This window comes from Telopea speciosissima, chromosome 8 (assembly GCF_018873765.1).
Source record: "Telopea speciosissima isolate NSW1024214 ecotype Mountain lineage chromosome 8, Tspe_v1, whole genome shotgun sequence".
In the NCBI taxonomy this organism is placed as follows: Eukaryota; Viridiplantae; Streptophyta; class Magnoliopsida; order Proteales; family Proteaceae; genus Telopea; species Telopea speciosissima.
Window position 1 is genome coordinate 3,642,595 of NC_057923.1, and position 136,475 is coordinate 3,779,069.

Sequence of the window (136,475 nt, forward strand, 5' to 3'; positions counted from 1 at the left end):
CAGATTGGATACCTTGTATTCTCCATGTATCATTGTATAAGATGCTCTGTAAAATATGATTCAGCAGACCCTACTCTGTCCTTGAGTTACTACATCAGTAATATTGAATCCTCAGCTGGTTGATCCCTTATTACCAACCCTTATCCATGTTGTTTGTTGCATTATTTGCAAAGTTTAGGGCTCCCCGGAACAAGATGTTCAATTTTGGGTTTAAACACTGGTACAACATATTATGTAATTGTGTGGATCTATTGCATTCAATGGTTTTCTCTGATCTATCTTAAGCATTACTTCTTTGAACATTATCCTGAAAAGATTCAGCACACAAACCAATCTATAAATCGGGTTCAACATTGTGAGGATGATCATTACATGTAAGAAGCTTATTCACTTGAGCAATTTTGTAATCCTTGTAATTTTTTGCAATGAATCGACTAAGCTGGCTGCCACGGGCATGAGGTAAAACAAAGACAGACTTAAGAAGAAAATCTGGATTAATTGCAGAAACCTCTCAGCAGGGAAGGGGGAGAAGGGGGAAGGGGAAGGAGAGACCTGAATTGGATTTCATTTTTTTAGCATAGAAACACCTTCTCCAGCCACTGCTTTGTTCTCAAATCTCAAGAATGTTTGCTTTTCTTAAGTACTATTTGCTTGAATGAATTGGGTCTTATCTTAGTGGGAGTAATGGGTAATCTTTTCTGTTCAGTTCCTTCAAATTAAAACAAAATTTAAGTTGGTTTTCTCTCAAAGGCAGGAAAGTATGCTTTTTCTTAGCTTACCCTGAGGGGTTTTGGTTTTCATATTAGAAAGATGAGACCAAGGACGACTCTCTAGTCCTTCCCAGCTACTCATCCTCAGATGTCTTGGTTTCAGTCTCAAATCAAGGAAAAAGATGATACTTGTAACTTTCCACCTGATATTTCTCCTCTTTCTTCTTATTCCTCATTCAGATCTCCTCATAGTAGTAATGATCAGAATGGATCAACCCCATCATCATCTGGTAGAAGAATCAGTCTAATTGTTCTTTTAATCATAGTTATTCTAGCTGTTATATTCTTCATATCTGGTCTGCTCCACCTGCTCGTTATATTCCTCATAAAGAAACCATCTTCCTCATCAACTTCTCAGTCTAATAGGTACCTAGATTTGTCTGGCTCTGATGCTCTACAAAGACAGTTACAACAGTTATTCCATCTCCATGACTCGGGTCTAGATCAAGCTTTCATATATGCTCTCCTTGTTTTCCCCTACAAAGAGAAAATGGGTCTAAAAGAACCCTTCAATTGTGCTGTTTGCCTCTGTGAATTTTCAAAACAAGACCAACTTAGATTGCTTCCCATACGTCGCCATGCTTTTCACATCAACTGTATAGACACTTGGCTCCTGCCAAACTCAACATGCCCTCTTTGCAGAGGAACCCTCTTCACCTTTGGCCTTTCTATTGAAAACCCAATTTTTGAATTTGATGATCCAATGGAGGAGGATGGGATTCCCACCGATAGAGAGGATAGGTTCCTTCTCTGCGCTTCACTTAGGATTTCTCAAATAGAAGGGAAAGAGGGTAAGAGAAAAGATAGAAAATGGGAAACACGATTTTCGCCTTAGGGTTTGTGAAATGGGAGGGAAATAGGGAAAGAGAATCCAACCAAACAAGAAGATGGGAAATCTGCTACAACTAGTTTTCTCGCTTAGGGTTTGTAAAGAGCAGAAGGGTCGTCTGGAACATAAAAAATGAGGGAGGCACAAGAGAGTATTTCCAGGGTGATTGAGAGAGGAGATCAAGATTTAGGTTAGGGCGAGTACATCGGAAAGCAGCAGCAGCAGGGTGAGAGAGAGGATGTCGCCGTTGCTATCGCCATCGCCACTGAGGAGTTGTGAGAGGGATGAGTGAGAGAGGGAGGGATTCAGGAGAGGTTCTGCTGGGAATTTTCGTTTGATTTGAAACCCTAGGCAGATGAGTGAAATGGGTTTAGTTTGAGAAAAATAAGTTCGGTTTGGTTTGTTTTGAACCGGTCAGGTGGGATAGGTTTGGGGTTTAAGGTGGTTCAAATACATCTCATCTAGATTTCAAAATAATTTGAATTTTTTAATTAACAACCGTTGGATGGTTTTCAGGCCAGGTGGCATGCTGGGAGCTCACAGAAGTAGGATGGAAGTAGAGCTTTGGAAGTAGAGGATGTGGATCCCTATTTTAATGCTACCTGGATGAAAAAAAAAAAATGCTACCTAGTCGCATGGGCCAATGGAGGCATGCGAGCAAACATCATGGGGTTGAGATTTTCACCTTGCATGGGATGGATGGTCATTTTGTGTCTACCTATGTCTAGGCGCAACAACCACGCGATGAGGTAGCATTCTTTTTTTCTTTTTCTTTCTTTTTTCCTCCTTTTTCCCCTCCCTCATGTTTTTTATGAAAGAAACTTAAATTAATTAGATAAAATCTACATTAGAGTTATTTTCCCCCCTTCCTTTAACGAGAGGTGTTTGGGTAAAACGGAAACGTTGTAATTGCTAAGCCACCAAACAGAATCCTCACCCTTTAAAAAAGAGAAATAAGGGATTTATGGAAGAGAGAGAGAGTGAGAGAGAAGGGTCTCTAGAGGGGATTGGGATCCTCTCCAATGAGCAGCCCAGTTGTTGGATGCCTCATTGGGCATTCATTTTCCCTTAAACTTAATGAGATTTCCCTTGTTTCTTGTCTGTACCCTTCCCCTTTCATCAAGACACAATCTTTCCCAAGCCATGCCCTAATCCCCTCTACCCTCTTCTCTCTTCCCTCTTTCCTCTTTGACAACAAAACCCTTGATGTTTGAGTTCAACTCTCCTTAGGGATTATCTATCAAAAAAAAAAAAATCCTTCAAATTTATATTAAATGGAAAAAGGTTGGGTATGCTAGTGATACATTGTATGCTCGTATCCTATGAGTCTATCTCTCTCTTCCTCCCTTTAAGGGGTGAGGGAGTCATTTCAAAGGGTGGAAGAGAGAGATAGGCACATAGGGTGCTATTGTGCTAACATACCTATCCCTCTCTTATATTAAATTATGCATATGAATGCTTTGGGTGTTTGATCCAAACCCCAACCCCCAAATAATAATTTTAGGGAAAAATACCTCCCAAGCTGTGTAACATCTGCGCTTAGACACTGGTGAAATAATGACTCCATCTCTTGTAAAATATGAAAATCCCATCCCTGTTGATATTCCTACACAGGCTCTCATTCTCCTTCCCACCCTGCACTGATGGCACAGGACACACAGCCTAACAGCAATCCCTTACGAAATATTTATTACTCTTGTTGGTTAAAACTTTTTCCGTCTTTGAAAATGTATACGAACATGTATAACGCACATATTGGAAAATTTCTTACAGCAACTACCTTATTATTTTTTTTTTTGGGTAACTAAACTACCTTATCATCACTTACCCGTACATGCACACTTTGTGTAAGGTTAAGGTGATGACATGTGTCCCACCTGCTGTCATTAAGAGTGCATGGAGGAACATTTATGGAAGTAAAGAAACATGTCATCGCTTAACCGAACGTCAAAGGTAAACATACGGATAGGTTATCCAAAATCACTAGCCGTTACCTTCCTCATTCGGTGAAGGCAGAGAATCCTCACCCTTACGCTCCAACGAGGGTGCGGTGAGTTGGTTAAGGCAGGTTCCGTGTTGCCAACCCTAGTCAACCATATGAACAGTATTGGAGAATGCTAACGCTATGCAGTATGCATGATTATGACTTGTGAGCATACTCGTACACCATGTCCCACTGCAAGATGCATTTTATAGGTACTTTCTCAACAGAACACGCCTTCTAAGGAACATAAGCTTTCCAGAGCAGCCATTGATGAGCACAGGAAAGCATAAAATGCACCTACTCTTGATGACTTTTGGATTCCTGCACTAAAACTTGAATCATCCAACCTTAGGCAATGAAACAGAGTTCACCCTCGAGAATGTATCTTTGTACAACATGCTATCACATAGTAATATCCACATGAATCTGTTCATCGTTGAAATTCCATTTCTAAAAAATCATTAATCATATGGAACTGAGAAAAATAATCAATTGACAGGTTCTGAGTTACAATTGATGAACTGGAAAACAAATGTTGCTACAGATGTTGGTGCTGCTAGCAAGAGCTGTCCATGTAATTCAACAGTAAGTCCTCAACCATACCTCTATCAGGCATCTTCCCTGCAGCACCATAGATTGGAGCAAGCCCTCCCTTAATTGGACCAGGATTTTCTTTTACCTGAAAAAAAAAAAAAAAAAAAAAAAAAAAAAAAGGTGAAACAGCCCGTTCAGATTTTTTTCTTTTTTGTGCATCAGTCCTTTTAAGTCCAAAACACCAAATATACAGCATGGTTCTTAACACTGTACAAAAGGAGGTATTGTTTTCATCTCTTCTAGCCACAGGTTCATGAAGCACATCAAACCAGAGCAGACATGAGCCAGAAAAAGAAGAGTAGTGTCACTGATCACTGAACCAGTGCTCTAAAAGGCAGTAAGGCTTATGCATCGGGTCAGAGCTTAAGAGACACCTCAAGCCCTAAGCTTAAAATCTCATACCTAAAAATTTCAAGGCATACAAGAGAATGCCACACACCATGGAAGTTGGAGGTTATGTTCTTCATAAACTAGTCCAGAATAATGCCATCACCAGCTTTCTAAATTTATCTAGGTTAGTGCGAATTATAACTTATTTAAAGTAATATGTAGCTTATCAGCACTATCATTTTGGATCAGTTGCCAAAAAGTGACTTACAGTTTGCACAGACTCTCGCAATTCTCGGAGGAAGTCATCCACAACAGGTACATGTTGAATGGTCACACAGATGTGAACACTGAAACATTAGACATGGAAAAGAACAATGATTTTCTTGGGCAAGTAAAACTATCAATAAGATAAAACCAACTCTAGTTCTATATAAAACAAGTGTCTAAAAATTATTATAACTCCAAAAGCAGAAAGAAAAAAATGTCTCATGAATTAGGGTCACCAAATTCAGGCTACATGTTGAATTGGCTACTCAAAAAAAAAGAGTGTTCCGAGGCTGTGCCTCAGCAACAAACTTTTCAGACCACTTTGCTCATTTCCGCCTTGTGGTCTGATCATTTGGTCATTCGGACTAATTCATGTCTCAAGAATTAGGGTCACCAAATTCAGGTTACATGTTGGATTGGCTACTCAAAAAAATCTGCTCCTAGGCTGCGCCTCAGCAAGGAACTTTTCTGACCACTTCGCTCATTTCCGTTTTGTGGTCTGATCATTTGCCCATTTTGACTATTGAATGGATGGGAACCCCCAAAATAAGCCACATGTCAAATTTGGAGGTCTATCTCAACCGTATGACCCAACATGTAAAGAGTTTTTTCCCATGTTTTCCCAACAATCAACATGCTTCAAACAAAGTTGAAATTCAAAGAATTCTCAGAGTTACATATGCTTTTTGCTGATGATATAGTTTTTGTGAGTGAAACAAAAGCAAGGACAAATGCTGAAGAATTAAGGAGATGCTTTGGAATCAAAAGGTTTTAAGATAAACTCAATAAAACAGAGTATATAGAGTGTTATCCTTGTTAAAAATAGGACTGAAAGTGGGGTGTGGCTTGTGAGAACCAATGACAAGTATATATTTCAAAATTGAGAAATTTAGATACCTAGGTTCAATCATTTTAAAAAAAAACGTGAAACTACATATGAATTTGCACATGGAATCAAAGTAGGGGGGATGAAGTGGAGAGGAGCATCTAGAGTATTGTTTGATCAACAAATTCCAAAAATTTCAAAGGGAAATTTTATAGGACAGCTATAAAACAAGTAATGATATTTGGAGTTGAATGTTGGGAAGTAAAGAAACAACAAATTAAATTATTGTAGCTGAGAGAATAGTCCGAAATCTCGCGAGATCTCGCCGAGATTCTCGGTTTTCCAATTTTCCGAGTCGAGATGGCCTACGAAACTTAAAATGTCAATATCTCTCCGAGATCTCGGTTTGACATAGGAAAATGCCATCTAGGTCCTTTATATGAATGCCAGATCTCGAGATCTTGCTGGAAATTCTTGGTATACAAATACCTATCTATGCCAGGAACCAAGACAGAGAAGACAGACACTTATTTATGCCTAATATCATTTAAGTAAATGCATTTACTTAAGATATTATTCATAAATAAGCAAATACCCCCCCCCCATTTGAATCCAATAAAAATAGTTAAAAAATCAAGTTCCAAAAGGAAAAAAAGTCAAATCAACCCCCCAGTTCAAGAACAAAAACTGGATTTTCGGCGATAGGTGTAATTTTCAACTTTCTAATGCTAGGGTTTTTCTCCAATCTAAAAATTCCATAAATCTTATTATGGTAAAACATTGCTAAAAACCAAAAGTGCGGTAAAATATTCATTTGTTTTGATGTCCAAAAAATTATTTTCATTCAGAGCGATTTTGACAGCATTCACGCACACCGAATTAAGTTTGACCGGTACATAACTCTTTCAATATAAATCAGATTTTAGCAATCTTGGACTTGTTGGAAAGCTATGTTTTGAAACCTTTCCAACAAGTCCAAGATTGCTTAAATCTGATTTATATTGAAGGAGTTATTTACCGGTCAAACTTAATTCAGTGTGCGCGAATGCTGTCAAAATCGCTCTGAATGAAAATATATTTTTGGACATCAAAAGAAATGAATATTTTACCGCACTTTTGGTTTTTAGCAATGTTTTACCATATTAAGATTTATGAAATTTTTAGATTTGAGAAAAACCCCAACATTAGAAAGTTGAAAATTGCACCTACCGCCGAAAATCCAGTTTTTGTTTTTGAACTGGGGGGTCGACTTTTTTTCCTTTTGGAATTTGATTTTTTAACTATTTTTATTGGATTCAAATAGGGGGTATTTGCTTATTTCTGAATAATATCTTAAGTAAATGAAATACAAATACAAAAGCATTTACTTAAATGATATTAGGCATAAATAAGACTGTTTGTCCTATGTCTGTCCTGGTTTCTAGAATAAGTAAGTGTCTGTCCTGCTTTCTCACTAACTGAAACTCCTATTTGGACTTTGTTTTTGCAAAATCTAATAATGCCATTGTGTTTAAATGGCCTAAAATAGGTTGTATACTGATTTTCAGACCCAAAAGAGGTCTAAAACCCACTGAGATGGGCTTCCGAGTCGGAAAAAAAAAATGCACAAACTCGCCGAGATCTCGGCCCAACTCGGTTTTTTGCTGAGCCAAGATGGCTCCGAGACCCGAGTTTTCGAACCTTGGCTGAGACGAGGATGTAGAGATGGATGAATGGTAAAACTAGAAAAACTAAAATAAGGAATAGCTCCGGCACATGAGAAGTTGAAAGAAAGTGTTCAGGAACATGCACATATGCAAAGACAACCTCTTAATGCACTGGTAAAGATGAGTGGTGTGATTCAAATTGGAGGAGCTAAAAGAGCAAGAGGAAGGACTAAAATGAATTTTGGAGAGTGGTGAGATAAGAAATGCATGGATTAGGGTTGACATCAAATATGGCTTTTAGTACTGTTGAATGGCATAACGGGATCCATTTAGACTCCATTTATTAGGGAATAAGGCTTAATTGAGTTGAATTGTAAGGAAATGGCAGGTCAAATGGAATTCAACCCATGATTTGATGAGAACATTGACAGTATGACCAAAAAAGTTTGGTTTCCAACAGACACCTAAACATGGCAGAAAAGCAAAGGCCACAAAAATGTTTCAGCTGAGGCTCGGACAGATCAACTAAACCAACAAAAAAAAGTGGTCACTGCATTATAATTGGTCTGGCAGCATATAAACTCTATAGTCTTAAATCTCCTCACAGGAAAAATGTGTACCTGTTAGGCTTCTGCAATGCATTTAAATGCCATCCTCTAGTAGACATTATGTCATTGACCTCAAATATGTCTACACACTTTGATCCAAATGCTACAACTGTCATATCTGGCCTTCCGACAATAAATAGCTCAGGGATCTCCTTTATTCTGCAAGCAAGCAATAGGTGCTTTATAAGAGTGAAAACTTGGAACACCATTGACTGTTCAGGTAATAAAATACCTTACCCTTTCTGTAGTCTCTTTGATACTTCCATGATCTCTCTCGTGTTCTCCAAATATCCTACAGAATTAAAAAAGATCCAATTACACATCATCCACGACAGTTTGATAAAAACAAGGAAAACAGTAACAACAGCAGCAACAATAGGGACCCAAAACAAAGAAAGTCGATAATGGAAGGTAATCAATAATTTTTCAAAGAAGAACAAAAGGATATTTGTGTTCATTCACCTTCTTGCCCTAGAGACATCATAGCCGCCCAAGCCCCTGCAATCAATCCCCCAGGCCTGCTTCCAGCGATGGTTGGAGAAACATAAAGCCCACCGGACCATTCAGTTACTGTTGCACAGAGAGCAGAAGAGGAATCTTAGTGAACTGAAAATCAAGAAAATTGCTTGACAAGTTACTGATCTCAGGTTCAAAAACAAATTCAAAGCAAGCTCGGGGCATAACTTCAGAACCAACATACTTCCTGGTGGTAAAAAAAAATAGTTAACCCATCTAAGGTACCTGTCTGGCCCAATAAACCCCAAGCCTGCCCAAGGAACGCTCAAAATTTCGCGGCTGTGCCGAGTTTTCAGCCTGTGGTCTGGGCTAGGGTTGGGAAACCCAGACCCCAAGTTGGGCCAGGGCCTGGTCAATAAACAGTATAAGAGTTTATACACATATATAAATATATAATATATGTGCTTATATACATATAAAGGGCGTTCCCAGTGCACGAGGCTCCCGCCACTGCGGGGTCTGGGGAGGGTCATAATGTACACAGCCTTACCCCTGCTTTTGTAGAGAGGCTGTTTCCAGACTCAAACCCATGACCACTTGGTCACAATGGACCAACCTTAACCGTTGCACCAAGGCCCGCCCTCTATGTGCTTATATACATATAGAATATTTATATAGTTTATGTGTGTCTTTTTATACATGTATGTACATTACATAGACCATTTTTAGGTATCATATTTACTTTAAGTATAGACCTTTGATTTTGCATCTAGCTATGCATATGTACACTGAAATGTGAATGGCTACATACTAAAATTCCCTTGGGTACACTTCAATGGAAGTGTGATGGCTGGGTTATTGCCCCTTTCTTCTCCCCTTATTTACAAAGGTAAGAACAGAATCACAAACCTGGAAATGTCTGAAGCTGGAACCCACGACCACTTGGTCACAATGGAGCAACCTTAACCGTTGCACCAAGGCCCGCCCTCTATGTGCTTATATACATATAGAATATTTATATAGTTTATGTGTGTCTTTTTATACATGTATGTACATTACATAGAACATTTTTAGGTATCATATTTACTTTAGTATAGACCTTTGATTTTGCATCTAGCTATGCATATGTACACTGAAATGTGAATGGCTACATACTAAAATTCCCTTGGGTACACTTCAATAGAAGTGTGATGGCTGGGTTATTGCCCCTTTCTTCTCTCCTTATTTACAAAGGTAAGAACAGAATCACAAACCTGGAAATGTCTGAAGCTGGACCCAGCCCAGCCTGGCTTTGAGCCCGGCAGGCTGGGCCTAAGCTGAGGATATTACACCTCAGGCCTGGCTGAGCCGCTGAGGTTTCTATACCCCAGCCTGGCCTCATTGCCCTTCTAAAACTCATCCAACAGAGAGGAAGGGGAGGTGGAGAAGAGAAGAGGCAGAAGCAAATCAAGTTTCTAACTGCCTTCAAACTAGGTCTAAACCCAGATCAGTCTAACTGTTGTGAGAGAGTGATCCCTTGAGAGGTATTTCGCATTTTATGGTAGAAGATATCTTCTGTTTCTTCTGCCCTTTGGGCTTCTCTTGCTTCCGAAAAGGAGGGGAAAGAAAAAGAGAAGCAGGTTAAATACACATTCAGTTGTGAATGACGATAATCAAGCCAGCTGCCAAGCTCCATGTGGCAGTGGTAGGTCAATTAACACAGGCTGGTGAAACCTGCTGCACTCTCTGATTATACAGAATTCTTATGGCCACACTGTTTGAGGGCTTTGTCTCACTCTCAAGCACGACTACGTACTGCTGAATATGGATGCCAAGGAGATCATCAACCAATTAAATGCCTGGCAATGGCCACATTTCTTCATCTGATCTCCAAGCCCTTATGATTACTTTTTAAGTTTGTAACATTTAAATATGCCCCAGGATCAACTAAATGAAGTGATCCGAATTTTGGAATTATAAACCCAAAGAAAGGAGCTTAGCTAAGAAGTTTAATTCTATTCCAAATTGGCTTCATTGATATTGAATCAGAATCTTGCAGTCCAAGAAGTTAGGTGAATGTTTTGTGGAAGGTGGCATCGGTAAATAATTAACTGATTATATATTAATAGAACCACTATGACAAATTACCCAAAATGTTACTGGACTAAAGAAAAAGACAAAGTAAATAAGTGAACCAGTGATACAAAAGCATAGAGCTAACACTTCTACAACCAAAATTACTACAATATTAATGTACAAGGAGTAAGATATAGGGTTTACCAGCAACAAATTGGTTCTGTTGAAGAAGCAGTGAAAAGAACCAAGAAGTAAGTTGCATGTCAAAAATGGAAAGGAAAAGGATGAGTATCCCATGCAAAATGGCATGAAAGAAAATAAGAAGTAGAAATTTGAGAGGCCCATGAATAAGGAAAGTTAATAATATAGAAGTACAGCTCTAAAAAATCTGCCAGGCTCACTATAGTCCAATTCATGACATCATGCAGCTGTTCCATGTTGATTATTTATCACATATAGAAGTCAGACACTATGACAGAACAAATTGGATGCCTACATTATACCTCACGATAGCCATCAATAATTAAGGTTCAGAAACTCAAAAGTTATAACAAGATCCATTGACAACTCCCAGATAATTGTGATATTTTAGAATGGCTAGGTGATCCATATCTCTTGATGAGTCATTGTTAAATTATGTACACCAGAATACCATGGGGGTATTCTGGTCTTTGGGTGTTTTATTTATTCTTTATTTATGTATTTATGAGCAAGGGTAGAAATGTAATTAGGGTTGTGACACTGTTCACGTAAACAGTGTCTTGAACAGTGTTTTTCCCTTGTAATCTCTTTTATTATTATAAATAGAGAGCTTGACTGATCTCATTGATCATTCAAGCATTATTCCACAAACCTGTTTTGTTAACATGGCATCAGAGCCAAAATTTCTCTGATCTAAGTTTTCAAAACCCACCCCCTTCCTATCGTTTTTTCTTTCCTCCCCTTCTCTCAATTTCTTTTCTCTCCTTTTTTTCCTTTGCTTCTCCTCCTTTCCTAAGGGCAGCACTACAGAGGTGATCATATGATCTAGTTGCTGCCCTATTCCCACCTCTGTTTTTCCCCTTTATGAGATAATTTATTTGGTTCGATAGCTGCTGTTTTCTGTCTGCGATTTTTGGAGTTTCCAGAATTTTGAAGCCCTAGCCACTACCATTGATCAAGGCTGGTTTTCTGCATATTGGACACTCATCTGCGATCTGGACCAGCTGCCCTCAAGCCTCTTTTGGTTGTTGAAGACCCCTCCTCCCAATCGATTCCTCTTTTTCAGGGTTTTCTAAAACCCTGATCATTATCGATTTTTGGGAATTGGGCTGTTTACTGCTATTTTTTTATTGGAGCTTCTTCTCTTCATCAAGGACATCCTCTACAGGTTCCTGGATAGATTCGATCAAGCTTCTTCATCAATTCTTTTTGGATCCCCATCACCCATCGATCTCCAATTTCGGGTTCTCTTCCAAAACCCTGCCATTGTCGATCTCTGTGGAAGGGATCTCTGCTGCTGCTTATTTTTTGGAAGTTGTTTTGCCCTTCATATTGGCCCACTCGACCTTGATTTCAGCTCTTGGTTTGGTGTAATTGCTGGTTTTTCATTCTCCACAGCCTTGTTGCAACTATGGGTGGCTCTGCTGATTCCACTGCAACTTCTAATCAACCTGAACATGAAAAATCAGATTATCATACTTTTCAGCCCAATCCCATCAAACTTGATGGCAGCAACTACCTATTGTGGTCTCGGTCAGCCTCTTTTGCTATTGCTGGTCGTGGTCTCACTGGCCATATTGATGGCACTGTTCCCATGCCTGCTGCCCCAGGTGCTGCCCTGACTCGCTGGCTTGCCAACAATGGTGTTCTCATGTCTTATTTGATTGGTTCTATGACTTTGGACATTGCACATGGATTCCTCCTTTTTGATACAGCTTCTCAGGTTTGGTCAGCCTGTAAGGAAACGTACGGACAACTTGGTAATGATGCACAGGTCTATGAACTCAAGAAGAAGGTTCTTCATACTACTCAGGGGGACTTAACAATCTCTAAATATTATGCTAGTCTGCGCAACCTTTGGCAACAGTTGGACCACTTCTCTGATTACCAACCTAGTAATGCTACTAATCTGGCTACCTATAAGAAACATGTGGATAAAATCAGGGTCTATGACTTCTTGGCTAGGTTGAATGTTGAGTATGACCCAATTCGCATTCAAGTGTTGGGCCATTCCCCTTTTCCCACACTTGAGCAGTCTTATGCCTTGGTCTCCTCTGAAGAAAATCGCCGAGCTGCTATGTTGCACCCTGCTGTCCCTGATAGATCAGCCCTCTAGACTACTGCACCGGCTCCTTCTACACCAGTTGGCACTCTCTCTGTGGGTGGTACTACTATCGGCACCATTACTTGTGAGCATTGTCATAAGCCTTATCACACCAAGGACAAATGTTGGAAACTTCATGGGAAACCCGCTAACTTTGAGGCTAAACGGGCTGCCAAGCGAAAACCAAAAACCAAGGCCAATCACTCTGAGTCTGTCACTGCATCCCCTACTATTGACACTGGCCTATCTCAAGAGGATTTACAGGCATTCCTACGTGTGCTAAAGTCTTCCACTGTTGCTACCTCTACTACACCAGCTACTGCCACTTCGTCTACTCCCTCAGGTTCACACTTTGCACGGTCAGGTATTTCGTTTGGTGGTAATTGTGCCTCTATAGCTTTCCATCCTTGGATCATTGATTCTGGAGCTACAGATCACATGACCGGGTCCTCTAGCCTATTCCATCGTTATTCTCCTACCTCTGGGAAAGACAAAGTCAAGGTGGCTGATGGTTCCCTTTCCTCCATTTCTAGAAAAGGAATCATTAACTGCACTTCTTCCCTTCCTTTGTCCAATGTTTTACATATTCCAAATTTTACTCCTAACCTTCTTTCTATTAGTAGTATAAGTCGTGATCTTAACTGCAAAGTAACATTTTTTCCTTCCCATTGGGTTTTTCAGGATCTGGACTCTTAGAAGACGATTGAATTGGGTAAAGTGCATGGTGGCCTGTACTTGCTAGACGATGGACGCCTCACTCCACCTCCATTACTACCACTACATCAGAATTCCTTAGTATCTTCTGAAATTTATCAGTGGCACTCTAGATTAGGTCACCTCCCCTTAGGTTAGCATCTTTATTTCCTACTTTGGTCAAACATTGTGATAAGACCGATTTCTTTTGTGAGGCTTGTGTTCTGGCCAAACAGACACGTTCAACTTATTCTATTTCTAATAAAAGGAGTTCTTCACTTTTTCAATTAGTACATTCTGATGTTTGGGGCCCCAGTCATAAGACTTCGGTTTCTGGTCACCGTTGGTTTGTCTCTTTTATTGATTGTCACTCTAGACACACATGGGTTTATCTTTTACACACCAAAGGTCAAGTTTTTTCTTGTTTTCAGCATTTCCATAACATGGTCAAAACTCAGTTCAATGCTACTCTCAAAGTCTTGAGAAGTGATAATGGGACTGAGTATACAGAGACTCAATTTCAGAAATACCTTGCTGATAATGGGATTGTTCATCAGACAAGTTGTGTTGATACCCCAGCCCAAAATGGTGTGGTTGAAAGGAAGAACAGACACTTGTTGGAAGTGGCTAGGGCGTTGATGTTTTCGCGCCATGTTCCCTCCCAATATTGGGGGGATGCTATTCTTACTGCAACCTATCTTATTAATCGGTTGTCTTCCCGTGTTCTTGACTCTCGCAATCCGGCCAATATTTTACATTGGAATTCCACCTTTGTGGTTCCTCCCAAAGTTTTCGGTTGTGTGTGTTATGCCAGAGACACTAAACCTCATGGCAAATTTGATCCTCGTGGATTAAGGTGTATTTTTTTGGGTTACTCTCCAACCTAGAAAGGTTATAAGTGTTACTGTTAGAATATATGGGCCAGAATACCTTAGGGGTTCTAAGGTATTCTGGTCCTTTTTCCGACTTTATCTCCCACTTTCTCCCTCTTTATTTTCTGTTTTTATTATTCTGTAATTTGCCTTTTATTTCTGTATTTTTCCCCTTGTCGATCTCTATTAGAAAAGACAAGGGGAGCACTCCTAGTTTGACTAGGAGTGTGCATTCCTAGTTGTTTTTATTTCTGTTATTAGCATTCCTACTTTGATTAGGAGTTGTACTCTTTGATTCTATTACTATAAATAAAGGGCTAAGTGATAGGATTAATCACTTAAGCATTAATCAACTAGTTGTTCTCTCAACATGGTATCACAACTACGAATTGATCTAACCTAAATTTTTTTTTCCCACCCTCCCATCGTGTTCTCTTCTCTTTCTCCTCTCTCTCGATTTCTTTTCTCTTCCTTCTCCTTGCTTCTTCTCCTTTTCTAAGGGCAGCACTACAGAGGTGATCTTATGATCTAGTTGCTGCCCCCTTCTCACCTCTCTTTTTTTTTTTTACTAATACATGACCTAATTTTCCTGTTCGATGGCTGCTGCTGGTTCCCTCTTGCGGAAATTGGAGCTTCCATATTTTATTGCAGATCAGGCCTGAGTTTATTGGGACTGCTTCTCCCTATATTGGAGCACTTCTGCGACACTGGACTGCTGTTTTCCAGCCTCATATTGGTACTGAAGACCCCTTCTCCCACTCGATCTCTTATTTTCAGGGTTTTCCTACAACAAAACCCTGAGCCTTATCGATATTGGGATTAGGGCTGATTACAGTTGCTGTTTGTTTTTGGTTTTATTCTTCATCAAAGGCATACCCTGCAGGCTCTTGGACTGATTCACCTGGCTTCATCTGCAGCATAGTTTTGGTTTCCTCTCCCCCCATCGATTGCTTTTTTTTGGGTTTCTTCCAAACCCTAACTTAATCAATATTGGGGAGGGCTCCTTGTTTGCTGCTGGTTTTTTGGGTGGTGTGTTTTCCATCCCTTGTTTGGCTTCTTCAGTGGCTTTCTCTGCTGATCAGCTCCTCTCTGCACTATGGGTGACTCCACTGATATCTCCACTGCCACATCTGATCAGGTTACCAATGACAAGTCTGATTTTCGTGATCTCCACCCTTACCCTATCAAGTTAGACAGCAGCAACTATCTTCTATGGTCTCGATCAGCCTCTTTTGCTATTGCTGGTCGTGGCCTCACTGATTATATTGATGGGATTATTCCTATGCCGACTACCCCTGGTGCTGCCCGAACTAAATGGCTAGCCCACAATGGTCTTCTTATGTCCTATTTGGTTGGTTCTATGACTTCGGATCTTGCACAGGGTTTTCTTTTACTTGATACGGCTTCTCAGATTTGGGCAGCATGTAAGGAGACATATGGGCAGTTTGGTAATGATGCTCAGGTTTATGAGCTTCGCAAGAAGGTTCTTCATACTACTCAAGGGGACCTAACTGTGTCTAAATATTATGCCACTCTCCGCAGCCTCTGGCAGCAATTGGACCATTTTTCAGATTATCACCCTGATACCTCTGCCAACATAGTTGAATATAAGAAGCATGTTGACAAGATTCGGGTTTATGACTTCTTGGCTGGGTTGAATGTTGAATATGACCAGATACGTGTTCAGGTGTTGGGCCATTCACCTTTTCCCACACTTGAATAAGCCTATGCCCTGGTCTCTTCAGAAGAAAACCGCAGGGCTGCTATGTTACATCCTCCTGTTTCGGACAGATCAACTCTCCAGACTGCTGCCCCTATTGGTACGTTATCTGTTGGTAGTTCTACTTCCAGTCCTATTACATGTGACCACTGTCACAAGCCTTATCACACCAAGGACAAATGCTGGAAGCTTCATGGGAAACCGGCTGACTTTGAAGCCAAGCAGGCTGCCAAGAAAAAACCTAAGAGCAAGGCACATCAATCTGAATCTGTTACTACAGCCCCAGCTACGGACATTGGTCTATCCCAGGATGATCTACAAGCTTCCCTGCGTGTACTCAGGTCTTCCGCTGCTGCGGCCTCTACTACTTCCGCTGCTAATGCCAATTCCTCGGTTCCTTCAGGTTCTTATTTTGCCCGGTCAGGTATCCCTTTTGGTGGTCATTGTGCTTCTGTAGCTTCCCATCCCTGGATAATTGATTCCGGAGCTACGGATCACATGACTGGCTCTTCTAGCTTATTTTATAGATACTCTCCCACTTCTGGGAAAGACAAGGTCAAAGTGGCTGATGGTTCCCTTTCCTCTATCTCTGGAAAAGGGATCATCAACTGCACTTCAAACCTCCCTTTGTCTTCTGTTTTACATATCCCTAATTTTACTACTAACCTCCTTTCCATTAGTAGTATTACTCGTGATCTTAACTGCAAGGTAACTTTTTTTCCTTCCCATTGTGTTTTTCAGAATCTGGCGTCTGGGAAGACGATTGGATTGGGTAAAGTTTACGGTGGGCTGTATCTGCTTGACGATGTTCATCTCTCTCCACCGGTAACTTCTTCACTACATCAGAACTCCTTGGTCTCTTCTGAACTTTACCAATGGCACTCTAGATTAGGTCACCCTCCATTAGGAATTTTAGCACATTTATTTCCTTCTTTAGTCACCAAATGTAATAAGGATAACTTTTTTTGTGAGGCTTGTGTTCTGGCTAAACAGACACGTGCAACTTTTTCTTTATCAAATAAAAGGAGTTCTTCTTGTTTTAATTTGGTGCATTCGGATGTTTGGGGACCTAGTCGTAAGACCTCTATTTCTGGCCACCGTTGGTTTGTCTCATTTATTGATTGTCATTCTCGTAATACTTAGATTTATCTTCTTCAGTCTAAAAACCAAGTTTTTTCTTGCTTTCAACATTTTCATAAAATGATCCAGACCCAATTCCAGGCCACTCTTAAGGTTTTACGGAGTGATAATGGCACTGAATATAAAGAATCCCAATTTCAACAGTACCTTGCTGATCATGGGATTATACATCAAACTAGTTGTGTTGATACCCCAGCCCAAAATGGTGTGGCTGAAAGAAAGAATCACCACTTGTTGGAAGTGGCCAGGGCTTTAATGTTTGCTCGCCATGTTCCATCCCAATATTGGGGTGATGTTGTTCTCACTGCAGCTTACCTTATTAATAAGTTACCTTCACGGGTTCTGGATTCCTGTAGCCCCGCTGACCTTTTACTTGGTGATTCCTCTTTTGTGGTCCCTCCCAAGGTCTTTGGTTGTGTCTGTTATGCTAGGGATACTCATTCCCCTGGCAAACTTGAACCCCGGGGGTTGAGGTGTATTTTTTTGGGTTATTCTCCAACCCAGAAAGGTTACAAGTGTTACCACCCTCCTACCCGCCGTACTATGGTCAGTATGGATGTGGTTTTCCATGAAACCCTTTCCTATTATTCTTCCCCGCCTCTTTAGGGGGAGCACTCTAGTGAAGATGTGGTTCATTCTCTTGGGTTTCCCTTCCCAGCATCACCTATAGCCACCAACCAGCCTCCCATAAGCTGCTGTCCAGCCTCCCGAGGTTGCTGTCCGGCCTCCCATGGCTGCCGCTTGACCTCCAGTGGTGTTGTCCAGCCTCCCGAGGCTGCTGTCCCTTCACCTGGGGGGATTCCAATACAAGGGGAGACCTTGGAAATAGGTGGTGGTAATGTTCCTACTCAGGGGGAGCTGACTCCAGTACAGAGGACCATTCGTAACTTTCAGAGGACCATTGACAATTCCACCATTCTCACTTATAACCGGAGATGTTCTAACAAAGGGCAGAATCAGTCTACTGTAGCACCGATACCCATCCAGCTGCCGCCTCAGGATCCAGATCCTCCTCCTGGTGAGCCCTCCTCTTCTGATCTACCCATCGCACATCGCAAAGGTACCAGGACCTGCACTTTACATCCTATTTCCCGTTTTGTTTCTTATAGTTCTCTTTCTCCTTCTTTTCGTACTTTTGTTTCCTCCCTTTCTTCTGTTTCCATTCCTAAAAATTGGCAGGAAGCGTCTACAGATGGGAACTGAAAGGCAGCAATGTTGGAAGAAATGAGAGCATTGAACAAAAACATTACGTGGGATCTTGTAGTTCTTCCTCCAGGGAAAAAACCAGTGGGTTGTAAATGGGTGTTTGTGGTCAAGCAGAAGGCAGATGGTACAGTGGATTGGTACAAGGCACGTCTAGTTACTAAAGGCTTCACTCGGACATATGGCATTGACTACCAGGAGACTTTCGCACCAGTAGCAAAACTCAATCGTCAGGGTATTGCTATCTGTCTTGTGAACCTTGGATGGGATCTTGCAGTTGGATGTGAAGAATGCCTTCCTCCATGGTGAACTAAGAGAAGAGGTATATATGGACATTCCTCCAGGTTTTTCAAGTCCTGATACCAAGGGTAAGGTTTGTCAACTGAAGCGTGCACTCTATGGCTTGAAGCAGTCACCAAGAGCTTGGTTCGGTAGATTTCACATGGCTATGCTTTGGTGGGCTACAAGAAAGCAATGCTGATCATACCTTGTTCATCAAACGTATGGGTGATAAGGTTACTCTCCTCATAGTTTATGTTGATGATATTGTAGTGACCGGCAATGATGGTGATGAGATAAAAAGGTTGAAGCTGTTTCTTGGCCGTGAGTTTGAAATTAAGGATCCGGGGACTCTAAAATATTTTCTAGGGATAGAGGTTGCTCGCTCTTCAAAGGGCATATTTCTCTCGGAGAAAGTATGTCCTGGATCTACTATCTCGCCGGCTGCTAGGGTGTCATCCTTCAGACACTCCCATAGAAGCTACGACAAGACTCAAGGAGAAAGAAGGCACACCAGTTGACAAAGGTCATTTTCAGCGGTTGGTCGGCAAACTTATCTACCTATCTCACACTCGGCCAGACATTGCCATTGCAGTTAGTATGGTCAGCCAGTTTATGCATGACCCCTATTCTTCTCATATGGAGGTGGTTCTTCGCATCTTACGATACTGGAAGTCTGCTCCAGGACAAGGAATTCTTTTATCTTCCAATGGTCATTTGAAGGTTGAAGCATACACTGATGCAGATTGGGCTGGTTCATGTGATCGGAAGTCCATCTCTGGATATTGCTCTTTTGTAGGAGGTAACCTCGTCACCTGGCGTAGTAAGAAACAGAATGTGGTGGCTAGGTCCAGTGCTGAGGCTGAATTCCGTGCAATGGCGCATGGCATCTGTGAATTGTTGTGGCTTAAAGGGCTGTTGCAAGATATTGGGGTTGCCGTCCAACTTCCAATGATGTTATATTGTGACAATAAGGCTGCCATAAGCATCGCTCATAATCCTGTCCAACATGATCGTACAAAACATGTGGAGGTAGACCGACATTTCATCAAGGAGAAACTTGAAGCTGGACTAATCTGTGTTCCCTATGTGAAGTCTACTGATCAACTGGCTGATGTGTTCACAAAGGGTTTGAGTGGCAAAGTGTTTCGTCCTTTTCTAGCCAAGTTGGGCATATGCGACATCTTTGCACCAACTTGAGGGGGAGTGTTAGAATATATGGGCCAGAATACCATAGGGGTATTCAGGTCCTTTTTCCCACTTTATCTCCCACTTTCTCCCTCTTTATTTTCTGTTTTTATTATTCTGTAATTTGCCTTTTATTTCTGTATTTTTCCCCTCGTCGATCTCTATTAGAATAGACAAGGGGAGTACTCCTAGTTTGACTAGGAGTGTGCATTCCTAGTTGTTTCTATTTCTATTATTAGCATTCCTACTTTTATTAGGAGTTGTACTCTTTGATTCTATTACTATAAATAAAGGGCTAAGTGATAGGATTAATCACTTAAGCATTAATCAACTAGTTGTTCTCTCAACAGTTACCACCCTCCTTCTCGTCGTACTATGGTCAGTATGGATGTGGTCTTTCATGAAAGTCTTGCCTATTATCAGTCTACACATCTTCAGGGGGAGAATTATGGTTCCATTGAAGATGTGCTTGTGTTTTCTCCCCTTGAAATTCCTCCTTTGGCTGCTGCCCAGCCTCCTACCGCTGTTGCTCAGCCTCCTACCGCTGTTGTCCAGCCTCCTTTGGCTGCTGCCCAACATCCTTTGGCTGCTATCCCTTCATCTGTAGGGACTCTTTTACAGGGGGAGTATGTAGGAAATAATGGTGGTAATGATCATTGTCAGGGGGAGTTGACTCCCGTCCAGAGAACCATCAGTGAATTTCATAAGAGAATTGACAACTCTAATATCATCACCTACAAGAGACACTCCGACAGAGGGCAGCATCAATCCACTGTGGCACCAATACCTATCCAATTGCCGACCCAGGAGTCAGATCCTCCTCCTCCATGTGGTGAGACCTCTCCTTCCGATCTACCTATTGCTCATCGAAAAGGTACTAGGACTTGCACTATGCATCCCATTTCTCACTTTGTTTCTTTTAGTTCTCTTTCTCCATCATTTCGGGCATTAGTGTCCGCTCTTTCTTCTGTTTCTATTCCTAAAAACTGGTAGAAAGCATATACAGATGGAAACTGGAAGGCAGCTATGTTGGAAGAAATGAGAGCTTTAGAAAAAAACAACACTTGGGATCTTGTAACCCTCCCTCCAGGAAAAAAACCAGTGGGATGTAAGTGGGTGTTTGTGGTCAAACAAAAGATTGATGGGTCTGTGGATCGGTCTAAGGCACGTTTGGTTGCAAAGGGCTTCACCCAAACATATGGGATTGACTATCAGGAGACTTTTGCCCCTGTTGCAAAATTGAATACAGTTCGGGTTTTACTATCGTGTGCAGTTAATCTTGGATGGGATCTCCAACAGTTGGATGTGAAGAATGCCTTCCTAAATGGGGAACTTTGTGAGGAGGTATACATGGATATTCCACTAGGTTTTTCTTCTGACAATAATAAAGGCAAGCTGTGCAAATTGAAGCTAGCACTGTATGGGCTGAAGCAACCACCTCGAGCATGGTTTGGTCTGTTCCACAAGGCAATGACATCTGTTGGCTATAAGCAAAGTAATGCTGATCATACTCTCTTTATAAAGAGGGCTGGTGAGAAGCTCACTGTTCTTATAGTGTATGTGGATGACATTGTGGTTACAGGCAATGATGGGGATAAGATCAGCCAGTTGAAGAGCTTTCTTGGGCAGGAATTCAAGATTAAAGATCTAGGGCTGCTACGGTACTTTCTTGGGATTGAGGTTGCCAGATCTTCTAAAGGCATCTTTCTCTCCCAAAGGAAGTATGTCCTAGACTTGTTGGCTGAAACTGATCTGTCAGGATGTCACCCTTCAGATACTCCTATGGAGGCTATTGTTCGTCTCAAAGAAAAGGAGGGTGAACTTGTTGATAAAGGCCGGTACCAACGCCTAGTGGGAAAGCTGATTTATCTCTCACACACTCATCCAGATATTGTTGTTGTTGTGAGTACTATGAGTTAGTTCATGCATGATCCCTATTCTTCTCACATGGAGGTTGTTCTTCGGATTCTCCACTACTTGAAGTCAGCTCCTGGAACAGGCATTCTTCTGTCTCCAAATGGTAACCTACGGGTAAAGGCGTATACCGATGCTGACTGGGCTGGTTCTGCAGATCGGAAGTCTATCTCTGGGTACTGTTCTTTTGTAGGAGGCAATTTGGTCACTTGGCGTAGCAAGAAGCAAAATGTGGTGGCTCGTTCTAGTGCTGAAGCTGAGTTTCGGACTATGGCACAGGGCATTTGTGAGTTACTTTGGTTGAAAGGCTTGCTACAAGATCTTGGTGCTCTTGTTCATCTTCCCATGATGTTGTACTGTGATAACAAAGCTACAATCAGCATTGCACACAACCCGGTACAGCATGATCGCACTAAACATGTTGAAGTGGACAGACATTTCATCAAGGAAAAGCTGGAAGAAGGGTTGATTTGTGTTCCCTTTATGAAGTCTGCTGATCAGGTTGCTGATATCTTCACTAAGGGATTATCTGGGAAATTGTTCCATCCTATTCTAGTCAAGTTGGGCATGATTGATATATTTGCACCAACTTGAGGGGGAGTGTTAAATTATGTACACCAGAATACCATGGGGGTATTCTGGTCTTCGGGTGTTTTATTTATTTTTTATTTATGCATTTATGAGCAAGGGTAGAAATATAATTAGGGTTGTGACACTGTTCACGTGAACAATGTCGTGAATAGTATTTTTCCCTTGTAATCTCTTTTATTATTATAAATAGAGAGCTTGACTGATCTCATTGATCATTCAAGCATTATTCCACAAACCTGTTTTGTTAACAGTCATTGATTGTCCAATTGAACATTTACAAATGCCACAACATTGTAGCATTTCAACAGCATTTTAATGTACCAAATTACAAATTGAAGACAAAGACCATACACCAAATAGATGCAGAAAGGTAATAGACCCACATTATGCAATTTATTAAACACAAGATAATAGCATTTACAATACACTTTAATTTTACCAATTTGTGTTAGTTTTAACCAACTTAAAATAAAATTCATATATAAAGATATATATTGTTGAGGATAACCGTGTCCAGATTCATTGTATATAGGCTAAAAGCTATGATTGTGTTATGACTCAGCCCTAGCCATCATACCTTATTTGTAACCGTTATTCTCATTATAAATAAGAGCGGCCTGTCATATCTGACAAGCCAAATTATTCTCTTTCTATCTTTCTCAACTTGGTATCAAACTATCAGAACCCAATCCTCCTTTTGGGTTTTTTTTTTTTTCTTTTCTTTTGCAAAAGTTCTCGCAGAGATTTCCTTATTGAAGACTCAGTTACCAGCAAAGTTTAAAACTAAGGATCTTGGACAACTCAGATACTTCTTAGGGATTGAAGTTGCCCGCTCTACCAAAGGCATTTTCATTTCCCAAAGGAAGTATGTTCTGGATCTCCTTGAAGAGACGGGTATGCTTGGATGTAAGCCTGCAGATTCCCCTATTGTAGTAAATCACCAACTTAGCTGCATAGGAGGTGACTCGATTGACAAGGAAAGATATCAGCACCTTGTAGGAAAGCTGATATACCTCTCTCAGACTAGACCGGATATTGACGATGTTGTGGGAATTGTTAGTCGATTTCTTCATGATCCAAAGACCCCTCATCTCGAGGTTGTGTATTGGATTCTTTGATACTTAAAATCTGCACCAAGGAAAGGTTTTCTATTCTCTAATAACAACAGTCTGAAGTTAGAATTCTTCACTGATGCTGACTGGGCAGGATCCATAGATGATGGGCGTTCCACCTCTGGATATAGTACCTTCCTAGATGGAAATCTGGTTACATGGCATAGCAAGAAATAGTCTGTTGTATCCAGGTCGAGTGCAGAAGCTGAATATCAAGCTATGGCACAAGGAGTTTGTGAACCAATCTGGCTGAAAATGCTTCTCAAAGATATGGGAGTTACTCCTGAAAATCCTATGAGGCTCTACTGTGACAACAAAGCTGCAATCAGCATTACCCATAATTCAGTTCAACATGATAGAACTAAATATATTGAGCTAGATCGCCATTTCAACAAGGAGAAGCTTGAAGAAGGCCTAATCTGCATACCTTTTGTCAAACCAATTCTATCCAATGCACACAATCAAATATTTTGGGTCCGAAGGCAACAACCATATCATTTGTCATTTTACACCAACCAAAAACAAAAGAAAGAGTGACACCGTACACAATTGAGATCACTCCAATTGAACAACGAATTATTTCAAAATTTAAACAAAAATCTAGAATTTACCTTTCTAATTTCATGATTCCTGTACAAGACAATACTTGTTCCTTTGGGAGCCAAACCATATTTGTGCACATCCACAGATATTGATGTTACTCCTTCAACACAAAAATCGAAAGGTGGAATTGGGTACCTGGAAATAGAGGTAGGAGAACATGCTCATATAGAAAAGTAAAACCAAAGAGGTTAAAACGTGTGATGAAACGACGCCACAAATATTAGGAAATAATTTAAACATTCCATAAGAGTAATGATTCAGTAAAATCCTTATAAAACAATAGAATAAAAAATTCAGAGTCAAGCAGGTCTACAGGTTCATTTATGACTGAAAAGTTCAAAGAGATTTAGAACTTGAAAATACTTTATTGCAGAACTATTATCCTTTCAAATTTGCATGATATTGGACATCTAAAGTTAGTTCTATTGGCTATAGCGTCTCCTCCATGGCATGAAATTGGGTGAAACTTAAACTCACCATTGTTAGCTTGCCTTTTGGGCTCAATAAAAATCTTGCGGGCCTTTCTTCAATAAAATCTATATTTATCAAAGAAAAAACAAAAGGAACAGGATACATTCAGGTATGATTTCCTTTTAATAGGTAATAAAATAATATGGCTACAAATTTGAGACCCAACACAACACACCTAAGAACTGTTTCCAACTATGGTAAGTTTACCCCCATTTACAAACAATACTAAACCAGGAGCAGCCCAACTCCAACAAGTCAACTGGGGATTGGATCAGGTTCAGCGGAGTCTCATATGCACCTTGGTCTGAGTTTTAAACCCTTGGCCACATGGAGATTATAGCTGAAAATGCTGGAAACCCTTCCCAAGGTATGGCATCCAGGATCGCTGCCCCATATACAAAAAGTATATGAAACTTGTCTAAGACACAGAAAAGTATGTGGTTTATACATGTTTTAACTGTTATAGGTATACACGAGTAATTTTCAGTATATATTTCGATTCAAGACACAGTAACAGTAAATTTTCAAATATTATTCATAAACATAGAGATATTATATGTATTATATGCAAACATACTATGAGAGTGACAGAGTAGGTTACTAGGTTAACATTAAGTTGATTGGGTCTTTGCTCTACTCAGGACAATATGAAATAACTTGAAGTGAATTACAACACACTTAGCATGCAATAAACTGCCCAGCAGACAAACAGGAGGTTGACCTAGAAGGCTAGAACTAATAATTGGTAGGTACATTTTCAACAGAACAAAGTGCCCCCAACCCCCCCCCCCCCACCCCACACCCCACAACAAAAAAAAAACTCTTAAAATATAGAAGTTCCTCACATTTGTTTGTACTATGATACTGGCCATCCATATAAGAGAGCAGTGAGTTCAACACAGGATAACAGAAAAGCAAATACAGACAGAAATAATTAACCTAGCTCAACAATGTTGGAAATTTGGAGGAACTTTCACTCCCTCTGTGTTTTCTATTTTGAGGAACTGTATTCACTCAAATACAGAGGGAATGAAAGTTCCTTGCTCTTTGAATATAAAGTCAGTCAATATTTTCTGTGTCATAGACAAGTTTATCCTCCAGAATAAACTTGAACTAGCAAGAATCACAAACAACCATCAAAACAACAGCAAGGTTTATATGTCAACACCAGTGGAGCCAACATGAGGAAGTGAAAAGAAAAGGAGCAGACAATCTTATGGAGCATACCCAAGCTTACGAGCAAAAGGCAATACAAAGCCACCAAGGCACAGATCAACATGGAAGCAAATTCCAAAACTTGATGCCAATTCACCAAGCTCCTGCATGTAATTAGGTAAGTAGGAAAGGACATCAAACCTACTGATAATAGGGGGGAAATCCAAAAAGACAGTGTTGATGAACCCCATGGCAAACGTTAGGAAATTATATGGAATGTAAAACTCACATACTTCAATGGGATCAATGATGCCATGTGGAAACCCAGGTGCCGATCCAACAATCTGAGAATACAAAATTCAAGTTATTAAAAGTAGCAAGTGCAATTTATGATAAAGAAAAGCAAAGTTCAATAATGATGTAGTGATAATAACCATAATTGGTAGAAATAATTGGCAAAGTTCATAAGTAAGGCGCCAAGGCGATGGTGAGTCACCATTGCACCTAAGCAAATGCAAGTATATCTCTTTTTATACATGTGAATGTATAGTAATAGTGATATAAATACTTGAGATTTATAACATGTGGAGGACCCAAGACCAAGTTTCTAGGTCTGGGCTCCTTGACATCATAGTCAACTGCCCTACTCCCCTTCAGCAGAACTATAATTGAGGGCATAATTTACAACAGAGAATTACCATTACGTACCAAAATTGTGTTCTTGTTAATATATCGTTTAATCAATCTGACATCTGCCTGAAATTCTTCATTGACGGGGACACGCCACAGCTTAATATTAAAATATTGTGCAGCCTTGTCATATGCTGAGTGTGCAGATACAGGTATTATCCTACATTAGGAGAGAAAACAAAGTAAATAAGTAAATACCATATACAGAGAAACAACGGTTGCAAACTATATAGAAGACAAATCGAGCAAGCACCGCCCACATTTCAGGTCTTGTGATTCCCTTCTTCGTTTTCATGTAGTCACGTGAGGATTTTATGGCTAATAATATACTTTCAGTCCCACCAGATGTCATATTGCCACAGATTTGTCCTCCAGAAGCCTTCTCCTTACTGCCAAGTAGTGCAGCTGTCATTGCAACTACTTCACCTTCAAAGTGTACCACGCTTTGGAAAACATCCATATGCAATGGATTGGTGTGGGCAAACCTGAAATAATTATATCTTCCAATTGAGACAAATAAGTAGGACAAATCACTTCACAAATCCTAAAGTTCTTGATTTCAGATCATAACACCAAGGCATTCTTATGCACATTTGAAAATTTGAACTCTTAACAATATAACAGCATTGCCCAAATAACCACCAAAAGTGAAACCATTTGCAACAGTCTGAATAATATCCACTAGACCAATTTTTTAATTAAGCACATATGTTTAATCGGGCCTCGGAAGACTATATTTTGGCCCATGGTGGGGTTCTATGAATGAACCTTGGGTTTCTTATTTTTGAGTTTTGATGTAATTTGGGGTCTTAATTCTGTACACAGGATCAAGTATATAGATAAGATTGTGTGGGTCCATGTTCTTTCAAGTTAGTTAGTTTAGCCTAAAAAAAGTCCTTTAAAATTAAGATAAGTATTTGAGTTAGATAAAGATAATTAACAGCTAGATAGAGTTTTGATTTCAGTCTATTTATTTATTCAGTGTGTTACAGTGATTAGAAGTCCTTTTATGAATCAATTTAGGAATTTTAGGTCTTTATATATAAAATACAATTCCCACCCCCCCATCAATTGAAGATGATTTCAGTAAAGAATGAGCTGTTGAGCTTGGCATCATAGTTGTCACGGTGTCTAGGCAACCCAAGACATTGGAGGGGGCATGGGGCCCTGAACGAAAGATGTGATGAAGATCGAAGGAGGAAAGAAAGAAGGCCAAACCAACCAGCCAACTTGGCCCAGCCCGTTGTTCTGTTTTGGACTTGACAACTAGGCTGGGTATCGACCAGCCTTACGCTTCAGCACACTGAACACGTAAGCTTTATTGGGAGATTAGATCTAATGTGGGTCTATTAAAAGATTGGATACTGCTGGAAACTTCTTGGTGGCTTTGGGAAGATTTCTATTTTCCTTAGTTACTAATTTTGTGTTACTTAGTCAATGACAATGTCAGATTTTATCCAGTTTCTATTTCCTTGTAAGTTTTATTTAGTTGCTATTTTTTGTATCTCTCCATTAGCCAAGGAGAGTTTCTATTTTCTGTACGAATGCAGTTTATAGATAAAGAAGGAGGCAGTCCATAGCCTCCCACGATTTGAATTTTGGAAAAAAGAAAGCTTTGCTTTGTTGCTGTGTGACTCAGCTTTGTTGAGAGACCAATGGTGACAGACCAAGGCCAGTGATAGACTGACCAAGGTCATAGGTGAGAGGCATTGATCATATCATATCCTCCTTCCCCTTCTTCTTCCTCTTCTTCTTCTCCACCGAGTTTCTTTGTTTCTAATTTTATTGTTCTGCAATAAACCCAACATCTGAGAGGAATCGAAGGGCTGTTCCACTCATCCATTGTTGCTGTTGATCAATAGATGGTTGCTCTGCTGGTTCTCATCAAATTCTGGTTGAAGATTCAATATCACACCCTTTGGTTCTATTGGCTGGCATCCTACTGCAGTGACCTTCAAGCCTTTGAAACTCCATATCTGGATCATCAGTTTCTGATCAATCTTTGGGAGCATAATACCCTGCCTAGGCCTCTCCTTCGAAAGTGGTTTCAGCCTGATCCAATGGCTGGATTTGGCTGTAGATTGTGAGTTGCTATTTTTGGTTCCACCTTCTAATTTTGAAAACCATCTCATATCTAATCATCTAACCATCAGATCTGATTGTATTTTGGAGGTGCTATTCCATTCTAAGAGTACTACCCTCGATTGGGAGATTTCCTCCATCTGAGGTGTTTAGTTTCTAATTCTGGAACCACCTAGTTTTCTGGTTAATAACCCTTTCCCAGGCCTGCAGATAGACCAGAAACTGGTACTGTTTGCTTTTCTTCTATGGTTAGACATCATCCTAGGTTACTGCTAAGTATTATTGAGAGTTAAAGAGTTAAACACCTTGCTGCTCACCTACTGTATAGGTGTTTCTGTTATTTTCTATTGCTGGAAACTAGTGGTATTCTGTACTGTTGTTAGTGTGGGTGATCCTATTGTGGGCTAGGTTCACAGCTGTCTATTTAAGTCCTTGCCTTATATTAAGGCGACACCAACAAGGGGCCTAGGATCCCAGCAAAACAACCAAAGCTCCTAGACACACCAAGGCGTTGCCTCGACAACTATGCTTGGCATATGGGATTGGTATCCCAGACCTGATTTCTTCTCTCCTCTTCTCTTCTCTTCTGTTCTCATCCTTGTGATTCCTTTTCTTCGATATCCTTGTGGCTCCTTTTCTAGCAGTCTTCCTTCTATCTTAGAAGAAAACCCACCACCAGCAGATCCTCTAATCGATCTGCATTAGTTCATACCACTGAACCAACAATCTTTCTATTATTTTCAAACAAAATCTTAAATTGGCCAAAATAAAGAGTTGTAAAATATTACAAATAGTGGGACAACAATATGTATAATCAAGTCCTATTTCCCAGCACAGAGTCTAACACCCCCCCCCCCCAAGAAAAAGGCTTCACAAAACTGAAAGGGAGAAAAAAGAGATGAAAGAAGTGTTTAGCACAGACACACAAGAAAATGACAAATAGAAGGGTGCTTGTCGTGTTGCTAACTGGCAAGGACTTTCCTCCTTCCACCCGACCCCTGTTTGACCTTCAAAGAACAATAAACAAAAGTTACCTAAAATTATTCTAAAAACAATTACGGCCTAGGGCTACTGAACCACACTACTGGAGGTCCCAGTGGGATCCACAAGCCAAGGTGTACTGACCCCCCCCTCCAATTTTGCACTGCATCACTCATCATACTGAAGAAATACAAAACCAGAATAGAGTACCAAAATCCAGGCTGGGAACTTATCATTGTGACACCATACATCGGAATCGTACAGACTAGAGAGAATTCTGCATCAGATATTCATCTTTTTTGTACCCTCCAACCTCCATTGATGCTGCCATTTGGGTTTTTGAAACATCAATCCCAATTCTCCAAAAAAAAACCAAATGCATGCAGAGATTAGAACTTTTTCTCAATTCTATTCAACACAGATGAACAAGCAAGATTCTTTCACCTCCCAGTGTTCAGAATTATGAAGACTTTCTTCTATTTGTTTACCAGAGTCCAGCACACGACATTAGTGAGGAGCTTAAAAATCCTAAATGCAATAGGAACATCAGAATATATAAAATATGAGCAATTAACATGCCATCTTGTACCAACATTGAATATGCCTCGTTTATCAATGAAAAGTGCCTCCCAGACTCACTTCCACCAATGTATCTGCACCGGAAAAATAAGTGTAAGAAACAATACTAATCTTAAATGTAGGGGGGGAGAAATGGGTGTTGTCAGATGTTTCTGATGTTATGTGGATGTATTAATTAATTTAAAAAAAATTAAAATAAAAAGACATACACTGTACCAGAGCATTTGCCTTGCCAAGCCACGTCTGTCTGTTTCTCAAGTTTCATCTTCTCTATGACTCCTGTCCCAAGTCCAGCTACAGGCAGCTCTGTCAGCCAGCTATCCTTTTTTGATGTACTACTAGATTGTAACTTCTCCACAACCTGCACAAACCAAAGATTCAGGTGTAATATTAAAGAGAAAAAAATGAACCAAAGAAAAGGCAGAACTAACAAAGTGTTAACAGCCTAGTTCCAGACTTCCAGTATCAAGTTTCAAAATTACCTGGAAAAAAAACTATCAATATCAATATGATGACATGACAGAGATCAACTGCCCAAAATTCAGAAAATCAAGCCAAGTGGGGCCCATGCTAGACCATTATTTGAATAAACCAAGTCAAAATGGTTCAGGATTTGAGGATATTTATGTTTGGAGAGGAGAGAGATGGGGCCTGATACAGGTAAGCACTGAGAGGGAATTACCATCTTTTACCAAGTAAACAAAATAACGCACAGAAACCATCTCAATAAAGACATTAGGATTTTGGACACAAAACACAATAACTCTCCAACTGAAAAATCAGTATTACTATTTCTTTATTAAAAAAGGGGGGGTTGAAGTGATGAAGAGAACTATCATAATCCCAACTGAAAAATAAATTTTACTATTTTATTAAAAAAAGAAAAATTATTCATATGACTCAAAAATAGGTTAACACTTCCAAACTTATAAAACAAGTGCCCAATTTCTCTCATACAAAGATTTGTTCCTCTTGAGAACCACCAGGCTGTTCTTGGGAGAAGTACAGGCCCCTAGGGTCTAAGTAGATATATGCATGCATGATACTAGTATACGTGAGACCTGGTAAACGGAACAGTTTCTAAAATGCGGAACACATATATACCAATAATGCTAATTCGTCCCCTTAGAATAAAGATTAGCAATAGTTTGCTTGAGTTATGGCTTAAACTTCTGTCATAGCAACCAACGACAGGCTTGACCTCACATATGAACTGTACAAAGGAATGGATGCCATTGATTCAACAAGATGGGTACCATCTTTTGTCACTATGTTAGGCCAGCTGTTGAGGAAGGTCAATTTTGCAATTGCATTTAGGAAACCTGATCATCTACTGAGGAATTTGAACATGAGTCAGGTCCGGTACAGGAAAAGGAGAACAAGGAGATGGCTGTAACATTTGAAGTTGGGTGATGTAATAAGAATCGTTTACTAAATAAAATGCAACCTTTGATTTTTTTCTAGTTCACTTTTGCCTTCCAGCATATACAATAAGATTGTTACATTAATTGTAGAACCATCAAATTTTGGCTGCTTTGTTCTAAGAGGTTTTCAGAGTGGACTAATCAATCAATCAGATTCAGACGTTTGTGGTCAGAAAGAATTTCTATTTAGTGATGAGTTTCAGCATCATTTGTGCATCAAATGGCTGCTAACATTGGATGTTTGCCGCGATACACATCAATCAGTGAATATCCATATCAATATGAGCCACTAAAGCGCAGTAAATAGAACCAATCGAATTAACCAATCAGAAAGGGCAGTTAGGGCCCTGAGTTTTGCGGCACAATTGGCACATATACAACTTGAATGAATCCAAGCTTGCAATAACTGTTTCCTGCCCAAATATTTCACAAGTAGAGCAATGCGCGCCACATTTCAGCATTCCCCTGAAAATTTAATTTAAAACACACAACGACGGCAAGAACTAGACTTAACCCTTTCACTTTTCTAATGAAAGGCATCTCTCTCTAACTTTGTGTTGTATGTTGACGCTTTATTTTTTCACTATCAGTTTAATTGGTTACTTCTACAGTAATTGATGTGGTTTTTGGAACGAAGAGATGAGAAATGTAAATTTTAAAAATAAAAAAAAAATAAAAAAAAACTAACCTTCCGTTTCTCGGCTTCGATGTAGGCATTCACACCAGGAAACAACCTGCTTTCCAATCGAAACATAAACCCAAAGAAAATAACTATGTAAAAAAGCATCCACGTTTACATAAAATTAGAATGATAACATGGAAATCAAAACAGAAATGATGTTTTTTAAGTGAAATAATAGGAAAACCTTACTTGATGGAGTTCATGAAAAAACCCACAACAACAGCTTTTAGTCCTTTTTCTTGAACCAATAGGAGGAATGATTGAAGAATCCATGCAACGAAAATAGCGAGAGGAGGAGCAATAAGCAGAGATAGTGGTTCATACTGAGATAAGAATGAATTTGCAGAACCTCTGAAACGATTCATCGAGGAATGCAACGACGAAAGAACAGAAGAAAAGTCCATTGAGAAAGGGCTCGCAGAACAGAGACGAAGACTTTGGGTGTGTGGGAAAGGTGAAGACGGCTTTGTTTTACGTGACTAGTTTGGCTATTTCTGCGTTTAAAATACGTCTTCCAGACTCACTCGATTTAGACTTGAGGACTGCTATGGACACGCGCCTTAAAAGTGCGTGTCTTTCAGGCCTTTCCCCGGATCTTGCGTGGCAATCGGTCGGCTTGAATTGATTCCGGTTGAGTTGAAGTTTGGTTTTTTATTTTGGATCGATTAGGTCCATATTTTATCGGTTTATTTTGATCAGGTTATTATCAGTCCGTTACCAAATTTAGTCTAGTTTTTTTTTTTTTTTTGGTGAAGAATCCGGTTTGATTTTGGTGATACATAAAAATATTTTAAAAAGAAAAAAATTTTACTATCCAATAGTGTAGCTCCTATGCCCAGACACATGTTGAATTGACCATCTCACCCCCACGATAGGCAGAAGTCCTACCACTATTGATGCTTTCTTGTGTACTCTCATTAGCCCTCACGTTGGCACAGAGGCCATGCTCTCAGATAGAATACTCTTCCCCAATGAAAATATGTTTTTTTGGCTTTTCATTCTCTCACCGGCTTCCTATCATTTTTATTGGTTTATTTCAATTTTTTATATTGATCGGACCATTCTGCCAGTCTAGTCCATTCAGTTTTTTACCGGTCATCAAAAATCTCAATCCAAAACCGTTTAATCTAATAAAAATTTGATTCGATCCGATTTTGTTCGATCAGTTTCAATAGGTCCATATGGTTCAAATTGGACCCTGGCCAGTTGGCCCTCGGCGTATCATGGGTGTACGGGCGTAACAGTGAGATCCCAACCGTGGGTCTGGGCACGCGCCTTGAGGGCGCTTGATATTTATCACTTATTAGTGTGAGACTCTAAATTCTGAAGAGGGTGATGTTTCATTTTTTAATATCAAATGATTGATCCATTTCTCCCGCGAAAGAAAATGATTGCTTCTCCGCAGGGGCCTACCTAGATCAGCAGCCCAATCTAAGGAGATGAATAAGTATCTCTTAGGGAAAAAGTTCTCTTAGCAGCCATGAATGGTATGCTAGCATTTACCCTGTCTTTTCCTTACCTCACATGAAATGACATTGTTATCCTTCCAATGATGTGATTTTTATTTGCTGAAAGAACCCTCTCCCAATTCTTCTAATAATAGATAGTAGTTTACCCACCCAAGTGCCGACGGTGTGTTGCAAACCGAAGATTAGACAGAGCCGTTAGAGCCAATCCAAACAGCTGGATCCAGACAATCGAACTATTAATCCAAAAAAAGGATGTGAAAGTAGAGGTGTAAATTGATTCAATTTTTGATTAATTCGTTGGATTTCAATTCAGCTCAAGATGCGATGAACAGAAACCAAAACTCGATCAACTATTAATCAGTGACATGGGCCACACAGAGAAATCATCTCCCCTCATAATGCAACATTAGTTATCTTCTTCACAAAAACCTATGATGAATCAAAACTTTGCATTTATTTTTGGGAAAAAGGAGACTGTTTGGTGGGAAAAATATCTCCTGCGATTCTCTGCCTGGTACAGTTCTCCCAAATGCCTCTAATAAGAGAGAGGGGTGGACTCCACCCGAGCAGGGAATAGTGGTCATTTCCGCCCCCTATGAGAAGAATTGCAGGAATTGTATTGGGCAGGGAATTACAGGGGATAAAGATCATGCTTGGTAGCACCCCCTATGCCCAGACACATGGGTGGAAAATGACCACCCCAACCCCATATTGGATGTATGGATGTGTGCTTCCATTGGTCCTGCGCTAGCATAGGGGCCACGTGACCAAGTAGCATTCACTCTCCCATTTTTTTTTACCAGGGTTGGCCCACCATTATGGTGGCTTAGAGGGGGATTGGGTGCATGGGTTGTAATCTCACGATTAGACTGGATCAATATTGGTTGAGGTCGATCTCAAATATTGACCGATCTGATACTAATCCACTAGTATGACCCAAATACAAAAAAGTAATAAAAATCAATTTTTATTAAAAAAACAAGGGCAATTCCGTCTGATCCGGATTGATATCCAATTTTTGATACGTTAAACCATGATTGGGTGATTGATCTGGAGTGTGTGGGGGTGAGAAAGGGTGCCTCAAGCTGGGCATCCCGCACATTACGAAGTGCATTTGATTATAGATCTCAATAACTTTGATTCTTTTCCTGTAAGTATCTTTGCTGTATCAACAAACCCCTTATTGTATATCTAAATTTTTTAAATTGGTTTGTTGAGATGTTGGGAGTTATAAAGTAATAGTTCAATTTATTTTAAGTCATTGGTGCTTTTAATTAGTTGAGGAGTTCTCTCAACCTAATGTTGTCTTAAAAGTCATCTCCACCATTAAAGTTTTGTGATGGACTCACAAGTGGTGTTTCGTGAGTTTTTTTTACTTTCTTTAATATGGTATCAGAGCTTAGGTCTTTCTGCTATCTTTCCCCTAAGTTTCATTTACTTAAATTGTCTATCTACATGTAGAGTCAAATATGTCTTCTTGGTATCGAGCTAGATTTTTACCAATGAGCTGGTTTGAGGTCTCCTACCATATGGATATTGTTAGAAATCTGAACAAAAAGGAGAGGACAAAAAGATGGCCTGAGTCGAACGAAATCGTTCTGTCCTTAAGACAGTATTTGCACCCTCCTAATCCTGCAAAGGGTTACAGCAAACCTGCCTCCCAAGATAAATCAGGCGGACTATTACTGGTTGCAGAGACAGTAACACTGTGAAGCTATCAGAGATTTTTTGATATCTGGACTGAGAGAATTCGTGGCCCATTTATAGGCCCACAAGGCCTGTTCGGATGGGTCACACCCATTGGCTCATATGGCTTGACCTAACAGGTCATGACTATTGGGCTGGGCTCCCTTGGCTGTTCGTGTGGGCTGCAACTCTTGGGGTCAATGTTAAACCAAGGGTTGCACTCCCTCTTTGATCAGCCACCGATCCAACGGTCAGATCGATCCTAAGTACCCTTTGATCAGACACCGTCGATCCCGAAAAGATTAAGGCGATATACTGCGACGATGCGCATGTGCGAAGTGCAAAATGCGCCATCAAAGGGCTACATTGCGCCTCACGCACGTGCACGCACATGTGTACGCGTTCGGACGATTACTGTCATCGCTCACAAGTGCACCGTACAATCTCTTCTAGCATTACATGTGATAATAATAACTACTAACTACTAACACATATAAACCCAATGAGCTTTTCTTTCATAGTCGATGTGGGACTAAAAGTCCACATCAATATTTTAAAAAATTCCAACAGATATAATGTATGTTCATCAATAAAATTAGACTTTCCCAATAAATAACAAATATCAATGCCAAAAAGGTGGCAAAATGATTGTTTTGATTGCCTTGTCTCATTTGACTTTGCCACATGGCACACAAAGTAGTAATCTCCAACTATATCGACAGGAAGGGCCTCTCTTTGATAATATTTGTTATTTTTTGTGTTTTTTGACCTTTTGACTCTTTTACATGAATTTTGTTCTTGTATATAACTCAGATTGGCCTGAAATTTTTATAACTATATGAGGGAATTATGTCACCTATACAACAGTCATTCTGTTATTGCCTATTCATATTTGATTCATTGAAATTAGAAAGAAAAAAAAAATGTTAGATGATGTGGCCCAATTGCCACATCAGCAAAGATTGGTGGTAGTTATCAAAACCAACTTATAACTCCCATTGATGGTAGGGAGTTACAGGGAGTTTTATAAGGGTGTGTTTGGTTGTGTAAATCTGTTAGAACCTGTACTGGTTCTGGATGGTTATCCATAGAGTTACAATTTGTGGATTTGTTATTCTGGAAAATAAACTGTGGTTATCATGATTTTGTAATGTCAATCTTCATGAAAAGCTATTTGGTTACCATGAGTCTGTCAGTTGATAAAATATTAGTTTTTAATTAAATTTTAATTTTTTTAATATTAATTTATATATTAAATATTAGTTTTTTTATTAAATATTATTTTTTATTTAATTAAATATTAATGTTTTATTTTTTTAAATAGAGTATTTATTAATAAAATATTTTATTAAAAATGTTGCTTCTAGGTTGAATCATGATGTTTAAATGTACTATGTAATGAAGTGGCCCATGTGTGAGTTCATATATGAAGCAACTTTAGTACAAAAAGTGGAATCAGGTGATTTTCTCAATTTTGTGGAATTACACAACCAAACTATTTTAATAATGGAGAATCACGATTCCACGAAATTACCATACGTGGATTCATGCAACCAAACACACCCTAAGAAAATGAGTTCTGGCTATTGGCCAAAACAACGGATGGGGATCGTCCTACTAGTGGGGATGGTCGTTCAAAAATTTGATAACATATACTCACGCAATTGGTTCTTTCCACTACTATAGCTTTTCATTTCTGTCAACGTCGGCTGCCGCCATGGAGAAAGGGTTTCATTAAACCTTAGTCCTTTACCTCACACACTCACATAAGGGAGAAGGAAGAGATCTGATGGTGGTTCTCTAAGAAGTGAGAAGGAGAGTGATATGTGCAAAATCTATATCTTATAAGCAATCTTACCAATTAATTGCTTTCTAAAACTCTTTTAGAACAATTTGTGTTTTGGCTTTCCCAATTGGACCCAATCACAAGATCTTCCAAATCATATACTTTTTATATTAAATATAATAAAGATATTTTACCAAAAAAATATAATAAAGATATAATTTGGTTGCCAATAGATAGATAACTCAAAAAGATGTGGTGAAAAGGTCATCTCCCAAATCTTAAAGTGAAATGGCATCTCTTATCGATCCTCATCATAGCAAACATGCTACATGAATGGGTTGAACCAATAAAGAAGTAGTAGGATCTCATTAGGATTCCACCCATCTTACCACATGTCATATTAATGCTACATTCCATAATGTGGTATTTATGAAGATATGCTATAATTTTTCTATTCAAGTAGATTATTAAACATTAGTCTCCCACAATCCAATATCACATTATAAACTACATGGCGTGTGTTTATTGTCATAACTCCAATTTAAAGAAATTTGTTTCCTTTATATTCTGTAATTCCGATTGGACCAGTAAAATTATTTTTCAAAATTGTTGTGTGAAAATAAATATTAATAAGGGAGAAAGTTCTCTGTCTGGGAGTGTTGGCGTAGAATGAGTCTATCTCTCTCTTCCCCTTATGAAAAGTGGTACACACAAGTCCATCTTGTGTACACGTGAGAGACTGCCATGATGAAGCCAGAGAGACAACCATTGTGTTTGGTTACTGTTTTTTTTTTTTTTTTTTTTTTGGATGAAATAGAAATTATATAACTAGATTAAAGAGATAACATATACATAGACATCGTAAGGCAAGCTGACTTAGCAAGGTTGTTAGCTAACGCGCGACAAAGAGAGTCACTCAAAGTAGTATAGTGTATATCAGGGCCTAGGTTATGTATATACAAAAGATCTTTAAGTAATGACCACAGCCAAGGATTGGAAGATGGAAGAAGATCAGCAATCTCTTGATTGGAGCACCATACTTCTTTAATCTGCAACCCCAAACTCTTTGAAATATCAAGACCATTTCTAATATTAATGACCACTGGGTCACATCCATTGCTATTCTTAATATACCCTGCCAAAAACAAAGTGAAAATACCGTTAAGTAGAAATATACTCGACCACCTTGCCGAAATTACTCCAGATGTATGGTACCCTCCACAGATTAAGATAGGATAACTAAAATGAGGGATGGATAAAGATTGTAAGCCTACCACATCAAAACTATCTGACATTACAGCATGGGATGAAATAGGGGGAAGGGAAATCTTCAAACTGGATAACCACAAATCAGTTTGTTTAAGAACCCAAGTGGGATTAGGCTTTTCTAGCCCTACTACCACTTTGTTTCTAGTAGTTCAAATAAAATAACACAATAATAAACACTTTGAAAAACCAATCTAAAGAGATCTTATCTAGAGAACGATTAAACAAAGTTGCTATGCAGAAATTTTCCAATGATTAATGCGAAAGCCATTCAGTCCTTAGCCCCAATGGCCCAGCCGTCCAGATGCATTTGGTCCAGTCACATGAAAGGAATAAGTGCCAGTAGGATTCAACACCACATCCACAAAGAGCACAGGTTGTATTGACCTGAATCCATTTGGAAATAGCTACCTTAACCGGGAGGCCTACATTTAAAAGTCGCTAGAAAAAATTTAGAATGGATTTTTAGTTTCCAAAAAAATTTCCACCAAGTGGATCTAACAAAAGTATTAAAGGAATCAATTGAAAGCAAAGATTTAACAACTAATTTAGTACTTAAAAAGTCATTGGAAAAATTTATAACATAAAATTTAGGGTTTTTTACAAATGCCTCTCTCAAAATGCCCATTTGTCCAAATGCGCTCTTACAACTTTTCTAGTTGCAAACTCCCCTTACTTTCAAAACAATATATCACTTTGGTCTAATCCGTTAGAGTGGATGTTAGAGGTTAGTTTCAGGAAATCTAATAACCAAAATGCCCTTATGATAAAAACCAACCAAAATTAAAGAGTAAAGTTACCAAATTGCCCTCATCTTCTCCCAAATAGTTTAGGTTTGAAACTGAAACCCTAAACCTAAACAATTCCAAACCTCTCTGAGAAGAGAAGGTGGTAACAGAAAAGCACAAGCAAGAGAACAAAGCTGACCATAGGAACCGAAGAGTTTTCTGATCTATGATCTCTTCAGTGGTGGCACATCAAACATTCAATTAGCTGAAATATATTCTGTCTAGTTTCCACTCCAACGTTCAGAAAAGCTTTCCATGTGATTTTGTTAAGTATTTTAGTCCAGAAGAAAAAGGGGGAAAAATAGAAGTCTTCTAATTTATTAAAAAATAAGTTGTTCAAATGCTGATATGAAAACCTTGATTAGAAATTGTTGACTCTTGGACATTGAATAGAAATTTTCATGACCGACCTTTCAATCGGGCCACTAACTGTGTCTCTGTTGTTGTGCTTCTTTTATTTTGTTTTCCTAAACATGATAGTTTGATGGGGACCAAAACAGGGGCTTCGCCCAACTCTATTTACTGCCATCTCTCTCATCACCCCGATTATAATCTACGATCTGAGATTCAACCAGGGATAATAAAAAAATTAGAACCCTCATCGAGGGCTTCAATGCGGCAACAACAGTGGATTTTGTATTGTATTAACAACCCCTTGGCATCTTGCCGATTGATCAAGCAAACAGGGGATCACAGCGGAGGCATGGATTGGGGTGATGCAGGGACGTAGCATTGTTTGATTGCTGCCTCTTCTGCCGAGGAGAAGGCAAAGGAGAGGAAGGAAGCATCGATGGGGCGTGCGGCTGCTCTGAAGGTTCATAGAAAGGGGAGGAGAGGGGGTGTGGCTGACAAGTTGGACCTCTTTAATCAAGGCTACTGCGAGTCTGAGACTAGAGCTATTGATATACTGAATCCACTTCAACTGCAAGGTTCCTAGCTGTTGCTGCTCAGCGCCACCTCATTACCAAATTCTATTTTGTTCCCACCTTCTCTTCCCACAGAGGTTTGGAATTGTTTAGGTTTAAGGTTTCAGTTTCAAACCTAAACTATTTGGGGAAGATGAGGGCAATTTGATAACTTTACTCTTTAATTTTGGTTGGTTTTTATCATAAGAGCATTTTGGTCATTATATTCCCTGAAACTAACCTCTAACGTCTTAGATTAACGGACTAGACCAAAATGCTATTCACTTTGGAAAGTAAGAAAACATTTACAATTAAAAAAAGTTATAGGGAGGCATTTAGACAAATGGGCAATTTGAGGGAGACATTTGTTAAAAACCTTAAAGTTTTTTGGAGACATGTCAAGAGGAATGAAAAGTAGGCGACTTTCCAAATTGTTTTGCAAACCCTAGCCAAACTTAAAAAACATTTTCAAAATAAAACTGAGTACAACCAAAAGAATATTCCAATTTCTAAATTTATCACTTTGTTTACATGTATAGTTTTTTTAAAGGGTAAATTACACGCCACCCCCTTGGTTTTCAAATGAAACTTAGATCACCCCCTAAATTTTGAAAAAACTCAAATCACCCCTTGGTTTAAACCCCAATATGATAAATTAGTCCTTATCGTTAGTTTTATGTTGTTAAGTGATGTTGTTAGCCAGTTAAATAAATTTAAACCCCTAAACTATCCTTGATCAATGTTGAAGATGAAGGAAGGGTAGTATTGTAAATTTAATTCTAATGTTTTAGTACAAGGGTGAAATAGTCCTTTCACACCAATAACTAACAGCATACTAACACCATTAGTGTAGAGGGGATGATTTGAGTTTTTTCAAAAATCAGAAGATGATTTGAGTTTAGTTTGAAAATTAGAGGGTGACGTATAATTTACCCTTTTTTAAATATTAAATCTAAGGAAAAGAGAATGCTACTTAGGCATGTGGTGTGCTACCTCTGCACTGGCATGCAAAATGACTGTCATGCTCTTAGAAAATTCCACCTTTTCATGGTGACACAACGATCATTTCGCATGCCCCTATGTTTGGACCTAGGGACTAATTTGCTAATTCAATAACTACTAAAACCAATTTGCAACTCAGAATTAAGATCATGGAATTAAATATTGATCTTGACTGATCCAATATCAATGGAACAGTTCTTATTAAGAATAATTCTCTTCAAAAATTATTATTTTTTTAATATAAATTAAGGGCAAAATTGTCTAATATGATCTATTACGGTTGAGATGTATCAACAATCAACATAGGCCGAAACCGATACGGATCCGATCACGATATTAATAACTATGATCGGGATGTTGTTTTTTAACCGATGGTTAAATCGTTAAAGCGAAGGAAGTGAAAGTAAAACACAAAAAGTGGAAAAGAAATGCTCGTCCTAAGGAAATAAAACCAGCCGATAGATGCGCGCTCGAGAGGATCCGGGTCCCATCTATAGTGAACAGGGTCCACGTGATGCCGCGTGAGTTGTGCGCATCGCTTCTCCCATCCCCATCCCCATCCCCATCCCCACGACCCCACCTCAAATATCTCCATTTCTCTCTCTTAAGTCTTAACTCTTCACTCATTGCTCGTTTCCGAAAAACGAAACCCGCGCCCCCCTTCTAACTATTTCTCTCTGTTTTCCCTCTGTTTTCCCTCTATTTTTACTCTATAAAAGGAACCCACAGTCTCTTCAGTCTTATCAGTTCTGTTTGGGAGTTTTGGAGACAGAAGACCTCTTGTATTTCAGATCCTTGCCTTGTTGGACCTGATCAGGAACCATGGCACACCCAGTGATTCCGATCTCTCCCCCTTTGACAGAAGAGCTCGATATCGTGATCCCGACGATTAGGAACCTCGATTTCTTGGAGATGTGGAGGCCATTCTTCCAGCCCTATCATCTGATCATCGTTCAAGACGGAGATCCCACCAGAACGATCCGAGTCCCAGACGGCTTCGACTATGAGCTCTACAACAGGAACGACATCAATCGGATCCTAGGGCCCAAAGCCAGCTGCATCTCCTTCAAGGACTCTGCTTGCCGCTGCTTCGGTTTTCTCGTCTCCAAGAAGAAGTACATCTTCACCATTGACGACGATTGCTTCGTGAGTTTTCCTCTTTTTTCTTCGATTTCCAGAAGATTAGATAGTTGAATCGTTAGATTAGGTTGCGTGAATTTAATTTTGACTGGATTGTGAATCGAGTCATTTGGCCCTAGGTCTTTCTCCCTTTTCCTTCAGATTTGAGATTCCGAGGCTTCTCGTCGTCATAGTCTCTCTTCATCATCCCATTTTACTTTGGTCTGTAAAAGTCAACTTCGTTCTTTATGTTTTAATATTCCCTACTTTCCCCAAGTTTTCAGAATTAAAAAAGCCGTAAAACAAGTGAATTTTTCTAATGAGAAATAGAACCTGAGCTTGTCTTCACAATACCTATTTCAGATTTTAGATTCTGAGCTCCACCCTGCGAGGATTTGAAATTTCAAAATGGTACTTGGAAAAGGAAATTAAGGGTTTATCTTTGTAATTTTAACCTGCTATAGCCTTGCTCCTAGCTCATCTCCCAGTAAAATTTCCTATCGATCCTCCGATTAAAAAAAGGAAAAAATCTTCCGTGTTGAATTCCCTCCGCAGAACGCGGCTTATATTAAGTTTCCATGGCCCAGCCAGATATTAGTGTTAGGCTTAGCCGCGTAGACTTTTTTTGTTTCTTAGGAGTTCGAATATTCCTTCAGCGAGATAGAATTCCCATTATTTCACCATTTCTGAGAGGTAATCGGACAAATCGTTCTCTACATCAGTCCGTCGGTCGGTCCCTACCCCTCTGGCTTTTTTCGTTCTCCGCCTTTGTTTTAATCCTCAACGAGGATACAGACAAAGGGACAGATCGACCAATCTATTCCGGAGAGGTGTCACATGGTTGCTATCCGCCATTTCATTGGCCCCATAGACAGATCATCATCTGTCGGCGGGGCCTCGCCCTCTCTTGAAATGGGTCCTACTATTTGCTTGGAGGCTGCGTTTGGCATTTGTTCGATAATAGATTTTTGGTTTAGAATGTATTCTTATATCTAAAAAAAAAAAAGAGAGACAGATTTCAGAATTCGTTGTAGACCGAGAATCTATTTCGAGAATGTATATCAAATACAGCCTGAAAGTAATTCAACGCGTGGGTTTCGAAGGACACTCACCCAATCGAATGAAAAAGCATAATATGTAAATTCCTTAATAAAAGGGCTAGTTTTTTTTTTTTTTGGGTCCATGAGATGGTGGGAAAATTTGATAATTGTTTTTTGTTTGATCATTGAAGGTGGCCAAGGATCCTAGCGGGAAGGAGATCAACGCGTTGGCTCAGCACATAAATAACCTATTGACGCCATCTGCACCCTTTTTCTTCAACACACTGTATGACCCATACAGGGAAGGTGCGGACTTCGTCCGAGGATACCCATTCAGCTTAAGACAAGGTGCACCCACCGCAGTCTCTCATGGGCTCTGGCTCAACATTCCTGACTATGACGCACCCACTCAGCTCGTCAAGCCTCTTGAACGCAACACCAGGTTTGTCACTTAATCCATCCCCTAGATTGTTTCTTCCATTTTTATACAAAAGCCATGGCATTGTTGCATTGATTAAGTAATTAAAGTATGACAACTGAGATGACAACTGAGATGATCTGTAATCTTCTCATTGGAATCATAAGCCTTATGAAAGTAAATGAGTGTCTGTAGGATTTGATCTCTTTGGGTCATTGTTCTAAATTATTGATGGTTTGTTGTCTTTAAACGTACCATTCCTTTATTTTGATTAAAAGAGCAATTTTCTTTATCCCTCTAAAGATATAAAAATTAAAAATGAACTTTTGAATCGTGTAAGTTTTCATGCACGCCCAAAATATGTAGTAATTTTTCTCGCGCATGCAGGTATGTGGATGCGGTAATGACAATACCCAAAGGCACCTTATTCCCGATGTGTGGAATGAACCTGGGATTTGATAGGGAGCTGATTGGTCCTGCAATGTACTTTGGGCTTATGGGTGATGGCCAACCTATTGGAAGATACGACGACATGTGGGCTGGTTGGTGTACCAAGGTATGCTCATTTCTCTTACCTCTCTTCATCTTCTTTGAAGCATAACTTGATCCATAAAACTTCTGCGACCTAGAAAGTATGTACTAAACCTCTGTGGTATGTGGGCTACATTTGTTGTCCCGATCATCCAATCAATATTTTTATACTTATATTTGTCTGGACCCTGAGTTGGTGAGACAATAGGGGTGATCTGTCAGTGCAACTTTTCCGCATTGATTGCACGGTCCAAATTGATTGTTTGCACATTTGGTGGATCGAGTTTTCCTTCATCCACGGCAAAGAAAGAATCTCCTCCCACTACCTTCAGTCCTGTCATATTGGATTAGGGAGGGGTGTTTTTCACCTTGTACAATAGGGGCGGGGGTCGGAGTTTATGATGACAGAGTCCAATGACTCCAATCACAATTTCAAATCATTGCTGGTGAGGGGATTCTTCCTTCTCCACCTGTGAAAGAAAACTGTCTTTTTGGTTTACTTAAAATTTTCTTTTTCATGGTGCTTATTTTTTGGTGTCCATTTATTGGCTGGTTTTGGTTTATTAGTTTTGTATTTGCACATCGTTAGTTTATTTTGGTATGGGAATAATAATGTTGGATGACATCAATCTGGAAACCTGCCATCTTGGTGGGTGGCACTGAGTTAAATCATTCTTGTTTGAAATTAGCAGCTCACCTTGATTGAACTAGTATATGGTAACTGTTTCTCTTATAGACTATATTCTTGTCTGACTGTCTTATTCTTTCGCTAGTACCCCCAAGGAGTTTAATTATAGGGAGTGGGTTCCTTGCTGCCCAAACAGTCCTATTATATTATCAATCATTGCTTAAAGTAAGTTGACACATTGGTTTGTAGCATCATCTACTCATTTTTTATGTCGAATCCAAGTTTTTCCACATGACAATATAGTGCTTCAAAAAAATTTCAGAAAAGTCTGTCTATTTTGAGAAATCTGGGTTCAATATGGTTGACATGGGTCACTGAATTTGATATGTTGCTCCCCCCTTGCTCATCAAATTTTGTCTAATTGCATCCCTCTTGTAGGGATCCAATATCTTTTGCTTACAGATTTTTTTAATTGGATATGGTTCTCAGGTGATCTGTGATCATTTGGGCCTTGGGGTGAAGACAGGGTTGCCATATATTTGGCACAGCAAGGCAAGCAACCCATTTGTAAACTTGAAGAAAGAATACAAAGGAATCTATTGGCAAGAAGAAATCATCCCATTCTTTCAATCTGTTTCCCTCCCAAGTGAATGTACAACTGTGCAGAAATGCTACATCGAGCTCTCGAAGCAGGTGAAGGAGAAGCTTGGTCACATTGATCCTTACTTTGAGAAGCTGGGAGATGCCATGGTCACATGGATTGAAGCTTGGGATGAGCTCAACCCACCTCCCAATGCAACGGCCTTAATCTAACCTTTAACCTGCTAAGGGGGAGCCCTCTTCCGAAACCAAGTAGATAGAGAAAAGTGAGATGAATTCCATTTACTTTGCTGTTCTAAATTATTTTCTTTTGTCTTCGTAGTTATATCTACCGAACGAGTGTTCTAGCCTTTTATTTTCATAGACCAAAACCTTGTACCTTTTTTTTGTTTGAAGGAAACTTTGCAGTTTGGGCTTCTAATTAATATGTATTTGGTTTCATTCTCAAACTTCAATTATTCAATCTTTTATTTTATTGTTTTGTCCACTTGATGGCGGTAAATGTAAGTTCATTGGAATATTGGGTAAATGAGTCACTGAATTCTTCTCTCTTCTGACTCTCTTCTGACTGTCTATGTAAAAATGGCACTGCAGATAGCATGCTCATTGAATTACACGAGGGTTATTATTGAATTACACGAGGGTTATTATCGAAAGCGATAACCTCCTCATCACTCGCCTACTGAACAGGGGTTCAGCCATCACTCCTTGGAGAATAGCCCATATTTTAAACGACTGTTTCAACCTATTTCACAGGTTCGATAGCATCTCATTTACCCATGTACTTGGAGAGGGCAATGCGGTAGCAGACTCTCTGGCCACTTTCGCAGCTCCTATACAAAACTCTTACCACTGGTTGTCTCCCCCTCCCCCTCCCCCTTTATCTCTCATCTTTTGTATGCGGACTCTACAGGAACTTGGTTCCCTCGTCAATAAATTGTGCTTTTATCAAAGAAAAAAACTAAGAGCGGGAAAATAAAGCTGATGAGCTGCTGTAGGCCCGGCCCGGCCTAGCTGGCATTTTTGTCTTTGTTTTGGCTTGGTTGTGTTTGATACGAGCGAATTGCCCAGCCAACAGAAAAAAACACAGTAGGGTCTTTTTGGACTTATTATGAGTGGCATGCTTGGGGGTGATTTTCTTCTTTTGTTAATCTTCATGAACAATTTATGTTGGAATGTTAGGGCTGTAAATTCCCTCCTCACGCAAAGACCTGATATCGTATTTCTCTGTGAGATCAAAAGTCAGACTGACGATTTGGCTTTTACTGAATTGTTTGAGAAACTACATTTCGGTGGGTGCCCTTGATAGAAATGGCTTTTGGATGCATGCGAAGGTTATTTTGGAAAAAATACTAAAACCCTATAGGGGTTTCTCCATTTTTTTTTAATTGCTTTTAGGGCTCATGTCCTTTGTGCCACAGCATAGGCTATGCCCAGACACATGGGCCTGCCACTTAGGGAGTAGGATGGTCATTACGCCAACCCCCATGTATCTGGGCGCAACCTGCACCCCTGGCACAGAGAACATTGTCCCCTTGCTTTTAAACCCTTTGTCTCGTGTGATTTGGTGTCTTCTTTGTCTTTATGCCCCTCTCCCCAACCCTCTTTATGGCAATCATGTTGGTCTGCCCTTAACTCTTATTTGTCTTGTGTCTCCTTTCCTTTTTTGTTTTGGGAGATTTCAATGAACTTCTTAGCCCGGCAGATGAGTTGGGTGGTAAACCCTTTTTATTTGGTACCCTGGCAGCTTATCTGTTGCAAGCTCTGATCTGCCAGTTTGATCTTGAGACCTTTTGAAGGTAAAGGTTCTCCTTTTACATGGATCAAGTGGTCAACAAACAGATCGAGGCCCCCTAATTTGATTAAAGGATGCCTGGATAGGGGATTCCCCCCCCCCCCCCAATCCTTTTTGTGGTTCGACTTATGGCCTAATGCATCTATTCAGATCTTGCTGAACACTTGGTCACGAGTTCAAGTCCTGGAAACAATCTCTTTGGAAACAGGGGTAAGGTTGCGTACATTTCACCTTCCCCAGACCTTGCTAAATGCGGGAGCCTTGTGCATTGGGTACGGCCTTTGATTAAACTACATGTTGTTGGCTCGGATCATATCCTATTGTATTACAGTTTACTTTCACAGATTATTCCATTTCCAAGTTTAATGGTTTTTTTTTTTTTTTATCCTGATTTTAATAGTTTCTTTGTTGAATAATGGAAGTCTAGATGGTGATAATCCTATAATTAAACTGGTGGGTATGAGTTGTTTGTTATAGCGTTGAAATGTCTCTGCTTTTGGTTTCTTGGAGACACTGAAAAATTCTTTATTTCAAAACATTTGGAATTAAAAAAGGGTGGTGTATTAATTTAGAAGAATTCGAAAAATATATGAATTGATTGTTAGATGCGGAGGAGGTGTTCTAGTTTGAATCATGTGGCGCTGCAGAGGCCATGTGGCACAACGGGTCCCACATGGTGCACATGGCCTCTGCAGCCGCCGCACGATGCAGTTCAGCACCGTGCTGTAACAGGAGAGGATAAAAATTCGTTCTAGTTTCAAAAGCTAAACACCTTTATGTTACTGATGGAGATAGAAACACAAGATTTTATCACTCATTGATTAAACAGAATTATAGGCGTAATCATGTTGCGGTAAGTAATATTACCCCTTCGTTTATAAAACATTTAATTTGGATGAGATTTTGAGAACATACCACCCTGTCGAAGCAGATTTTAGACCTGGTAGACATATCTCTGATAATATATTGATGGTTCGTGAAATCTTTCTTTTTGCAACTCATAACAAAAAGGGAAGCTAGGATACAACATAGCAATCAAATTAGACATGTTCGAAGTCTATGATAGAATAGAATGGGGCTTGATTAGAGCTGTTTTTTATATCTATTTTTTAGGTCTGTAGGGCTATCAAGGATGATGTTTTGACTTTGATATCTATTCTAGAGTTATTTTCTGATTTATCAGTTCACAAATCAATTATGACTAAGTGAGGTGTTTATTTTTAGCCGCAACGTAACAGTTGAGGATAAGCTTATTTTGATGGATTTATTAGGGATAAAAGAAATTTCTCAGGAAGCGATCTCTTCAGGTTACTAAGCCTTTTCACCCTAAAACCAGAAGTCTTAAGACAAGCAAAATCTAGTAGGACATCAGAAAATTCATTTAAGTGATCTAAGATCTGAGTCAATCCAAACCATATAAACAAGATCTAAGTTATGAAATCATGGTAGCAGTGGCAACCCCCAAAATATTAGTAGGCACCCCACACAAAAGAGAAAGACCAAAATCACCAAACCGATCCACTGGATGAATTGAGAAGTGAATCAGCTGGGAGACAGTGATTTAACCAATGACCAGTAGAGAAACATAAGCTTACTAGTTTTTCACAAATAGGGTTTTGCATTGAGAATGAAACCAAGAATATGCCTTAATCTGATTTGATCGAGATTTGCCTGGTTAAGCACCAAGTCACTTTGATGGATATAGAGATGAAAGACAAAAAAACAAAGAAAGAATCAAACATGCAAGAATGAGTGTTAGTTTTTTGGGAGAGGGTTCCCTATACTGCTTGAGTGCAATTTTAGACGAATAAGGGAATCCCTTTTGAAATCTGACAAAAGGGAGAGGGGGCATTTATAATATATCACCCCTCACATGAACATATGTGAGGGGGGTGTTGTATACAATCTTTTCCTTGGTTTTTATATATCAGATTGTTATTGGTGAAGCTTGATTTTTGATCTAGATGTGCCATTGGGATCTTTGGAGGACCATTTCGGCCTCGAAACAATCTCGGATTATCGAAAAATGACGTATGTCCTTGCCAGAGGCGGGGTGTTGAGTTGGGCTCGTCCAGATCTTCGAAACGGTATATTTTGGTATATATGTTATGTTTTGGTCCTTTGGCAATTTCTGGATCTAAGAGTATTTTTGTATTTCCTTGAGTTAGGGCTTCTCTATATAATGTTCTTATCTCTGAGAGGGTTGTATAAGAGGTTTTGTAACATTTCCAAAAGATACTGAAATCTATTCTATTGCTCGGCTGTGGACGTAGCTTCCCATCTTAGGGGTGAACCACGTAAATCTTTAGTGTTGTGTGTTGTGTGTTTTCTCTGTTTCTCGTTTTCTTCTGCAAATTGCCATTCTGGGTGTTGTTTTCTTAACAAAGATCTCATATATTGACCTCACCTCTCTACCTAGTACAGGCTATGTCCCGATTCTGTACAACTCAACACTCCCACTCAAGTTGTAATGTGAACAACATGTACATCAAGTTTGTTGAGAAGAAAATGACACTACCCTTGACTAGGAGCTTTGCTAAAAAAAATATCTGCCACTTGTTGTTTTGTTGAAATATAAAACACTCTGTATTTGTCAAACCTGAAGTTTTTTTGCAACCACATGACAATCAATCTCAATATGTTATGTTTATTCGTGGACGATCGGATTTGCTACAATGTATATGGCCGCCTCATTGTCACAATATATATCTATATATAGGTATTAACTGTGGCACCCTTAAGTTCTTGAGCAAGTAATTTAACCAAGTCAATTCACAAGTTGTAGCAATCATGGGTATGCATGAATTCTACTTCAAAAGTAGATTGTGAAATAGTTAATTGTTTTTGAAGAAAGTTTTCATTCTCTGCATGGAACATTCACCGCACTATCTTAAAATTAAGAAATCCCTATATGGTTTTATTATTCCCCCCAAAATAACCTCGTGATGCCCAGCTGGGCCCATCTGAAGCCGTGCAGTCAATAAATTCTCATTCATCGTGGGTGTAGGAAAACTCAGTCCATTGCTTTTTGGCTTTTCCAAGAAATGGGACTTGGTTCAATTAAGTCACAAAACCTCTTAATAGAGAGGTGAGAAACGGCACAATTGGCCCAATTTGAGTAATAATAGGCACTGTCATGAAAAATGTTAGAACCAGATAGTAAAATACGTACCTATTCCTGAGCATGATTTCAAGTTTTGTAAAATCCGAAATACGACATTTAGATGAGATTTTCAAGGTTTTTTCATAAATTGATTGAGAACTTGCACAACATAAAAAATGGAGGGCCTTATTATTGCAAGATAAATAATCTTCCAACAAGTCTTCTATATATTTTTGTTTGTATTGGATTAATGGACAATATATTTTCTTTGAGATAGAAATATTCCTTTAGTTGATCTAGTAAACTCAATATCAAGAAAAATTTTAATAGACCCAAGTCTTTCTTATGAAAACGATTATGAAGAAACAATTTTAAAGCATCGATAACAATTAGATCGTTGCTAGTAATAACTATGTCATTAACATAAACTAAAACAATTGTGATACTAAATCCACTAAAAGATACAAAGAAAGAGTAATGTTGAATTGTACCAAGTCGGATCATAACCCATACCCAGGATAGAGATGAGGTCGACGGCTTATCTTATCTATGCTTATATGTATGTATATGGAATTGTAATGTTCAAGTAAAATATAGAAAATCATCATTCTCCCCGTGAATGTAGGCATAATGCGAAACCACATAAGTAGCGTGTTTGTTTCTTCCTTCGTCCTTCTTTTTCTTCCATCACTATCGATGATTTTGGTTTTGGTTTTGGTATGGACTTGTCAACTTTCAAACTGAGAGGGCGCACGTGGTCTTAAGTAGTAACTCTTTCTCTCTCAATTAGAGAAGAACTGTAGAGAGAGAGAGAGAGAGAGGGTGATGGTCATCCCTGGTTCCGCTGCTTCGAGGAAGTCACAGGACCACTCATGACACTAAGAGTGATGAGCTGATACATGAGTGGGATCAATTTCTCATACAATTCATGTAGACATGTTTAATGACCATAGCTTGTTGGAGTCTAATCTCTTAAAGGTGAGGTGAGGTGAGGTGGCTGCTATGAATCTGAAAAGCAAATTAGGTGCAGCTCCCTCTCGCTTTCTTTCACCTCTTCCTTACTCCTAGTGCTATGCTTTGACAATTTAGATTCTCTGTTGTCGCTGGCTGTGCGATTGGTTTACATTTTCACACAGGCAGGGGTGAAATAATCGTCCTACTTCACTCAGGCAGAGTCAAATGACAGTAACTGCAACTTTAGGGTTTAGGGTTTCTGCCTTTATGGGTCATAATTGGTACAATTAAAGCGTGATGTGGGTATCACCTCTGCACTTGCATCTTTAGTGCTCTCTCGTCTTAAATAGAAAACATTGTACCATTTTAAGGAGCATGTTATGAATGTATTACTTTAACTTTATGAATTCTAGTCACATTTCTTGCACCCAAAAAAAAAAAAGGGTCACGTTTCAAATGTTATCCTAATAATTTGATGCCTGTAAAAATCTTCTGTTTTTTTGAGTGCAAGATGTGTAATAAAAGAAATAATTGTCAATTTTTTTAGTAGGAAAAAAAAGAAACAATTGACAAGGGCACACAATTAAATAGGTGCATAATTTTACTGAGGTTGGAATGGGAATTCCTTTTCACACTCTCTCACATAATAAACAATAGCTAGGGTTCATATTGACACTATCTATCTTCAAACAAAAGTTATTTTATTGGACAAATCCATCTTCCACCCTTTCATAAGTGTGGGGACAGATCTCATACCCTCCATGGGATGTGAGGCTCAACTCTAACACGTGGGACCCACGACCATGAAAGGTTGATGTCTGTCCCCACCCGTCCGTAGGATCCAAACTCGATCTTGGGGACCAGGATCGTCTCTAGGAAGCCTAGCGCCCAGGGGGCATCCAGCGGTTGAGTTGTGCCGCACACATCTCGGTACATGCCTAGGGATGTGTGCGGCACAGCCCAACGCCTGGCACCACCTTGGGCATGCTAGACTCCCAAGAGACAAGCTATATTCTGATTTTGGTGTAGTTTCTCATTCTCCAAGTGTTGTGACTTGTGAGAAACTCCTTTCCTAATTTTATATTCTTGGGTTTATAAGATGGACGGACGTTTTGAAACCCTCTAAAGCCAAACTATATTTTGGGATAGAGTTAGTTCCTAAGGCTTCGTTTGGTTGCAATTGGAATTAACGGGAAGGGACGTGAAATTATCAAATCAAAAAAAAAAAAAAAAAAAAAAACTTTTATAATCATTATTAAATTTCACTTTACTTTGAGTCAATTTTCCTTTAAAGTCTAAAAAGTAAAATAAAAATTACATGTAAAATATATTGATATTAAATATGATAAGAAATTTAAGTAATTTATACAAACTCATGAGATATTAATGATTACAAATTTTTTATTTTTTTCAGTTTGAAAAAATTTTCTTTCCCTTCCAAGTTCCAACCAAAGCAGCCTAAGGGAGGAGATAAAAGAATGGGAAAGAGGGTTAGTGTGTGTTTCCCTCTCGAAGTCTCATTTCTCTCTCTATATAGATATATGTGTGTTAATTATGTAAGCCTTTCTTCTCTCTCCTTACTAAATATACTGTTTGGCTATTCACTATAACAGGCAAGCAGCTTGAGTTTAGGGGAGACATGAACATCATCAAGGGCTGGTATCGGTAGTGCTCATTCGGGCTCACCAACCAATCCCTCCTTTCTCTCACTCACTGTGTGAGCATGGGAGTCTTATGTTCTGTTTAAGTGATGATTTGATAGACCAGGGGAGATGAGGCATCAACTTCGAGTTAGGTAGTTTTATTGACGTTTAGGCAATTGCTGCCCCTGACTTTGGGACTATATATGTAAGCATTACTTACAACCAATTATATATATTGATATGATGTTGCATTTGATTCAAAATTTAAATGGCCTTTCTATACCTTAAATTCATTCTAAGAATTTATTTGGAATTATTAACAAACAATCATCGCTGGAGGATATAATTTTCTTTTATGAGAAGTTGTTGGAATCTAAAGTTAGAAAGAAGAATATATATATATATAAATACTAAACAATCACAGAGCAACCTAATCTCTAGATCCCAATTTCTTGTCTCCATTAATTCATTTTTTAATTTGGATCCTCTACGGCATACTGCTCGTCCTACATTATGCTGCACAGACACACAGATCACGCACAATGACCATCTTATCTTTGTCCAATCACCTTGTCAACTTGATCTCTCACTTCTCTTAATATATATTTGTGTATTCTGGAAATAAGAACAGGAGGACAAATGATTTTGGGGTCCACCTAGCTAAAGAGCTATTTTGCTCACCCAACAACAACCATTTAAATGGTCCAATACTCAGAGACTTGAGAGATCGTCAAAGCAGTCTGAAATATAATGAAATGAAACATTTTTTTTTTTTTGGGTAAACAATGAAATGAAACATTTTAGGGAAAATTTCATGGACACCCCCTAAAAGTATCCAATATATCCAATACTTACCATATTTCGTCAAAATAGCAAACTTCCCCCAAACGTTACGTAGATTGACACCCCCAAGGATAAAATGTCGATTTTACCCTTCTAAGTGTCACCCAAAGTAGAAAGTCGATTTTACCCTCTTAGTTATTTAAATAAAAAAAATCTAACACCCAGGGTACCCCTTCTTCATCTTCTTCTTCTTCTTTCTTTCTTTTTCCTGCAACACCACCGTCCCCCCTCACTCGCCGGCCACGGACAAGAGCTTGAATCCTTACCACACCTTTCAAAGCCCTTAATGCCCTCCTTGCCTTCAATCAATCCGTCACACAAACTAAGTTTTTTCTGACGAAATAATGCACTACTTCTGGAACATAAAATTACCCAATTCGTTTCACATGCCATAGCTAAGAACTACTAATCATAGCTAAAACAAGTTAAGCTTTAATGCTTCAAGTACCAAAATGGTCAGGTTTTTGAAGCAGAACCATCTATACAAGAGCATAAACATGGAAGCAAGGAAAACTGAAGATTTAACTAAAGGGTTGAGATCGACGAGGTAGAACTCGGAGGACCAAAACTAGGGCTACAAATTAGCTCGAAGAATACACTTCAAGCCAGACCCAAGGGCAACGTTGGATCTAACTATTTAGCCCATCGATTGGTTCTCAGATCTCAATCTCTCCCTCCTTTGGTGGAGCCCTAACGACAGTAGCAACTGCAGCACTAAAAACATCAGGCACAGATGAAGAATCAGAAGTCTCTGATGCCGCTTTCTGCCCACCTTGAAAACCCTTCCTTGAAGATCCAAGATCAGCAGACGCGCTTCTCCATAGCTTCCATTTCCCTTTCTTCCCACTGACCTTTTCCTTCAGAAATCCCAAAAAAAAAAAAAAAAAAACTGTTAAAAAAGAGAAAATATTTGAGAGTAGAAAAAAAAAAAAAACCCAGAACGTTAATATAGATATGGGATTACATTATCATCCTTGTCGAGCTTTCTAGGGTTTCACGGTGTCTGAGAAAGAAGAAGAAGCCCCTGTTCTTGCTTCTTCCGCCGGCAGATCGAAGATGATGAAGTGATAACCCTTAAGGGTATTATGGTAAGTTTATAATTTTTTAAGGGTAAGTTGATCATTACAAAATAAATAACAGCAACTTAACAACACAAGCCTAATACAGTGGACTAAGTTCATATATCTTAATAAAATAAAGGTAATCTGTGCTTTTTTTATGAAATATGGTAAATTTCGGATATATTAGATACTTTCAGGGGGTGTCCGTAAAATTTTCCCAACACTTTATGATACAAGGAATGCACTTCACCATCCTCAAATTTGGCCAGTGAAGTCAGGCGCAAATTTTGGGTCATTTTGGTCCCATCCAGAGGTCCCACATGAAAACAATTTCAGTCTTAAGATAGCAATTAAGAAGCCAATTCAAATCCCATTTACCAAAAATAAAAATAAAAATAAAAATTATAATAGAGATATCAAGGTTATAGGTATTTGTATTAGTGTTCGTATCGGTCTTGGCCAATACTGATATGATGCTGATATGGATCGAATAGAATCAAGCCAGGATTAGGTGTAATTTTCAAATCGAACCATTTTTTTGTTTATACATCTGATAGGTATCATATCTCGGGCTCCGGTGATATTGATAATTATCAATTGATACATTTATACAATACCGATATTTAAAACCATGATAGATATTTGACCACTAAGATCAGTAAAAAAGTGAAGCACCATACAAGTTTTAGTGTTTCCCATAATAATGGATAAAAAAAGTGACACAACGTCTATGGTACGGTACGTGCAAGAATGTCTACATGAAAAATGACTCATATAATTTAGGCCACATGGCAAATGATGTGGCAACTTTTAACCACATCTATCGGTAGGTGGAGGTCCACCCTAGAGTAGCCACATTCAAATATGATGCAAACTCAATTATTATTATTTGTGCTGCACTATTATGGTGGTTTTCAATGATCTATCTATTTATATGCTCTCATATTTCAATTTGGATTTTCTTATTATCACTATGCCTAGTGAAGTATAAAAGAAAAAATAATCTTTTGAAAACAGATGGATATAGCTTTAAGTATGTGGTAAAATAAAGATTAAAAAATTCAGTAAAAAAATGAATCTTTGAAAAATAATTGAAAACAAATGGACAAATGAAAATAAGGGAAAAATACCACTACATGCATGGAAAGGTATATGATTGAATATGGTTCTAATTTCGCAATAGTTTGATTGCTGCTAGCGCGGCGCATTAGCGCAGTAGTTTGATTGCTCCATAAGCGCTGACGTGTGCCAAAAAAAGCAAGTCCTTCCTCGAACAAGCAACGGTGGTCGTTTTGTTATTACATAGATACATGCTTTCTTGGCCAAGTCAAGCCAATGCCCCATTTAACCAACATTTGAATTTTGAAGTTGCCACATCACCTTCCCATGCCATAAAATTAAGTGAACCACCTACAAGGGCCTTCCCAATAAGCCACTTGAAAAACCATATGGACAATATGATAACAATACCTTGATCCATGTTTGTGGCGCATTAGGTTTATTCATGGTAGATTCCTGAGATTTGTTTGAGCCTAGTTTTTTGAATATAAATTCAATGCTATATAAAAATCAGGATCCTTCTAGGCATCACTATGTCTAATGAAATATAACGTTTCACTATTTGCCACTTGATAGCATATGAGTTTGCCCATGTGAAAAAAGATCTCACATACATATTAATAGTCAAATTTTAGTCCAAAATAAGTAAGGAATGTTGTTTAAACTATGATTAAAAGTTTTAATCAAGTTATCAAAATACCATCAAATGGAGATGAGTATAAAATGCAAGATGACATCTTTTATGATTTTAACAACTTTCTCTATTCATTTTAAGCTGAAATTTTACCAATGAAATGTTCGTTTGGTCCTTTATCACATGGACTAACTTATGTACTGTCATGTGACAAATAGTAAAGCACTATATTTCACCAGGCATAATGACAGGAAAGAAAACCCTAAAAATTAATCCAGTGAACTATTTTATCTTTTTCAACTGAAAAGGAAAAAAGGCAAAAAAGTGCGCCAAATTACTAAGAAATATGTTATGATGTTTAGTTCAAAAAAAAAAAGAATTATGATGCTAATTTGTTGGAGGTTTGTAACTCTGAAATTATGTGTCTCTCACATCCTAATGTCAGATTGTTTCTATCAAAAAAAAAAAAAAAAAAAACAAAAAAAGAAGAAGAAAAAGAAAAAGGTTTCTTCCTATGCCCAAACACATAGGTGGCAAAATGACCACCCCCCATATTGGATGCTTGGGTGCACGTTCCCAGCCCAGGGACCACGCGATCAAGTAACGTTCTCTCTCTTTAATAATAATAAGGAAGAGGGTTCTCAAGGAGCATAGAGGAGTGCACCAATGAGGTGCGACAAAATAGTATCGACACTGGAGGGTAGCAATATCATTTCATGTGAGAAGGCGAGATATATACATAAGATGTTAGTGTATCCTACCCTAGCGGCTCAAAAAATCTTTTCCTGAATAACAATAAGGCAAAAGCTTTTTATGCACTACAGATATTAAATATCATTAGATGAATCGATGTACAGAATTCTCCGTGCACGAATCGGTCAAATCCCTTCCCCTAATAATAAAGGAAAAGGAACGTTGCCTAATCGCGTGTAGTCTATGCCCAGACAAACCCCCTTGAAATGACAGCTCGCCTCCCACAAAATTAAAAATCTCCCCTGATCGATGCTCCTGCACATTCTCTCATTGACCCCCATGTTGGTGCAGAAGTCACATGACTGGGTAACATTGAGAGAGAGAGAGAGAGAGAGAGAGAGAGAGAGAGAGAGAGAGAGAGAGAGAGAGAGAGAGCGTGTACATTGTAATAAGAAACAAAAATATGATGTAGTCAAAGAAGTATGGTAGACGGTGTATGATGTAGTCAAAGAAGTATGGTAGACGGTGGGTGAGAGAGAGAGGCAATCTTTTTCCGAGTTTTTCTTCACCGTGGATGGAAAAAAAACCCGTCGTTGTCATCCCATATTGACTCTTTCCCTCATATGACAAATGTCTTCAATGTCCTTGTCATCGCTCCTGAAATCCCCATCGAAGCGTTAGAATCCATATGGATAAAGAAATTCTCTCTTCACCGGAACAAATGGGAACATTTGTCATCATGTTGAGAAGAGACGGCGTCTGGTGAAGTGTGAACGGATCTTTATTCTCTCAAGTGTTCTCCAATGCATCTCACTTATATATACGATGGTGCACGGGGCAATGCACCTTTAAAATTAATCCTCTCAGTCTCATGATCACCATTGGATTCTCAAGTGAGGTGAGGATAAAAATTCAGTGTGAACACCTTCTAAAAATATAAAGGGAAAGTGGAGAAAAATGCAGGCAGGTTACTCAAATATCATCTATTCTTAGTGATAGTATTTGCAATCATCACGTAATCAACCTCCATGGATTTCACATTTGATGTAGCAGAATCAATCGGAATTGGCTTGAATCCTAAAAATCAAATAAGAATCGAACCAATTCAAAGTGATTGGAATAAGAATCGGGAATCTGATTTTGATTCATCAAAACCATGAGACAAGAGTGATCATGTCCAATACATAAATAAAAGCAATTAAGAATTGAATTAGGTTATGAAATTTGGCACGTGATGTAGCCAGACCTTCCTTATCTATTCAAATGGATGGAGTTACTTCTATTATTTCTTGTATTTCCTTATCACAGTGGCACGTACGATTCAATGGGCTTTAGGTCATGAGAATAATGTTCGTAGTTAAACCATGTGCCCTACGTTTGTCGGCGGACCAAATTTATTCCGAGCCTTATTTCACGTGTTGGACTAGCTGTCCTGGGCCCCACATCTGGAATCTGGAGTGGGCCCCCCTTTGAACTCGTCCGGTTTTTAGACCTCGTAATTCTGATTCCTGATAAGGAAAACGACTTCTAATCTGTGCCTCTTCCCTTAGCAAGATTTTGGAAAGGGGTCCAAAATCCAAAGTGAAATCGCAAGTATAGGCGTTTTGTTTTATTTTAATAATAATGCAAAATCATAGTTGATGCAGAAAATTTTATTCCATCTTCTACTATGAATGCGACCTTATGACTGACCTTTACTGTCCTTCGTTATGGATCGAGTTAGGGGAATTCCCTGACTTCGACATTTGGATGGGCAGAGGAGAAGGTATTGCACGTAATAGTATTGGCGTATGTTCAATCATTCATAAATAATAGAATGTTTTAGCATCTTAGGATAGGATGGTTGTTGAACTCTTCAATTACATTGAAATAGAATTTGCTCCCGTAGTTAAAAGTATTGTTTCTTAGTTCAATCCGACAGTCATATGTTATGGCTTAAGAGAATCTATCAATCATCGTGATTGAAGGGAAACCCCATCCTAAAATGATTATTCAAAATCATTATTGTAGACAAAGATGTTTGTTGAACAACCACTTTCCTCGGTTGATTGGAGGCTTATCGATTGAAATGCTTACTTCTCATGAGGTCATGTATTCGATTCTTTTGTATTGAGATTGTTAAACAAAGTTTGTCAAATGATAAAATAAAGTTTAAAAACCCCCAGGGGTTAGATGAAACAAAATAATAACCACCAAATTGTACTAGACTTCTAAGGTTTAGGCTGATTTCTGATCGATTCCGCCCAATTCTAATTCAACAGCCAATCAAAATCGGAGATGATCGATCCATTGCCAATTCATCTACTTGAACCTTGCTTTTCATAATGATGGCCTTTCTACCGTGCCCGGGGGGGGGGGGGTGGGGAGTTGTAGAGGGGGGATTTATTCCCTTCCACAACATTGAGGAATTTTTCATTCTGGTTCAATGGAATGGACATGAAATGAGTTCTATTAATTTTTTAAAAATACAAAATTTATTACTACAATAAAGCAGTCCAGATATGACAGAAAGTTTTGATAAAAGGTAGAAGAAAGAAAAGGAGAGGAAATAACCCACCAAATATAAGAAATAAATAAAAAGGAAGGCATTATAGCAATTTTGTAAACCTCACAATTAAAACAACGAGAAATATAATGAAAAGAGACAGTGAAATAAACTGATTAAGTGATTAGCCAACAAAAAGAGTGAAGAGATTAGTGGCTGATCAAGTCTGGCAATAACCCATTTAGAAACTTTGCTCTTTAAGCACATGTTTACAAAAGGGACAAACATGTTTAACTTTAGGAAAAGAGAACGCTACATGAGCGTGTACGGTGTGGGCTGCCCCTGCCTCTGACATAGACATAGGGGCATGTAGATGAATCGATTGCCATGGCTTGAGGAATTTCCACTTTTCCATGGGGACATTCTTCACACACCTATGTCTGGATGTAGGGGTAGCACACCATATGCGCACATGTAGCGTTATTTCTCCATTAACTTTAATCTTACAATTTTTACCAAAAAACAAACTTTAATCTTACAATTACCTCTTCATACCATACCTATCAACATTGATATGTATTGATATAATCATGGTTTAAGTGCATGGTATCGGATCGGGGATTGGTCATTTTCAAAACTGATAAGATATATATCAATACGGTATCAACATGAATCGGCTGTATCAAACAAATTTACTCTTGGATTTCTTAAAAAATGGGTTTTCTTTGTTAGGGATTTGAGTCTGATCCTCAAAAGTTAGGCTTGAAGGAGAAGGTAACAAAATACCTATTAACCCACCTACATCGCCTTGCATGTCCAATGTGGGACTATTCTTTTTGCCTTATACTTGAATATCCCAATATTTTTGACTATTTTACCCATTATCTGTATCGTTCCACTGATGCAATATCGGCCAGTTATCTGTATCAATAATTTTCAAAATCGTACAATATTGATCGTATTGGACGAACCGATACCAATACCTCTACATACCTCAAACCTCAAACCATGGAAATAATACCGCTGTCTAGAACCGTGGGCCAAATGGGAAAGAAGTCACAGTGTGTGCAGATAGCATATCTTCTCGAGTCGACGCCCGTGGGACCGTGGTGCTTATTTGGCAAAACACTGTCAAACGTCTTGTTGATTGGAGATTTTTGGACTTTCTTTTTCAGCTGAGTTCAGCTGATCCGGATTCCACTGCGGACGCCGCGCCGCCGCTGCCGCAGCAAGATCCCTCCCCCCTTTGGCCCTTTGTCGCCTCTGTTTTGTTTTGGGGTTTAGTTTTTTGTGTGCAAAAGGATGAAAAATGGAAATCAAATATAGAAATAGTGAGACACCCATTAATTTTATTTTCTTCTAGCCTTTGACGCGTCAAAAAGGGCTGGAATAATATTCGTCGCTGGACTGTCAACTCTCTTAAACAAAGAGATATAGAGAGAATAGGTGGAAGAATCAAAGGAAGAAGGGAATTATAGAGGAGCACGTGTGTTTGTTTTGAACTTTGAAGAATCCGAAAGTCTGAAGGAGCTTGAATCTGAAGCTTGTGCGTGGATATTTGAAGACTAATTAAGTTTCATGCACACCACCACTTGGAAGAAGAAGAACTCATCAACAAACAACAAAGGTTAGACCGCGCGTTTTCTCTCTCTCTCTCTCTCTCTCTCTCTCTCTCACTAAATAAATATAGGGAGGAGTTCGGATCCTCTACTTCCGCTGCCCGTACTTCTGTGTGTGTCCTGCACACAAAGGGGCACGTAAAGACCGCCTTACCCCTGCCCTAATGCCTTACCCCAGTAGGGGTAAGGCGATCTTTATGCGCCTTGTTGTGTGTAGGCTGCACATGGAAGTAGGGGCAGGTGGAAGTAGAGGATATCGATTCATATAGGGAGACCGCTATACATGGGAAGGGTACAGGGGCCACACACACACGTCAGCTAATGAGAATACATGCACTGGCATCTGAATTTTCGTTTTTTATGGGATGGGACGGTCATTTTGCCCCCCATTGTGTCTGGGCATGTCCTCCACCCCAAACATTTTTCCATAAATATATTGGGAAAAGGAACTCTAACCGGTGTTGTATGTGGGCATGTACCTGAGCCTAGACAATAACACGCAAAAATACCGTCGCATCCCCTGAAAAGGTGAAAAGCTTCAAGGATGTGACGGTCTTTTAGCACCAGGTTGTACTTGAGTGCAAATACACACCCACACACAGCACCGGTTAGTGTTCTTTCTCTCAAATATATTTTAAGAACTTTGCATGAATGTCTCATGTGCTGTCTACACGTGGAAAGGAAATGTCAAAATAACGTTTTATATTTATAAGGAAGTTTTCTCTTCTAACTCGCACATGTTTATCTAATCTCACGCATTTGAACATGTGAAGTAGAAATTTTCCAAAAATGTAACTGAGAAGTTATACAGAAAGGTTTGAATGGGTTCTTACATTTCATCACAAACCTGTATTAATTTGGACATTTTTCTTGAATTGGAGAAGCATGCTTTATTAGGATGAATTGAACCAGCAATGATAAACTATTATCTAATTAAGGAATACAAGACGTAATAGCAATGCCCATTTTGAATTCAAATCTAGATCCTACATACTGCTGTAGAAATGTTTTGCCTTAAAAAAAATTCATGTATATTCTTTTAACATAAATCTAAAACTACTTTCAGATTTCATAAATTGCTATATTTTGTATTTAGTTCAAATAAAGTTTCAAACTATCTCTTTTAAAAAGATTTTGGTTATTGTTTCTTCAAGGTTTGAACTCATGACCTCATGATCTTACTTTTGGTAAATTAAAAGAATGAAATTTTAGTCTCATATTGTTTATGAAAGATAGTAGAATGAAGCTTATATTGTATGATGGAAACTACAAAAATAGGGTTTCATGAAATAAAGACTCACTGTGCTCTCTTGTCTTCAAAGTGTTAGGGGTTTATTTTCACCCATGTGTGCTATGACAAAACCTTAATGTGTGAAGTTTCTTTTTACTTGTCATTGAACTTGGTTCCAGGTTTTCCTTAATAAAAATAAGATAAATTTTTTCTGATGTCGATTTTCCTTTTCTTGATGAGTCTAATCAAAATTTCTATCGATCCAAGACGGGTTTCTAGGATTTAATTAGGCTGATTCCAACCAATTCCAATTGGATCTATATCTGTTGAGGCGAATCACATTGCTGATTCTGCTTACTTAAAACCTTTGTAATCATTTTTTTATTTTATAATTCCTATGTAACTTTATGTTAATTTTAAATAAATCTCATAGAATATTTATGGACCCTACATTATTGACATAAAGAAAATACTTGTCCAAAAGGTACAAGTTAATTTCCCTTACTTTTTTTTTTACCCCCAAAATAAAATTTACCCTATTTTTTATTTTTCCTTTGCCCTTAATACCCTTATAAAATTATTATGATAAAAAGAATGCCACCTGGTCTAGGATTATTATCTTCTCCAATTCCTAAAGCTCGGCAGTGCTAGGTGGGGATGTCGACACGTGGTAGCTCGGACATCCAACGGTCCGAGCTCAACATAGTCAATGAGCTCCTACACCTAGATACAATAGTGCACAAAAATACCGTCTAACCCCATGAAATAAAAAACCACAGAGCAATCTCTTTTTTTCTCTTTATTTTTTTTCGGAATTGGAGAGTTCTAATAGTGGTGGGGGGGGGGGGGGGGGGAGATAAGGGATGGGGATAGGTGTTATACCCGTACCCCGGGATATAATTAAATATCATTTCTTCTCGTGACGTGTAGATACCGCTGCCATGTATGCTGGTGACCTGTTCTCCATGATGGTCAAACCTAGCTACAAAATCGTTGACCACAAGACGGGTTTGCCTGTGGAGGAAAGATTCCTCAACCGCCTGGGGAAAGTTCGTTGACGGCGACTTCGTCGACTACCCTCCAAGTACCGCCGGAAGCGAGGAGTTCAGGAGAGAGCATCCTGGACCGTCACCTCATTGGATATTTCGTTCGGTGATGAGCTTAGCATTGCTGCATGGGTTGCTGGGTCATGGGTAATAAACCATGACAGGGGAAAAGGTAAGTTCTAGCCTCAAGTCTTACTAATTATTTTTCATTTGGTAACCTCGAAGTGCGGGTCCGGGCTTGAACCGCTCGAGCTATTTCATGAGAGAAGGGAATAATTTAAGTTCGGGTCCCGCGTACCTTTAGGAAGAACATTGGGTACTTATACCCATCTCATATGAGCCCATCTAAGAATGGGCTTTTCCTTAATTAAGGTTGTGGGCAGGCCCATTTAACCTATTGGCCCAATGATGGGTTATTCCATCCACTTACCCACATAGGACTAATGGGTTGACCCATTAGGCCTCATGACCCATTTGACTAAGGGTACCCATAGACCCATTTATTATAAAAGAGAGGAGGAGGGGGAGAGAACATTACTTCTTCTTCAACATCCTCTTCTACCCTAAATCGTGGAGGAGAGAAAGAGGAGAGAAAGAGGAGAGAAAGAGAAAGAGGAAGGAGAGAGAGGCTTGGAGGAAGGTGGAGACCCCATCTCTTGGGCAGAAATCGTGGAGCTCTCATCTTGGGGGTAGGTAAGCTTCTTCCTTCTTCTATTTTGGATTTCAAAAAGGGGTTGGGTAATGGGAGAGATTGACCTAGATCTCTCTTGGAACCTAGGGAGTAGATGGAGCTTTAAAGCCAAGCTATGGTGGAGTTAGTTCACTCCATTAGGAGCTCTAATGTGAGGGTTCTCATTGCCATTTGGGAGATTTAAGGTTGGACCCTAAGGAGCTTAGGATAGAGTTTTCTAGAAGTCCTTGTGCCTTAAAAACCACTTGAAATGGGGTCCTTGGAAGGGAATCCTTCGGATTTTGGACCTGAAGGTGTGAGGGTTACATGTGATTTTAGACCTGCAAGAAACCCCCCTGAAACTACCTTCCCGAGAAGGATTCTGTGAAGGTCGGATTTACACTCGGATTCAGTTTTTCCGAAACCACATCCGCATCCGACCTTGGCAAAAATTGTCCCGAGCCCTGTGAAGCTCGGATTTACACTTGGATTCATTTTTCGAAACCACATCGCATCCGACCTTGACTAAAACGTCCGTTTCCTAGGATTTACATGTGGTTGCGAATTTGGGCATGAAACCACTCCCGCAACCACTTCGTCTACGAAACCTTATACTTAAGTGTTTATGGGAGATCTTTTGGGGATCCGTTCCTTTCGCTCGTTTAACCTTATTCCACTCTTTGTATAGGTTAAAATATTCACTTTTGTGGCTTATTGCTTGATCGAGGCGACAACCGATAAACTGGGTGCTTGGCATATACGTTGTGAGTGGGTTTGGTTGTTTGGGCTTGTTATTACTATTGCACTATATATTATGTACTCATTATAATTAATAAGCATGTGTGCGCATATTGCATAATTTTATATCTATTTGTTATAATGTTGATTGATAATGTTGTATCTTGATGGGCCTCGGTGCGGTGGTACTGTGTTTGAACCCGAACTCTATAAACATTTATGAAGAAATTATGTTGAATGTCATGTTGAATCGATGCGCCAGCGTGTGGTAAGGGCACTAAACCGGATGAAAAGTTGATGCGCCGGATTACCTCTCGGGACGATAGGACTTGCATGTAGTATATTTGTGGCTAGGATTTCACACCCTTATGCTACGACCCTTACCAACAGGGGTTTAGGTGTTGGGTAATCGCACACCGGATTACGTGGAGGTGGGAGAGGCCATCATGGTAGTATTGGTTATCGGGGTCCGCCACCGAGTGGTCTTGGAGGCTTCGATCGGCGTAGGTCCCACGTGACAATTGAGGTTTCATTGTGGCGATAAGTTAAGTGACCCACAGTGTCTCCGAGTTGTCACGATAGCATATGCCATTGACTTAGTTGTTTGTTAGGTGGAAAAATGGACTTAACATGTGCATGCATCATTGGACTATGTGAATTGCGTGTTTGTGCATCCCCATCCCCTCACTGGCTCAGTGGAGCTAACCCCCTCGTGCGCACATTTTTTTAGATTATGGTGCAGGTGACGGATATCTCGCGGGACTTGGAGTTCAGCCCTCGGGATACGATGAGATCGGTGAGGAGGAACCGGAGGCCGTGTTTGAGGAACATGGCGACGGGTGTCCTTGCGATGATTGTGCCTACGGGCCGTGAGGATATTCGGGACTCGATCCCTTTTTGATTACTTTTGAGGCTAAGGCCTATGGTGAAATACTTACTGTAATACCATTTTTGATAGTTATTAGATGATCATTGGAAATGTAACTAATTACTGTATTTATCATCTAGCTTTGAACATCTTGTAACTATTCGATTTATACGCTTCCGCAATACTACTGATCCTTGGAATGTAATATTCCTCTTTTCTGCATTCTAATGTTACATTGTGTTAATATTGGATATGTGTGCGTTGGGACACCGTGTCGGTGATCCGGCGGTTTAGTAGGATGACACGCGTCGTCCTAGTCACCCTTTATATGATATTATATTCCTTATACGGAATAGGGCGTGGCAGCGTGGTATCAGAGCGAGATGCTCTGCACCAGCCACAGTCTAGCGGAATTGTGATTTACTCTACACAATAGGTTGCTAAAGTAAAAGCTTCTAACAATGCATAATTGGAATGTGTGTGAATGCTAGGGAGAAAGCCGAAGACAATAGCAAATAATAGACAACAGTGAAATGAAAGACATGTGTATATAATTATAGATATATTCCTTAATTTCATTGTTAATACATTTCCATAAGCCAAACGAGTGATTACAACAAAATTCAATTGAACTGGAGACTTGAGTTCTTACAACCAAGAAAAAGGGAAAAAAAAAATAAATTTGCTACATGGTAAGACAAAAAGCTAGGGGTCCATTGAGAGCATGGTGGGAATGGACAGGAGGTCTCTTGCTCCATCTCATCATCACTACTTGGGCTCGTCCTCGTGCCCTCATCATGGAGGTAGGAGTGCAAGTCCTCCATCGCCGCCGAGGCTCTCCATGCGTCGTCGATGCATCGAGCCTAGTGTTCACTCCTTCAAACCCCGAGCCATGCTGGTGCTCATCTGGCCCAGAGTTGCAAGAATCTTGTCGATGTCAGACCCACTAGGAGCAGTGCCGGATGAAGAGGCCGCATGCACAGGCGCCGAGGAGGAGGCTCCTGTGCACGAGGCTCAGCCCGTGACCCTCTGGGACCAATGGCTCCCCATCACTATATGCATCCATCGCACTCGCATCCTCGCCAGCTGCGTTACGATCTAGAGGTGGATCTTCGGTTAAGTCTTGATCCTCCTCACTCAAGTCAACTCCAAAATGCTGGAAAATAGTAGTGAGCAACCTCCCATAGGGTAAATCTAAGTTCCTCCTGGGATTTCGCCCCGCATGATCCATAGTCCGCATGATAATGTAGGGCAGGCAGATGGGAATGCCTTTGTAGAGGTGATAGGCCACATAGCCTACGAAGATGGAAGGCATGGTGCGGTGACCGGCTATAGGCACGATGTTGTGCTGCACAATCCGGCTCAGTACCCTGGGAGAATTGGCAAAAGAAGTCTCAGGCACTTTCTTCTCGAATGCCCCACGTGTAAGCTCCCTGTATAACTCCCTGTATGCCTCTCTCCTGAGAAAGGAGTAGGGATTCTTCCATGGTGCGCAGTAGGTCTTCTCTCCCCAGATGGCTACATTGAGGATGCCTGCCAACTGTGCCCCTGTGAAGGATATGGTGACTCCCTTGACATAAGAGAGGATCCGGTAATCTCGCGTGCCTAGGTTCTCGGTGTGCAGGTTGGCGTAGAAGTGACGAACGAGCTTGGGATAGAATGGCTCTGGAAGGTTGAGGAGGTTGGACCACCCCAGTGCTTCAAATCTCGGCCCTACCTTGTAGGCCTTGAGGTCTTCCAGTACCACATCTCTTCCCTCCAAGATATTCTTAAAGCGAAAGTGGTCTTGGTACATCTCCTGTTTCTCTAGGTCTTGGAACCATTGCGTATCCAAAGCAACTGGGGCAGCTTGTTCGGCCCGTGCACGCCTTGTTCTAGGAGCCATTTAGATTCCCTAACCTGCAACCAAGGAAGGCCAAGAATACAGAAACACATTAAGTCCATGCTTGGATATTAAGGTCTAAGCAAATATACAATGAAAAGAAACAAGGCAGTAGAACCTAGACCTTGATGCATGGCCACTATGTAGATGCAATCATAGAGGATAAAGGTACATGGCCACATTATGCTTGGAGAAGCATTATATCATACAAGCAATTAGTTCAAACAAAATTGGACTGAATTGAAAACAAAATTATACTATGAACCCAAAGAGGAAATTTTCAGAATTTGGTTGGAAGTTGAATGATATAGTACACAATATATATACATGGCCATAGTACACCTAACACATGAAGTTTATACTAAATACCTAGTTCAAGCAATATATGGAGCTAAATTGTGGTAAATAATGCTTGAATCTCTAAAAGAAAATTCAGATGTGATTCTTGAAGTTCCAATTTGCAAGAAATAAATAAGTAATGGCTTGAGACAACCCCAAATGATATACACCAAGCCTACCTAGCAAAACCGAACTTGAATTGGGCAAAAAGACATAGAATTTCGGTTAGGGTTTGGGGATTGCTCCAAAATCCAACCCAAACCCTTGGTGATGGTGCAAGATTGGGGGAAATGCCCCAACTAGGTTGCATATGAAGGGAAACGAAGGTAGGATGGACAAAAATCCATCTAAATAGCTAGGAGAAAACAAAAAAAAACCCAAATCTTGTAAACCCGAAATGGATTTTGGGGTTTCTCCATAATAGAAGTCGAAAGGAGAAAGAGATAGATCGATAGAGAGGGAAGAGGGCATACCTGAACTCGATCGGATCTGTTGTGCGTGGATTGAGTGCCAAAAATCCACCTAGAAGGGAGAGGGAGCAAGGAACGAGTGCGGTTTTGGGTTCTCCAGAGCGTAGGGGGTGTTTAGAAATAGGAATTTGGGTTTTGGAAGTAGAGTTTCGAGTTAGAAATTCTGTTTTGGACCATGCGGTTTTACACTCGGATGCAAGATTTTGAATCCGACTGTGAATCCGCGGATTCCCGAGACCAGCCTTTGGCCCTGTGAAGGTCGGATTTACACTCGGATGCAGCCTAGTGAAACCGCATGTAAATCCGACCCTGCCAGAAAAGGTTTTTTGACCCTGTTTTGCTTAACCAACTTGTTTCTAATGTTTATTACCCTCATTATTGCTTCCCTTACCCCTCGTGTAACCTATGTTTACCTTTGCAAATCGATTTTTTGATTGGTTTGCTTAATATTGCAATTGTGCCTATAACTGTGGGTGTTGACTGTAACCAGGTGTGAACCATGGTTAATACACGGTCAAATGCCAACCGTTCTCCTGCTAGGGAAGAGGCCGGTGAGGCTTCGAATACGGTTCTACCGGTAGCACCGCCAATTAGTAATAATGCGGATGTCGCCGCGTTGTTGAGCAATAGGTTGCAATCCATGGAACGAGAGCATAGGGAGGCGCAACAAGAGCAACGCCAATTTATGCAAAACATGACGGCTATGTTCCAAGCCTTTGTTAGGGAAAGGCAAGTGCCTCCTCTGTGCAAGTCAATCCTCCCCACCGCCCTTGTGGGTTCTGCTGTACCTAGTGTTCCTCCGGCTCAAGCCACCGCGAATTCCTTTGACACAAGAGGTGCCAGCACCTATTCTACCTTCCACTCGTGGCTCCTTCGGTCCAAGCGGTGACTCCGGCTTGGGTGGATTTGCTAGGTTATCGGAGAGATTTGAAACATCGTCCTCCAACCTTCTACAAGATGGCCCACGATTCCTTTTTCCCGCAACATTTATAAGGGATCTTGAGAGAATCTTTGAAGTGATACAGTGCAATGACACGGACAAGATCCGGTGTGCTACCTACCAGCTCCGGGGTGATTCTGATGCGTGGTGGCTCTCCTCTAAAGACCATTTTTGGGCAACTCACCCAGAGGCAACTTGGGCTCAATTCAAGGAAGTCTTCTTCAAAAATTTCTTCCCTCAAAACTTCCGTGATAGGAAGGAGTCCGAGTTTATGAGCTTCTTTCAAGGATCCAAATCGGTCCTTGAGTACCACAAGCTTTTGAGGAGCTGTTTTACTTCGCCCCGGTACACATGAAGGCCGAGAATGTGAAGGCTAGGAAGTTTGAGAAGGGGCTTAGACCTAGCATTAGTACTTCGTGGTGCTACACAAGTACCCTACTTACGCCGAGACGGTCCAGGCCGCTAAGGTGATTGAGGACCAGCAGAGAGAGAATTACAGGCCATTCAGGTGGTAAAAGGCCCATGACCTCTCACGAACCTAGGGGATCCACAAAATTCCAAAGGAGAGGATCTTACACTACTACTTTTCCGGTCCAGTCCCGGAGGTCAGATGCGGTGCAAGCACCCAGGCCTACATCAACTCCTCACTATGGTTCCCGGACTCTTATATGTTACAATTGCAAGGAGTCCGGGCATATGGTTCGAGATCGTCCTCATCCGCGGATGATAGGTCCTCCAGTGCAGCTACTGAAGGCACCCAAGCCAAGGCGAGTTGTGCGTTCTCTTCTTCCTCGCTCCGGCCCATAGATCTCAAGGTCGGGTGTATTCTGTGACAAATGAAGAGGCCCAGGCCGATCCCAGTGTTATTACAGGTAATGCACTCTACTCTTAAGATGTGCATATAATAGCTTTTGTTTCTATGATTGGTTATCCGTTGCTTGTCGTGTCGTTCTTGTTTGCTCTCACCGCTTATGCTTTATTTGATTCGGGGCATCACACTCTTTTGTGTCCCCTAGTTTTGCTAAGAAGATGTCCATTGAACCAAAGCTAATGGCCCGAAGCTGATAGTCGACACCAACGGGTAGCAAGGTTGAACTTAACTCGGTTTGTGATCCTTGCCGGTATGTGTGGGTGGTCACGGACTCGAAGCAAGCTTAGTACTGCTGGATATGAAAGACTTTGATGTGATTTTGGGAATGGATTGGCTATCAACTCACAAAGCCGGTCTAACTGCTTAGAGAGGAAGGTTCTATTCAAACCGGTGAAGGTGAAGAGTTTGTGTTTATGGGTACTAAGCGGGAGAGACCCAAGAAAGTTATCATCTCTGCCCTCCAAGTACAGAGTTGTTGGCGAGAGGGATGTCGGTGTTATCTAGCATCCGTGATAGACATGAAGCCAAAGGCGGCCTTTGGAAGAGTTGTACGTGGTGAAAGACTTTCGGATGTCTTTCCCGAGGATCTAACGCGGTTGCCACCGGATCGCGAGACAGAGTTCATGATAGATCCGATTCCTGGTGCAGCCCCAGTATCAAGGCACCTTACAGGATGGCCCCAACGAGTTAAAGGAGCTACAAGAGCAGTTGAAGGACCTGTTGAAGAAGGGTTTCATTAGACCCAGTGTATCTCCTTGGGGAGCACTGTGTTGTTTGTGAAAAAGAAGGACGGTAGTATGCGTCGTGCATTGACTACCGTGAGCTCAACAAATTGACAATCAAGAACCGGTATCCTTTGCCTAGGATCGATGACCTATTCGATCAACTACGAGTGCGAAGGTGTTCTCGAAAATTGATCTCTGGTCCAGGGTACCATCGATTGAAGATCGAAATAGTGATATCGCAAGACAAGACATTCAGATCTCGCGCTATGGTCATTATGAGTTCTTGGTCATGTCCTTCGGCTGACCAATGCCCCGGCCGCCTTTATGGAGTTGATGAACCGGGTGTTCCACGATGTTCTAGACAAGTATGTCATTGTTTTCATTGATGACATCTTAGTCTATTCCAAGAGCGAGGAGGAGCACGAGACCATCTTCGCCTAGTATTGCAACGCCTAAGAGAGAAAGCAGTTGTACGCCAAATTCGAGTAAGTGTGAGTTTTGGCTACAACAGTGGCATTTCTGGGACACCTTGTTTCTGGTAAGGGTATAGAGGTTGACCCTGGCAAGGTGAAGTCGATAGTTGATGGGCGATACCCAAGAATGTGGCGGACATTCGTAGTTTCCTGGGACTAGCGCTATTACAGGAGATTTATTGAGAACTTCTCAAGGCTCTCCGCTCCTATGACACGACCGACCGAAAGGGAGTGAAGTTCGAGTGGTCCGATAGGCGTGAAAAGAGCTTCCAAGAGCTCAAGCAGAGGCTGGTTTCCGCTCCGAGACTTACCATTCCTAATGGTCTGGAGGGATGGTAGTCTACGATGATGCATCTAAAATGGGCTTGGGTTGTGTTCTAATGCAAGATGGGAAGGTAGTGGCCTATGCTTCTCGGCAATTGAAGGACTATGAGAAGAACTACCCGACCCATGATTTGGAGCTTTCTTGCGTGGTTTTCGCTCGAAGATCCGGAGACATTATTTATATGGTGAGAAGAGCGAAATATACAGTGATCACAAGAGCCTCAAATACTTCTTTACACAAAAGGAGCTCAATATGAGGCAGCGACGGTGGTTGGAGTTGTTGAAAGATTATGATTGTACTATCCATTACCACCTGCAAGGCAAATGTAGTAGCGGATGCGCCGAGAAATCTGTCCTTGTCACTGGCATCACTAGCGCAGTGAGAAACTCATCGAGGAAGCTAGAAGGATGGACCGGAATTCTGGTTGATGGTGTTACCTTATCTCTATCGGCTTTATCAATACAATCCACACCTGGTAGGGCGAATTCAATCAGCCCAGGCTTCGATGAGGAGATTCAAAAGGTTATTGAGGCTATCAAGGGGGACACGCGGGAGGCTGGATTTTACTTTAGAGTGGTGTTCTCATGTTCGGACAACGGCTATGTGTTCCTAGTAACCCTCGTTGAGGAAGGAAGTGTTAGCGAGGCCCATGACTCTCCCTATTCTATTCATCCAGGTAGTACGAAGATGTATAGAGATCGAAGGAATATTCTGGTGGAGTGGAATGAAGAGGGATGTGGTGAGTATGTGGCAAGATGTCTTACTTGTCGCCAGTGAAGGCGGACAGAGCAATGACCTCATGGCCTCTTACGGTCATTGCACTGTTCCGAGTGGAAGTGGGAGCATGTTACCATGGATTTTGTCACCGGGTTGCCCGCACGCCTAGAGGTGTCGATACCATATGGGTTGTCGTTGATGATTGACAAAGACGGCTCACTTCATCCCCATGAAGATTACCTATTCGATGGACAAGCGCTCGCTTGTACATTGATAATGTAGTTCGTCTACACGGAGTTCTGTCAAGCATCATCTCCGATAGGGATCCCGATTTACATCTAAGTTCGGGGGTTTTCGAAGGCAATGGGTACACTTGTTGAGTTTTAGTACAGCCTTCCACCCTCAAACCAGACAGACGATCGGAGAGGACTATTCGACATTGGAAGATATGCTCCGAGCTTGTGCCATTGATATGCAAGGCATGGACGAGCATCTCTCACTTATTGAGTTTGCTTACAATAACGATTACCAGGCTACTATAGGCATGGCACCGTTTGAGGCTCGAGATGGGAAGAAGTGTCGGACACCGTTATATTGGGACGAAGTAGGTGAACGGCGTATTCTTGGACCCGAGTTAATTCGGCAACATGCGAGAAGGTGGACTTGATTCGTGAGCGGATCAAGGCGGCTCGATCAGGCGAAGGGTTATGCGGACTTGAGACGGAAGGACCTTGAGTTCTGTTGGCGATAAAGTGTTCCTTAAGGTATCACCCTCCAAAGGGGTGATGCGTTTCACAAGAAGGGCAAGTGAGTCCGAGATTTATAGGACCTTTTGAGATCCTTGCACGGATTGGACCGGTGGCATATCGGTTAGCACTCCCTCCATCTTTAGAAGGTGTGCACGACGTCTTCCACGTGTCTATGTTGAGGAAGTATGTCCATGATCCAAGCCATGTATTGACGCATGAACCACCAGAACTTGCGGCCGACATGTCCTATAAAGAGCTGCCTGAAAAGATTTTGGACAGCAAGGTTGTTCATCTTCGCAACCGGCCCATTCATTATGTGAAGATAAAATGGTGCAACCATCCGGAAGAGGAAGCTTCTTGGGAGGCAGAGGTAGAAATGCGGGCAAAATACCCTTTTCTTGCCTATTTACAAGGTACGTCAAATTTCGAGGACGAAATTTCTTATAAGGTGGGGGGGATGTTATACCCGTACCCCGGGATATAATTAAATATCATTTCTTCTCGTGACGTGTAGATACCGCTGCCATGTATGCTGGTGACCTGTTCTCCATGATGGTCAAACCTAGCTACAAAATCGTTGACCACAGCACGGGTTTGCCTGTGGAGGAAAGATTCCTCAACCGCCAGTGGGGAAAGTTCGTTGACGGCGACTTCGTCGACTACCCTCCAAGTACCAGCCGGAAGCGAGGAGTTCAGGAGAGAGCATCCTGGACCGTCACCTCACTGGATATTTCGTTCGGTGATGAGCTTAGCATTGCCGTGGCGAAGCTGTTCTCGGGTCATGGGTAATAAACCATGACAGGGGAAAAGGTAAGTTCTAGCCTCAAGTCTTACTAATTATTTTTCATTTGGTAACCTCGAAGTGCGGGTCCGGGCTTGAACCGCTCGAGCTATTTCATGAGAGAAGGGAATAATTTAAGTTCGGGTCCCGCGTACCTTTAGGAAGAACATTGGGTACTTATACCCATCTCATATGAGCCCATCTAAGAATGGGCTTTTCCTTAATTAAGGTTGTGGGCAGGCCCATTTAACCTATTGGCCCAATGATGGGTTATTCCATCCACTTACCCACATAGGACTAATGGGTTGACCCATTAGGCCTCATGACCCATTTGACTAAGGGTACCCATAGACCCATTTATTATAAAAGAGAGGAGGAGGGGGAGAGAACATTACTTCTTCTTCAACATCCTCTTCTACCCTAAATCGTGGAGGAGAGAAAGAGGAGAGAAAGAGGAGAGAAAGAGAAAGAGGAAGGAGAGAGAGGCTTGGAGGAAGGTGGAGACCCCATCTCTTGGGCAGAAATCGTGGAGCTCTCATCTTGGGGGTAGGTAAGCTTCTTCCTTCTTCTATTTTGGATTTCAAAAAGGGGTTGGGTAATGGGAGAGATTGACCTAGATCTCTCTTGGAACCTAGGGAGTAGATGGAGCTTTAAAGCCAAGCTATGGTGGAGTTAGTTCACTCCATTAGGAGCTCTAATGTGAGGGTTCTCATTGCCATTTGGGAGATTTAAGGTTGGACCCTAAGGAGCTTAGGATAGAGTTTTCTAGAAGTCCTTGTGCCTTAAAAACCACTTGAAATGGGGTCCTTGGAAGGGAATCCTTCGGATTTTGGACCTGAAGGTGTGAGGGTTACATGTGATTTTAGACCTGCAAGAAACCCCCGAAACTACCTTCCGAGAAGGATTCTCGTGAAGGTCGGATTTACACTCGGATTCGATTTTCAAACCACATCCGCATCCGACCTTGGCAAAAATTGTCTGAGCCCCTGTGAAGCTCGGATTTACACTTGGATTCAGTTTTTCTGAAACCACATCTGCATCCGACCTTGACTAAAACTGTCCCGGTTTCCTAGGATTTACATGTGGTTGCAGAATTTGGGCATGAAACCACTCCTGCAACCACTTCGTCTCTGAAACCTTATACTTAAGTGTTTATGGGAGATCTTTTGGGGATCCGTTCCTTTCGCTCGTTTAACCTTATTCCACTCTTTGTATAGGTTAAAATATTCACTTTTGTGGCTTATTGCTTGATCGAGGCGACAAGCGATAAACTGGGTGCTTGGCATATACGTTGTGAGTGGGTTTGGTTGTTTGGGCTTGTTATTACTATTGCACTATATATTATGTACTCATTATAATTAATAAGCATGTGTGCGCATATTGCATAATTTTATATCTATTTGTTATAATGTTGATTGATAATGTTGTATCTTGATGGGCCTCGGTGCGGTGGGTACGTGCGGAACCCGAACTCTATAAACATTTATGAAGAAATTATGTTGAATGTCATGTTGAATTGTATGCGCGTGTCGTCGCTGTGTAACCGGCACTAAACCGGATGAAAAGTTGATGCGCCCGGATTACCTCTCGGGACGATAGGACTTGCATGTAGTATATTTGTGGCTAGGATTTCACACCCTTATGCTACGACCCTTACCAACAGGGGTTTAGGTGTTGGGTAATCGCAACCGGATTCGTGGAGGTGGGAGAGGCGATCATGGTAGTATTGGTTATCGGGGTCCGCCACCCAGTGGTCTTGGAGGCTTCGATCGGCGTAGGTCCCACGTGACAATTGAGGTTTCATTGTGGCGATAAGTTAAGTGACCCACAGTGTCTCCCGAGTTGTCACAGTAGCATATGCCATTGACTTAGTTGTTTGTTAGGTGGAAAAATGGACTTAACATGTGCATGCATCATTGGACTATGTGAATTGCGTGTTTGTGCATCCCCATCCCCTCACTGGCTCGGTGGAGCTAACCCCTCGTGCGCACATTTTTTTAGATTATGGTGCGGTGACGGATATCTCGCGGGACTTGGAGTTCAGCCCTCGGGATACGATGAGATCGGTGAGGAGGAACCGGAGGCCGTGTTTGAGGAACATGGCGACGGGTGTCCTTGCGATGATTGTGCCTACGGGCCGTGAGGATATTCGGGACTCGATCCCTTTTTGATTACTTTTGAGGCTAAGGCCTATGGTGAAATACTTACTGTAATACCATTTTTGATAGTTATTAGATGATCATTGGAAATGTAACTAATTACTGTATTTATCATCTAGCTTTGAACATCTTGTAACTATTCGATTTATACGCTTCCGCAATACTACTGATCCTTGGAATGTAATATTCCTCTTTTCTGCATTCTAATGTTACATTGTGTTAATATTGGATATGACTGTGCGTTGGGACACTGTGTCAGTGATCCGGGCGGTTTAGTAGGATGACACGCGTCGTCCTAGTCACCCTTTATATGATATTATATTCCTTATCTGGAATAGGGGCGTGACAATAGGCCCCAAGGACGTTTGAACTCATTACCTCTTATTTAAGGAGTTGGTCTTTTGCCAACTGAGCTAACCCCTTGGGGTGATCTCTTTCTTACTATTTGGAAAAAGAATGTTGGTTGATCGCACACTCCTACACCCAGACACAAGGGGGTGGTGAAATGACCACCACACCCCCATGTTGGATGCCTGTGCATGCCCCGCCTTGTTGTAGGTGTCACGCGACCAAGTAACATTCTCTCCTGATCCGGATCCTCTACTACCGAGCTGCCCCAACTGTCGTGCTATGCAAATACAAGAAGGTGCAAAATGACCGTCTTAGCCCAATTCGAGTAGGGGTACGTAAGACGGTCATTGCGTGCCTTGCTAAGTCTGTGCAGCTCGGCAGTAGAGGATCCAAATTGTTCTCTCCCCTATTGTCGTAACCCTAATTATGAGCCGCCTACCACCACTTCTCCTTCAATATCTCTCTCTCTCTCACTCTCTCACTCTCTCACATGGATTAGATATGGTTGTTTAGGTAAAGTATGAATTAACCTCATTCTAACCTCACCAATTTACGTGCCGTTTACGACACAATTCTCTCCCATTTTATACCTATTTTCATAGATATTCTCTTCCTCCCTGTCACAGAGCGGCTCCAAGCGTCCTAATCGTGAAAGCATAGTGAAAATTGGACCGTTTGCCATTAAAAGCCGCCTCAACTTTTTTTTTTTTCTTTCCAAATTTTCCCCACCTTCGGACCCCACTCATATATATATATTGGACATATCAACCATCGCTTCGTCTTCTTCTCTATCGATATGTCCAAACTGGAAAAACCCGACCCATCTCCCCTTCTTCTCCCTCAGCCTTTCATGGCCAATTACCCGTCCATCTTCTTCCCTTGTTCTTCGTCTTCAACCTCATCAGTATCAGTATCAGTATCAGCAGCAGCAGCTTCTTCTTCTCCGTTCTCTTCAAATATGGTAGACTCTTATACTTTTATAGACGTTCATGGCAATAACCCAAACCCAACTGGGTTCCAAGGATGGAAGAAGGAGCTGACGTCTTCGTCGTCCGATGTCTCACTTTCACAGCTAATTAGAAACGATTCTCAAGGTGGGGGGAGTTCTAATGGGTCATCTGAGGGTGAGAAGAAAACAGATAAAAAGAAAGGTGAAAAGAAGATTAGAAAACCCAGATATGCTTTTCAAACAAGGAGCCAAGTTGATATACTTGACGATGGTTACAGATGGAGGAAATACGGACAGAAGGCTGTGAAGAACAATAAATTTCCCAGGTTCGTTTTTCTTCTTCTTCTTCTTCTTTACTGCATAATAGCTATTCTGATCTATAGAGCCCCACCCACCTACCAACTATTATTGTTCAACTTTACTAAAAAACTAGATTTCCACTCCTCACTTATTAGATATATCAAAGATAATAAGTAAGCTTTCTAGTAAACAAGAGGGATAACCCTTCTTTATGTATTAATCATCTCTTAATATTTTATAAGTAATTAGATCGCCTATCCAGTATCAAACTCTTAAATTAGAACTTCAATTCACTCTTTCCTTGGTTCTCTCTTTCTCTCTACAAACAAAAATTCACATGGTTATCCTTTTATTGTAATTTTGATTTCCGAATGAGAATCACATATACACGAAACACAATGATTTACATGGCTCACTCAAAATAAGCTATGTTCATGGCCTAACGATAAAAGAACAAAAATTCCATTATTCTGATGAGGAAATTACAAAACCCTAACACTCATCCCATGAGATAACACGGTATATATATATATATATATATATATATATATATATATATATATATATATATATATATATATATATAGCATTTTGACGTGTTACGACTTAAAGAAACCCTAATCCCCAAAAGTACAAATTTCGTAACGACTTTAACTGATTAGAATGCTTAGAATGATTCCTTCCCAATAACATAACTCATTTAATCCTTGCCTATAACTTCTTAATAAACTTCCTTCATGCAATCTCTCTCTCTCTATCTACAAACAAAATTTCCTATGATTGCTTGAGCCAAGTAGTTTAGCTCTTCATTGTAGGAGAGACATTTGTAGATCATATTTATGCTTTATCACATATATGTATCCATATTCGCGAAGATAGCATTAGCAAGAGAAAAAAAATTTAAAATTTAAGATTATTACTAATGGTTTTCCTAAAATTGACTGGTTTTTATTATAGAACAACGATTGACAAAAGAAAAACGAATGACAATCACATCTACACGAAGAACAAATACTCACCTTACGAGATAACACCCTGTATATGGCATTTTGACTAGTTACAATTTAAAGAAACCCTAATCCCCAAAAGTGCAGACTTACCCACAATAAAATGACTCCAGATATCGAGGAAGAATCAACAGTACTAGTACGTCCTAGATTAAACTAAGATCAGGCTTTACCAATAACACAAAGTTCATCTTTGCTCTGCTTAAAACTGATTAGTTGAGTTATTTATTAATAAAGAACACAATAATGATAATATCATATTATGGTCTCTGGTTATCACAAATTAAGAATCAACTCATTGTGGAATTTGAAGTTGAAGACAAATTATGAGAACCAGAAATGATTGACCTCTTGGACTAAAGTCAAGTAATCATTTATTTGTACTACACTACCACCGTGATGCATGGGGAGAGATAGTTGGAAAGACCATTGTTTATTTACTTTGGACTTATACATTTATGGGAAAATGTTCTGAAGAAACAAGAACACCATATTTTTCGATCTAGTTCCTATTCTATTTTTTTGTTGAATTCAAAAATAGTTTTGAAGATGTTTAAGGACCCCATCATGATCATATCAAGGAAAGTGAATTAATTGATGAATTTATTTTGTTTGGTTTGCAGAAGTTACTATCGGTGCACACATCAAGGGTGCAATGTGAAGAAGCAAGTCCAACGCCTTTCCAAAGATGAAGGAATTGTTATCACTACATATGAAGGGATGCATACACATCCTATTGAGAAGTCTACTGACAACTTTGAACACATCTTGAATCAGATGCAAGTCTACACTGCTTTTTAACTCTCCTCTCCTCTCCTTCCTGTTTTTTTTTGTTCTTTTATTTGGGAATTAGGATTGTGGAGTTTATAACATTATAGTTTGATTAATTAGTACTTGTAAAGTTTGTGACATTAAGATTAATAATACTCAAACATGGAATAAACTTGTGCAATATTTAATAGATCCAGATATATGTAACCAAATTATAAAATAAAAAAAAATAAAAAAACAATAAATGAATTGGAATTATAATTTTTTTGGGGGGGGGGGGGGGGGGCCAGCAAAGGTATCTAAATGGCAGCTCATTTGGATAAGCTTATCCGAATGGCCCAATTATCTGCCATGTGGGGCAAATGAGACCCACATTTTGTAAATGGTTAGATCACTGCCTGCATGTTAGGTTTTATCTTAATTGGGATTTGCCAAATGAAAAAAATAAATGTTTTTTGTCCTCCGGAGGTAGCCACCTATTTCCCAGACTAACCAATCGATCGATGGATGTCCTCAACAATATCGTAAATGATGATTGAATCGCTGATGCGTTTCATCGACTAAGTAATCGAGGTTCTCAAAACCTCTGGGCCTCTACGAACTAGAGGTAGAGGCACTAGCTAGCGTCTGGGCCAATGAGGAAGCACGCTTAGGTGTCTACCCAAGGGGCAGAGGAGTCATTTCAAGATGCCCTATATTGAGAGAGCGTAGAAAACATCACCGAGTAGAGATCTTTTTCAAATATATAAAAGGATGCCTAAACATGCATTGGATGGGATTTGAGTGAATTTGAATCTGAAATTCAACATATGGCTGATTGATAAGGTATATACAACTAATCCAATGGTCAGTTGGCAATTAAAACTATCCATATGGCTTAAAAAATGATGGACTATTTGGATAATTTATTCAAAAAGTTCTGGGGAATATTAATGATATGTAGAAGATTATCTATGTATATATTTGCCATGAAAATTAACAAAAAATGCCCTTTAAATATTAATCGAGTACGTAATTCCTTTTTCTTTTTTTTTTAATATCAACAAAAATAATTTTTTTTTGGCTATTCTGATTTTTAATTTCACAACTTAATTTGTTACCCTAGGCCTAGGACTAATATTTATCTTTGGTTTAAAGTTATCTTCTGAGCGAGACTCGTGAATCGTGAGTTGGTGGGACTTTCCTCTCTTTTTAAGTTATTCTCTCGCAAAGAAAAACTAGATGAGAATCTTCTCGAGGACACTTTTAATGAGACAGGAGACCCCTTCCTAATATTTATGGACAAACTTAAGAGACCCCCTTCCCCTCCCATCAAGGAGCTCCCTCAAAGTAGGGCATTGGATAAAATGCCCTAAGTGTAGTTTTCGGATCAGGATCGTCTTCAGGGAGGCGTGTGCCCAAGGTGCTGCCAGGGGGCATCCAACGGTTGAGCTATACCGCACACATCTTAGCTCACGCCTAAGGATATGTGCGGCACGGCTCAACGGCTGGCAACACCCTGAGCGTGCTGGGCTCCCTAGAGACGAGTTAAATTCGTAGTTTTCTTTGTAACCACCTCCTCCCACCTCTCTTTCTCTTTCATCCTTTATATATTATAAAATTAGGGAAAGAGAATGATACTTGGTCGTGTGCAACACGCAACCCCTGCGCCCAAACACAAAGCCTCGCAAAATGACCGTCACACCTTCAGAGATTTTCGTCTTTTCATGGGGTTCACGGTGGTCATCGCTCGGCCATGTGTCTAGGCGTAGGGGCCACATGGGACACACGACCAGGTAATGCTCTTTCTCATAATAAAATCATAATATTAATAAAAAATAGGAGTAGTGTTCTCTATTCGGGAGCATGGCTCCTACGCTTACTTGAGACCCAATTAACACCCCTTTTTGGTTCACTTTATGACGTCAGGGAGATCATTTTACAGGGAAAAAGAGAGACAAACACAAGGGTGTAGGAACGGGAACCATGCTCTTGGACAGGAAACTTTCTTTTACAAAAATATTATCTATTGAATAAAGATAAAAGAAAATTAGGGGAAATCAATGTAATAAGATGATTGGAAGGCCCAATAATGTGATTAACCTAGCAGCTCCAAAGGGAGGTTAAACAAAACCCAAATCAAGTGAAGAACCATAGATGACTCTAATTTGATTATCCCCATAAAAGTAACACTAGATTATGAGATACAAGTCAAGAGGTATTCAGCTGAAGTAGATTATGAACTACAAGTCAAGTGGTTTACCCTGATGTTTCAATCTGCCACTTTGCCAACTCTGAAACTGTGATTTGTTAATTAAGGATGCCTAGAATAGTATAAGCCAGAGAACGGTTTAAAAAAGAGTTGAGGTTAGACGCATGGAGAGAACGTGGCGACCTTCTTGGCCAGAAAATAAAAACGTTTTCTTTCTGAGACTTGATGACGCGCGGTTGTAAATTGTAATACCTACCAATTTCTATTATGAAACTCTCGAAGCACACGAACAAGGAGAGAGAGAGAGAGAGGTGGGTTCGAAATTTTGCTGCTACACTTGTAGTCGTGTTGTCGAGATACAACAAGATGGGGAATGGCCACCTTACCCCTGCCCGGTGTCTTGGCAGCACGGTCCTGTCGGGCAGCTGAACAGTAGAGGATATGAAGAAAGTTGTTAACTCGCATTGTTCTTTTGGGACTCCCAATCCATAAACGAGTCTTCGTGAACAGCCGGAGTCTCATATCTCTCATGTCCAGTGTCACAAACTTCAGAGCATGGTGATGGTGTTAGGGTTTAGGGTTTAGGGTTTAAGCACAAAGTTGCTTAAAGCATTACACCCTGAGTATCTAGTTTGGAATACCCATACTGCTGCCTCCAGCTAGCATTTATAAGAATACTAGGGTTTAGGTCAGATGGACTAATTACTAGATTGCCCCTTACAGCCTGAGACATAATACATGTAGGATTATATTAGAACATAGGAATGGATATTACACCAATACCCTTACAGATGGGTCATCCACTGGGTAGGCATTCTCATATCTTTTGCCTCTCTATGTTTATGGTCATCTTGGTGGCCTCACGAGTAGCCCATGGATCAAGTATCCTTGATTGCCGGGAGCTCTTAAATTGTGGTCATTCTTGATTCTTCACCCCATTGTCTACTCGATTCTTAGAATTTTCATGAAATCAGAAATGGAATCTCTGGATCCAGATCGTCTACGGCGCAGCTGCCCGTCCTGCCTGTGTTGCGCAGACACAGTGCCACGCAAAGACTGCCTTACCCCCACTAGGGCAAGGGTAAAGCAGTCTTTGCGTGCGGCCCTATGTCTACGCAGCACAGGCAAGACGGGCAGATGCTCCGTAGACGATCCAAATCCTGGAATCTCTAGAGCAAGAGAGGGCAGTGCAAGAGTTGAAGTGATCCCTGACATCATCACTTGACGGGGGACCAACTAACGGACAAAATTTTGCTACTACACTAGTAGCGGGAATGTTCCTGCTATAAGGCTGACAACCAAGGAAATGGGATCTTAAGAGGTATATTTTAGAAAATACTAAAACCTAGGAGGGTATTTATGAACCAAAGGAGAAGTGAATTATTTTATTTCTCTTTTTTTTTGGGTGAACAATTATTCTATTTCCTTGGCTGCTAACCTTGTAGCTGGAACATTCCTGCTAGAAGTGTAGCAGCAAAATTTTTCCTCAAGTAACGGGTTGGGTTTGTAACAAAAGAATTAACAGATGTGGGTTTGCTGATTTCTTTGAGTTTGCTTCTTTTGAGGGTTTTTACTGTTTGTTTTGAGATTGATTTGGTCTTCATCCTAGTATGGGGAACATTCCAAGGTAATCAGAAAAGTGCATCAAACCCATTCTGTAAACGAACTGTGGAACTTACACAGTTGCATAAGAAGGCATTTTTGGGTGGCACAAATAACTGTCATGTGTTCATTTAATGGTGACCTAAATTTAGTGGATAGATAAACCTCAATGTCCTGATATTGACATATCCAATCTCAGCTCAAAAGGAGTTTGTTTAGTGACAAAATAGAGCTTTAAGAAATTAGGACTATATCTCTCCAAAATTTCAGCAACATTTGAAAGCTAGGGGACGTTACATCTAAGCGAATAAACCAATTTGGTTATAATAAGAAGTTCCCTTAATAAAATGGAGGATTTGGACTGTACAGGAATGAACACACTTGCATTGTGTAAAAGTCAGCTAAGAGTGTATTTAGAACTGGAGTCAAAGACCGAAACGAACAATTTAAAACGAATTGAACTAAACTGAATCGAAAAGATTTGATTCGATTTTAAAAAGTAAAATTTCATTCGGTTCAGTTTTGGTTCTGGACTAACAACCCTTGATTTTGAACCTTCGATCCTTTTGGTCAGCTTATGATTCACGGAACTTTCACTTTTAAAGAGTAACAACTCACAACCGTTTATTTTACTCCGAATTAAATGCGAGTTGTGAAGTTGTGATCTTTAATTTGGAGTAAAAGTGTCGTGCTGCACCACTGCACGGTCTTTACTGAAAGAGCCAATCTCCAATTTCTCAGCAAAAGCTCCCTTGGCTTTGGTTGCAACAATCAAACTACCAACATTGGAAGGTCGAATGCACTTCTGCTCAAGAAATCTGTAATCGTAGTGTGTCTTAGGGTTTTCATTTTTCAGTATTCATCGTCTACATTAGGTTTTTTTTTTTTGTTTCAACGGTTTCCTTTCCTACCTCTCCGGCACAACAACTTCCAGTGTGACTGTATTCGTGTCCTGAGGGTACAACCAGGTTGCGGCTGATAATGGACGGGGAGGAGTTGACGGAGCAAGAGACTGCTTTGTATGATCGCCAGATTCGTGTATGGGGTGTCGATGCGCAGAGAAGGTCTGTCGGCTGTATCCCCCTCCTGGCTCTCTCCCTTTCTATTGTTATTTTATTGGTTTATTAAATTCTGTGCTTATCAAGGTTGGTAGATTTAAAATCGACCCCTTTGTCTGTTCTGAATGTCATCGATGTCCACTGACAGGTTGAGCAAATCTCGTATTTTGGTTAGCGGAATGAAAGGGTCAGTTGTTGAGGTAGTTCTCCGATTTCTGGATGTCATATTCATACTGTTGCTGCTGTTGTTTCTTTAATTTTTTGGAGTGGAGTTCAAATTCAAATATGAAGCGTAAGCGAATGAAAACTTATCAAGAAACTGAAATTGCATATATTTATATAAGCTGCTGAACCCCTTTTTCTGGATGTCATATTCATATTGTTGTTGTTGTTATTTGGATTTTTGGAGTATAGTTCAAATTCAACTATGAAGCGTAAGCGAATGTGGGAGCATAGGATGGTATACTATATTTATCAAGAAACTGAAATTGCATATATTTTTATGAGCTTCAAAGCTAGTTGTTCAATTTTAAACCATTCAGCTCCAATTACACACAATTGGAAGCTTGACCATAATCCATGGAGCTAGATACACATGAATGGTGGTATAGAAGATATTCCACTCAGGATGGTTTAGGAATAATAGGGCTATTTGATGAATCGTTAAGTCCTGATTCCTGATGCTCTCTACACGAGCGCAATATGCCTGTCCACAAATCGGTTTACAGAGCTGTGATAGGTTGGTCGCTCTTGCAGCATTTCGTGTAAGGAATTTGACCAGTCTTGTAATGAATGAAAAGAAAAACCTCATAATTGCTTAATTCCATTTTTCTTCATGTTGGAAAAAACTCATTTGAGTGGCCGCTTTGCTGCCCCGTGGGATGATGCTGTGGCAATTTTGACCGTAGGGTAGGTTATTGGTAGTAAATGGTTTGGATTAGCCATGTATCAAATTCCAGAGCCTAGTTTAATCAAATACCCTCCTGTGTACTGGCGTGGTTTGTCGACAAAATGAAACAGCATGTGAAACACAAATGAGAGATGTGATATGGTTGTTGTGTTGTTCATGCACTGGTTCTTATTTCTATACTTAAAATGTATGATAGTTTTTTATGTTATTTTGTCTGAGAAATGGTGTATTTTAGACAATACTCATTGAGCTATTTATCATTGCCGCAGTTTTGCAAGAACATTGTTCTTGCTGGAATTGGTAGTTTGACCCTGATGGATAACAGGCTGGTCACAGAAGATGCCCTTTCTGCAAACTTCTTAATTCCTCCTGATGATAATATGTACAGTGGGCATTCTCTTGCTGAACTTTGCCGTGATTCCTTGAGAGATTTCAATCCAATGGTCCATGTTTCTGTAGAGAAAGGTGAGTATCTACCATACCTTATGTGATTTTATTTTTAATTTTTGATCAGTCAAACCCAACTATGAGATTATACACTGTAATCTTCCATTCTTGAATAAAACCAAGAAGCTTGTATAAAATGTTTCTAAATGGATCTGATGTCGGACTGTTCTAGCTTCCGTCCTGGCTGTTGGTTGACATGGCAGTCTAACAATATGACAATCAAGTCCTACATATTTTTATTGTTATATTAGTTGAAAAAGGGTATGCTCAAGTCCAACATTTTAGCACAAGAAATATTCCTGTTTATAGTGATCAAGGGACTAGGTTAAAGTGGTGAAGGTCTTGATTTCAAATATTGTCATGATTATGTTTCTATAAAATAATTTTTTACATGGCATTCTGGCTAACTAACCCAAGGTTGGCAGTCAAACCGTCTGATCAAAATTATCCAAATATTTAGATTTTGGGACGTTTTATTGACGAGTCAATGATTTTCAAAGGAAACCTCTGTGCCTAGAGATATACAGGCCATCCAGGCCTAGTGATCAACCGTTCAGGCCTAGTTGTCTTATCTAAGGCTCAACAATCCTGGACTAATCTTTTTTGTTGTATTGATGATCTCTTGAACCTTAGGTAGTTTGAATAGGCTGTAAATTAACTGCATGACTTCTTGGAATCTTTTTACATTGTTATGGTGAGTCCTATAATTGATGAATATTGAATTTTTATATTAATAGGTATACTGAGGTTTTCGAATAATCCCCAACTTCCCCCCATTCTCTCTCTTATTTTCTCCTTCTCTATTGCTTCTTCCTTCTGGTGCTTAGATAATATGTTCAAATTTGTTGGATATGGAATGCCATTTTCAGGCCGTTAAATTGTATATTTGGTATGCAATAAATTCCAACTTCTATTCTCACAGGTGATTTGTTGAGCTTTGATGAAGATTTCTATGACAAGTTCGATGCTGTAGTTGTCAGTTGTTCTTCCTTTACAACCAAAGTAAAATCTACGTTCTTCTTTATTAGTATAAATTTCACAGCCAGCATCTGCAGTACTTGATGATAATATTTTGTTTATTTATTTATCTTTTGCATTTCTTATGAACAACTTTCAAATGTCACTTACTCTCTCTTACTATATGATTCCATTTCAGAAGACAATCAATGAAAAATGTCGGAGGAGACCTAAGCGGATTGCTTTTTATACTGTTGATTGTAGAGATGCATGTGGTGAAATATTTGTTGATTTGCAGAAATATGACCATAAGCAGGTGCTCCTCTTCATTTTTGTTTCTGTTTTTAGTTTTTAGCTATGTGTTTTTTGTTTTTGTTCTTATGGTTTATGCTCCCTTAGTTGTGACTTTTAGTATAGATTAGGGGACAGTTGCATTTTACCTTCGCTAACAAATGTAGATTCAGCAGAAAAAAGGAACTGTTAACAGCTTTAGCATTTTGCTGAAACTTTAAAATTTGTTCGCTATTGTTTTGGATAATATTATGTTTATGATAATCCTTCTGGTTTTGAATTGTTTTTTTTTTTTTGTTTCTTGTCTTGAATTAGTGTGGTACATAAAATGTCTTGCTTTAAAACAGTGTATTTTTTTATAAGAGGAATTTTATAATAAAAAGGGTAATTTACACATACCACCCCTGAGGTTTGATGAAAGGATAATTTTACCCCCCAATTTTGAAAAATTCTGTGTAGCCCCCTGAGGTTTGCAAACAGTAACAAATAAGCCCATTCCGTCAGTTCATGACTAACAGTGTTAAAAATAAGAGGTGAACTGATGGAATTGCCCTTGCAAAAAAAGAAGAAAAAAAAAAAACCTGCAACTCATCTCCCCCAAATCGATTGGGGAAGATGAGTTGCAGGTTTCAAAACCCTTTCAACCCTTAAGGAATTTAGGGTTTCAAATTGGGTAAAAATCCCAAATCAAAACCCTTTTGCGCACCTGCCAAAATCTTCCAAGAGTTGGCAAACCTGCTGTCTTTCTAAAATCCAGAACGATAACATCTCTTTCCTCCAAGTTTCATTATTGGAAGACGAGCTTATACCGATAACTGTGGGATGAAATCTCTATTGGGTAATTCGTGCACTCTTGGAAGTGCACACAGTTAAATCGATGGGGATACCTACCGATCCATAACTCATCGTCTCTCCTCTTCCTACTTTCAGATTTTCTGTTTTGTTATCAGTCTCCGCTTCCTTTCAAATCTTTGCTAACCTCAACAAATCATAGCTACTTCGAAGAAACCCCGATTGGATTCTTTATAGGCCCTTCTTTTCTTTTTATTTATTCCTCAATTGCAGATCACTCTATAGTCTTTATAGATGGAATTCTGGTTCATTGTGCAGCATTTCAAAGCTCAACCCATTTGGGTTCGTTTCTTATCTTTTCTGGGTCTCTTCTGTTTGTCAAAATTCACCTTGATGCTTCTTCGTTGGGTTTACGTTTCTTTTCTCATACCTGGTAAGAATCTCAAGAAATATGGGTCGTGGGCTCTCGTGACGGCACCCACTGACGGCATTGGGAAGGGTTTCGCCTTCCAATTGGCACGGAAGGGACTCAACTTGGTTCTGGTGGGTCGCAATCCTGATAAGTTGAAGAACGTTTCGGATGCCATCAAGGCGAAGTTTGGGAAAACCCAGATCAAGAATGTGGTGGTTGATTTCTCCGGTGACCTTTCCGAGGGGATACGTCGGATTGAGGAAGCCATTGAAGGTCTGGATGTTGGCGTTCTCATTAACAACGTCGGTGTTTCCTATCCCTACGTGAGGTTCTTTCAGGAAGTGGATGAAGAGCTGATGAAGAATCTGGTTCATATCAACATTGAAGGCACCACCAAGGTTATGCAGGCACTGCTCCCCGGTATGCTTAAGAGGAAGAAAGGCGCAATCGTCAATATCGGTTCGGGGGCAGCCGTTATTATACCTTCCGATCCTCTTTATGCTGTTTATGCTGCTACGAAAGCGTAAGTGTTTGTTTTTTCCTCATTTTGTTGTTTTCTGAAACTTCTGGCTCTTTTTGCCATGAGTTTCATGAGGAAGCAAAACTAGTGGTAAGCTACACCTATATTTGCGCTACTGATTTTTGCAAGGGGGAGGAGACTTTTGTGCCTAATGATAGGATTTGAACTGGTTTGGGGAAGATGAGTTGCAGGTTTTTTTTTCTTTTTTTGCAAGGGCAATTCCATCAGTTCACCTCTTATTTTTAACACTGTTAGTCATGAACTGACGGAATGGGCTTATTTGTTACTGTTTGCAAACCTCGAGGGGGTACGCAGAATTTTTCAAAACTGGGGTAAAATTATCCTTTCATCAAACCTCAGGGGTGGTATGTGTAAATTACCCTAAAAAAAACTACAATAAGCAGCTGGACATCAAATACTACACCGTATGACGGTGAACTACTCTGAAGACAATGTTTAGGGTTTACTGCACACCGTTTGGCAAAATAATCTACCAACTCATAAACAGCCCTTGGATTCCATTGGAATGAGCAATCCGTCCATGTAAGGTGCCGGATGAATTTATTAAGGATCTTTACACCTCAAATGGCTCCTATGAAGTGTTAGTGATCAGAGCAATGACGTTCTGGACTCTGAAGTTTCCTTCCGCAATCATTCTGTCATAACCACTTTGAAGGACGAGACCCAAATCAGCTTTCAGATATTTTAGCTAACCAGGAACCAGAAAGGCACATAAGCTTAGACTTATACATTTAGCTAGACAAGCTGACCAAAGACAACCATTATTCAAAATGAATTTTGGAATCAATTGATCTGTACCAATCACTGTGCAGTGAATGCTTGCAGATCTGATAGCTTATCAAATGTTTGCTCGTATTTGTTTGTTTATTGTATGCTAAAATACTTGTGGTTTGTATGAATTCAGTTATGACTCCTTCAGATAAGCTGGATTTTCAGCTTTTTTGGTTCATTCCTTCTGTCACACATTGTTGACATAAACAGACATAAAATAACTAATGCTACTATGCTTCTTTTTGCAGAAGAAGCCTGATGATACCATTGAATGTCAATTACAATATCCGAGTTTAGAGGTACACAATCAGATGTTCATATTTCATTTGAATGTTTTTTTTGTTTTTTTTATTAAGCATTTCCATTTAGCAGTTTTTAATCACCATCAAATCAGCTCAGTGAAGCCTTTTTCCCTACTAAATGGGTTGGCTACATGGATCCCTTTTTGCCATTCAAGTCTGTTTAAATCTATATTTGTTGTCCTGGATCCATTTGTATAAATTTATCACAATTATTTTCAGCAAAGCTCATCCTATGCTATTGGCCTGAATCCCCATCTATGTGCCTGCACATGTACCATACTCTAACCAGTACTGTGCACTCTCCCATTTCCTAGAAATTGCAAAGCCCTGTTTTTCCACTGGACAAATTCCATCTGGGTTGAAACTTGACATGTGAACCGGGGACCTAGTGGTCTATCTGTCCCATCTAATCATGCCTTTTGTGTCAAAATTCCATCGGGGTTGAAACTTGACATGTGAGCTGTGGACTAGTGGTCTACCTCTCTCCATGGCTGTGGATAGACTTTTTGCTCTGCATTTTTATAGTGATAGAATTTCCCTTACGTGGGTTACTATTCTCACATACAAGGAATACACAAATTTGAGAAACATAAGTGAGGGCCTTGACTTTCTTTGCATTCTCTTTAGCCACTCATTTTGGTTTCTCCCTACTTTCCCAAAGAACATAACTGAACATTGACAAGATTACCAACGTGGAACAATTTTGGTTAATTGCCTAACCTACTTGTGACATGTATGTAGCTGTAATGTTTGCCATTGAGCTATATTCCATGAATGTCTAGAATGCCACTACTTAGATTCAAATTTAGTAGAGTTTTGTCCTATGATGTTTTGGTTGCTGATGAATTGTATTCAACTCCTACGTTTATCTAATGGCAGGAAGCAGTTACAGCACCTTGGAGATCACTCCCCAAGAAAGTGACGAAGCTTTACTATGCCATGAGAGGTTCGTGATTATTTGCTTACTTCTCAATTCCGATGCTCTGAACATGGGTAGTGGAGTCTCTCTGTACCAAATATGGAGTGAGTTTGTTTATTAACTTCTTAGTTCCCTCATCAACTCTCGTGACTTCGTCTGATCCACGTGATTCCATCTTTCTCCCTGTGTTGAACTCCAGAATTTGGGATGCAACTAAACATCATATTTCCTTCTTTGGTATAACTTAGTGTATGAACCCAAACTGCCGAAGACCAAAATTCTAACCGAAACAAGAAGGCATGAGGGATGAAACCATGCTTTTCTTTATTTCCCCCTTCCTTTTCCACCTGGCCCCCAGGGGAAGGGTGTATGCCCTAAAAGAAAAGGTGGAAATTCTTCAACTTTCATGATGGAATTTGGTCATAAAACGCGAGAGAGAGAGAGAGGGGGGGGGGAATCACCCCCTATCAACTGTTCCCTTTGAATGTATATTTGATTTTCTATTCATGGCGGACTGATGAGGGCAAATGCCCCTCCCATTTTATCCATACATACTTTACATCCATACATATTGCCTCGTCTAAATTTCTCACTTGAACTACAATCTGATCTTAGTCAACCTCAATGATGGCCTATCGTTTAGTAAACTTTTTTACTTATTATTGTTTTATCTTAACTAATTTTGTTGTTCACAAAATAGCCTAAAGTGAAGGAATCTTTGCCTCTTTTTTTTTTTTTTTTTTTTTTTGGGGTAGGGGGGAGATTAAGCTATTGTACTTCGCTATTTGATATAGCATTTCAATGAGAATTTATGTTGGATAGGTTTGTTGCTGGCTTACCCTGAGCCCTAGTGTCCAGAGACACATCCCTCTCTTTTCACCCTATAGGATTCCACCATATTACCTCATAAGCTCAGTAAGAAACTTGAATGATTCTGAGGGTAGGATATTTTGGGATGATCACTGCTTTTTCCCTCCTAGTAATTAAGGTTGGTTGTTGTTTACTAGTTAACAGAGTTGAATTTGGCATTTGTAAATTCTGACTAGTGCCTAATCCAATGTAATCCTTGCTTTTGATGGTTCCCCCTTCTCCCGAGAAAAATGCTGTCTCCATTCTTGCATGTGCAGCTGTCCATGCCACAAATCTAAATGCTTTTCTGATGACTAATTTAGGAGGTCACCAGAATTTGAATAAGATAGAAATCCTCTTGAATCAGTCAACAGGTCAAATTTGTGTCTTTTAGCAGGTGGCAGTAGATGCATTGCACCTATTTTGCTACCTGTCTACATCCAAATTGATTTAAGACTCCAGAGCCGTCTGATGCAGATCCTAGCCTCCTCGAATTGAAAAAGCCACCCTAAACCTAGGGTTTTAGTAGGAGCCTTAGTTTAGTTTATTTCTATACTTAGTTTTTATTTTGTGTTTTTAATTGAACCGGTTTAAATTGGTTGCGTCCAATTGGTTCAATTGGTCTAATTTAAGTGAAGTGATCCTATTGGCTAAGAGGGTCTTATATCCTATTGGCTAGTAGGGAATCTTCTTTTATTTTAAGTAGTTAAGTTGTTTTTAAGTCATTAGGGGTAGATAAGTCTTTTTCTTTAAGTTTTTAAGTTGTTTTTAAATTGGTCCACCTCTCCACGATTTAAGTGAGAGATTTGATTTGTAATAGAGTTAGGAATAAGGCCTTTGGCCTCTTATTTAATAAGAATCGTGGAAGAGGCTCCCCCCACCTATTATGTTTTAAAAATCGTGGACTGCTGTTGGCTTTTGCTGCTGCTGCTTCTCTTCTCAGAGAATTGCCTTGTGAGTAGTATCAAGGTGGCCTTGTGAGTAATATCAAGGTGAGGGCTGGTGGACTCCGGTGACTCCTTGCATCTTGTAGATTGGGAGGTCCTTCTTTTTCTTCAATCAAGTTTCTCCAAGCTGCTATTGAAGAACTTGCATATTCCAGTAAGTATTTTACAGTTTATTCATCCCCTTCTTCTCCTAATCTTCTACAGCCTACCCTAACGTCCCCCCTTCTATTTTATTTGAATTTTCTTAACCCTAGTTCACTTACAGCCTTAACCATCCATTAAAATCCATCCAATTTTTAATCACAGCATCCTTGCATCCATCCCTACACTCGATCTCAGTTGCAGCCTCAACTGTCCATTGAAAAACCCTAATTCCCTCCATCACCATTAAAACCTAAAACCCAAAAGCTTACCTAGACCTAACCAGCCTACAGAATCTAACCCTATTACACTCGAACCTTCCCCATACTGCCCTTATCACTCGGCCAGAACCCCTGTCCAGAATTCCCCCTCCCAACCCTAAATTGATATCTTTTCCTAAAACCTAAATCCCAAAACCCTAACCCTAGAATTTCAGAATTTTAATTTTCTATTTAAACCTAGTTAAAACCTATATCATTAGCTTCCTTTTGACCTGCACATCAATTACTAAATAATACCCTAGCTCCAACTCCTAGTCCTAAGCCTAATTCTGCCCTAATTAGCCTAAGTTGTCCCAATCGGCCAGCCTTTGTGTGTGACCCTGTTACCCTGGCTCCTAGTGGGATTACTCCTACCTAGGACTACATCAAATTGGTATCAGAGCCATGGCTGACCATGGCAATCCAACCCCAAACACCAATCTGCCCCCCCACCTAATCCCATGACAGTAATCATGGATATGCTGCAGAAACTTAATGACAAAGTGACACGATTGGAAGAAAGGCAAGCTGTGCCTCTTGTAAGCAACCCTCTATATGTAGAGGAGGACAGATTCCAAGTGCATTCTGAAGTACACAGAACTCTGGGAAGGGATGAATATCGTAGAGATCATCCCAGACGTCAAAGGGACCACAGAGATCATTCCAGACACGACAGGGATTACAGAGACCGACGTAGACTTGATAGAGATGACTACAGAGAAGATAGGGACAGAACTGCAGAAGCACCTCGAAGACCTAACTTTGAGGAATACATGAGATCCTACTTCACTGGAGATGAAGCTACTAATAGGAGGTACGATACACAGAAGGTCAAACTAGAGCTAAAGGAGTATAATGGGCATGGTGATCCACAGGTATTCTATGACTGGCTTGCTGCCCTGGATGATTAGTTTGACTAGTATGACTTGCCTGAAGATCGAAAGATGAGATTGGCACGTACCAAACTGATTGGCCCTGCTCGAGAATGGTGGCGAAAGACAGAGAGAGATATGGAACGTGAAGGTAATGCACCTACTAACTGGGAGGATATGAAGTATGATTTGAAAGAGAAATACTTGCCCAAACATTACAGAGCCCAGATGCAAGATCAACTTAACTCCCTACGGCAAGGGACTATGACTGTCGCTGAGTACATGCAACAGTTCGATGCTCTTTCTTCTCGTACTGACACCGGGGAAAGTAATGCTCAGATACTGTCTCGATTTCGGTTGGGATTGAGATCAGACATTATTAAAGCTATTGGAGTTGTTGACGTTCTGGACATCAAGGACTGTTTCGAGAAGGCATTGAAGGCTGAAGAATTATTGGCTGGAAATAGAAGATTTGATTCCTCCATTGAAGGTACCAACATAACTTTGTCAGCATTCAATTCTACTACCACTGGTCACAATCGAGCTGGAAATTCTACTGCTGGTTCTACTCGATCAGGCTACTCTGTTGGTAGTTCTTCCCGCCCTACAACCCCTCCACGTGCTGATCATAAAGGTAAAGCTCCCATGGACAGCAATGAACCCCACAAGTGTTTCCACTGCAATGAGCTTGGGCACTATGCCAAAGATTGCCCACAAAAGCATAGACCTGTTCATGTGGCTGCCAAGGCAGAGGAAACCCCTGAAGGGCACGATGAGCAAAATATATATGCACTACCCCCTGATAGTGATGAAGACTTAGAATGTTACCTTGAAGATATAGATGGTGGTGCTCGAGGTGTCCATACGATTGCTCCAGTTCTCATGGATGATGTGGTTGATTGTGACGAGGTAATTGGGAACATTTCACAGGGAGACAATGACAAGCAAGTTGCTGTTCTTGAAGAAGTGGGGCTGAATGAGAAGGTTATCAATATTGAAGACCCTATGGAGGTTGAACACATTGACTTTGTGATGCCCCTTGGTTCTTCGAAGAGAAGGCCCCACAACTTGAAGACCATATTCCCACTGTTCTAACCTCAACAGAATTCTGCCAAGGAAGTGTTGAAGCTGCTGCCCACATGTTGCTTCCTCCTCCTCATCACAAGGTTCGTGGACGAATTTCTTCAGACAAGCATAGTACTTGGACTCCCACTCATGATGTCAACAAACTCAGCCCCAAGTTGCCAGAGTGTTGCATGGATTTCACCCATTCATCGGAGATGAATGTTTCTAAGTCGGGGAGAGTTGATGCAGATCCTAGCCTCCTCGAATTGAAGAAGTCACCCTAAACCTAGGGTTTTAGTAGGAGCCTTGGTTTAGTTTATTTCTATACTTAGTTTTTATTTTGTGTTTTTAATTGAACCGGTTTAAATTGGTTGCATCCAATTGGTTCAATTGGTCTAATTTAAGTGAAGTGATCCTATTGGCTAAGAGGTTCTTATATCCTATTGGCTAGTAGGGAATTTTCTTTTATTTTAAGTAGCTAAGTTGTTTTTAAATCATTAGGGGTAGATAAATCTTTTTCTTTAAGTTTTTAAGTTGTTTTTGAATTGATCCACCTCTCCATGATTTAAGTGAGAGATTTGATTTGTAATAGAGTTAGGAATAAGGCCTTTGGCCTCTTATTTAATAAGAATCGTGGGAGAGGCACCCCCCACCTATTATGTTTTAAAAATCGTGGACTGCTGTTGGCTTTTGCTGCTGCTGCTTCTCTTCTCAGAGAATTGCCTTGTGAGTAGAATCAAGGTGGCCTTATGAGTAATATCAAGGTGAGGGCTGGTGGACTCTGGCGACTCCTTGCATCTTGTAGATCGGGAGGTCCTTCTTCTTCTTCAATCAAGTTTCTCCAAGCTGCCATTGAAGAACCTGCATATTCCAGTAAGTATTTTACAGTTTATTCATCCCCTTCTTCTCCTAATCCTCTACAGCCTACCCTAACATCCCCCCTTCTATTTTATTTGAATTTTCTGAATCCTAGTTCACTTACAGCCTTAACCATCCATTAAAATCCATCCAATTTTTAATCTCAGCATCCTTGCATCCATCCCTACACTCGATCTCAGTTGCAGCCTCAACTGTCCATTGAAAAACCCTAATTCCCTCCATCACCATTAAGACCAAAAACCCTAAAGCTTACCTAGACTTAACCAGCCTACAGAATCTAACCCTATTACACTCGAACCTTCCCCATACTGTCCTTATCACTCGGCCAGAACCCCTGTCCAGAATTCCCCCTCCCAACCCTAAATTGATATCTTTTCCTAAAACCTAAAACCCGAAACCCTAACCCTAGAATTTCAGAATTTTAATTTTCTATTTAAACCTAGTTAAAACCTATATCATTAGCTTCCTTTTGACCTGCACATCATTACTACATAGAACCCTAGCTCCAACTCCTAGTCCTAAGCCTAATTCTGCCTTAATTAGCCTAAGCTGTCCCAATCGGCCAGCCTTTGTGTGTGACCCCGTTACCCTTGCTCCTAGTGGGATTACTCCTACCTAGGACTACATCACCGTCAACCTGGCAAGCTATGGTAGGTCTGAAATGATAGCAACTTGCAATCTTGATGCTTTTTTTTACATAACTTTTTGATTTCTACGAAGAAATAACTTATCCATGTCTTTTCATATTTTTTTATAGTGATAGAAAGGTTTGAAGAGTCTGAGGGTCGTAATCCTGGTGAAGTCTCAGTTTCAGATCTCCCTAGTGTTTTGAAGATGAGAAACGAACTCTGCAAGGCACAGGTGGGTGTTTTGGCTGTATTTTGATTGCTTTCGATAAAATGTATGCATATTCTAATACCATACAGCCTCTACGAAATGTGGCAGTTATTGAATGAATCCCATATACCAGATGGTCTTCTAGAAAGATTGCTGCTGGCAGGTACAAGTGAATACCCTCCGGTGTGTGCAATCATTGGGGGAATTCTTGGCCAGGTACCAACTGCAAATCATGTTGTTCTGCTGCCAAAGGTTCAAACTTTTTTTTTTTTGGCTACAATTTGATGTTGGTGCATGTGAATTTAATAGGAGGTCATTAAAGCAATATCAGGTAAAGGTGATCCTCTCAAGAATTTCTTCTTCTTTGATGCCATTGATGGCAAAGGAATAATAGAGGACATATCGACTCCAGCCACTGGATGCTGAGCATCTTTGATCAGAGAAACTTAGAGCTATTTTGATGTAGAGACTATGATGGGATTCAGCATTTATATGATAGTTCAACTGCAGGAATTCCACTTTTAAATTATAGATTTGTCTGTATTTGGCAATTCTCTACTCAGTAGATGTAGTGCAACTGATTTGATATATGTGCCGCCCCACAGTTTCATAGTGATGTCTCATAGAGTATTCAAAAGTAATGTGATGGAGTTTTCATATTCAAGTTTGTTTATATCGTGGTTATAATTTTTGTGATGTTATCATCATTCATAATTTTCGTCGTGGGTGTCCAACATGAATTTGACTGACCATGACATACTTCCAATGTGCAGGAAAACTAGTGATCATCATTTGCAAAACTGATGTATTATTTGAGTTTAATTTTGAATGTTCATGTACTCCTCAACTTATATGTTGGTTTGACTGTTAAATTCTGACTTGCGCTATGTTTGGTATGAATTCTAGGAATGCATTCCAGAGCAACAAAAATGTCGTTCGGTACATGTTTTCGTTCTGAATTCCTAGAATGGGGTCAAAAAATGAGCCTCGTCATGGAATGTGCCAAAAGTCCATTCCGACAAAAATGTTGTTCGGTACATTTTTGTCGCTCCAGAATGCATTCTGAGTGCATACCAAACACAGCCCTTACATTTCTTAAACCAATGTTATTTTATGCATTCGGCTTGTTGACTGCAAAGGCATGATTTCTTCTCTTTCCTGTTGGGGTGAGACGGAAGTTCTTGGAGAAGTATAGCAGCTAATGTTCATCTCTGTGATAATTTGCATCTGCCAGGTAATACTGAGTAAGCCTACATAACACAGGTTACCGTTGAAAGTAACACTGTTTTAGTTTACTGATGGATCTTGACAAACTGGCTTTTCTTACATAATAATATATTTGGACTCTGGAGGATTCGGGATCTGGTACTGGCCTAGAATTGACACGTCTAATTCCATCTTTTCCTATTAAATCCTCGAGGATGTCAATATGAATCAGTAGTATCAATTGATTTTATTTTATTTTTTTAAAGTCATTTTTTTATTAGAAAAAAAAAAAAAAAAAAAAAAAGTCACTTCTTAATTATATCGACCATTATGTGTCAGCCAATACGACATCCATGGCTGCAGGGGGTCCAGTGGGAAACAAATTGTTGGAAAGAAGGAGAAAAAATGATGGGTGAAGCGCGGGAGACACCAGACATAATCATTCTGATAATTCGAACCCGTAAAAGAAAAAGGGTTCTACTTTTGTAGCGTAGGAGAGTTGGGGAAGAATGGATCTTGCTGAATGCTGACATGCTGATGGGTTTCACTATAATTTCTTAGGGGTATGTAAATAGTTGTGATGATGGGACAGATAAATAGGGAGAAGAGAATGAATGAATGGTTCAGATTTCAGAATGAATCTGGTGGATTCTGATTGGAATGGGGCTCCTCAGTTTGTTATTAGTGCTTAAAACAACTAACCAACCAATCCACGAGGAGGCCACGACGTAAAGAGTCGTTTCAAAATCAATCGCTTTTAATAAGTTCAAATTTATTCAAATTGAGAATTCTCAGGAGTGATAAGACCAGGACCCTGCGAATGGACGTGGGTAGTTCTGTTTCCTCTTTATTCTCTCTCATGGTAAGCTCTATCTTCATGAAATATAACAGAGAATAGAAAGAAAAAGAAGGTAAAGAGAAAGAGACGAGTCCATGGAGAGTTCATCACAAGAAGAAGAAGAAGAAGAAGAGAAAAGAGAGGAGTCCATGGAGAGTTCGTCACAAGAAGAAGAAGAAGCAGAAGAAGAAAAAGAAGAAATTGAATACGAACTGCAACAGCAATTGAAGCATCTGGAGAAGGAATGGAACTCCTTCAACCAATCTAATCCGGGACGAGTCCAAGTCCAACATTATTGGCCCACGCCAACGCTTACGCCCATGTCCAGTGGTGGAGTATGGAAGGTGAGGAACAACGATTTAGTGGTGGAGGAGATACTGAGGGAGAGGAGGGCGGCCATCGAGAGTGGTAAGTTGAAAGGGAGACGCCTCTTCGACTTTGACTTGGACGACACCCTGGACGGTTCTAGTGGGGATTTCGATATCAATATCAGATGGGGAGAGGATAGCAGTGACCGTTCCTCTGTTTTGATTCAAGGCAGTGAAGAAGTAAGGTCCACTTGCTCTTCTTCTTCTTCTTCTTCTCCTTATGATGATGATGATGATAATAATATTGAAGAGGATGATGGAGCCCGCCATGCTACTTCTTCCCTTGGAGGGTTTTTTCATCTTTCTTCATCTTCTTCACTGAAGGTGGAGAGTGACAAAATGGTGATAAGTATGGGTGAGAATAAGAGACATTTTTGGAGAGGTGTTGGTGGAGAGAGAGGAATGGTAGTGATGATGATGGGTTACCTGGCTATTGTTGTTATATTATTTGTGCTGGGCCTCATCTCATTCAAAAGCTTTGAAGGATTCAGAGATCAGCAATCTTTTGATAGTTTGATCCCTACATAACCATCATCTTCCCCCTTCTCCCTCCTCTCTCATGATTCATGAAATCACACCCACACTCACCCTCCATTTCTAGCTAGGTTGGTTCTCTCCTCTCCCTCTCCCTCTCAAGCTATTATAACTTTGTGGTGTTTTATCAGATATTGGTATTAGTAATGCATTACTTTTAGATGCAGATAAATTAAGGTGTTAATTAATTTAATGGTGTAATGCTTGACATGTAGACTAGCTCCGTATATGGTAGATGATGTTTGGTTAAATCATATACACATTATATTGACGTTTAATGGGTTGTGGATTAATTGTTTGCTATATGAGGTTGATTAATTAATTAATTTGTTCCTAGCTTCTGGTTCACCCTTGGATCTTGAGTTTCATGAAGGAATATTGGTGGTGGTGGTGATGATGAGCCACAGATTCGGGAAGAGCTACCTCAGCATTTCTCAATCTTCGCTTGCCCATTTTGATTAGTTTTCCTTTTGTTTGGATGAAATCAGATTAGTTATTCAATACTTAGTGAGCTTAATCTGTTTCCAACTCAATAACAGTTAAGGAGGGACTAAATAGTTGCTCTGGCATTCCCTATACCCAACACGTATGTGTAGAGTAACAATTTGAAATATGTGTCTTTTTATCTTTCACAAATATCTTTCTAAACACTCTTCATGGCAGCATGAAAAGGCATTTATGGAAACAAAAGGGCACGTGTTTTCATGAGATCGTACAGCCTTCACATATGGGGTTCATACTCCTCCATGAGTTTTCTCATGTGGTCAGGGTTCTTGAAAGAAAAAATGGTGTGAAAAAATGTAATTCCACAAGAATAGATAGGCCAATGGGTGGAAGTGGGGATTCTAGGTCTCAGTCGACCTGGTCAAGATTCAAAAGTTTGCCCAGGTTTAAGAAATGATGAAACCAAGTCCAAGTTTTTATTGTTTCAATGTTTTTTACCAAGTCATGTGAAACTCGCCCAATCTTTTTTTTATTTTTTTATTAGGTCATTTACTATTCATAAGCGATAAGTTTGAACTACAATTAAATAAAACCCTAGAATTTTTGTTTGTTTATCTTCAATATTAACCCATTTTTTTTCTTATCAACCTTGAAGTTGGAGAAGGAGAAAGAAGGATATATTACAAAAATAAGAACGAAAAAAGAGACATGACTTGCCCGACTCACCAGGTTTTGAAAAAGGCTTGAAGGAACGAAAGAATTTTCGTAGATTGATCAAATGAAAATAAAACAAATAAAAATAAATTAGCACATAATTTTAGGATCAATACCTACAATTAAGATTAAGAGATCATAAGTGCATGAAACCTACCTAATAAGAAAACAAAAAAGGTTGGGTTGCAATAATTAGCTACAGCTGCACCTACAAAAGAAGCGGGTGTTGGTTATGTCACTGTTGGCAACGCCACTCTTCAAAAGTGGAGTAGAACTAACCGTAGAAGCTTGTGCACTACACTCAGATGAATTAGGATTTCAAAATTAAGAAATCCTACTCTCCATCACATGTGTACCAGACTCGTATATGCTTTATCTGTCCTTATCATGTGCAGCTTAGAGGTTCACTGCAGAGGAGCCAGATCAAGTAGAAGCAGGGTCTTAGTGCACAGTATTCGTTGTTGCCAATGCCAATACCGATACAGATCAGCTTGATCAGACTGTTTTATATATATGTATTGCATCCCCATTTACCCTGCCATGTGATATACATTTTTTGCCATCCCTCGATTTCATAGTGGAGGTGTCGAGGTGCCATACTAAAACTGCCCCTAAAAATAAGTGAGCATCTAAATGGAACAGTCTGAATTGGTAGAAATAAACCCCCCTTTATTTTCCATTTTTCCTCCTATTGCCACCCATCCTTCTATTGCTCTTATGGAAGAAAAATTAAATTCTTGTCACTATTAATCAAATTGATAATCTACAAAATTTTCATGCTTGGTCTTGTTTTCATGTATATATAGTGAGCAGTCCTTACCTGCGGGACTCTAAATGTGTTCCATATATAGCATAATGAACTCTAAATGTACATATACAGACATACTGATCAATGAAGGGGAGACTAGGCCCATAAGATACTACTTGAAGGAGTAATTCGCACTGTGTGTTCTTGTAAGAATAGAACCATTTAGTCCAGGAATTCTCCACCCAGTCCGACTGGAACTCGAAGATCTATTGCTGTTCACATCTTCTGAATCTTGGACCCCATTATTAATATCGGAACCAGTTGATGCCTCAGCAGTAGCATTTGTCATTCCATGAAGCTCCTGAAACAAGTATTGTCAAAAATTGAATAATTGATCAATGGTACAGTACTACAGTAAAAGAATGACACGAAGATCACATAAAGTAGGTTAACCTTAAGGCCTGAGGCTGAGACAGCGCTCTGCAGTGATCGTGCAACCTGCAAGAGACTCGACACATACTGTATTAAATTTCATCCTTTACAACTACTTAGCTCTAAAATAAGGCAGGATAGTCAAAAGAATTGGGGGGGGGGGGGGGAAATACCACTTCCAGCCATATCTGGAGAGGAAGCAAAAAAAAATGCTACCATTTCAAGGAACCCCGGAGATTCTCAAATGGCTATTAATCAAACCACGGCAAATTTATTTAAATCATTCAACCTAATCCTGTCTGACCAGTCTCCATAATTTGGGAACATCAATAAATTGCAACTACACTAGAGATCTCTCCTTGAGTGGGCACACTAAATGGTGGATTTCATTTTTGCACATGCCACGAGCAAGTAATGCAAATAAGAGTGGCAGTATCCCTTCACCCTGTTCTTGTTTATTTCTCTTGTCCTTTTCTGATGGCAAGTACACTAACCTTCGGAGATTCATCAGATGCAGATGGAGATGGTGATTCCGATGATACTTTGGGTGGCAAAGAACTAGTCCGCTATAGCACAAATGACAAACATAGAGCAAGTTTCAGCTAGAAAATCTACAATTTCAACAGACTAGGCCAATTGAGAGTTATTATCATGCAATTCATCATTTTCCTGGCATACCTTTTTAAATGTAATTAGCAACAAAAAGAAAGCATATAAGAAGATGGCACATGCACCACAAAATAAATGCTGCTTTTTCTTTATTGGACAAGTCAAAAGCATTTTATTAAGAAGAAAGAAAAAAAGAGAGCCTTTTTTACAAGTTAAAAATATAGATTATACCAATTATCGGGTACATAAAAAAAAGGGCGTACCCAGTGCATGAGGCTCCCGCCACTGCAGGGTCTGGGGAGGGTCATAATGTACGCAGCCTTACACCTGCTTTCGCAGAGAGGCTGTTTCCAGACAAGAACCCGTGACCACTTTGTCACAATGGAGCAACTTTTACCATTGCACCAAGGCCCACCCTCTACCTATAATCTCGTACATACAAAGAGTAAATCTACCATATAATACTTACAACAACAAAAACAACTCAGCCTTATCCTAACTATCATATAATACAGAGTACAATAATATTAAATTTTATAGTGGTTCAAATATTTGATGGATTTTTTTTAATCGAAAAAGGTCCTCACGGCTGGCAGCTTCAAATTCCCCCCTCCCATTCATTTATTTATTTATTTTTCTCACATTCTCTCCCCATCCTCTCTCCCCCCATCGATGGCTGTGATGAGTTCCACTTGGGGATTCCTTTACAAGATGCCAGCTTGGAGATCCCCCTCCCCTTTTTTTTATAAATATTTTGGAAAAGAACATATGCTGATCAGGTATTTCTATGTATCTGTCAAGAACAAAACATACATGAAAAACAAAATAAATTTTCTTTTACGATATACAATTTTATGATTTTTAAATAACTTTGAAATGGTTCATCAGCAGAAGAAATTGCAAAAACGTATTCTCTCTTTATGTTGAGTTGTTGAATGAAATAAATTACTCTCCCTGCAGTAATAAAACCTATTGCTGTAGCTGAACCATTACAAACCAGTCGTTATCTTTTTATGGTTTTGCTTTTGGTAGATCCATTTCAAATGTTAATGCTCTAGCAGTCCTCAAAACATGGAAGAGAAGCATAAATCTCCCTAGTAAAGGAATTAGGAAGATTCTGAAGGTTGAGAACAGATATAAGCTCATTTTGTCCTAGGATAGATCCGCTCCCAGTAATACATCATATTCTGTGCACCAGATTGTCCAGATAGGGTATTAATTGGTCTGGTTTTGGTTACTCTTCCTATTCAGGACCAGAAACAACAATTACTACATGGAAACCTGGGTAAATTAGTAACTGATCCAGTTGGTTCCGGTTCTTAAACCGGCCCGGTTAAACAATGCTTAATCAGTCTGAAGGCCAAAAGACTGGTCAATTAAGTCCAAAGAGAGTGATTTAGCGTTCATATATTGGGCCCATAATCTATGATAAAAGTATGCGAAAAAAATCTATGAAATATAAAGCCCATAGTTGTCACGGCGACAAGGCAATCCAAGGTGGTGGCAGAGGGGGAAAAACCAAGGCGACACCAACAAACCGCCTAGGTGGTGCCTAGACAACTGTTATGCTTGGCCCAAGAGAGTGAATAATTAGTGAAAAACCTAAACCCCCATAGTTGGTTCCATAGTTGTCAAGACGACTATGCGCCCTAGGCATACAATGTATGTAATATAGAAATGATAATTTTATATAATTATGGTTATATGTGACATAGAAGCCATACCAATGCAATATGATATAATTATGCTAGTAACTTAATACGAGAAAACCAACATCTAATAAACAAAACATAGAATATAAGCATATTCATCAAAAAACAAAGCAATAAACATAAATCAATATAACTTGTAAAGTGTCGAAAAACTGATCTAATATAAGCATGCTGCCACAAGGCCACAAGGTGACACCTAGGCATCCAAGGCGGTCTCACCTTGGTCGACTTGGGAGCCTTGGTCGACTTAGCCACCTGATTGTTGTTGCCTTTATTTTGGATCCTCTCCAACGGCTTGGGTCGCCTAGCCGCCGTGACAACTATGCATCAAACAAGGTGTGTTGTCACCTTGGACTCAAGAAGGTGCTTGGATACTTAAGTGACACCTTGCCAACTATGACCGGTTCATAATCAGTTTCAAATGGTTATTCAGTTACAATACGGGTCTGGGTCTGGGTCTAATTCCAAAACACACATTACCTTAAAGGCTAGGATCGAAACTGACCAACAAATAATCAGTTTCAGTCGGTACGATAAGTGGGGTTATTGGTACCGGTCCAGAATTGATACCCTTAGTCCAGAATTCAGATATGCGGTGAAGACCTGAATCAATGGTTACAAAATTAATTCAGGCCTGGCCCAGAACAGGAAAACCAAGATTGAATTGGCTTCCCCTATGGGTTGATAAACGAAAATCAAAATTGAATCGGCTGACCCAACTGGTGGACCATATTTCACCAGTTGGAGGAACCATTGACCCAAGCCTGGGCTCTCTTGTTAAACTTTTGTTCCAGACCTGATAACCATGACTGCTGAACAGGAGTTCCTGGCCCCTTGAGATATACAGAAAAGAACAGATTGAACCAAATGATCCAGCTGGTCCATCAATTGGACAAACCATTTTGACCCAGCCTGGTCTCTCTGGTTCAATGTTTGCACCAGATCTGATAACTATGAACCATAGTTGTCAAGGCATTGCCTTGGCATCCAGGCGCCTTGACAACAAGTGTCGCCTTGCGTCCAGGCCCCCTCCAACACATTGGTTTGCCTAAACGCTGTGACAACTATGCTATGAACTGGAGAAGCAGAGATCCTAGCTCCTCAAGAATCAATATAACGCAAAGCAATCCAAGATCCAGATCATGTGGCTGGGATTAATTTTGATTAGTATAAGTTCAGATTTTGTATGTCAAGGGTAGGATAGTCCACTAATTAAAGATGGGAGAGCAATTTAACTGAAAAAAACGTGGGGGAAATTGTGTAATCTTCCTTATTCTGTAATAGGTCATGAGGTTCTTGTTTAGCTATCGATTAGAAGGTTCTTGTAACCAATCTGCTTTTATTGAGGGGCGACACATTGCTCATAATATACTTTTGTGCCAAGAACTGTTGCATGGCTATCACTCCAGCAGTGGAATGCCTAGACTTGCAGCAAAGATTGATCTTAAAAAGGCATATGATTCTGTGCAATGGAGTTTCCTTTTCACTCTTTTGCACAAATTGAATTTTTCCCCCATTTTTATTAACTGGGTTTTGTGTTGTATTGTGAACCCAAGTTATGTGGTTTCTCTTAATGGTGCTCAGTCACCGATTTTTTCTGCAAATAGGGGACTGAGGCAGGGGTGTCCACTGTCCCCTTTTCTGTTTAATATTGTTCAGCAAGTGTTCACTGACTCATTGGCAGCGGCGGCGGCGAAGGTGGGAAACTTTGTTTATCATCAGTATTGCAACAAACTGGGGATTACTTCGGTTTGCTTTGCTGACGATTTGTTTGTTTTTGGCAAAGCAAACCAGGCTAATGCTTCTATGTTGAGATGTTTGCTCAGTGATTTTTCGGCTTTATCTGGTCTATCTGTTAACTTCAGCAAATCTTCGATCTTTTTTGCCAATTGCCCGGTGGAGATTAAGTCTTTCTTTCATGCTACAACTGGGTTTGTGGAAGGGGCTCTACCGATTAAGTATCTTGGCGTTCCCTTGACATCTTGTGCCCTGAAAGCCAATGATTTTTCTGAATTGATCACCAAAGTGGAGAGCAAGTTGACTTCATGGAAGGCTAGGGCCCTTTCTTTTGCTGGGAGATTGGTGTTAATCAAGTCTGTTGAGATGGGTTGTATTTCGTATTGGTTGAATGTTTTTCGTCTTCCTCAATTTACAATTGATTCCTTGGAAAAGATGATTGCAAGGTATCCTTGGAAAGGGAACTCTTCTACTGGGAGGCCTAAGGTTGCTTGGTCCATGGTTTGTCGCCCAAAGCTTGAAGGTGGTTTGGGGTTACGCTCCTTGCGGGATTGGAACATAGCTGCATTAATGAGGCATATTTGGTCCATTGCATCAGATGAGAGTACTTGTTGGGTTAAGTTTGTTATGGAAAGATGGCTCAAGAGGCACTCTATTTGGTCTTTATCCATCCCTTCGCAATGTTCAGGAACCTTTCGTGAAGTTTTAAGGACAAGGGGTGTGGCTGTGAGAATGTGAGATGCACCCGTTATCTAATAAATAACGGGGAGAGGACATTGCTATGGACTGATCCTTGGCTACCGAGGGGTCCAATTGTAAAACCGGGTTTGTTGCTTGCGGAGGCGGTTGGGCGTAGCACTTTTGATACAGTCAGTTTGCTAAGATCTGTGGATGATCAATGGGATGGTGCTTTCCTAGATACAGCCTTGCAAGAGAGAAGTTCGGAGATTGTTCAGACAAAGGTACACAGGAGGCTTGGGGGGGACACTGCTGTTTGGACGCCGTCATCTAATGGTAAGTTCACTCTCAAATCTGCCTGGGATGCGGTTAGGAGGCATGGTGATAAGGTTGATTGGTGCAGCTTGGTGTGGTTTTCATTCTCCCAGCTGAGGTTCTCTTTTATAGCCTGGTTGGCTGTAAAGGACTCTCTATCAACACGATGCAAGCTTCTTCATTGGGGTCTTGTCGCTGATTCCACTTGTGTTCTGTGTCATGGTGCGGCGGAAACCATTGACCATCTCTTTTTCCATTGTGACTTCTCGGCTGCTATCTGGAAGAAAGTCTTGAGGTTGAATGGTTTTGGGAGAAGTCCTTTGTCTTCTTGGAGGGAGGAGATTGAGTGGTTGATCATTCACTTTCAGGGAAATACACTTGTCTCAAGTGTTAGGAAGTTTAGTTTTGTGGCCTCGATCTACCGTATTTGGCAGGAGAGGAATGCTAGAGTTCATCAACAAGCATCTTCCACTTCGGATTCGGTTTTCCACCGAATCTTCACGGATACAAGGCATAGGTTCACTAAGGTTCTCAATGGTGTTATGGACAGCAGCAGTAATAGAGATTTCTTTGATAGATGGGGTATTGTAGTCTCCTTTTCCCACCCTGCACCGTTACCTTATGTTTGGCCACGGCCCCCTCGTGGTTGGGTTGCTATTAATTACGATGGCTCCGTCAAACATGGGATGGGTGGTTACGGTGCCATTGGGCGAGATCCTTTGGGTGACCCTGTTTTTGCACTGGCTGGTGGGATGCAAAGTGGCGATGTTCTACAGATGGAGCTCTTCGCTATAAGGGCTGGTTTGTTGAAGGCTAAAGCCTTACAAATACAGCAGGTGCAGGTGCGCTCTGATTCTATGGTGGCGGTGCAAATGATTGTGGGGACTTCTCAACCCCAATGGGAAGCACTATGGTTACTTGAGGAAATCTGTGGTTTGCGAGATGGTTTTCGCAGTTGGAGCTTCATTCATCATGTTAGGGAGATCAATGGTTGTGCTGACTACTTGGCAGGTTTTGTTCATCATGCGCATGAACTTGATTTTAGTCTTAATTGTCTTCCAGAGGCGCTTTCCACTATAATAAGGAATGATGCTTCTGGTATGACATACTACAGGTTGTAAGCTCTTTTATTCCATACTAAATATAAGCTGCTTTTAACCAAAAAATAAAATACCATATTTTATTAAAAGTTGAGTTGCTTATTATTAGGAAACTAGAGTCCTTACCGTATCAGGAAAATTGGTTAGCTGTCTAGATTTCCCATTGAATAGGAAGGTTGGTTCCTTTATTTCTATAAACATGTAATCCCCCTTACTCGGTGGATGGGTTAGTTGAATGAAAATTTGGATTCGTCTGGTTATAGTTACCAAAGTGCACTGTGCATCTCTCTATCTCTCGATTTGGTAAAAGGATTCTCTCTCGCTCTCATGGCTATTAATTTTTCCCTTCTTTTCCTCTTATTTCTTCTCTTCCTTATTGGGACAGCACAATAGATTTGATCTTCTCTCCTCCTCCCACCGAACTTATATTCTAGGCAAGATGTTTTTAAAAATCTTCTCTTAATCTCCCATTGATAACCTTCCCCCCCCCCCCCCCTTTTTTCATGGGATGTTAATTTCAGATCCTAAATTTTAGGAGATGACTTCCTCCTTTCCTTCGCATGTTAATTTTAGAATTTAAATTTTTAGGAGTTGATTTCTTGTATCCTTCACAATATCCATCAATCTCCCAAATTTAGCTAGTTTATTTTCTTACTTCTAAATCTTGAATGTTTTGTTAAAATCTATTACTACATTCCATCAATTCTGGCCGTCAGATCTGAGATATCTTAACCATCAGATCTGAATCTTCTTCCTCCCATCGTAAACTAAACCCACCACCTGCAAATCCATTTGATCGATTTGCATCACAATCAGGCTTCTATTATTTTATTAAAGCCACAAAACGAAAAACACTCTGCAGACTTCTAATTCATATTTAACTAAAGAACTAAGTTTTACGAGGCATAAGGTCTTCAATGAACTTTTCCAACTAATGTCTATTGAACCATACTTTCAACAAACTGGAATCTATACAACGGTTAAACTTACCCTTGATGTCGGTGTTATTTGTGGAAGTTCCAACGCTGGCCTTGATGAACTGGACGGTGATGCCTATAGAGTCCAAAAGGTGAAGTAGTAATTAAACAAATGGGAAAGAAGCTAAATAAAGTGTAATTTGAATAGTTGATCTAAAATTTGAAACTTCACAACCAGGCCATGAACAATGTACGAAGGGTTTCTGCCTAAGTTCAAGAGCAAAATTCAAAGATGAAAGATATGAGCAAAGACCAACAATGTAGTCTTGATAAATAATATTTGCAAAGCCTATTTGACAAAACAATCTGACAATGATGAATCTTGCCTGAATACGCTCTGGCATTCTGTTTTGCTCCAATGTCCAGACGAAAGAACACAATGTTTGAACTCCTTCATTAGTAATATCCTGAAACAGATTTTCATAAAAAATTAATGCAACTAGTAGATGGCTTAAATGAATTATGTACAAGAACTAATATATGTTGTTGAATCCACACAATACCTGTTTCCCTGATATTTGCCCAATTCTTGTTTCCTGAGACATGTATAAATCGAAACAATTGAATTGTTTTAGCATCTAAAGACCAATATATATGCTGAACAAACAGAAACAAAAGCACATTTGATAGGTAAAAGGAATATATATTACAAGAGTTTGCACTGCACGATGAACAGATTCCACATCCTTGCCAATCATCTTCACATCACCTCGTACTTCAGAAATCTACAAAATTTCAACAGTCGGTATACTTCTAGAACAATAGATTAAACTTCAACCAGAGAAGATGAATTACTGAAAAGCTAAAATGGTCTGACCTCCTCTTTGGTTGCAGCTGTGATCTCTCCACACTCATCTAATCTACTATCCACCCGATCAATTCTTGAAGATAAAAAGCGCTTCGTTTGCTGGATACATAAGGAAAATTGGTATTAAGGCCACGAAATTACAAACACAAGTACTGTATTACTTATTCAAATCTATCTTGTTGACCAGAACTTTGCTGGCCGACACAGAACAACTTTGCACAGCCTTATTCCAACCTGGCCGATACCGAACAATCCATGAAAATAACAAATTGGGAAAATGATGTTCACGCTGCTGGTAGTGCATGCCTTCTCACACCCTCTAACACTCTCCATTGATGCAGTTGCACTTCCATGGGTGGACCAGCTTGATCCAGTCTGGAAACCCAGGCCAAGTAGAACTAGGTCCAAACCTGTGATGTAAATAAGTCACTTAGGGCTTATTTTAGTGGAAATAAGCTTTGGGTTGGGTTATATATGTGTTGGGCTTTTGATCTCATGGGTTTATTTTGGAAGGCCAATTTAATGGGCCTAAATATGGATAGAAAATAGGAAAACGGGATTTAGTTCATTAGTTTAATTAGAGTCTTATTTTGAGTCTATTTCTTTATTATTTCACTTTCTTAGTCAATTTAGGTTTCCTTATTAGTTAAGGATAGGGTTAGGCCTTTCCTTTCTAGAGTCTAAGTCTATTTTTGAGTCTTCTATACAAGTTTGTAAAGGAGGCCAGCATTGAACACGAATTTGATTAATGAAATATTGGCTTAAGCCTTCGTTAAAAATCTTGAGATAGGTTGGGTGAGATGCCCAGGGTGAGCTGAGATAGCCATCCCCTTCCCCAACCCCCTCCATCGATCTCCAATCAAGCTCCATTCAAATTTCAATTCTGCCATAGCCAATCTCTTGAAGAAACATATTTAGTTGCTGGAATTTCTCTGCAAGGTTCAAGATATTTTCAAACAACAAGTCTGAAATTGGAATTCTGCAATTATTCTTCTTTTCTTCTAGAAAGTCACATGCAAGATGATTTTTGTGAGAATTCTGCCCAGCCAAATCTAACCGTTAGAACCTGCTGAAATTTTGATCGAATCTTCCTCAAACCCTAAGAGAGACTTGATTCAAATTTCATTACCATCCACCCCGCCGATACAAATCACCCTTTTTCCCTTCAATCCTATTTCTACTAGGATTTCTCAATAATTTCAGATTTAGTCATCTGATTTAACTATAACTTTCAGCATCTCTTCTCTCCCATATAATTCACACTCTCCTAACTTAACCCTAACATCTAACCCTAGGTCCCATCAAACCCTAACCCTAATTTCACAATTTCACATTATTTGACCAAGTCGATTTTCCCAATCCATAGCACAGATCCTGGTTATTGGTTCTAATTGGTCTCCTACCAATCTAGAATTACATTAACCTGCCTTTCGTTTCATCAAGGGATAGCTAGTGAATTTACTTTTTTTATTTGGAGCTATTTTTATCATTTGACATTTACTAATTTTTTATTCATGTTTAATAGTCGTTGTGTCCTGTCTCATCCACCATAAATACAGAAACAGAAACGTGAGAATAGCTTCCGGTTGTTCAAACAGCAACTGGATACAGAAAATATATCCTTTCAGTAGTTCAAAAACTCGGGTTTCGGTCTCATTTTGGCCTGACCAAAATTTTGCCGAAACAGTACATTTTTTGCCTACAATGTAGACATCACCGAAATGTGCCGAAACAGTGCATTTTTGTCTACAATGTAGACATGACCGAAATGAACAAAATTACCAAAATTTCGCCGAAACACTTGCAGATTCCTTAATTTGCCTGCTATTTCATCCCGGCCTCATATTAATCACCAAAATTTAAATTTCGGCAAGTTTTTGAACTATGATTCTTTCTAATCTCTGTTAAACCTAAAAGGGCATTTGCTTGTTCAAGCAATGATTGTGAACACAATAGATATCTGTGCATCAGTAGATAGAGTTCTCAAGGAATCGCTATTAATTGTTTTGAGATATTATTTTCAGGAAGACAATATCAAAGCAAAATGAGGAACTTACTGAAATGGATGAGGAAAATTGCTCGAGCTGTTTAGCTACAGAAGTGCAAGCTTCAGATAAACTGTGTCTTGTTGCAAACATCATGTCAGAAAGCTTCCAACCCTGAAAAAAAAAACCCCGGAGCAGCTGTAATCAAATGAGAACTGCAAAATAAAGATCCCATAAAGTTTAAGAAGAAAAGGAAAACCTTTTAAGATTCTTTGACGTAGTTTCATTCAGATAACGAGAAATCATATATGTGTGTATGGTAAATGATTCAGATTCAAAATGGAATTCTATGCTCATATATGCCCATTTGTATGTACATCTTATATATCACATACAACGAGACTGGCGGTAAGAGAGAGATTTCTGCTTTGCTTCACATAAAATGTTTCCAAGGGATTCATGAAGACAAAGAATGAAAATACCAACAATAAACCTAATTCTTGCCAATTTTAAATCATCTATCACTTCAACATCATTGTTTTGCAACCACAATAGGATTGTTCCATTGCAATCCAATTGATGTACACTTTGTCATTGAAATTTAGGTTCCCCCACCCCCTTTTGAAAAGTCAAATTTTATTGATGAAGGCCCAACTTATACAATGCCAGTTAGCACTAGGAGGACTGCATTGGTGGTTGTACAGACCTCTTTTGAAGACCCAAAACACAGAAATAAACCCACAGCCCACATTAGAAGAGCTGTAAAACAAATTTTCATGAAAGGAAAAACTAATCTTCCAAGGAAACCATGTGGCCCCGTAATCAAGGCAACCGTCTCCCAATAATTTAACAACCAGACTAACCCCAATCATATATAACTCAAAAGAAGATCCTAGAAGTCATCCCATGCAGATAATCCCCACCCCAAACAGGGGGAAAAAAGAGACAAATATCAAGCTTCTCCATATAAAAGGACCTAATTGCTCCTGCATTTCAAGCATATAACAAAATCCACAATAGGAATTCTCTGAAAGGAGTCAAAAGAGGTCTATTTGCACAATCTAGATGTTTCGTATTGAATTTCAAGAAAAGATGTCCTGCCCATTCTGCGGAATAGGACCTCAAGAGTAGGATATCTACCTTCCACCATATATATCCATATCCTACAACAATGACGACAACAACTGGGACCCCATAGGTGCCAGCACCTGCACAAGACGGAAGTTGTTTAAAAAGATGTTCTGAAGCTCCTAAGGAGTAACAGATACTAGGAGAACCTGATCTAATCAAATAAGAGAAATAAAAAGGGACAGACGTTGACCAAATAAGATAAATAAAAAGGAACAGATGTTGCCCCAATTAAATGCTTATGAGAGAATGTACAGACAACGCATGATAGACATTTAATCTGAATAGAGTACCCACTAACAGCAGCATATGAATTTCCTAGACAAAAAGGTCAAAATATAGTACACATTTTCTTTCCAAATCCAATAATGATAACTGTACAAGATGAGAAATGGATTCTTTTAGAGTGAAATTTTTTATGCTCCTACTTTACAATGTTGTATACATAAATTCTGAATGTCCCCATTTCTGCTATAAACAGAAAAAATAGAATTGAAAACTGGTACCAAGTGCTATAAGCATTGCTGGATACTCATAACCAAGTCGTGGAATCACGAAAAGAGGAACCATATCCCTGTTTTGCAGTGTGCAGAAAGTGTAAATTTCATCTGGATATTGGAACCCTCATTAATGGGTTCAAGAAATTGAAGAGAACTAACATGGAACACACACAACCAACCTTCTCCTCAAAACATATCCGAAAATATGAATTTGCAGTGTACAGGAGCAACGGTAAGGTTGCTCCATTGTGACCTAGTGATCGCAGGTTCGAGTCGGGAAACAGCTCTCCACAAAGCGGGGGTTGGCTGTGTACAATATGACCCTCCCAGACTATGGGGTCCTCGTGCACTGTGTACGCCCTTTTTCTCAATTTGCAATGTTTGTCACGAAAAGCAGTTCTCACTGTCCAACATGTTTGACTTGGGTCTAGAAAAGCTTACCGACAATCAGAACTTCCTCATAGAAACACAGAGGAGTATGTTCTGTATGGTCATTAACAAGACATATCTTACATTTAAACGCGGGAGGGGGGGGGATCTAGCTAATCTGCAAGAATCTAATTAAGCCAATGAATAATCACAACAGAGACAAAATAAGATAAATAAACCAACCTGATCTGCCCCGGTTAATAATCATAATTGATCTATTTGATGCCAAAAGCTGCAGCTCTTGCCTTAAGCTATTTACCTGTAAAATAGCACATATGTTATCTCCAGCATATTATTTTTCATAACCCAGATCGCATATGTTTAGAGGAGGTTCCTTAACTTTCTAAACTGATTGACCATCCATCAGAAAAGAGGACTAGGAACACAATATGTCCTAAAAGGTTAATGGTGTAAAAGCAAATGAAATTCCAGTAAACAAAGAATGAGAATAGAAGGCTATATCCTATGATAAGTTCATGAATGCAATCAAAAAGATCATTTCCTTCCCCTCACCAATTGGTAAAGTCTATTCGTCCTCAAAGGGCAAGGAAACCTCATGAAGGATAAATAAAAGATGGACTTCGACCATCTCAAGAACTATAAGGGCTCTATGAAACTACAAATTCTAAGCCAGAGTTAGTTGGATGATGGGTGTAAGTGTGGGATCTGGATTTGGATGGCGTAGAAACCCGAACCACCAAACCCCCCACAAAGAGAGAGAGAGAACATAGTTTAAAAGAGTATCATATCACTTATCACCAACTCATATCTAATGAGTTGAAAAAGGATATGCCAAGATCATCTAATGTTCCTCCAAGGAGAAGAAAGCTGATGCACTAGCATCTGCTTGGTTGGACCGACATGACCCACTCTGAAAACCCAGACCATGAAGAACCGGGTCCAAACCTAGCTTTCAGTTCCATAGGGATATCAAGGGCATTATTTTCCTTTTATATGGTGTTATTTCTGTAATTTGGGATTTATTTTATTTCATGCAAGGTAGATCACAGGTTTGAGTCGGGAAACAGCCTCTCCGCAAAGCAGGGGTAAGGCTGCGTACATTATGACCCTCCCCTAACTCCGCAGTGGCGGGAGCCCCGTGCATTGTGTGTATGGAAGGTAGATAACAATAGTAGCACTAGGAGGTTGAGTTTAAGTCACTTTCAAATTTTGTTATAGTTCTAGATTATGATTAGGAAAGAGTAGTCCTTGAGTCTATATATATATACATACCTATATCCATCGATTACACAAGGTTCAATGTATAGAAGATTTAATCTGTTATGGGTGTACTGCTGTGCTTATGTGCATTGCGTGGAGAAGGAGAACCAGATCTGGCCGACAGTTTCTGTTCCTCCTTTCTCATGATCATTCTTCATCTCACGTGTGACTCTCTTGCCCCCATTACCCTATTATTTTCTTTCCTTGCAGTTTATGATGCAATTAAGATTGGCCAATTGGGTCAATTGGGCCTCATAAGACATTATTTTGGCTCATGGTTGGGTTCTGTAGACCTTAGGCTTCTTATTTGTAGGTTTATTGATGCAATGGGCCTAATTATAAGCCTATGAAGTGGGGATAATGTTAGTACACATGATTAGTAGTTAAATTGAGTGTTTAAGTCAGATTAGGATACTTGATAGCTAGATAGAATTCTGCTTTGAGTTTATTTACTTTATTGAGTGTATTAGAGTGATTAGGAGTCTTTTTATGAGTCAAATTAGGAATTTTAGAAGGCCTATATATATGTAATACATCCCCATCAATTAGAGATAATTTGAGTAAAGAACAAGGTTCAAGATCTAGGGTTTCAACCAGCCAGAAACCGAGATATGGTCGAAACTGGTCGAAACCAGTGATTTTTTCCCAGCCAACTCGAGTTGGTGGTTTCGAGGCCCAAAAATGCTTTTTTTTTTCTGATTTTTTGTATACAGCCTGTTTTTGACATTCTAAACACAATGCATGAACTATTTTCACACAAAAAACACTCAAAATGGTACTTGTGGGTTTTGACTCAAGTTTGATAGTGTATACTGTTCTTGCACATTGGCTGAAAACCAGGACAGACACTTATTTATGCCTAATATTATTTAAGTAAATGGTTTTATATTTCATTTACTTAAGATATTATTCATAAATAAGCAAATACCACCTATTTAAATCCAATAAAAATAGTTTAAAAAATCAAATTCCTGAAGGATAAAAAGTCAACCCCCTAGTTCAAGAACAAAAACTGGATTTTCGGAGGTAGGTGTAATTTTTAACTTTCTAATGCTGGGGTTTTTCTCAAATCTATAAATTTCATAAATCTTAATATGGTAAAACATTGCTAAAAACCAAAAGCACTATAAAATATTCATTTGTTTTTATGTCCAAAAAAATATTTTCATTCAGAGCCATTTTGGCAGCATTTGCACACACCAGGGATCATTTGTCAGACCTGCCAAAGTTGATGAACCCGCATTCTCATGCCAATCGTGCACAATAAACCCAATACATATTCGGTAGAAAAGATGCAAAGTAGTTATCGGATCATAGCCCAACGGAGATCATATCCATCACATATCTACGGATATTTCTTGAGATCTTAAAGAAAGGCCAGGTTTTGCCCTATTGGGCTCACAAAATGAGAATTCAATCTTGAGATGTCTTCGAAGAAAAATATTTTCTCTGTTATTGCCTTATTGGTGTGACCCAGATTTCCAATAAAACATTTAACATAACATAGCACAAGCTCATCAAAAGCTGGAGTCTGGAGGACATGACTCCATTTGAAGTCCAAAAATTAGGAAAATGGCCAAGCCACCGTTCTGCAATCCTTGGAACACCAGTGCTTTGACTCCTTCAAAACCTTTAGTAGCAATAACCCAACTACAAAACATCACTTTGACCTTATAAATTGAAGTGACCAAAAGGCAGACATCCTATAGCTCAAAACTAATTCATCAACTTCAACTTGTCTAAGAATTCCCTGCTAAGTTCTAGAAATTCCAATATATAAGGAAGCAAGCACTTAGAAAATTCAAGCGTATCAGAAGAATGATAGACTAAAGATTATGATAACCAAGACCACAGAGAGCACTTGCTCAAAATAGATATGGTGCTGTGATCTCCTAGTGCCAATTGATGATAGGGAAATCATATTAAGGTGAAAAGGTGAAACTGTTCTGCAACTCTTATCCACACAAGTTCACTAAGGAAGTGACAACAGGAAATTTCACAAGTGATCATTATAAACTGTAAAGCTAAGACAATTCATGACATGTTAGTTACTGATTCTTAAAAATGTCAATTTAATAACTTTTGAGGTATGTAACCAAATCAGAAGCCATCCAATGTTCCCTCCACACAAGCAGAATTTCTCCAAAACTGAATTACAAAACAAAGTAAAATATGTGACTACAAGCAATGCAGAAAAATGCAGAAAAAAGACACATAAAAGTACTCATGGAACTTCACACAATTCAAAAAATTAACTACAAACAAACAAAAATCCATTGAAGAAAGATTAAAAGAATAGAAAATGAACCTGTGCCAGGAGAGCATCATTTTGGGGTTTCGCACTTGGAGTAATATCATCTTTCTGAATTTGCTTGACAACAATCTGATCAAAGGGGTGCCATTTGGCAACAATAATTAGCATAATAACCATTGGTTACAGTTTGGTGTTAAGAAAAAATTTGGAGGGGGAGATGTATAAGACCATAGTCAATAACTATTATGGAGGTAAAATGATGCAGATTTGTCACCAAACTGGGCTTCTTTTATTAGGAATAAGTCTAGGGTTGGGTTACATACATGTTGGGCCTTTGATCCCATGGGTTTCTAATGTAATAGGCCACTTTTATGGACCTAAAATATGGGTATATAAGTTGCATACGGGATTAGCCCAATACTTTGTTTATTTTTTATGTTTTTTAATTGAACCGGATCAAATTGGTTGCATCCAATTGGTTCAATTTAAGTGATCATGTGACTTGGTTAAGTGGTCATGTGACAACTTAAGTGGTCATGTGATGTAAGTTGGGCTGGATTAGGACTCTATAAGTCCAGCCATGTTTTGAGTCTATTTCCTTTAGTATTCTAGTTTCCTAGTCAGTTTAAGTTACCTAATAAGTTAGGGATAGGATTAGGCCATTCCTTTTTAGTGTCTAAGTCTATTTTTGAGTCTTCTATATAAGTTTGTAAGGGAGGCCAGCATTAGATACGAATTTGATTAATAAAAATTAGCTTTATGCTTGCTGCCATTGCTGCTGCTCTTTGTGAGTGTATATCCTTGTGGATCTCAAGGTGTTAAAGGGTAGGTGGACTCCTGTGACTCCTTGCATTGTGAAGATCGGGAGGCTCTTTCAAATCATCAAACTGCTGCCATTGTCCTGCAATACAGTGAGTTTGAACCTGTTTTCTTATTTTAAACCTTCTTCTATCATCCTTCATCTTCCCTTAGACCTAATCCACAGTCCCCTCCATCCATCAAACCCTAATTCTCCATTAAACCTGCATTCCTACCTCCACTAGGATTCCCCCATAACTCCAGATTTAGCCTTCACTTTCAAACCCTACTTCCAGCCTCCATTCCCCACACCTCTCCCTACACTCGACCTTAAACCTAGCCCTTAGTCTCCACTACAACCCCTCCATTCCCCCACTCCATTAAACCTAAAACCTGCAACTCAATTCTGTCCAAATTGCAGAATTCTAAAACCTTCCCAAATCCTATTATTTGTATGCCATAAAAGCACCCTAGACCTGCCCATTATTACCCTATGAACCCCATTCCCAAATTCCCATCCTAAACCCTAGAATTAACCTAAAACCTAGTGCTGTCCATTCGAACCAGCAACCCCTTTTGCTATTGATCCTGTTATCTGGCTCCTAGTAGGCCTCCTACCTATCTAGGACTACATTATAAAATGTGGCATAGAATCAAAAAGAACAAACAAGTATGTCTTGTGGAAAAGAAATGTTGAATGTCGTAGTCCAAAACCTGGTACATGAAAGCCGTAAAGAAAGGTGTGGCCATAAGCATAAAATTGCAGGAATTAATCTCTTCTTAGCCATTCTTTAAGCAATCCAAATCACACAATTCTTTAATTTTTTTGATAAGGCCCTAGTGTTACACAACATTTACAGTCTCACAAACAAAATATTGGCAAAAATTATCAAACATACAAGAGGAGTACAATATCCAATTACTCTAACCTGACTGCCTAATGCAACTACTTAAAATATGGTATGCCAAGGCCACAAAAACAGAGGAAGTACGAAAGACAACCCAGCAAGCTAGTCATACAGTCAAGTTATCTGAAAAAGCGAAAAAATATTTTGGAAACAGTACTCCAGATATTGACTTGTCAGAAAAGAGGTGGAGGTGGGGGTGGGGGTGGGGGTGGGCTGATATGCATGCTTCATTAAAGAACTTCAGAAGTGAGCCTAAATATCAGAATCAAGATTATCCCCAGTTGAATAGAAACGGATACCTTGAAAGCACCGGATAAAAAGTCAGATACATTTGACATTCGACCCTCCTTCACGAGGACAGACCCAAGTATACCTGAAAACAAATTCACGAGGTTAGCATCAAAGCTTTTTCTTTGCAACAAGCAGTGAGCGAATCAACAATCAAATGCTAAAACCTCTTTAAACTTCAAGATCAAGGAATATCTGAAAAGGAAAAGGGAAATAATCACATCAATTGAGTTTACAAGAGAAATAAGTTTCATATTAAGTCATTTGAATTGAAAATTAGTTTTCCTTTTCCATTATATCTTTCAAAAAGTTCACCAAACTGTAATTTTATACAACATTAATTGCGAGGATAACATAGGATGAGGTAGTGCTGGTTGAGAGAGCTAAGAAAAGGCGAAAAAACTGAAGGTTACACACTTTGAAGCTCCAGGTGCTTCTTAAACTCAGTTAAGTTAATGATGCAGGTCAAAAAAAAATGAAATGCTAATAAGATGGAAAATGAAGAAAAGTAAGAGATAATAAAGGTCAGAGAGGACCACTTAACTCTGAGTCTTGGGGACTCACTCAGCACAAGAGGACCTGAAACTCACAATGGGGCACACCCACAACTTCCAAAAAACACAAATTATCAACTCTATCTCTTCAAACCCAAAGATACAAACATATAGGGAGAAGGGAAAAAGCCAATGGAATATAGCCGTTGGAAGGTAGCCATTGGAAACATCTTGGAAAGAGTGCATGAGAGAAAATGGAGTGCACATTAATACTCATCATCATGACTACATCATTCGCCTCTGCATTGAAAGAACTTGTCTTAGAGTTAGAAACAACGACCAGAGCAGTAATTCGATCATTGTCCATGTTCTTCATTGTCGAGTGTGCTTTTTGATTTTGGATCGATTCTATGTACTTGCTCACCACAAGAATCGGAACTTGCTCTAATACCAAATTGATGAAACTCAAAGAAAAGGAAAATGCTAATAAGATACAAATGAAGAAAAGTACAAGAGAACAATGGTCAGAGAGGATCACTTAACTCTGGGTCTCTTGGGGACTCACTCACCATGAGAAGAACTCAAACTCACAATGGGGGCTCACCATGGCACACCCACAAGTTCCCAAAATACAAATTATCAGTCCATCTCTTCAAACTAAAATATATATATATATATATATATATATATATATATATATATATATATATATATGGAAAAAAGAGCTACAGAAATATAGCCGTAGGAAACTGTCTTGGAAAGCGTGCATTTGAAAGAAAAAAAAAGAGTTGTTGCTTGAGAAAGGCGTTGGAAGAGAGGGAGAATATGATGAAGATGGTTGCTCCCCCGAATTTGCAGTGATTGGGTTCCTTGCTACTTAGAGAATTTGCTAGCATGGCTGATTAGTTTTTCAAGACAAGTTTGGATCCATATTGGGAAACAATTAGTGTAACAGTAATCACAAGCAGATTGCATGAAAGTTGTAACCAATTATACGATTTGATAACATACTTGCCCATAGAAGTTTCTGTAGCCTAAACCTGTTGAATTCAGATAGTTATTGAAGCAATCAGATATGGATTTCGGACAAAACGTCAAACTATATTCTTTCAAAACCAGAAACATGGTTGGGAGTCTTAGAGAAACGAATGAAAACCTGCACCAACGAGAATAGTGAGCTTCCCAAGAGGAAGCGCCATCTCGCTTGTCAAAAGTCAAAAACCTAACAAGCCGATCTCTGAGTATCTTCACATCGACTTGCAAGTTTGTCGCAGGTTCAGAAACAACTTCCAGCAGTTTGAAGCCCCCCTTTGAATCCAACTACCCAATTATCAATCCAGAGAAACAAACCCTATTTGCAGGCCACACGGACAGTGATTAAATCACCTGAGACTGCGAGTGAGCTTAGCTCACTCCATCAAATCAAAATATGGGAAAAGGTATCCTTGTTTTATCAGAAATCACGCAGGAGTCCTTGTGCCGTGTGACAGAAATATTCGTCCTTAAACGGAAATATCCTAATACGTACTTGGATATTTTGTTTCGGTTCTTGGTTCGGTTTTGAATACCAAATCAAATTGAAACCGAATTGTTTTCATGATCTCAATTCGAATCGAATCGAATTTTAGAACTCGTGTTATAGTTTCTGTTTGGGGAAAGTTTTCATACCACACAGTCGTGTATGTGAGAGGGTGGAAGTTTCAAGCCATTAATTAGTGAGTGGGGGTTTATGACTTTTCCAATTCTTTGTGAGAGGGGATACGACCGTGCATGCTTACACGGCCGTATATGTAAACTTCCCTCTTTTGGGGTTTTATGTATTTTTTATGGTTTAGATTCTGTTGGGGCTCACATTAAGGCTGTGTTTGGTGGAAAAGGATTCTGTCCAGCCGTGGCGGGAGCTGGGTCGTCCAATCTTGCTAAACGACAGCAAAAACAGGGGTGGGGTGGTCATTTTATAGGTGGGTTCCACTTGGGCCTCACATGTGAAATGACCACCCCACCCTTGTTTTTGTTATCGTTTAACGGGGTTGGACCATCCAGCTCCCGCCACGACTGGACAGGAGCCAGGTTCGTGTTTGATATGCATTCTTAGGTTAACTTCACATTTTGGACGATAAGAATAACTATTTTTATCATTTGAGAATGCGAAATCAACCTAAAATGCATACCAAATTCAGTCTTAGTTCCAAAGGTGTCAATTGGGTTGGATATTGATCCAAACTCAACCTATTTACAATCATATAACAATTTGCATGAAAATATCATTTACTTCTATGAAGCTTGGTTTTCCTTCTTCTCTTTTTTCGTTATTTAAGGATTTTACTGAAATAAACAAGCCCACTTCAATAATTTCCAAAACAATGCACTTCATAGAGACATTTTTCTATGGAGGACTTACATGTAAGGATTAACGTGGGTTTCTAGTTTTATTAATTTGGGGTAAGGGTACAAATGGGCCAGGCTTTCTAAAAACCCAAGCCCTGCTCAAGGTACCTGAGACCCAGCCCAGATCTGGCCTGCCCCAATATTAGGTTTGGATATCTTCAAGCCTGACCCAACCCGCTAGGCTCAAATGCAAGACCTGGCCAGTCCAGCCCAGCTCGACTTTAGGCATTTCTATAACGAGAATCTGTTTTATGATTTTATCCCCACCCTCCCTGCCTCCCTCAAAACAAAAAAAGGGTAAAAGTTTTCTTTCACCATGGATGTAACCCTAATTACTCTATCTCTACTAGGCAAAGGTATGAAATGCCCATCGTTATTCGAATTTTTTTCCTCCCAGGTTCATTGCCTGGTTCTTCTCATAGGGGGGCGAAAATGACATTTAACCTCACTCGGACAGTGTGTTCGGGCAAGGGTTAGGTCTTCATTTTCCCCCCCTATGAGAGGAATTGGACAACTGTACCGAGCAGTGAACCTGAGAGGATAATAATCCTCATTATTCTAGTCTCATTTGACAGTAAAAAACAATAAAATCAGAAATTCAGAATTGGACCGACCAAGCCAATTTCGATTCTGCCCAATCCGGCTCAACTAATCTCCTCATAAAAACTAGGGTTAGGGCATAATTGGGCTGGCTGGTTCTTACTGATTCCTCATCGATCTGTATCAACCTGGATCCGAATTCCGATTTTTTAAACATAGATGAAAATCAGCCAAAATCGATCGGAATCCTAATTCCAAATTTTTAAATCGGAAATCAAAAGAGAGGATTAGTTAAGAAATATTATGGGTAAAGGAAAACTTGGACTGTTTGGATGAAATTTCTAACTTACAATTCTGACAGGTAATAATGTCAAAAATCTATTAAAAAAAAAAAAAAAAACCAGAAATAATGTTGACCTCAAAATTTAAGCACCCTCAATCGAATTGGGTGGTGACTCGTAGCAGAAATTGGGCCTTGAAAATAAGCCCAAGGCCATCCATTTCAAATTCTCAAATAATTCTAATTAACGAAGGAGCGGAAGCCACGGCCCACGATCCACGGGGGTAGGACTTTAGGAGGGTGTTGTTAACCGTAGGATTGTAGTAAGAATGGATAAGACGCAACTCTATGGAGCACGTTCCTAATTACAAATTTTAAGTCAGCCTTTAGGGGTCCACTCTACTCTGGAGTCTGGTCAGCCCTTCACGTTAACATTTTTAGTAAAAATGGTAGGCTTTTGGACTTTTTGATTGAGTGGAAGAGGAAGGCCACCCCCCACACTGACAATATTATAATATACTTCCCATAATATGGTTCTAATTTTTCTATAAACTTAACTCAATAAAAAAATGGTAGACCGACCTGTCCTTGCTAGCATGTTTTTTGGATTTTCCTTTTTTTTTTTTATCTATTATTATTTTGTGTGGAGGGGCTTAAGAGTTGCCCTAAGTACTGGGATTTGCTATAAGCTCCCTCTCTCCCCCGTTGCCTAGTGTCTTTGATCCCATTGGCCTTCTTGAGTAGTGATAGAGGTTCTCTCTCTCAATCAAATCTATTAAAACAAGGAAAGAGGTTTGCGGCAAAGCTGCGTGGCCCCAAAGGAAGGGATGAGATGGTAATTTCATTGTCCCATATGAGAATGCAGGAGATACTGTCTTCTCCCTAACCAATTTACTAGGTGGGAGTGTAGGACTAGAATTGGGAACCGTTGGGATTGACCTTCCTCCTAAACTTGGAATTGATCTATCCAATTACTAAATGAGATTCTTGTAAGAACTGATTTTGGATAGATTGTTAAAAAAAAAAATTATTGAGAAAATCCTTTAGGGAGGCGAGTACAACAAGCATCAAACAATAAATGTGAAAACAAAAAAACAAAAAAACAAAAAAAAAAGGGGGGGAGGGGGCGGGGAGGGGGAGGGGGAGGGGGAGGGGGAGGGGGGGGGAAGACAAAATCCGAAAACTAAACACAAATGAAACAACACCAAAAAGGCCAAGGCGTCAACTACAAAGTTGCCTTTGCGAAGCGTGTAGAGAAAGTCCACTTGGTTTAAAAAAGTCGCAAGCCTTAGGTAGTTTGAGATAATATGGTAAATGCGCCAAGGAACCAACAAGCTTTTCCCTTTGAGACAAATTTTTTTTAAAAAAATCAAGGGACGACAGTAAAAGTTACTCAAATAAATTTTATTAAGAGAAATCAGAACTCCTACAAAAGAAAGCAAAAGACACAAGACACTTAGGTGGTGAGAGCCACCAAATCTTTGATAGACGTAACCTAAAAGCACCCGTGACCATTACATGAGTCTTCTTATTTAGGGCATGAAGATCAAACAAGAATCTAGCTTCCACAAATTGCCGATCCAACGTTCAAATGTCGCTTTGAGACAATTAATAACCAAAAGATTATCGCTCTCAATGGTAATTCTTTTATAATCCTTATTAGGATCCATAAGCAAGGCATAACGTATGGCTAAGGCTTCCGCAACAAAGAAGTACGTGTGACCAATTCCAGCTGCGAAGCAAAAAGAGAAATCTCCCATGATGATCCCTACAAGTACCAACCCTTACTATGCTTGAGGGTCCAGAATTCCTTGAGCTTACACCATCAACATTAACTTTCACCATGTCGAAAGGGTAGGAATCCAACAAGTAAGATCAGTGGAGTTGTACGGGTTTAAGTATGTCCCTCCCTCTCTCGCTATGAACCATCTTGTTTGACACTTAGGGTGAGGCATGATAGTTGTTACCAAGAAAAAAAAAGGGTTAGGCATGATAGTTATAGAGTCTATGGATCACCGACTTCTATCTCAACTCGAAAATTTGGGTGTACAATTTTATGATGACACATGTCCTTTCGCTTATACTGTATGCAAGGAACCATGACTACATCTATACGGATGAGTGAGAAGGAATTGAAGGAAGGACAGTTTTTGTTGGGGAAGACCAACATCTCACCATTAAAAGTTCGATCATGAGTTGAACTCTAAGTGGGCCTATTTATTAAAAAATGGGAAAAAGACAAAACTCTAATAAGTGGGTCTCTTTATTAAAAATTGGGAAAGAGAACGTTGTCCGGCCCTTAGAGCTTGTCTCTATGTGTTGGCCAATGAGAACGCACATATAAGTATCGCGATGGGTTAAAATTCTGCCTTTTTATGAGGCAGCACGATACTTTTAATACGCTTTTGTATGTAGGCAAGGAGCGATGCAGGCCATGCGAACAGATAATGGAATTTCCACAACTGTCCCGATGTGCTTCCCCAAAGAGAATGCAGTATGGATCATTTGCACGTACCAACAGGTGAACGTACACCTCACGGTCAAATCACATTTTAATTTTGTTTTCATATAAACCTCTCCTCTCTTTGTAAATGCAAAAAATAAAACACATGGTTGGCTCTCATATCTACGTTCACCTGTTGGTATGTGCAGCGGAACCGAAGAGTTTTTCATGTCCGTCCATGGCTGGGTCTGATTATGTCACAAAGCAACGTCATGATTCATGAGTCATGATGAGTTATGAGTCATGATGACTCATGGCTCATGACTACGACGCATAGCGGTATCTGGGGCACTGTTTCCTCCTGCCTGCCTTCACATTTTACATGAAAGTGAAGAATTATTATTAATAATAATTATATTATAATAGGATGATGGTTATTGGAAGAATATATATATATATATGTGAGGGGTTGGGTTCCCCCCCCCCCCCAACTTTTTCATCTCATATATCCAGTCATGCATCCTCCTCAATAGTCCAGTCCTCATTCATCATCACCTCTCATTTTCTCAGTTTTATCCACAATCGTCTTCTTCTTCCCTTCCATCTTCACAAGATCCACGTGCAGGGTTTAAAAACACAGAACCAGCATCTAAATTAGAATCAGAATCGGTTTGTATGGATTCGTCCTGATTTTCAAGGTCGGCATATTTCAAACATCTAAGCAATTTCTATGGGGTATGGAGAGCTGTTGGGAGCATTCTTGGAGCCTTTAACCCTCACTGAAGCTATTGAAGGCGAAGCTTGTGCAATTAGGGCAGGTTTTGGTCTAGGCGATGAATCGAGGTTTTCTAACTTGGTGGTGGAATCTGACTGCGATTAAGATCTTACTAAACTCATCTTGTTGGAAAAAATCAAATAGAGAAGGAACTTGTATTCTGCTTTAAACGTGTACTCACTATCTCAAAGGAGATATTTGCCCCCACATGACAAAAATCACCTTCAGGACTCAACAAAGCAATAAAAAATGAAACATGAAATATCTTTGAGAGACACTGATTGCAAGAGAGAGAGATACTTCGTTTGAACACTGCACTTCTATTTTATAGAAGTAAAACAATTCTTCTGAACAAACATATCTATCCACTTTGTATTTAAATCATTAGATCGATTGTCACACGATCTAATGGTCCAGATTAAAACAGAGATGAAACTGTTCACAACAGTCATATCATATCAAGTGCTAAGTGCGTGTGTACGCCACTAACGCCTCTACTGCCCACGTCACGCGTGTGCATGCATGCTCGAACGGCTATGCCGTCCTCGTATATACACTGTAGAAGGGTCATCCTTTCCCGATTTAACTTAAAAGATAAAGAAGGTAATGTAATAAATATCATTTATAACTCTTGTAGTTTTTCGATGTGGGACTAAAGCACTTTACCAAAATAATATAATATTTATTTAATCTCTCAACTTATTATAATCTATCTAACGCATCTGATCTCTGGATTGACTTCTGATATTCGTCTGTTAGCTTCATCTTTCGAATACTGTTGTTTTTCCTTTATTCCTAACGAGTTAAATGGCTTACCCACTCCCTAGTTCGGAAGGCACTCTCTTTGGCAAGTAAGATTGAGTGGCCAATTTCCGGTCCTTGGCTTTAGGATTGTTGTAATTCGGAAGCTTCGAGCTCCTCTTGTCTTTTTAAATAAATTTACTTTTTACCCCAGAAAGAAAAATAATAATGTATGCAACTTCACCCCATTTTATAAAGAGACTATTTCTTGACTCGACTCCATGATTATTAGGTCACAATAGAACAACCTTATCGTGGTGCTGAAATCCACCCCTCACAATCTTTTTCATGTTCTATGGACCCTACATTTGAGCTACCATTCTACCACCATTCTTCATTAATAATTATAAAGTAAAATGTTTTATACATTTTGACAATATATGAATACAACCAATATATCAGCCGTTGGATAGGAATAACTGATTCTAATGCTTCTATTAGTTGAGTTTTGTTTCATATATGACCCTAATTATCAACAAACAAAAGGTTTTTTTTGCACACCCGTGGTTTCCGTCATCAGATGGAGAGGGAGAGAGAGAGAGAGAGGATGTGTTATGCCAAATCTATGTCCTTACTAAATGATATGTTTGATACACAACAATGTATGTACACAACTCGTGTAAAAAACTAGGTCCTTATAAATATAAGGGAGAGGGTTGTGCACGCTGCCCGCTCCAGGTAATCAGGCAACCTTCCCCAACTAGAGAGGTACAATGGGAGGGGCAAGGAGGTGCTTTCCCATATGGAGGGGAGAGAGATAGACATAGGGTGGGCACCCTAGCAGCGTATAGTAACCCACCCTTTTATCTAAATATAAACATAAAATCTCCCCTCCTCTCCCCCACTCCCACAAACACATATATATGCACACACGTAGACACCAACTTACACGGGCACACACAAAAAGTTAGACCCAAGTTGTTAGGTACTTGACCAATACGCCAAAAGCTCCGAAGCTGATGGAACGTATCAAATCAAGCCTTTTAATTTATCCCATACTAGGCTGGCCCAATCTAGTGCCCATACACTATAGTGGGCCCCATTAGGCACATAACAAACCACCATGCTTCCGCAGCCGTCGTCCTCGGCGGCTCTCACTCTAGGTAGCTTTCACTCTGGCGGTAGGTAGCCCTTTCCAAGCGGCTTCACTCTGCTCCAAGGTTTTTGCCTGGCGACAGGTTGCCCTTTCTTGACAGCTTTCACTCTACTCCATGTAGCCCTTCTCCTAGGTAGCCATTTCCGTGACTTGAACCCTTGACCTGGTGCCCAGCTCTGATATCAAATGTTAGGTACTTGACCAATACGCTAAAAGCTTCGAAGCTGATGGAACGTGTTAAATCAAGTCCTTTAACTTATCTCATACTAAGTTGGCCCAATCTAGTGCCTATACACTATAGTGGGCCCCATTAGGCACATAACACAAGTACAAATAATAAAAGGTGGAATTTTATCTCATCATGTGCCCATGTAATGGGACTCTATCAACTTCCACCTCTTACTCTATGGTTGAAACTACCCGTCCTCTCAAACATTCTAATGGAAACGATGCCCATGATAAAGGAATCCCTCCGTCGAGTCTCATCATCAACTCTCACCTTTATTGGTTGGAGTCAAAACTACCCCTTTCCTTGGGCATCTAAAAATACCAATGTCGGTGGTGGGTGAAGAGAAACTCAATCCTAAAATTCACTTCATTTGTGGATGCAAAACCCTAGCATGGATTTATAGTTTGTGTTGAGCAATGGTAGGAGGGCCCTGGCATTATCCATCTCATGGGAAACTTCCCGTCACCACCCCATTCCCCCTTTAAAAAAACAACACACACACACAACCCAATTGCATTATAAAGCTAGTCTCTTATTTCATTACCTTTTTCTGAGGAATTTTCTATTCTATTGGAGCAAATCAAATTTGGAGGTTATCTAGAGGGCTGACCTTAAAGTTTCCAAGACATTGCCCTATCAAGTTGGTTAAAAAATTATAAATTTTTTGTTTTGAGGGAGAATTCCAAAAATAGAAGTGTGGGGGGTGGGGGGCAAGCAGGAATACTAAAAGGTACTTAGTTAACTTAGTTAAACATTGTTTCAATTATGATTAATTGAATGCATAGAAGACAAAGCTCGTTTCTTTACTTTATTTTGTGGTTATGTCACATTGTCTACCTCCTCCAGTCTCCAATCTCCATTGATTCTACATGCATGCCTCAACCTAAACTTAATAAAATAAAAATTAATGACCAACAGCTACTTAGGTCAGTTGGTGAGTCGTGGTGTGGCTGGTATCTTATCCCCTCCTCGGTTCGATCCCCCCCTTTCTATCAAATATATATGTAAAAGTTCTCAATTACCAAAAAATAAAAAAAATAAAGATTAATGGATAGTGCATGAGAGTCAGCAAAAGAAAACCAAAAGACAAAAATAGTTAAATTGAACGGATGATGACAAAAAATCAATAAAAGTCAAATAGTTGAAGAGGATCACTGCTGGCAATGGATTAATAAACCGTAAAAGTATAATTCCTTCCCATTCTTATATTGATTTCTATTTATGAAAAAAAAGAAGGTTGTCGTGGTGCGCCTAAATATAAGAAAGGCAAAATATGAATTGAGTGTGGATCGTGGCTGTATTATTAGTATAACAATCATGGTTTAAAGTATCGGTATCGTGTATTGTATCGATCGGATGATTTTAAGGGATTTATCGTATCGTATTGTTTTGAAGATATATATCGAACAATACAAATACGCATAGAAATGATCAAAGATACACATGGAAATATACTTTTGGAACAAAAAATAATATAAATAAACAATATATAATAAGTGTCATGCATAAAACCTAAAATGGTGAATAACATATAACCAAACAAGTGTATTAAATTGAAATTATTATAAAAGATGAAGTTTCTCATATGTTGTAATCGTCTATAGCCATGAAGAGTATTGGATGATGCAAAGGATGATGCTATAGCATTCTTTGATTTGTTTTTAGTTTAAAAGTGTGAAAAACCAAGATTAAATGCAAGATTTTAGATTCTTGGTTGAGAGTTTTCTTTCATTTTTTCATTAGATTAGGAATTGTATTGAGTCTATGAGTGAAAATGGTTTTTTTATGGAATGTATCGATGGTATCGATATGTATCGGTGATGTATCGGTATGTATCGAGTCGTATCGATCGATATATATCGATACATATCAATACATATTCAACCACCCACTGAACTCTTTACTAGACGTATCGATGGTATCGATACGTATCGATCGTATCGTATCATATCTATCTGTATTGATCGATACGTATCGATACAATTCAAGACAGTTCATTTTAAAAAAAAAAAAAAAAACGTATCGGTATCGATCGATCCCGATACATATCGGTCCGTATCGTATCGTATCGATCGATACTTTAAGCCATGATAACAATCAAGTAGGAATCTAATTCTTTCTTCAAAACGGATTTGAGCTGCTAGTTTTTTGGGTTTACGTATAGAATTCATGACAACACCTTCTTTGTGAATTTCTTAAGAAATTTGGATTGGTCAAATGGGAGGATGCTACTTGGTCTCGTGTGGCATGCAACTCCTGCGTCTAGACATAGGGCCACATGAAATGACTGTCATGTCGTCGAGGATTGCTACCTTTTCATGGGGTTGCAGCGGTCATTTCTTGCGACCCTGTGTCTAGGCTTAGTAGCCGCTCTATGCGTCCAATTAGAGTTCTTTTCCCCTTACTTCTATGAGGATAAATCCAATCTTTTCAAATATGAATTGCATTAAATGTTTACCCAAAAAACAAAAAAATTACATTAAATAACTTTCAACTTGTGAAAATCTTATTTTCACCTCTGTATTAAATATTTGAGAATAAGACAAAAAGTAATTAAAAGATGGACATAACTTACTCCACCACTTTGGTGATACAAGTTGTAATCCCCTTTCTGACCTCTCTCTCTCCATCATATTCCCGTCCCACTGCTATGTTCCCCTCCTCGCCCCACCTTTTTCCGTCCTCCTCCGATGCTCAAATAGAACAAATTGCAATCAAGTACGGTAAAGCAACCATCCTCTGCATCTTTCCTTTTTCTAATTTTGGTTACTTTGATAGAGAATACATGTAAATTCAATAGACAATAGATTAATTTGATGCCAAATCTAGGATTAATTACAATCTAAAAAGTGATGATGGCTTGCGTCCATTAGCAATATATATGTCTTATCACCACCCATCCTTTTTTTGGGTTTTTTACCCAACAGAAAATGTGAGTGGTCAAAATTATTGTAGGCATGGATTAACCAAATTAAGAAAAAGAGCAGCAACATGTCATACTTCACTCCTACTCAAACCAAAAACTATCGTCACCCCTAATGGCCGGGAAAAGGCATTGATGATGACTTCATTTCGCTCTTCTTTATATCCATTTCTTACATTCCAAACATAGTCTTAATGCTCTTATATACCATATTTAGAGACGACGAGATTGGGACCCTCTCATCATATTTCCCCACTAGTTAGTTACAAATATATCTTTCTAATTCTAGCTCAAGCTTAGGACTTTACTCATTACTGAATTGATGCACCTTCACACCACCATTCAAGGAATTTGAATAGTATCGACTGATATTTTTTTATTTTTTTTTGGGGTAGCATAACCATTGTATCGGGGAAGGTGAAATGGTCCAAAAAAAAAAAACTAAGGTATCTATATTTTGAAGAGCAGAATGGTCTAATCATACATCAATCCATATTGATATTAGTATTGATATTGGCCGAGACGAATATGGATACCTTAAGACCATGATCCACTCACATCAGTCGATTCATAAATTTGGGTTAGGCTATTTGAAAAACAATTAGGGTGAAGCCTAAGATCTGGATTCCGAAGTCCGGCCCTAATCATTCTGTCCATATTATCAAAAAATTAAAGTAAAATATATATTATCCTAATAATGGCTAATGAATATATCCAGTTGTCAACAATAAGAAAAAGAGGTGGACTAGCCCACCTAAAACTTGAAATTTGGTCACAATATATTGTAGCTCTCGAAGACAATTGCTACCACAATTGGTGGTATAGTATCTTTGCCCATAAGTAACAAGGTCCCAAGAGGGTTATGTGCCTAATAGAGTCCATTCTAGTGTATGGGGCGTTAGTTTGGGTCAATCTAGTGTGGGATAAGTTAAGGGTTTGATTAATGTGTTCCATCAATTTTGGAGTTTTTGACGTATCGGTCAAGTACCTAACATTTGGTATCAGAACTGGACACCACGTCACAGGTTCGAGTCACGGAAAGGACTACCTAGGAGAGGGCTAACTGGAGTAGAGTGAAAGCCGTCAAGAAAGGGGTACCTATCGCTAGGCAAAAAACCCTAGAGCAGAGTGAAGCCGCTTGGAAAATGTTACCTACCGCCAAAGTGAAAGTTGCCTAGAGTGAGAGCCGCCAAGGACGACGGTTATAGAAGCGTGATGATCTGTTATGTGTCTAATAGGATACACTTTAGTGTATGGGCCTTAGATTGGACCAGCCTAGTATGGGATAAATTAAAAGGTTTGATTTAACGCGTTCCACCAGTTTTGAAGCTTTTGACATATTGATCAAATACCTAACATAGGAGTTTTTTTTTTCCAAAGAAATAGAGATTACAAATTAGGGCTGCAAGTTTGACCCTGTCGGCCCTAACCCGCCCTGGCCCGTCCTGAGCCCGAACAGGGTCTGGGCTAAGATTTTTGACCATGAGGGCGGGTTAGGGCCAGAAATTCTTGGCCCTGAGTCAGGGTCGGGTCGGGTCAGGGTTGAGACCTCAGGCTCAGCCCGACCCTGATTTTTAACCCTGATGGCCCTGAAGAAAATTCTTTATTTATTAAACAATAGAAGGTATTATACCTAAAAACAATTGTGTAGCGCACTTGGTAGTTGTGATGCATAAAAGCCAATTATTGTAAGGAGGTCTTTGGTTCAAGCCTCTTCTTTCACATCTTTACTACACTTTGTTATTTTAATTTGCTTATTGCAGGGCCAATCAGGGCTGGGCTTGGCCCGTTAGGGTCAGGATTAGGGTCAAGGTATTTAGGCCATGAGTCAGGGTCAAGGCGAGCCTGGGCCCAACTAAGGGGACTCAGGGTTGGGCTAAGGTTTTAAAAAGCCCGGCCCAACCCAACCCAACCCAACCCTGTTGCAGCCCTATTACAAATGATATTGAATTATTTTTATCACAAGGTTTGTTATTTATCCAAATGTTATAAGGTATCTATTCTACATTTCTACCACGTGAGTGCGCAGATGATCGGCGAGGAATGAACAAAACCCTAGGAAAGTTGTGTGAAACGGCTGGTTCGAATTGGGGGAATCAAGATCAGTTGCACCTGTTAACGATCCAAATTTAGATCGATATCACAGCCATTTTCGATCCGATTCCCATTTTTTAAATCCTAGGAGGAGAAGGAGGAGAACTTAACTCTGAAGGATGGTAAGTGGGTCGGGCACTCGGGTTTTGGTTTTGTTTAGGAGGTAGCGTGGCTATACGTGTGACTGAAATATTTTATTTTTTTTAAAAGCGGAATCTGGTGACGGCCGACAAGGAATATTCGGTAAAGCTTGAGACTTGAGAGTCAATCATTTCACGGAATAATTAAATTTCTCAGCTATATATATTTTTTCATCTGAGCCGCAGGTTATCGACACGTTGCATAGCTCTCGATCGCAGAGCAAAAGGCGAAACACCGACACGCGTTATCACTTTATTTCTTTCTCTGCTCCCAAAGTACAAACCACGAGTTTGTCAGTCCCACTTACTCCGGTGCTTCTACTGTACAATGCCATTATGGGTTGTGGAAAATAGTTGGGAATGGGGATCGATATCTATATAAGTGGATATCGATAACAATACTTTTACGGTTTTACCCATCCAGCGAGCCTCAGGCCCTCTTCCCTCTACCAAAAAATTGATTGGGATAATGATTTCATTTTCAGAGCAGCATTCCTGCATTAAGCATTGTTATATAGATTTCTTTTCAATGCTCCTTGGTTTCAATAATGGGAGAATGTTCCCCCCCCCCCCCCACACCACCCCCCAAAAAAAAAAAAAATTTCTGATTCAATGCTAAGGTATTTCTACGTCAATACTTAGATTTTTGCCACTTAGAAGATGATGTGGCAAATTTCAGTATCAGTTTTAATTTTATAGTTCTCTTCTATGTATGTTCATGCAGCTTTTCTTCACACTTAGAATTTTTTAATACTTTATTTGGCTATGTAGCAAATTCTTTTGTTTGAAACTTAACTTTGAGCTAGAGACCTTTGGGTTTACTTCTAATTTTCTTCAACATGACCTGGCCCACTTTGATAAGTTTATCAAGACGAGCATCTCATTTTACCACATGGAATGATGATGTGAATTTTTTGATCATTGACTAGATAATACATGTCTTGGATCAATCACATGTTAAATTTCAAAATCTAATTCAATCAAATACCTTTTCGTGTGTTGGCATGCATCTTCATGTATATTCATGCAGATTGCAATACTTTAATCGCTACTATGGACTTTCTCATAGTCTTAAATTCTCTCTCTCTCTCTCTCTCTCTCTCGTGTGTGTGTGTGTGTGTGTTATTTCCATTTATCGTAAGTTAGAAACAATTATTGAATTAAAAATAATCTTACTTCTAATTTTTTTTTTACATTCGTTGTTATGTTTGTGATAGTCATTGTAAAATCAATAAAAAAAAAATAGGGCAAGAGATCGTCGTTTGGTCGTGTATCCCCTTCACCAGCACTAGGGCTAATGAGAGCATACATATGAGCATCAATGTGGGTGAGTTTTATTATTTCACAGAGGGTAGACTAGTAATTTCACATGCTCTTGTGTTTGGGCGCAAGAAACATGTGACCAAGCAACGTTCTTTTCCCAAAAAATATTACCTAATTCAAAGGATAGGCAAAGAATTTGCAACAGCTCAAATAAGGTTTGTCTTTGAGAGATGCAATTAGAATTTTAGTAGATGAGGAGCAAGAGGAATGGTATAGGTAACAAAACTGCAAAACCATAAAGATTGCCTCCATAAAATGGATGGATAGGCTTCAACTACTTTGTACTATAATAAATTTCATAAGTATGCAAGTCCTTGTCATGGAATTTTGATAACCTAAAAAGTTATCATTGAGAAAATAAATAGAAAATCTCTATAAATACATGATGAGCCATGTATTTGAGAAAGGAAATCAAACTTTTAAAATCTCTGGTAGGGGAGGAAATTTATTCCATTTTTGGTGGTTTGATGCCCCAAATTATGTTGTCCCATTTCTGTCGACTAGAATATTTTCCTTTACATTTATTTCAAATTTTTTAAAAGTTCCTAGTAAACATATTACATCACTTAACTCTAATACAACAACGTCATGTACATTTTGAATTATGTTGGACTTTCCTTAGCTGTTACACTATTTATGCAACACCTCATTTTTGTGTAGAGATAAACTGGGGTGCTAGTGTAGAGATACCCTTTACTCCTGCTAGTTTAGAATATCCACCCCCTTTCAATTCCCATAAAAGAAGCTATTTCTTATGTTAGGTTTTGCCCATCACCACTTCTAATTTTGTTTTTAAAAAATGTCTGCCTTAATAAGCTTAACAAGGCAACAATCACATTTTATCAAATGGAGTGATGATGTGACAATTTTGACCATTGGATAGATAGTACATGTCTTAGATTAATCATGTATGGAATTTCAAAGTCTAATTCAATCAAATATCATCCTGTGTAATGGCATGCATCCAATAATCCTAAATTTTTAAACCTCTCATTACCAAAAAATAAAAATTTTAAACTTCTATGCTGCCACCTGGAAAACTCTATTGGAGCTGATTTTTTTAATGGAATATTAGGGCTTAATTTTACATGTGTGCAAAGGACCTTGGGTATGTCTACCTATTCAAAAAATACTCTCTCTCTCTCTCTCTCTCTCTCGCACTTCTTGGTTTTATTGCACTCCGCTTTGTGTACATAAATGATAAGCTTAGGAGAAAAAATATGTTTTCCATATATAATAGGGCTAGTCTATAATAGTCATATGTTACTCACTCCCTTTGCATCACAAGGTCCATCCTCTATGGAAAAGCACAATTTAGAGACAATTATGCATTAAACACTCTTATTTTTCATTTTTGCGTTCACTCCTATTAAATCTTAAATGTTTGTCGTAGTCAAAATAAAAATAAAATAAAAATTGGTACCTAATTTGAAGAATGAACAAAGAATTTGCAACAACCAAATATGGTTGTCTTTACAAGACGAAGTTAGTGCTTTGGTAGATAATAGGTAAGGAGATGATCATAGGTAACAAAAGCACAAAACCGTAAAGATTGCCCCATAAAATGGATGGTCGGGCTCAAGGCTTGTACTAGATTAAATTTCAAATAATCTAAATCCTCGTCATGGAATTTTGAT

General features: G+C 39.6%; 7 protein-coding genes across 10 annotated transcripts; 5 read left to right on the plus strand and 2 right to left on the minus strand.

Moving 5' to 3' along the window:
• Nucleotides 1-575: 575 nt before the first annotated feature.
• LOC122671145 (RING-H2 finger protein ATL46-like) lies at nucleotides 576-1,605 on the plus strand. Its single transcript, XM_043868251.1, has one exon. It carries the CDS (start codon nucleotides 859-861, stop codon nucleotides 1,603-1,605), a length of 747 nt encoding a protein of 248 aa, XP_043724186.1. The 5' UTR covers nucleotides 576-858.
• Nucleotides 1,606-4,014: 2,409 nt separating this feature from the next.
• On the minus strand, nucleotides 4,015-32,488 carry LOC122670423 (sphingosine-1-phosphate lyase-like). Its single transcript, XM_043867294.1, has 15 exons — nucleotides 32,239-32,488; nucleotides 32,056-32,101; nucleotides 30,153-30,304; nucleotides 29,958-30,017; nucleotides 26,562-26,786; nucleotides 26,320-26,461; nucleotides 25,905-25,955; nucleotides 25,684-25,775; nucleotides 23,994-24,120; nucleotides 10,570-10,585; nucleotides 8,317-8,424; nucleotides 8,092-8,146; nucleotides 7,867-8,013; nucleotides 4,776-4,854; nucleotides 4,015-4,262 (listed from the first exon to the last, which is right to left on the minus strand). The coding sequence occupies exons 1-15, from the start codon at nucleotides 32,451-32,453 to the stop codon at nucleotides 4,140-4,142; spliced, it is 1,638 nt and encodes a 545-aa protein (XP_043723229.1). The 5' UTR covers nucleotides 32,454-32,488; the 3' UTR covers nucleotides 4,015-4,139.
• A 9,205-nt stretch (nucleotides 32,489-41,693) lies between these two features.
• Nucleotides 41,694-45,595, plus strand: LOC122670425 (UDP-arabinopyranose mutase 1-like). Of its 2 annotated transcripts, XM_043867298.1 has the most exons (5): nucleotides 41,694-42,097; nucleotides 43,302-43,552; nucleotides 43,916-44,084; nucleotides 45,177-45,490; nucleotides 45,540-45,582. In XM_043867298.1, the coding sequence occupies exons 1-5, from the start codon at nucleotides 41,774-41,776 to the stop codon at nucleotides 45,541-45,543; spliced, it is 1,062 nt and encodes a 353-aa protein (XP_043723233.1). In that variant the 5' UTR covers nucleotides 41,694-41,773; the 3' UTR covers nucleotides 45,544-45,582. The 2 variants fall into 2 exon arrangements, with proteins under 2 accessions (XP_043723233.1, XP_043723232.1); XM_043867297.1 differs by having other exon boundaries at nucleotides 45,177-45,595.
• A 29,846-nt stretch (nucleotides 45,596-75,441) lies between these two features.
• On the plus strand, nucleotides 75,442-111,791 carry LOC122671539 (very-long-chain 3-oxoacyl-CoA reductase 1-like). The gene is made up of 4 exons (XM_043868818.1): nucleotides 75,442-75,454; nucleotides 88,072-88,727; nucleotides 101,920-101,924; nucleotides 111,780-111,791. The coding sequence occupies exon 2, from the start codon at nucleotides 88,081-88,083 to the stop codon at nucleotides 88,723-88,725; it is 645 nt and encodes a 214-aa protein (XP_043724753.1). The 5' UTR covers nucleotides 75,442-75,454; nucleotides 88,072-88,080; the 3' UTR covers nucleotides 88,726-88,727; nucleotides 101,920-101,924; nucleotides 111,780-111,791.
• LOC122671540 (probable WRKY transcription factor 75) lies at nucleotides 77,362-79,582 on the plus strand. The gene is made up of 2 exons (XM_043868820.1): nucleotides 77,362-77,786; nucleotides 79,391-79,582. The coding sequence occupies exons 1-2, from the start codon at nucleotides 77,362-77,364 to the stop codon at nucleotides 79,566-79,568; spliced, it is 603 nt and encodes a 200-aa protein (XP_043724755.1). The 3' UTR covers nucleotides 79,569-79,582.
• Nucleotides 84,130-99,722, plus strand: LOC122671538 (SUMO-activating enzyme subunit 1B-1-like). Its single transcript, XM_043868817.1, has 13 exons — nucleotides 84,130-84,214; nucleotides 84,250-84,395; nucleotides 84,538-84,589; nucleotides 85,569-85,764; nucleotides 86,669-86,748; nucleotides 86,903-87,019; nucleotides 89,759-89,809; nucleotides 90,692-90,758; nucleotides 96,502-96,605; nucleotides 96,690-96,797; nucleotides 96,891-97,007; nucleotides 99,168-99,173; nucleotides 99,705-99,722. Exons 2-11 carry the CDS (start codon nucleotides 84,313-84,315, stop codon nucleotides 97,005-97,007), a joined length of 975 nt encoding a protein of 324 aa, XP_043724752.1. The 5' UTR covers nucleotides 84,130-84,214; nucleotides 84,250-84,312; the 3' UTR covers nucleotides 99,168-99,173; nucleotides 99,705-99,722.
• LOC122671536 lies at nucleotides 101,464-121,062 on the minus strand. Of its 3 annotated transcripts, none has more exons than XM_043868815.1 (14): nucleotides 120,963-121,062; nucleotides 119,324-119,397; nucleotides 117,373-117,447; nucleotides 114,027-114,102; nucleotides 112,927-112,994; nucleotides 111,859-111,960; nucleotides 109,811-109,900; nucleotides 109,644-109,718; nucleotides 109,497-109,529; nucleotides 109,320-109,400; nucleotides 109,007-109,069; nucleotides 102,360-102,428; nucleotides 101,887-101,931; nucleotides 101,464-101,794 (listed from the first exon to the last, which is right to left on the minus strand). In XM_043868815.1, the coding sequence occupies exons 1-14, from the start codon at nucleotides 121,003-121,005 to the stop codon at nucleotides 101,606-101,608; spliced, it is 1,083 nt and encodes a 360-aa protein (XP_043724750.1). In that variant the 5' UTR covers nucleotides 121,006-121,062; the 3' UTR covers nucleotides 101,464-101,605. The 3 variants fall into 3 exon arrangements, with proteins under 3 accessions (XP_043724750.1, XP_043724748.1, XP_043724751.1); XM_043868813.1 differs by having other exon boundaries at nucleotides 102,360-102,431; XM_043868816.1 differs by lacking the exon at nucleotides 102,360-102,428.
• Nucleotides 121,063-136,475: the final 15,413 nt, after the last annotated feature.

Excerpts from the sequence above, each read along its gene's own strand:
- LOC122671145 (XM_043868251.1), top strand. The coding sequence starts at position 859 with ATGTCTTGGTTTCAGTCTCAAATCAAGGAAAAAGATGATACTTGTAAC.
- LOC122670423 (XM_043867294.1), bottom strand. The coding sequence starts at position 32,453 with ATGGACTTTTCTTCTGTTCTTTCGTCGTTGCATTCCTCGATGAATCGT. Across the intron at positions 26,462-26,561 it reads GGAATCACAAGACCTGAAAT|GATAATACCTGTATCTGCAC; the intron begins GTGGGCGGTGCT and ends CTCCTAATGTAG. Across the intron at positions 24,121-25,683 it reads CCTTTTGCTCGTAAGCTTGG|GTACCCAATTCCACCTTTCG; the intron begins GTATGCTCCATA and ends CTCTATTTCCAG.
- LOC122670425 (XM_043867297.1), top strand. The coding sequence starts at position 41,774 with ATGGCACACCCAGTGATTCCGATCTCTCCCCCTTTGACAGAAGAGCTC. Across the intron at positions 42,098-43,301 it reads CCATTGACGACGATTGCTTC|GTGGCCAAGGATCCTAGCGG; the intron begins GTGAGTTTTCCT and ends TGATCATTGAAG. Across the intron at positions 43,553-43,915 it reads CCTCTTGAACGCAACACCAG|GTATGTGGATGCGGTAATGA; the intron begins GTTTGTCACTTA and ends TCGCGCATGCAG.
- LOC122671540 (XM_043868820.1), top strand. The coding sequence starts at position 77,362 with ATGGCCAATTACCCGTCCATCTTCTTCCCTTGTTCTTCGTCTTCAACC. Across the intron at positions 77,787-79,390 it reads AAGAACAATAAATTTCCCAG|AAGTTACTATCGGTGCACAC; the intron begins GTTCGTTTTTCT and ends TTTGGTTTGCAG.
- LOC122671538 (XM_043868817.1), top strand. The coding sequence starts at position 84,313 with ATGGACGGGGAGGAGTTGACGGAGCAAGAGACTGCTTTGTATGATCGC. Across the intron at positions 84,590-85,568 it reads TGAAAGGGTCAGTTGTTGAG|TTTTGCAAGAACATTGTTCT; the intron begins GTAGTTCTCCGA and ends TCATTGCCGCAG. Across the intron at positions 85,765-86,668 it reads CCATGTTTCTGTAGAGAAAG|GTGATTTGTTGAGCTTTGAT; the intron begins GTGAGTATCTAC and ends CTATTCTCACAG.
- LOC122671539 (XM_043868818.1), top strand. The coding sequence starts at position 88,081 with ATGGAATTCTGGTTCATTGTGCAGCATTTCAAAGCTCAACCCATTTGG.
- LOC122671536 (XM_043868813.1), bottom strand. The coding sequence starts at position 121,005 with ATGGCGCTTCCTCTTGGGAAGCTCACTATTCTCGTTGGTGCAG. Across the intron at positions 109,901-111,858 it reads AATTTTCCTCATCCATTTCA|CAAACGAAGCGCTTTTTATC; the intron begins GTAAGTTCCTCA and ends TTATGTATCCAG. Across the intron at positions 109,719-109,810 it reads CAGCTGCAACCAAAGAGGAG|ATTTCTGAAGTACGAGGTGA; the intron begins GTCAGACCATTT and ends GAAATTTTGTAG.